The sequence below is a fragment of the Pan troglodytes genome, chromosome 10, assembly GCF_028858775.2.
Source record: "Pan troglodytes isolate AG18354 chromosome 10, NHGRI_mPanTro3-v2.0_pri, whole genome shotgun sequence".
Classification (NCBI taxonomy): Eukaryota; Metazoa; Chordata; class Mammalia; order Primates; family Hominidae; genus Pan; species Pan troglodytes.
The window spans coordinates 7145677-7280000 of record NC_072408.2 but is presented as its reverse complement, the minus strand read 5'-3'; the positions used below and the strand labels follow the sequence as shown (position 1 = coordinate 7280000).

At 52.3% G+C, this 134324-nt stretch overlaps 2 protein-coding genes and 1 long non-coding RNA gene across 24 annotated transcripts in view; 2 read left to right on the top strand and 1 right to left on the bottom strand.

Annotated features, from left to right (window-relative positions):
- SLC6A12 (solute carrier family 6 member 12) overlaps nucleotides 1–5934 on the top strand; it is a 30935-nt gene extending 25001 nt beyond the window's left edge. For 8 of the 14 annotated variants that reach the window (XM_063785377.1, XM_063785375.1, XM_016922679.4 and 5 more), the window contains 4 exons: nucleotides 608–710; nucleotides 2562–2662; nucleotides 3353–3523; nucleotides 4804–5934. In XM_063785377.1, coding sequence (XP_063641447.1) covers nucleotides 608–710; nucleotides 2562–2662; nucleotides 3353–3523; nucleotides 4804–4947 — 519 coding nt within the window. In that variant the 3' untranslated portion in view covers nucleotides 4948–5934. Of the gene's footprint in view, nucleotides 1–607; nucleotides 711–2561; nucleotides 2663–3352; nucleotides 3524–4115; nucleotides 4460–4803 lie in introns of those variants that run through there. The other 6 variants (XM_063785380.1, XM_016922683.4, XM_016922685.4 and 3 more) reach the window with 4 other exon arrangements.
- Nucleotides 5935–12976: 7042 nt separating this feature from the next.
- On the top strand, nucleotides 12977–31780 carry LOC134807456 (uncharacterized). The gene is made up of 2 exons (XR_010147925.1): nucleotides 12977–13863; nucleotides 28832–31780. It is a non-coding gene; the product is annotated as an uncharacterized LOC134807456 (long non-coding RNA).
- On the bottom strand, nucleotides 21180–124524 carry IQSEC3 (IQ motif and Sec7 domain ArfGEF 3). 9 transcript variants are annotated; one of them, XM_016922672.4, is made up of 15 exons: nucleotides 123842–124524; nucleotides 98886–98969; nucleotides 71274–71553; nucleotides 58295–59382; nucleotides 56370–56531; nucleotides 39440–39562; nucleotides 38893–39059; nucleotides 34521–34660; nucleotides 32945–33070; nucleotides 31007–31106; nucleotides 30650–30811; nucleotides 27452–27544; nucleotides 25395–25444; nucleotides 25230–25309; nucleotides 21509–21597 (listed from the first exon to the last, which is right to left on the bottom strand). In XM_016922672.4, the coding sequence occupies exons 1-14, from the start codon at nucleotides 124393–124395 to the stop codon at nucleotides 25235–25237; spliced, it is 3204 nt and encodes a 1067-aa protein (XP_016778161.3). In that variant the 5' UTR covers nucleotides 124396–124524; the 3' UTR covers nucleotides 21509–21597; nucleotides 25230–25234. The 9 variants fall into 9 exon arrangements, with proteins under 9 accessions (XP_016778158.3, XP_016778165.3, XP_016778166.3 ...); XM_016922671.4 differs by having other exon boundaries at nucleotides 21527–21614; XM_016922669.4 differs by lacking the exon at nucleotides 25230–25309 and having other exon boundaries at nucleotides 21180–21614.
- Between the last annotated feature and the right edge of the window lie 9800 nt (nucleotides 124525–134324).

Here is a 134324-nt window from a genome sequence, read left to right as displayed (position 1 = left end):
GACCAATACAGCTGGCTTAAGCAGAAAGGGGAATGTATTGGGTCAGGTTGCTGAAAACCCTAGGATATCTGGGTTTCGGTGTGGTTGGATCCAGCTGCTCTTGTGGCACTCTCAGGAAGGCTCCTCGGTCTCCTGTGACTTCACTCAGAGGCGGGTTTTCCTCCTGTGACATTAGGGATGGATGCTGGGCTTCAGGCTTACCTGTTACTGTCAGCCAACCCAGGAGGAAAGAGAGGGCCCTTTTCCTGAGAATGTGGCAAATGTCCAGGCTATGACTCTTATTCAAGCCTGGAGTAGAGAGAGAGGGATACCCCAGTCTAAAAGGAACAAAGAATGAGGGGGTGCCACTTTCCAGAAGGGGAGATGCTGGGCAGACGAGATGATGTGTGTCCACCACAGTCTCCCAGTGCCAGAGGTTATTGTCCTGATGTTGACTGGGGGGCCTGAAGGCAGGGGCAGACAGGGCAAACTCCTTTGAGATGCAAGGAATGGCATCCCACAGGCCGGGCAGGAGTGCACCCCACGTGGGCATTTGCCATCTCACCGAGGGCTGGAGTGTGTCCCAGCTCTGCACTGGCCATGCCCCAGCTCCATGCTCTCCCCACAGGGCGGGATGTACATCTTCCAGCTGTTTGACTACTATGCTTCCAGTGGCATATGCCTGCTGTTCCTGTCAGTGTTTGAAGTGGTCTGCATAAGCTGGGTGTATGGTGAGTGGGGTGGAGTGGGATGGGAAAGCAGGGTGGGAGAAAGACCGTCTAGGCCAGCCAGGGGCAGGCTTTGCCTGGGGGAGGCCATTCTCTGGTCCCCTGGTTTCTGTGTGTCTTTGCGCTGTTGCCCTGCTTCTTCTTACTGGGAAATTTACCCGTGGCTGGGAAGCCTGGCATTTTCATGGCAGCAGGCAGAGCTGTAATGATGACAAAACGGATTTCCTTCAACAGTGAGAGAATGATCAATAACAGTGCACAGTGCACAGTGTCCTCGATATGGAGGTGGCCAGAGGCCCTGTGCCACTGGGAATCTTAGTCAGAAGGGACGTTTATCGCCACTTAGCCCGATCCTCCGCAAACTCCCACACTGCCTTTCCAACAACGAGGTGATCACCCAGACTCTGAGTACTTCCATGGACAGGGAGCTCATTCCTGTGTTTTCGAGGGAGTCTTTTCCATTTATGCATTTCTCTCCTGTACTGAGGTGAATTCTGCCTTTCACTGACTTCCGCCAGCAGCCTGGCCCCCTCAGACTGAGATAGCTACCATACTGAATGCTGCAACAGCCAGGGGGTGACCATGTCCTACACCAGGAAGGGGAAGAAGCCCGATTCACTGAGCCAATGCACGACTGCGTGCCAGGCTGGTTGGTCTCACACACTTACAATCTGTGCAGGGGGAGAGTGAGGCTCAGAGGGGTTCAGTCTCTTGCCTAAGCTCACACAGCAAGCGGAGAAGCCGTCCTCATACCCCAGGTCCCTCTGACTCCACTGCACCGCTTGGGGGAACCCAGTGCCAATGTCACAAGGCTCAGGGCAGAGGTCCAGTGGGTGCCACACAGTAGGGCCTCAGGAACAGCCATGAGTAGAAAAGACTTTATTTTGCTACCCTAAGCCTTCCCACTTGTGTCCTTTCCTCTCCATGGAGACGTTCCTTCCTTCTCACCTCAGGCATCTGATGCCTTCCAAATTTCCCGAACTCCTTTTCAAAACTTATTCTCAGAGGGGACCTGCTAAACTTGATCACAACAGGTGTGAATGGCTGATAAGCCTCAACATGCTTCGCTCACCCGGCAATATCTGGCTTTTAACTTTGGCTCTTCACAGTCAAAGGAACCACTCTTTAATGGTTTGATTTCATGCATCAGGGATCGGTGGGAAGGTATTTTGGGTGGGCAGGTAGAGAGGCCCTCCAAGTATCTTTACCAATCAGTGATTCTTTGCTTCTTAGAAGACTGGCTCTGCCTAGAACTACAGCAAATGTGGAAACTGCAGGAATGAAACAAAACAAAATACAGCCAGTCAATGTTTTCACTAAACACAAATTAACCTTCTTACCATGCTTTTTTGGGAACTCAGAGGTGGTTCCTCTGGAGTCTGCAATCTAGACCACCGTTCTGTTCCCAGTAGCCCTCTAGCCCTCCGTGAGTTTTCTATGATGTGTCTGAACAGTGGGAGCCTTGTTGTTTCGCTGTTTTGGCTTGAACCAAATTCATCTCTGCTACCCGGGTAAACAGGCGTTTGTCTAACCATTGAGCCCCATTTTGGGCTCACACCACTCCTTTGTGGTTAGAACAGTGGGGTCTCCATCACAAGACAGGGAGGCAAGAGACAGCACTGACAAGAGATGGCAGCAGCTGTGTGTGGGGGCAGCCCCTGCCTCGTGACTTGAATGCATCTCATGCAGGGATACAGGGTGTCAGGGAGGCGTCTCACTCACGTGCCCTGTTCCAGTTTCCCTGCACAGGGCGGGGGTGAGGGAAGGGCACAGAGCCAAGTGGGTGTTTCCCAAACACCGGGAAGCTGTTCTCACCCTCTGGCTCTCACACTCTCCCACGCCATGCCTGCTCAGGGGCGGACCGTTTCTATGACAACATTGAGGACATGATTGGCTACCGGCCATGGCCCCTGGTGAAGATCTCCTGGCTCTTCCTGACCCCTGGACTTTGCCTGGTATGTGCCCACCAGCTGCCCCTCTATTCCTTCCTGCCCCCAGAAGACTCCAGAGATGAGGGAAAGGACGGCTGACATGCAGGGCTCTTTCCCCACCTGTCCAGTCTCCCGTGGGGCCTGGTCCATTTCCTGTTCTATGTTGCCTTCCCTGCTCTTCTTTCTGGGGCCATCTCATCCACCCATAAGTAGAATCTTGTTCTACTTCCTACTTCCTGCTCCATCCCTTCCTCACAGTGCCTCCTGCTTCTGCCTGATTTCTCAATGGTTGGTCTCCTGTCTGTCTGAGCTTCTCTTCTGAGCCCCTCCCTTCCTTTGTATCACCTCCTGTCTCCGTCTGTGACGTGAATGATGCTCTTCCGAGCCCCTCCCTTCCTTTGTATTGCCTCCTGTCTCCGTCTGTGATGTGAATGATGCTCTTCTGAGCCCCTCCCTTCCTTTGTATTGCCTCCTGTCTCCGTCTGTGATGTGAATGATGCTCTTCCGAGTCCCTCCCTTCCTTTGTATCGCCTCCTGTCTCCGTCTGTGATGTGAATGATGCCTTGGCCTGGGATTTGCAGGGGCTTTTACTCTTCCACCTTACAGACGTGCTGCAGTGCACCTGACTTGTCCTCTGTCCTTGGCTGTACGTAGCTGCGGAGAGGGTTTCAGTCGCCCCCTATCTCACCCATGGCTGCCCCTTCCTTCTCCCAGGCCACTTTCCTCTTCTCCTTGAGCAAGTACACCCCCCTCAAGTACAACAACGTCTATGTGTACCCGCCCTGGGGATACTCCATTGGCTGGTTCCTGGCTCTGTCCTCCATGGTCTGTGTCCCACTCTTCGTCGTCATCACCCTCCTGAAGACTCAGGGTCCTTTCAGGAAGGTAGGTGGTGTAGGGGAGAGTGACCTCTTAAAGGAGGGCACTGAGAGAGGCTGGACTTGGGGCAGGACACACAACTGGGGCCAGGGAGCGGACACAAACTCTGAGTGTGGGGCAGCCCTTCAGTCTCACAGAATCTTAACGAGACGAACTTTGAAGACCAGTCCAGTGGCTTTTCAGAAATGCTCTGAAAAGTCCTAGAGTCCTAGACCTACAGAATCTGACCTCCCGTGGATGATCTGGGCAGGCTAACCGAGGGCAAACTGCTGAAAGGTTCAGGAGAAAACTAAGTCACAAACATGAACAGGAAGGTGCCCAGACACAGAAGGTTTACAAGACTATAGATTCCTTGCCCTTGGAAAACTGATAACCAGCAAGCACAGTTCACTCCACACACAGGCTCCTGGCTTCTTTTCTTAACTCTGCCTGGGGACACACGCAAGAGGCTCCCTGTCTAGAGTTTGGGACATATCCTCCTGGAAGGAGCTATAGCCAATGACCCACAAAGGTAGAAATCTATCTTGCCTATAAATAATAGAAAACCCAACCTACAACAGTTTCAGCAAATAGGCTTGTTTGTTTTTTATGTTTCAAGAAGGTCAGAGATTAGGGCTGCTGGTATTTGGTTTGGCTGCTTAAAGAGGCCCTTAGGGACCAGACTTTTCCTGCATTTCTACACTTCTATCCTGGGCATGCTGTGTTTTCATCATCACGTTTATCACCTCATGGTCACAAGATGGCTGTCACGATTCCAGTCATCACATCTGCATTCAAGGCAAGAAGGAGGGAGCAGATGGCACCACCACCACCACCACCACCACCAACAGTCGTAGCAGTACCACTGATAAGAAGAAAAATAATAGATACTTATTGAGCACATAATAATAGTAATAATAACAATAATGACAATAACAAAAATAGATATTTATTGATCACTTACTCTGTGCCAAGCACTGTTCTGTGAGGTGTGTTCTACTATTATTCCCAATTTACAGGTAAGAAAATTGAGGGGGATTAAATTAACAGAGGGGTTAAGTGAGCAGCCTTAGGTGGCGCAGGTCGGCAGCAGAGCCAGGACTGGAACCCAGGCAGTGCACACTCATTCGTAGTCACGGTATTACTGCCTCCCTTCTCACCTCAAACGGTTCATTCATTGACTCACTCATACTGTACGGTGCTGGCCATGTGCTCCGCTCTGGGCTGGGCCCTGGGGTTGCACACATGAGGAATCTTCTGCGCCTCCCTCACCAACAGCTCCAAATCCCTGCCTCTTCTCTCCACAGCGTCTGCGCCAGCTCATCACCCCTGACTCCAGTCTGCCACAGCCCAAGCAACATCCCTGCTTGGATGGCAGTGCTGGCCGGAACTTTGGGCCCTCCCCAACAATGGAAGGACTGATAGCCGGGGAGAAGGAGACCCATTTGTAGGGTGTGGCCAGAGGCCAGGCGGCTCCTAAGCCGGGAACCTAGGTCAGGGCCACCCTCCATTCTCAGCGGACAGCCTCTGCCTCTGTCTCCTGCCACAATCCTGCTGGGAACCTCTGGAGAGCCACAGGCACCCCCAGCTGGAGGCCAGACTCCTCTCTTGTGCTAGCTGGAGCAGCTCCTTCCCCTTTGCTGATAACACCACCACTGGGACGTGCCATGTTGGGACGCCACTCCCTGTGGGAAGGCACCATCGTTTTTATAGAGGGGGGTCTTTTTGGAGGCCGCCATCTGATTGTAACACCTCGAGTTATGAGGGTTCCACTGTGGGGATACCTCCTGTTAGAGCGTACTGCATTTGCACACGGGGAGAGGAGCTATAATTGGAACGCACACTGCCGTCCAATGTGGAGAGCCTGACGGGACAATACCCTGTTGGAAGTGACAACTGAACACACTGTGTTGGATCGGAGGTTCCGTTAGGGGATCCTTCCCTAGGCTCAACGACAGAGGCAAGCCTTCGCATGCCGTCAGTCTGGAGTTTCCTCCGAGTCTCTCATGGCATCTCCAGCTCCCGCCCTAGTTCCGCACTGTTCTTGCAGTGTTTCATCAACTCCTGGAGCGTTGGAATGGAAGGGGCTTAGGAGATGATTCCTAGACTTCACAAACACTCAGCATGCCTCCCTGCACTGTCCGTTCCTCTGCCCAAGGCCGATATTGCTAACTGATCACAGATTCTTTCCCACCTCACAATCCTTCCGAATGTGCTCCAGGCAGCACCATTTGCCATCCTGCTTCTAACGCAAACCCCTGACTTCATGGATGAGGAACCTGGAGACCAAAGAGACAAAGGGACTTTTTCAAGTTCACATGGGGACCCCCTTCTTGGGGGCCAGAGATATGACTAAAACCTTATCTCCTTGTGCTCAGGCCAGTGTCTTCCCATTAACCCCCTGCCTTAGTTAACAAGTGTGTATGGATTGCCTTCCATGTGTGCTGGTCTCCTTTGCCTTGCTCCGTTTCTGTTGGGCTATGCCGCTTGGGGTGGGGGAAGAGAGGCCCCCCTCTGTTGGAGGTGGTGAGGAGCTCCCCAGACTAGCGCCCCCGCCTTGGTAATTTCTCCATCAGCCCATCATCACCTGGCCCGATGTCCTCCCAGATCCTTTTGTTCTTGTCCTTGCCACCTCTTATTCCCCCACGGAAGGCACGGAGTCTGTGAGAGCGTCCCAGGGAGCGGGTGTGGGGGTGCCCTCCTTAGCTGCCACACATGGCTCCACCCGTTTCTCACCCACTCCTCTTCCCACACCCCTACCGAGTCCCACATGCCTCTTCTGTGGCTGGAAGGCTTCCTGGAGGAGGAGGCAGGGTTTGGATAAGGTCTGTGCTGTTGTGTTCAGAAGGGAAGGGAGGAGAGGGACTGGGGCTGGGGAGGGAATCTCAGGGCAGTTTCCGGGGACAAGGGAAGCCAGCCAGGATGAGGGGGGTGATTCGTATATAGATGTCACCTGGACCCCCCGCCCAGGGGCTGCAGGAGAAATCAGGTCTGGCTGGGGTGAGTTCCGTCCTCGACAGGCCTATGCCACCTCAGGTACTCTTAGCTTCTGACCGCCCCCCTTGTCTCCCTCTGGACTGCTCTGTGCACCTGTGCTCTCGCTCCTTGGACCGGCTAGTGGGGAGAGAAGGAGGCCCAGGGGAAAGAGAAGGAGAGCAACGGCTTCAGCCAGATGCTCTCAGTTATGAGGCCGGGTCTGGCGGAAAACGAAAAACGCGAGGCCGGCGCAGCGCTGTCTGCGGCCGCCGGGTGGCAGAGGGGAGCAGCGCCGCGTCCCCGCCGCCCTCCCCCGGGGCCCCTAGCACGCGGGCGCGCGCCTCAGCCGGCCCCTGCCCGCAGCTAGTCCAGTGCTTCCCGCCGCCTTCTCCCCGCCTGCAAACGCCGCGGCACCCGTCGGTGTTGCACCCTGGAGGGCACGCTTTGGCTCCGGCTCCCAAGCCTCGCTCTCTGCGGACCACACAGCCCTCTTTCAGATTCCTTCGCCCTGCACCAATTCGCCATCCTCTCTGCTGCCCGAGACCCCCTGGCTTTAGCGCACAGCCTGTCCCGCAAGCTCTCTGCCCTGGCTGAGAGCGTCCACAGCTCCTCCCTCCATCGCTCCCATTCTCTGGATGAGTCCAAAGGGATCTGGATGGGGGTGGGGATGGAGGGAACGGGGAGGGGGTGCGGGAAAGGGACTTCGGGCCAACCTCACCTCTCACAGGGACCCAGCCATAATGGCTCCACAACCTGGGCAAGGAGCAACTGTTTCACTCTCCAGCCTGCCCAGAGCACCAGTACAGGTGTGTGTGTGTGCCTGTGTGTGCACGTGAGTTCGCGCGCCTGTGTGTGTGTGTGGGTGTGCATACGACGTGCGTGCGTAAGGAGCAGCTGTGGGGTCGTGATTTGGGTTTGCTTTTGAGAGGTGACAGCGTGCCCCCAGCCCTCACAGCCCTCGCTCGCTCTCGGCGCCCACTCTGGCTGCGCTTGAAGAGCCCTTCAGCCCCCCGCTGCACTGTGGGAGCCCCTTTCTGGGCTGGCCAAGGCCGGAGCCGGCTCCCTCAGCTTGCAGAGAGGTGTGGAGGGAGAGGCGCTGGCGGGAAGCGGGGCTGCGCGCGGCGCTTGCGGGCCAGCGCGAGTTCCGGGTGGGCGTGGGCTCGGCGGGCCCCACAATCGGAGCGGCCTGCCGGCCCCGCCGGCCCGGGGCAGTGAGGGGCTTAGCACCTGGGCCAGCAGCTGCTGTGCTCAATTTCTCGCTGGGCCTTAGCTGCCTTCCCGCGGGGCAGGGCTCGGAACCTGCAGCCCGCCATGCCTGAGCCTCCCTCCCCCTCCATGGGCTCCTGTGCGGCCCGAGCCTCCCCGACCAGCGCTGCCCCCTGCTCCAGGGCACCCAGTCCCATCGACCACCCAAGGGCTGAGAAGTGCGGGTGCACGGAACCGGACTGGGAGGCAGCTCCACCTGTGGCCCCGGTGAGGGATACACTAGGTGAAGCCAGCTGGGCTCCTGAGTCTGGTGGGGACTTGGAGAACCTTTATGTCTAGCTCAGGGATTGTAAATACACCAATCGGCACTCTGTATCTAGCTCAAGGTTTGTAAACACACCAATCAGCACCCTGTGTCTAGCTCAGGGTTTGTGAATGCACCAATCCACACTCTGTATCTAGCTACTCAGGTGGGGACTTGGAGAACCTTTGTGTCTAGCTCAGGCGTTGTAAACACACCAATCAAAACCCTGTCAAAACGGACCAATCAGCGCTCTGTAAAATGGACCAATCGGCTCTCTGTAAAATGGACCAATCAGCAGGATGTGGGTGGGGCCAGGTAAGAGAATAAAAGCAGGCTGCCGGAGGCAGCAGTGGTAACCCGCTGGGGTCGCGTTGTGTGCAGTGGGTGCTTTGTGTTTTTTTGCTTTTTGCAGTGACTCTTGCTGTTGCTCGCTGTTTGGGTCCACTCTGCCTTTATGAGGTGTAATACTTATTGGGAAAATCTGCAGGTTTACTTCTGAAATCAGCAAGATCACTGAACCCATCGGGAGGAAAGAAAAACTCCAGACGCGCCACCTTCAGAGTTGTAACACTCACCGTGAAGGTCCGCAGCTTCACTCTGGAGCTGGTGAGACCACGAACCTACCAGAAGGAAAAAACTCCGAACACATCTGAACATTAGAAGGAACAAACTCCGGACACGCTGCCTTTAAGAACTGTGACCCTAAGTCAGTGAGACCAAGAACCCGCTTACTGTGGGCACACTTTCATCTCGTCTCCTTTGGTGTTTGAGTTGCAGACTGGTGAACAGAGGCCAAATCTGGCAGTTACAATTTGGCCGGTGTGGCATGAAAAAATTGATTTTTGCAGCAGAAGCCCTGAGGCATGCTGGAGTTTGCCATAGGCTTCCCACTTCTGTCACACCTGGCTTTTTCACATATTCATTTTTGCGTTTGAATTCATAATCTGGGCCCTAGCAGAGGAAGTGAGAACTTCGGGCAGGGGAGGGAACAGGAGCCCTTGGGTGCGACGCAAGGGACAGCAGAGGGCAGTGGTTGGGGGTCCCCGGGCCTCAGAAGGGGTGGGGGTAGCAGGGTTACCACAGGCTCCAGCCTGCTCCTGTGTGGACCTCACACCCTATGATGCTATTCATCCGTTAATCCTGGGTCAAGTCCCTCTCCCACCTGGACATTCTCCCGAAGAAGGGTAGTGGATACCTCTAATTTCAGAGCTACATCTCAATAGATGTGTTAACATCAGCAGCGCCCACGTGGCAGAGTACACCAAAGCTTAATTGTCTGGGGGGACAGTTGGCCCAATAGAGAGGCCCACGTGGAATCGAGGCCTCCCACTAATGGTCAACAGCAGCAGCTTGCTGCAAGGTGAATACACTGCGTGGAAGTGTATCCTCCCAGCTGGCCAAGGCTTCTAGTGGCAGCAGCCCTGGCTGAGATAGGGACTACAGCCTTACAGAGGCCCTGAGCCAGAAATGCCCAGCCAAGTGGGCCCCAAATGCCTGACCCCAGTGAGAGGAGAAATGCGTATGGTTGTTTTAAGCCGTAAGCTTTGGGGTGATTTTTTACACAGCAGTAGATAATACCCATCCTTGGATCCAATTGCTTGCAGTTCCTTCACCTGGCTGACAGCTGCCGGTGGAAGCCCTCGGCTCCTCTCATGTGGGCGCTCTGTTGGGTCAAGTGTGCTCCTGGACAGCTGAGCTTTAGCGTGCACTGTGGCCTGTGGGTGCTGTCATGGCCACTTCCCAGAGCGCAAGAGTCACCCTCTTTGAGAGTCAGGCGTAGCCCCTCGTCAGAGGCGTCCCTCAGCCCCCTTGTGCCCTTCTGCCTGAGCCTCCTGCCTCTCTGCCACAGCCTCACCTCCTCTGACCCCTCCAGAGCCCTCCCCTGACCCTGGGCTCACCCTCCCCTTGCTGTGAGGAGGTGAAGACTGGCTGTGTCTGTCCCTGCCACCTCCGTGCTCGCATGCCCAGCTTCCTTGCAGGTTCTGCTGCTCAGTGAAGTAACAAGGGCTGATTGGATCTAACAGGGATGAGAAGCTTGTTAACCACCCATTGATGCAGCGGCCATGGGAGGATGTGTTTGACAGGATGGGGTGAGATGAGAGCCAAGCCTGGCAGGTGGCACAGGGTTGAGGTGGGTCAGGGCCCTGGCGACCCGCACTCCAGCGCTCTCTGCTTCCAGTCTGGCCACAGCAGGGGCAGATGGCCTGTCAGGTCTGAGGAACCTGCTGGCACGTGACTGGGAAGTAACTGGGGAGGCGAGTGCAAGTTGCCAGATGATGCCACAGACAGAGAGGGGAGCTTGCTCCCTGCCAAGGCTGAGTCCTTGCAGGCCCGTGTCCATCCACAGGGTGAGTGCATAACCTGTGGCTATAACAAGAGTCTAGCCGAAACTTCTGGTGCAGTCACATTCTGAGGCTTTTTCTGCCCAAGCACATCTCACTAACACACGGAGGGTGGCTGTCACATCCAAAAGGCCCTGGCCCCGAGGCCAGAACTCTGACGCTGCACCCCAGCATGAGGGACTCGAAGTGGGCAAGTCCCTTCCCCAAGCAGGACTCAGTCCCCATCTCACTAAGACATGGGCACAGGGAGCAAGCAAAGGTAGCCAGAGTGGGTCCTGAACAAGTGCATTTGGAATTTGGGTTTGTCATTGAGAGGAGGTTCCGGGGAGCAGGACAGAGGGTAGCCATGACAGCGGGTGGGGCCGGGGGAGCCGCCTTACCCGGCCAGCTGTCCGGAGACCTGGGCTCACTGTCCAGCCTCAGCCTTTTCCTCTGGGTTAATTAAAGTTGTTTTTTCCCTTTTGGTTCTTTAGGGTGTTTTACATAGACACTCAGACTGTCTGGAAATAATGACAGTTTTATTTCTCCGATCATGATTCTTTCTCTTATCTTCCTTCACTTGGTAACTAGAAGTGGTGGCAGCAGGCATCCTTGCTTCCTTCCAGGTTTTGATAGGAACCCTAACATTTCATTAGGAAGTATGACGGCTGATGATTTTTTTTTTTTTTTTTTTTGAGACACAGTTTCATTCTGTCGCCCAGGCTGGAGCGCAGTGGCTTGATCTCAGCTCACTACAACCTCTGCCTCCTGGGTTCAAGTGATTCTCCTGCCTCATCCTCCCCAGTAGCTGGATTACAGGCATAAGCCACCATGCTTGGCTAATTTTTGTATTTTTATTTATTTATTTATTTTTGAGACGGATTCTCGCTCTGTCGCCCAGGCTGGAGTGCAGTGGCGCGATCTCAGCTCATTGCAAGCTCCACCTCCCGGGTTCACGCCATTCTCCTGCCTCAGCCTCCCGAGTAGCTGGGACTACAGGCGCTCGTCACCACGCCCGGCTAATTTTTTGTATTTTTAGTAGAGATGGGGTTTCACCGTGTTAGCCAGGATGGTCTCGATCTCCTGACCTTGTGATCCGCCCGCCTCGGCCTCCCAAAGTGCTGGGATTACAGGCATGAACCACCGAATTTTTGTGTTTTTAGTAGAGATGAGGTTTTGCCATGTTGGCCAGACTGGTCTCGAACTCCTGACCTCAAGTGATCCACCCAGCTCGGCCTCCCAAAGTGCTGGGATTACAGGTGTGAGCCACCATGCCCGGCCAGCTGATGATTTTTGATAGATATCATTTACTGGGCTATGAAGTTTTCTTCCATTCCAAGTTCTATAGGTATTTTTCAAATCAACAGTTAAGGGTTGAATTTTATGGATTGCTTTTTCTGCATCTATTGAGATGATCATATTGTTTTTCTCCTTTAATTTGTTAATGTAACAAATTATTATATTTTTCTGATATTCAATCATCTTTTCATTCTTGGGGCAAACCCTACTTGGTTATGGCATATCTTTCTTTGTTATTCAATACTAGGTTCAGTTTGCTAATATTGTGTTTAGAATTTCTGAATTTATGCCCATAAGCAAGATTGGTTGGTAGTCTTCTTTTTCTCATACCGTGCTTGTCTGCTTTAGTTTTTGTTTTTGAGATTACACCAGGCTCATGAAAAGGAGTCTGGAGATGTTCTGTTTCTCTTTTCTGAAAGAGTTAATATGATATTGGAATTATCTGTTCCTTGAAGTGTAGTAGAATTTTGTAAAATCATCTGGCCGGGTGTTGTGTGTGTGATTTTTCTTGGGGGTGGGGGCTGGGCGACGGTGAATAGACTTTCCTTCTTTTTTATTTTTTTTGAGACAGAGTCTCACTCTGTCACCCAGGCTGGAGTGACGTTAATTTTTTGTATTTTTGGTAGAGACGAGATTTCACGACGTTGCTCAGGCTGGTCTCGAACCCCTGAACTCAAGTGATCTGCCCACCTCGGCCTCCCAAAGTGCTGGGATTACAGGCGTCAGCCACCATACCTGGCCCTCTTTTTCTTTTCTTTTTTTTTTTCTTTTGAAATAGGGTCTCCCTCTGTTGCCCAGGTTGGAGTTCAGTGGTGCAGTCACGGTTCACTGCAGCCTCAACCTCCTGGGCCCAAGTGATCTGCCCACCTCAGCCTTTGAATAGCTGGGATTACAGTTGCATACCACCATGCCTAGCTTATTTTTAAGATCTGTGTATAGACGGGGGTCTCACTATGTTGCCCAGGCTGGTCTTGAACTCCTGGCTTCAAGTGATCCTCCTGCCTTGGTCTCCCGAAGTGCTGGGATTCCTGGCCCTAAGACTTGTAATTACCTATTCCACTTTAATTTAATGGTTATACATCCCAAATTTTCTGTTTGTTCTTGAGCAAGATTTGGTAAGATATTTTTCTAGCACAGTGTTCATCTTGTGGAGGGTTTCAAAATTATTGCCATAGGTTTATAGTTTATTTGAAGTATTTTATTTGGAAAATCTCTGCAGCATTCATAGTTACGTTCTCCCTGTTGGTCCTCAGGTTATTCATTTGTGCCGTCTCTCTTCTTCGTGATCAGTCTTATCAGAGGTTTGTCAACTTTATTAGTCATTTCTTAGAACTAACTTTTGGTTGCGTTAATCTTTTCTATTGTATATATATTTTCTATTTTATTACTTCTGCTTTTGTCTTTATTGTTTCTTTCCTTTGGGCTTATTCTGTTCTTCTTTTTTAACCTCTTAAGTGAAGTAGTCCCCTTAGCCATAGAAGGATGACTGGCCTGTGACTCAGCCTGCAGGCCTGGCACTGCTGTATGACTCCCCTGCCTTCCACTCCCTCTGAGGGTGCAGGGAGGGAGGCTGACGCCTACCCCAGATGTCTCAGAAGGAAAGGGGATTAGGGTTTCTTGAGGAAAGGAGGGCAGGGCAGGTCTGTCTAGGCAGTTGGAAACGTGGGAGTAACAGCCAGGTCGTCTTCCCAGCAGCCGGTTCCCACAGTTTTCCCAGAGCCAGGCTTGAGGTCGCTTAGTCCTTAGGGTCATGGGAGCAGGAAGCGCTGAGGTGCTAGGGGCCGGCTGGTGGCTTAGGCAGCCTGGTTCCCTAGGGAGGGAACCCGTGCAGCCCTGCAGGGGCACGGGAGGGAGGGCGCAGGGGAGGAGAGCACTCCGCCCACCCGCTGAGCTCCAGCTCCCTCTCCTCCAGCCCATCCAGAAGGGAATTCTGGCAGAACCACTTCTGGACCTGTCCCTCTGCACCCCCCATTCCTGCGCCCTCATTTAACCTCCCTGACTCTGACCTGGGCTTGGGTCTATCTTGGGGCCTGGCTGCTGTCCTGGGACGGGAAGGGGAGCAGATCAGAACTCAGCCTGCGGCTCCAGGCCGCTGGGCGCTGGCTGGGCCTCACGTTCTCCTGGAAGGACCACCTCCCTTGCCCTCCACGGGGTCTGCCTTTGCTCCCAAGGCTCCGCCCTGGACGGAGCGTCCTTCTTGCCTGGGCGTCTTCAGACCTTCATCTGTGACACCGGGGGCCATGTGGCTCACCCCGAGGAAGGTGAGTGAGGGGACCTGGTGCACAGGGTAGTCGACCGGTTGCTGAGTAGTGAGGAGTCCTGGCAGGAAGCAGCCCTGAGTCCCTGAGCAGCAGAGCTAAGGAGCCAAAGCCAGCACCCCCAGAGCTGCTGTCCACAAGTGACCTGAGAGCAGTGGCACTAGGAGGGCCACACCTCCCGCCTGCTGCCCCCTGCTCTAAGCTACCTCCCGTCAAAATGCCTTCCTTCCAGGTGTCTCCATGAGGACGCCACGGGGGGGTTGGCAAGTTCTTTCATCCTGGAGTCAGCACATGTGATTGATGGTGACTCCCAGAAAGCAGTGATCAATTGGCCACATCTTTCAGAGCTGGGATGGGAGGGGGCATGCCGAGGGCCGCAGCCATGTAGTGCCAGCCCCCTGAAGGAGAAATCAATCTCACTTCCGTTCTGTGGGGTTCACGCTGAGACGTGAAAGGCTGTTAGCCCCTGGACTCCTTGGGACTGCTGCGCAATAGGCCATGGAGTCCATTCCATTATTTAAAAATGGCAAGCCTAGGCCGAGGTGGGTGGATCCCTTGAGGCCAGGAGTTTGAGACCAGCCTGGGCAACGTAGTGAGACTCCGTCTCTACAAAGACAAACAAAAATTATTCAGGCATAGTGGTGCACACCTGCAGTCTCAGTTTACTCGGGACGCTGAGGAGACAGGATCCCTTGAACCCAGGAGTTCAAGACTAACCTGGGCAATATAGAGAGACAGCCCGTCTTTTTATTTTTATTTATTTATTTATTTTGAGACAGAGTCTCACTCTGTCGCCCAGGCTGGAGTGCAGTGGCATGATTCTGGTTCACTGCAACCTCCGCCTCCCAAGTTCAAGCGATCTCATGCCTCAGCCTCCCGAGTAGCTGTGATTATGGGCTCACGCCACCATGCCTGGCTAATTTTTGCATTTTTAGTAGAGATGGGGTTTCACCATGTTGGCCAGGCTGGAGAGAGACCCCCATCTCTACAAAAATAATAATAATAGTAATTTAAAAATCAGCAGGGCGTGGCGACATGCACCTGTAGTCTGGGCTACTTGGGAGGCTGAGGTGGCAGGGTCCTTTCAGCCCAGGAGTTGCAGGCTGCAGTAAGCTGTGATCATACCAGTGCACTCCAGCCTGGGCGACAGACCAAGTACCCTTCTTTGAAACATAAATACAGGAAAAATTTGAAAATGGCAAACCTGAGCCCTCTTGGTTTGAGGTGACAGAGGAGGAGGTGGACAGCAGGCTGCCTTGACCTGGAGTGGGCTGCTCCCCATCCCTATGCAGGGTCACACAAGCACGTGCTTGCTCTGGGCAGCAGCTGCCTCGGCTCAGGGTAGCCTGACTTCACTGTTGCTGGTGTGTGCTTTCTGCGGTCTACTTTGGTGGCCTGGTCTTCCCGTGGTGGTGGCTGCCCACGTGGCCTAAGCTCTGCCCCACCCCCGGCCCCATCCTTGCCTGTCCAGAGCGCCTGACTGCTCACTCTCAAGCACTTGCTCTCCTGGCCTGTGACTGTGGTGACCGTCTGCCCTGGATTTGCTAGAAGACCAATTTTGCTTTCCTCAGTAAAGATGTTTTGAAATTCATGTTTACACTTTCATAAGATTTTTTCATGTAAGTGAACGCATATATCAGGAAACAGTTTTTTGACAAACTGTCTTGGTTTCTGCCTCATAAATATGTGGTCATTTGACTTGAAGTGATGGTCTCCGAACTGTTCACCTGCCCTCAGACCAGACCTTGACCTTGTTGAATCCTCCTCCTTGGAGAGGCCTTCCTTGAATGTTCACCCTAAAACAGGCTCTCCCCATCACCCCAGCGGGGTCACCATCCTCTATGTGAAGGCAGCTGCTCCATTTCTTGTTGATGACACCCCCCAGTGTGAACTTTCCCTGTCCCCTTCACTGCATAGCCCCCAGCACCTGAAACAGTGCTCAGCAGGTGGTCACAAACTTATCGTTCAGTTCACCCTGATTTCCAGCACTAGCTCTGGGCCACTGCCCTCAGCCAGAAACCAGTACATCCTGGGACCCCTTACTGGGAGCATTCTAAGTCTATGACTGATGAGTCTGACATTCTCCCATCTACAAAGGGTCATTATGGAGGGAGATGCACGGACCGTAGCTCTCCATCCCTACGGCAGATGGGCACAGAGGGGCCTGGACCAGCAGATGGGCTCTATCAGAACAGGATGGTCTCCCTCTCACTGGAGGGACAAGCATTCAACCTAGATGACCTCAGGGGCCCGAGATGTGGAGAATGGTGCCATGGGCCTGCATCCGGCACAGATAGCAGCAGGGCCGTCCTTGGCCCTTGGCTCTCTCCCAGGCCCTGGCTGAGCTGGTTCCCCACAGAGTGCTCTCAAGGGGCCAGTCCTCAGCTTCCCAGGTCAGAGAATTCCCAGGATGGGACAGGTCATAGCTGGCTTCCAGCTTATTCTGGAATTTCCCATTTCCTGGGAAGAGGGTGAGGTCAAGTTTCCTTTCCCTTTAGCTGTTGGGAACAACAGGAACCAGCCTGGGGAAGGTGCTGAAGCTGCTGGGATTTCCAGGTGTTCAGAATTCTGGTCACCAGGAGAGCTGGGTGCCCTCTCTGCGAGTGTCCTGGGGCAGCCAATTGCTCTCCTCTGATGACTCAGCATTGCTGGAAGGCTCTCTCCTCTCTCCCCAGCCAGGAGAACCACCCCATCTTAAACCCCCATGGAGCTGAGCTGAGCACTGCACCTGGCTGTGAACACCTGGCTGAGCCCCTGCCCCTCTCCCAGTCCTCATTCCAGCCTTCCCAGTCAGTCCTCATTCCAGCCTTCCCAGTCCTCATTCCAGCCTTCCCTGCTTCCTTACAGCCACTCGGCTACTGTCATATCCATATGCTTCCCAGAACCTTGGCATCCCTTCTGGCTCCCAGTAGGGGACCTGGCACACTGTGGGGCTCAGGATATGTTTGCTGAATTGCTCTCTGTGGCTTTGTGCACTGTCCCCAACAATCCTCCTCCAGTCCTTTCACGGGCCCCATGGCTCCTGCATTTCAGGAAGGTTGGACCCAGGGGCTGGACAGACCAGACCCTGCCACTGAGGTCAGGCTTTGGGAGCTGATGCCTGGCATGGCCAGTGAGATGGCCTGCCCCGCACCCTGACAAACCCTCACTCTTCATTGCAGAAAGCCAAGCAGGCCAGAGGTGGTCCTCATCTCCCCGCCTGGAGGTGCACTGACTGTCGTGGAGCCTCCTCCCTCCACAGCTGCCTTTGGTCTCCATTGTAGCCTGCTTTCTGGACTGGCTGAAAGCTGTATGTGTGTGTGCTCAGGAAGGTGGAGTGAGGGGGGTGTATGCATGTGTTATCGGGTCAGGCCCACACACACGATGGTCAGTTTCCTAGCCCTGCCCCCAGCTCTGCCAGTGCTCACCCATCAGAAGACTTACCTTATCTTCCCACACCCGAGTCTCCTTTATTGAAGACAGGGGTTCCTAACCATGGGACATGAGTGCATTATCCTGGGGTAAAGGAATGGTGCTGCTGTGGCCAGGGGAGAGAAGCCTGAGGGGCTGAGGGCATCGCTGTCCTTCTCAAATCCTCACCAAGAGATGCTCTGATTTAAGGCGAGCCCCCCCCCCGCTGGGAGAGCAAAAGAAGCTGCGCCGACACAGTTTGCTCAAGTGACATCTTTCAATATAATCTCTAAAACTCTATGAATTGAACAGATAAAATACCTCTGGGCTATTTTGTTACAAAATATTTGCCATTTGGATTAGTTGCTGGGTGCAGCCACCCTGCCTTTCCCTAGAGAGGTTTCTCTCTCTTATGGGTGACGGGTGTGCGGGGAGAGGGTGCAGCAGGAGGTATGTACAGCAGACACAGGGACGGACAGACAGGTGGTCATCAGGGAAGCCTAGTGGGTACAAAGAGACTCCTGGCGGGCTGTGGGGACCGGTGGCACAGGGGCTCGAAGACGCAGGGCTGGATCAAGACACCTGTGCAGACGGGCAGGCAGGCAGGCTTCCAGGACACGCTGCTGGCAGGGCTTGCTTCAGATCTAGGGGTGGGACTTGTCCAAAAGTGGGTGGAAAACTAGTTTCATCTCCCATTCCCGACTCCGGAGTTGGGGCCGAATGGATCAAATCAGGAGAGGGACCCAGATTTCCCAAAGGTCTAGAGAGTGGATAGAGTGGGGCCATCTTGGGGTGACTGGGTCTGGGGCTCAGCACTCTACTGTCCCCGCAACCTTAGGAGAGCAGGAAGGCCTGAGAGCACCCCCCACCGGCCCTCTGGGGGCTGGAGGCCATGCCCTGTCTGCTGCCGTGGGGAGGGAACAGGAGGCTTTTCCTAGGTCCCTGAGGTCTAGACTCTGGGGACAGGGACGGAAAGGGGTCCCAACCTTGACCTGGGGACTGAGCAGGGAAGGGAGGTTACAGATGTTGGGCACTTGCTTCCCCTGACAATGAGGAGGGCCAGCTGTGTCCTGCCCCAGGCCCTCAGGGGTTAAATGCCCCTCCCAGCTCAGGACTGGCTCCACGGGATGCTGAGCCCGGCTGGGCTGCTTCCTGGACAGACTCCTTGTGCTGCCCATGGGGCCCAGGGCAGCCACTGCACCAACCCACGGGGGCCCTGAGGTGCCTGAGAGTCCGGGTTCTCAGCTAGAGGCCCAGATGCATGCCAGCCCTAAGACTTGCTGGTTCCAATTTGGAAGATTGGGGCTTCAGCTGAGGTGGGAGGGAGGGCCTGGGGTTGCTGTGCCAACAGGGGAGAGGGCACTTGGTAAGCTTGAAGAGCTGTGTGAGCAGGGGACGGGGTCCTGCCTGGCGGGCCAGGGCTGTCTGGGAGAGTGTCCCTGGCCCCCACGGCCCCCACCCCATAAGTATATTTAGCTCATAGTTCCTATTCCCCCATACCTCACACTCCTGCCTCTTAGTCATCGTTTTCATTCTATTTTCAGCTTCCCTCATTTTGATTCCTCCACTCCCATCCCCACAGCTCCACCTCCTCCCAAGTCCCTGACTCCTCCTGTCCAGGCCTTCACTTTAAGGACGATCCCTGCCCTGGCTAAGGGCATCAGAGGTGTCTGAATGCGTGCACCCCATCTGTCGTCTGCTCCACTCTGAAAGGCAATGACTGGAGCATCTCTGTTACAGAAAACAGAGGAGGGCCAGGGCAGCAAGGACACAGAGGGGCAGATGGGCTGGCAGCCACAGGGGAGAGGGCAAATTGGCTGCAAGTTACAGAAACTGGGCCGACGAAGACAGGGCCAGAAATAGATTCACTAGGTGATATCACAGTGACGTCTGGGTGACCACACACACACACGAAACGAAACTAGGTCATCTGGAACCTCTGAGAGCAGGGAATGATCCTTGCCTCCTACCTGGCCCGGCTACTGCAGGCGGGGCGGGGCGGGGAGATTCAAGTCCCTGTCACGTTTGACTCATGCTCACTGCCTCTCCCAGGAGGCCTTAACCACAGGCTCCAAGCGTGGGGGGACCTGCACACAGGACAGCAGTGAGCTACTGGCACAGGACTGGAGCCTGGCCAGGCTTGGGACAGACACGTCCTGATAGGGCCTGACTGCGCAGGCCATGGTACGGCTCCTGTGGTCTCTGGGGTGGCTGCCTCTCGTCTGGCTGGGGAGGGGCCCTTCCCCAGGCTTGGGCTTGTGGGGCCACCTAAGGCTGGCTATCCCATCTTGCTGGGCCCTGGGAGGTCAGCGAGCCCCGCTTGTGTCTCCTTTGCAATTTTGAGGGTCCAGGGACTCTTGGGCACCCCTGCTGGAAGGGGGGGGGTCTAGAACCTTCTAGGAGGAGGGAATATTTAAAGGCTGAGGGGCGCAGGGGAAATGCATATGCCTCTGGAGCCCCGGTTTTTCTTGCTTACGTCTGCACCCAAGTCCCTCCTGGAGGCCACAGACTCATGCGGGAGGGAGCCCTGCCTCGGGCCGAGCCCCATCTCTGCTGGGCACAACCCTGCCCCGTCTCCAGTTCTGCCTCCACAGCGGAAGGAATGGTCTGGTTCTCATGTGTGTTTGCGTGCACATGCCTGTGTGCACACGGCATTGGCCGAGTATTAGCTGGGGCTGGGGAACTAAGACACTCTTTAAAAAGGTGCATTTTGCAGATACATGACCTCGCAATCCCGTGGCCCTGCTGGACTGACCTACAGAGAGCCAAAAGTGCTCCCCTTCCCGTCTCCCTTTCTCCAGGCTTTTCTGGAGTCTGGGCAGCTCCTGAGGAAGCAGAGGCCCTGGGAGGAGGGGGAAGGACATGGTCAGGACAGCCAACGTCCCTGGGGACCAAGGAGTAGCCTCCTGAGAGTGCCAGGCTTGGGGGTGGGGGTGGCAGAAAAAGTCCCCTCCTCACTCCTCCCACCTGTCCCTCCAGGGGCGGGACCAACCCTCCTCCCCTCAGCGCAGCCACAGAGGCACTAGTTCTGGACTGAGAGCCAGCCACTCTGTCTAGTGCTCCACTGCCGGCCGGCCCAGCCTCACGCTGCTGCCCATGGCCCGAGGCCCCGGGCACTAACAGACTCAAAGCCTGCACGCTCGTTAGCTCACGCTGCTGCCCATGGCCCGAGGCCCCGGGCACTAACAGACTCAAAGCCTGCACGCTCGTTAGCTCACGCTGCTGCCCATGGCCCGAGGCCCCGGGCACTAACAGACTCAAAGCCTGCACGCTCGTTAGCTCACGCTGCTGCCCATGGCCCGAGGCCCCGGGCACTAACAGACTCAAAGCCTGCACGCTCGTTAGCTCACGCTGCTGCCCATGGCCCGAGGCCCCGGGCACTAACAGACTCAAAGCCTGCAAGCTCGTTAGCTCATGCTGCTGCCCATGGCCCGAGGCCCCGGGCACTAACAGACTCAAAGCCTGCACGCTCGTTAGCTCATGCTGCTGCCCATGGCCCGAGGCCCCGGGCACTAACAGACTCAAAGCCTGCATGCTCGTTAGCTCATGCTGCTGCCCATGGCCCGAGGCCCCGGGCACTAACAGACTCAAAGCCTGCACGCTCGTTAGACCCTCAGCTCGTTTTCTTCAGTCCATGGTCCAATGGGGGAAAGTGGTGGCCAGGGGAAGAGGAGGCCTCGCCGGGTCTGGCTGTGTAGGGCCCCGGGAGAGTGAGGTGTGTCTTCAGATCTGCAGAGGGGGTGCAGCTGAGAAAGGGAAGGATGGTTGGATGAGGCAAACCCAGGTGCCAGGGATTGGGATTCTCTTCCCAAAATGATGGTGATCAGTGACCAGGAACGCATCGTGCCAGGGTATGGGGAGCAGTGGAGGGGCAGCCCAGGCCCCCCAGTAGCCAGCCCTCCCGGGACAGCAGGGTGGTGGGGCAGAGTCTATACCAGGCTCCTTGAGCCACTGGAGTAGCGGCGCCCGTGCAGCAGGGAGCCTGGGGGACAGAACTGGTGAGGGTGGTTGTAGGGGGGTGGGGGCGGGGGCAGCGGAGGCTGGTGGGTGACCTTGACCGGAGAGCCGGGGCCACGCAGGGGTGTGGAGCCGCAGGAGTCAGAGGACGAGGAGGTGTAGCAGGAGAGAGCCTGGCTCAGCAGGGGCTCCATGCGGGCCAGGCAGGGCTTGTCCAGGACAATGACCTTGACAATTTGTTGGCACTGCACCAGGGTGCCCGGGGGTGTGGGTGGCGGCGGCGGCAGTGGTGGGGTCTGCTGTCTCGGGGGGCTAGGCTGCAGGTCTGGCGGCGGCACCGGCGCTCCCCTCTCGGCCCCCGGCCCGGAGTTGTGCTGGGACGTTTGAAGCCTGTTGTGAATTGACACCTAGTTTAGAAACAGCCAGAGAAGCATGCAATGTTACAAGACTAATTCCCAGCTGCTAGGACAGGCTGCCCTGTGCCTCCCCTGGCCTCCCTCCCACTCTCAGCCCTCACTCTGACCCTCTCCCCATCTCTCCACCCGCAAGAAGACTGGGTTGTGACCCTGGCTTTTGCCCAGGGGGGAGAGAGGAGTCAAGAGGCTGGCATGTTCTGCCACTGACTGTGAGCAGTGTCGCTGTACGGCCTCAGTCTCTTCATCTGTGAGATGGGCTCTGCACACCTCTGCTGCCTGATTTCATGGACCTGCTGGGTGTCCTCACTTCCTTTTCCACCACACTCTGAGCTTGAAAGCAGGGGTCATAGTCTTTGCCCCTCCCAGGAGTGTGCTGAGGCAAAGGAGGGCAGACCCAGGGACAGAGCCAAGTGTTTTTGAGCCTTTCCCTCTGTTCCCTCCAGCCTTGTTATAGAGGAAGGATCATTGGCACCGTCGACCTCGTAGAGGCTTAAACCCCAGAATGCCAGAGGGTGATCTGGACCTACCTGTCCTCCCAGACTCCCCACGGCCACGACCCTGCATTCAAGAGCAGCCCAGACAGCCGAGGGCAGAGTCAGCTCCCCAGCTGCCATTCTGGCCCAAGCTGGGTCCTGGTTAACGTGCCTGGCTGCAGGAGACGATCCCCAGAGAGGGCTCTAACCTTGATCCCCAAGGCAGGGCAGGAGGAGGTGGCCCAGATGATGCTCATGAGCCCCCTCCCTCAGACCACGGAGGTCACTATGGACTAGCCTGGCCTCCCCTTGCTAGCAGCGGGAGGTGGAGGAGATGGGTGGAAGGGAGGCTGGAGGGTTCTGGAAGGAGAGGGATTTAACTCCTCACACCGTTCCACCCCCAAGCTCCCCTGCCCGTGGCTATGACACCACACAACCCCCTCCAAACCCCTGGGTCCTCTAGGGGAGGCTGAGACCCTCCTCCTCTCTGAGGATCTTTCTATTGGGCTGACATCTGTCCTCGGGCAGCACCACCTGGGGCCGGTGCTCAGAGCACAGAGGGAAAGGGAAGCTGCAGGGGAGGTACCTCATCCCAGGCCTAGACCCAGCTGGCCCAGCCCAGAACTATCCCGGAGCCCTAAACTAGCATTTCCTCATCCTGTTTGTTGGCTGCAGGTGCAGTTCAGGGACACCCTTTCCCGGACCTGTGCACTCCCAGGGGGCAACTTCCCTCCCGAGGCTCCGCAGGCCTTTGTCTGCCCCTCAGTATTCATGAGCCCCACTGCCACACTCGGCATGTCACGGGCTTTATTTTTCCTTCTCAGCCTCCAACCTCAGCACAGGTTCCAGGCCTGAGGTCTCCCTAAACAAACGAAGGTGCCCTGAGCCCCTCACTGTCCTTCCAAGACATGGCAGGCAGAGAGCATGGCTGGGGCCCACCTGCCTCTGGGGATCCCTCCAGGGCCCTCACTCAGGCAGAAGCCGCAGGAGGGCATGGGCTCCTCTCCCCTCCTGCTTGTATTCTGAATTCCTCCCCAGGAGACACGGGGCCTGAGACAGCCAGGACGGGCTTCTGCTCATCTGCCTCCCTCCGCCTGGACTTCGCAGCGGCCCCTCCCCAGGCGAATGTCTGGCTGTCCCAGTCCAGACCCACTGAGCCGTCCTTCTTCTCCCTGAAGCTCCCCGTGCCGCGCCCCCTCTGGGCCACAGCCTGCGCCTCCCGTTTACCTCCCCTGCTCTGGTCCCCCCACTGCACCCCTGGCCCCACCGCAGTCTCTGGATCCTTCCTCTTTAGTGGTCAGTAAGTGAAAAGCAGGAAGTGACAGCAAAATGTCCTCTCATCTGACCCCCTTCTCACCTCCCTGTTCATGAAAGAAAGAATGAGGGGAGTGGGGAGACAGAGGATGGAACATGAGCAGCAGGTCAGAGAACAGCTCAGAGAAGACGGAGAAGCACCTGCCAGAGGGGCTTGGCCAGCAACGGCAGAGAGAGGGCAGAGGAGAGAGAGCCTGGGGTCCAGCTGAGGCCGTGGGAGGCGAGGCTGCCCTCTGCGCGGGAGAGCAGAGGCTGGCGGGGCCCTGAGCTAGCTGAGGGTGGCAGCCTTGCAGATAGCCATATGCCGTTAGGGCAGGAGGGAGGAGTGCGTGGGGTTGGTTGTCCTCCCTGGGTAGCTCAGGCTAGGGCAGGGCAGGGCAGGGCTGGCAGAACAGAACAGAGGGCTGGGCACGGGTGTGCTTATCTGCAAGGCTCAAGAATGGGCAGCTGCGGAGGATGGGGAGCGGAGGGGGGCGGGGAATAGAATACCCACCCTGGGGGCTTGTCAGCTGCTGGGGCAGGAAGCTCCTCCTTGTAAAGGTGCCTCCTCCAGACACAGGTGTGTGGGGGGTGGGGGGCCGTAGGGGAGAGAGAAGACACTGAGCTCCCCCGGGGTATCCTGCTGCTTCCCACGGCTTAGTCAGACTGGTGGGTAGGGCAGCTTCCTAAGACACCTAATGGGGGCCCCTCCGGGTCGAAGTAGGGTTGGGAAGGGAGGTGTCTGTATGAGCAGCCGGTGGCCCCGGGAGGCCGGGCAGAAAAGGAGTGGAGCTGGGACTCACTGGGGTGCGAGAGGACCCAGTGGGAGAGGGGTGGGGCTCACGAGGCTTGTAGGGGCACCTGCACACTCCTCCCATAGGTGGCACTGTGGGGGTTTGGCAGGGACCAGCTGCTGCTGGGTCTTCTGCAGTCCCTCACTGTATGGCATGGAGCCAAATGGGCAGCCTCCCCTCCACCACAGACAGTCTTCAGCTTATCACTCTTCCCCCAGGACAGCCCTCAGGACAGCGCCACCCTACTCTGTCTCATTTTCTTTTGCACACATCCCTGCGCCATGGCCAGCTTTCCAGATGGACCAGCTGTTCCGGGGAGGAGTTCCCCCTCCCACCTGCCCCCAAGTCTCAATTCTCCAACGTAGCCCCAGGTGTCCAAGAGGGCAGGGTCTGCCCCAGAAGTGATCGTTTGGGGCCTGACCTAAGGGGTAATTCTCCGAGGGACCCCAGGCTCCGCGCTATGGAGGGTGGGAGGACTTGGGGAAGGGGATGTGGGGTCTTCTGATACAGCAAGTACTGAGGGGGCAGTGAGCAGTGAGCATTTGCTGGGGAGGTGGATTTGGGGGGGCAGTGAGCAGTGAGCATTTGCTGGGGAGGTGGATTTGGGGGGGCAGTGAGCAGTGAGCATTTGCTGGGGAGGTGGATTTGGGGAGCAGCGAGCAGTGAGCATTTGCTGGGGAGGTGGATTTGGGGGGCAGTGAGCAGTGAGCATTTGCTGGGGAGGTGGATTTGGGGGGGCAGTGAGCAGTGAGCATTTGCTGGGGAGGTGGATTTGGGGGGCAGTGAGCAGTGAGCATTTGCTGGGGAGGTGGATTTGGGGGGCAGTGAGCAGTGAGCATTTGCTGGGGAGGTGGATTTGGGGGGCAGTGAGCAGTGAGCATTTGCTGGGGAGGTGGATTTGGGGGCACACAGGAAGGATGGCCCTAGGGTGCCGTGAGCTCCGTCTCCACTGTGTTAGTCTGGGAGCTCGGCCTCAGAGGGCAGCAGGCTGGGGAAAGAGGAGAAAGAGCTTGTGGCTTAATGAGGCGCTGGAACAGTGGCATTACCCATGCTAGCAGTAACTTTTAATTGTATCTCTTGAAATTGGTAAAATGGTGAGTCGGGCTGGGGAGGCATTGATTAATACCTGAGAAGAGAAACAACAGAGACGGTGAGAAGAAGAACAAGGGGGCAGGGTAGTCACTCACCTGGGCAACTAGGGCTCCACTTACCTCCACCGTGCTCTCCGCCGGCCTCTCCCTGAGCGCGGCTTCCCTTTTGGCTTTGAATGCAAAGAGCACAGGGCTCATTCTCCACCGGCTGAGCCAAGCCCCTGCCCCTCCCCTGTGCCCCTCAAGCATCTCTGCAGCTAAGACTTGGGGTCACACTGCTCCTCACTGAGGCGGAGGTTGGGAGCCCCACTCTGCCACTTAGGAGCTACGTGACCTGGGCGAGATGCTACATCTCTCTGGGCTGCCGCAGACTAGAAGATCGCTGCCGCTCTTTCTGATGTTGGCATTGTGGAATCTGATTTACCCACAGTCAAAGCCTTCCCAGTACGAACTGTAAAAGGCTTGGAGGGGGCCTGGGTTGTGGGCGCCACATTCATCAGCCTCCGTGGATCACGGGCTCCTTGAGCGTGGGCCACGCTTCTTTGCTCCAGCCCTGCAGACTGGCTGAGGGGGCAGGACTGAATGGGCTGAGGCCTGCACAGCACTCACCGCAGTGCCGGGCACGGTGAGAGCCGATAACGGCTCTGTAATTACTCTGAGGGCCTTCTGGCCGGCCTGGCACAGCAGCAGGGGCCCTGCGGACCCCCACGGACAGCTCATTGGCTCTTTGTGGCTGAGTCACTCCCAGCTTCCACCCCGACCCCCGCAGGAGCCCCTCTCATTTCCCAACCCCTGGGGGTGCCAGCTTCCCCCTGCTGTGCTCAGCCCTCTGCTTCCTGCAGCAGGAGAGGGAGCTGCACCATTGTTTGGGAATGAGAAAGACCCCGCTGTGGAGGGGACTAAGGGACACGTCCCTGGGGACAGGCATCTGGGCCTAACCAGGGCGGGCAGCTTCCAAAAGAGAGGCAGGAAGGAATGGCAGGGAATGATACACAGCTGAGAGCTGGCTCTGGGGTTTCACAGCTGAGAAAACAAAAGCAGCAACCCGTGCCCTATGACCTTATAGAAATGAAGAGGCCAGTGGAGATCAGGCAGCGTGGAGAATTACGGACGCACGATGGCAGGTCAAACCCATACAGGAAAGATTCCATCACAGAATCTCCACATAGCGAAAAGAGCCCCATGTCCTGCTTGGAAAGTGAATCTCATGTCCTCGCTGCCGTAACTAGCCCCCGTGCTGCTGCCTGTTCCAAGTCAGGACTCAGGGCCGACTGTGGCGGGTCATGGACCGCACGGGGCCCACTGGAGTTTCTCAGCTCAAGCTGGCGTCTCGCTACGACCCTGGCTTTCCAGTGTTCTGCACAGGGCAGCAGCCATTCGAGAAGTGTTTGTTGAGTGTGAGAGTAAGTGACCGAGTTAACTAATGGGTGGACAGTTGTGAATGGCTTGCTGGGATTTCACTGGGATGAGACTGAATTCTCATGCATCTCCCCTCATGCTCTTTATTTGGGGCTGGTGGAGGGAGGTGGTGGAAACCTTTCCTGGCCCCCTGCAGCTGGGGGTAAGGTTGGGGCAGGCCGAAGGAGGGGCCAGCTCTGGAGCCAGTGTGACTCGGCTGGAGTGAGCAATTCCACTGGAGAAACCACTAGAGAAGTGGAGTTTGAGGGTCTCTCTGGATTTGGGGTGGGCTGACCTGAGCCAGGGGTCAGGAAGTGCTTGTGGCTCATTAGAGAAGGGACTGTACAGAGAAGAGCAAGATCCAGATCCTTCTGGTCACCCTGCCCTCTTACACTGCCTGGTTGGAGAGTGTTCCTCGTGGGGCTTCTCTTGACCTCGCCTCGTCAAGACAGCCTGGCTGCAGGAGGGAAGGCCTCCCTGCTGGGGCCAGGATGCCAGGACTCTTGCCTGACTCCTCCAGGGCAGACAGTGACATCTCACACGGACTCCAGACCTCTGGTGCAGTTTGCAAAATGGACAGACACATTTCTCTCTCGCCTTCCTCCTCACTCCCACCACTAAAGCCCATGAGATGAAAGAAGGCAAGCCTGGCGCTCCTCAGCAGAAAGAAACACGCCATGGGAATGGGCACCTCTCCCTGCAGATTGCCCAGAACCCACACCCAGGGTCCCCGAGTGGCCTCCACGGGGGCTGGCGCCCCGAGCGGAGCCGAGGCTCACCTGTCGGCGATCCTTGCTTTGACTGTGGGTCCCCCTGGGCTCCGCAGGGCTTGAAGGAGAGTGTCTTTGTTCCCTGCTGCTTCTCCAGCTCCCCTAAGGAGTGCAGAGGCCCGTGAGCAAGAGAAACCTTAACCTCAACCACACAGAGGCGAGGCAGGAAATGAGGGGCCAGCAGGAAGGGGAGGAAGAGGAGGAGAGGTCCCAGTACATGCTGTGAAACACGGACCTCGGGTCTGGCCCCACCACTGAATAGCAAGTTAAATACCCCCTCGGAGCCGCAGTCTCCTCATCTGTACATGGGGATGATCCTATCTGCTTGAACCTCAGAGAGGCACAGAAGAGGCTGATGTGAGGGAGGTGAACTGCCTGGGTTTGGGTCCTGGTCCTGACACTCCCTGGCTGTGTGGTTTTAGGCAAGTTACCCAACCTCTCCATGCCTCACTCGAGAGGACAGCCAGGCCCACTTCACGGTGTCATTAAGAGGACTGCGTGGGGAGATACACATAAAGCACAAGGCCTGGCTAGTCACCCGTACTCCTTAAGTATTAAGGTTTGTGCGAAAGTAATGGCAAAAACCGCAATTACTTTAGCACCAACCTGTATCAGTTTTGTTACATTGTGTGAAACGCACTTGGCACAGCAGAGCCTGCTGACAGGGGTGACACCCACCTCTCCACCCGGCGTCTGGGAGGACAGAGCCTGCCTGGCCGGCTGAGCCTCCGCAAGGTGTTCAAATCTCTCCCAAGGAGGAAAGTCCACACCGAGGCTGTGGAAGCTGCAAGCCTGCAGGGCCAGGACATCTGTCTAGGTACTCAACTTTAATTCCTCTCACTGGACTGGAAACCTGTTCCTTCTTGTTCTTCTCTCAGTGGAGCTACAGAACTGCCGGCTGCCATCCTTGGAGATTTGACATGATTATTAAATCACTCCTCCCGCTTCTCTTTTCCAGGAGACATAACTCAAGTTCCTTTTATTAAAGCTACTCTCCTGGGCTCCATTTTCAGTCTCTCTGGTTGTCTAGAAACCAGGGACACTGAACCGTAGGCCTCCAAACCAGAACAATTTGTCCTGATTGCCTAAATCACACCATCCCATCGATCAATGCTAAATATTTCTACTGAACTGAGAGTTGTTTCTCTCCCCACAGAGGGGCTCTCTTGGCTTTGGAGAAATTAGCATGATAATTACAAGTGAGGAGTCCTGGGCCATTGGATGCAAACCTTGTTTTGTCACTGACTGTGAACTTGGACAACTTCCCTAAGTGCTTTTAGCCTGTTTCCTTACTTGTAAAATGATGCCCACTGTGGAAAGCTGTTGTGAGGATTAGTCCTCAATAAATGGTAGCTGATACTGTTTTCCATTTTCTTTTCTTTTTTGTAGAGACGAGGACTCGCTGTGTTGGCTGTTCTTGAGCTTCTGGGCTCAAGCAATCCTCCCTCCTGAGCTTCCCAGAGTGCTAGGATTACAGGTGTGAGCCACTGAGCCCAGCCCATTTTCTTTTTTTTTTTTTCCTGGCTTCCTTTCCTCCCTGTCTCCCTGGCCTGCCCTTCCTCTTCCCTCAGCTGTTCCTTCCCTTTCTCTCCAGTGAAGACTAAGGGCCAAGCATGAGCCTTTCTTCCTGCTCTTTTACCCTTGAGGCAGCAGGAGAGGATATTCACCTCCTGACATGACAGATTCTGACGCTATCTGCTCCTCTGTGACTTTGGGAAGCGGGCTATGTGCTGCTCCTGGGCTGATGGGGGAAAGTGCCTCTCCCAGCAATGCTGGTGCCACTTGGTGTGCTACGGCCCCCCAGGGCAGTGCGGAGCCATCTGGGACAGTTAGACAATGAGAGACTTGAAGCCATTTCAAGGTGCTTCCTTGAAAATGCTCCAGAAAAACAGCAGAGGCGGCCTCTCTGGGGATCCGGTCCAGCCCTTGAAAAGAATCTGTTTGTTTCACCACTGAACTCAAATAAGCCAACAGATTGAAGGAAGGGAGTTTCCACGCGCCCCTCCCCACCAAGCAGTTACCTGAGTTCCAGAGTCCAGTCTGATGGATCCCATTTTACCCTGGTTTAAATTGTTTCCTTAGAAAAAAATAAACAGAACCTCTTCTCTCACTCTCCAGTGGAAAGTATAGAATCAAACGTAAATGAAAATGACAGTTTCTAACATGCGCGACCTGGACACACGGCTGAACTCCGAGCCTCAGCTGCAGAGTGGGGTCAATGCACCTACCTTGCAGCGTCACTATGAGGATCCACACAACAGAAATAAACTGCTTAGTGTGTAGTAGGAGCCTCAAAAATGATGATTCAAAAGCACCAGCCTGTCACATTCATCCCCTGCTCAAAAACTCTCCCTGCCTTTCCTAGCGCCTAATGGACAGATATTAGTTCAGAAACACTTTATAACTAAGTGGCCATAGAGGCAGGCCTGAAGCCTATTTTCATTTTCTGTTTCAGTTTCTGAATCTGTTCTTATTTAGTCTTCCCTTAAAGGCTATCTGGAGCCTCCGTGATGCTTAGTCAGGACAAGCTTGCAGATGGGTACAGGTTGCAGGCCCTTGCCTCTCTTCCCTTCACCCCAAAGCAGCCAGTAAACCACCTGGACACAGAAAGAGACCCACATATTCTCTAAAATGCCTGAATGGAACAATCTAGAATCTAAGCATTCCTTATAGGAACAGAGACTACTGTAAGATGCGGGATAGTAAGAAGGCAGCCTAGACTCTTCAAAAGGACAATGTTTAAAAAAAAATAAAGTGGAGGGATGATTCAAGATTAAAAGAGAGTGAAGAAATGAGGCCAACCAGATGCAATGTACAGACTTGGGCCACAGCGGGGGAGGTAACAGCAGACGGTTTGGTGGGAAGGAACGCACCAGAGCCCCATGGGCCTGCCTGGCCAGCTCGCTTGGTCATCCTGGTAAAACAGCAGAGCTCTCTGTTCCAAGAGGCCCACGCGCAGCCCCACGTGCCTGCTGATCTGTGTACACACGTGTGTGCACTCTGGCAAGCTTCACTTTAATTGTGAAGAAACATGGGAACCGGTGCTCCCACCCGGGCTGTGGGAGTGTGGTGCGGTGGGGCCTGGACATGGGGAGAGTCCGAAGTGGGGTCAGCTCCCTGGAGTCAGGCATGTCTGTCTCAAGCTGCCCCTGTCCCTTGCTGAAATGGGAACCCCCACCAGCTGCCTCGGGGAGCCCGCGTCCTTACACTCTATTCGGATCTGCTCCAGCTCCGTCACCTCCGCAATGGACTCCTTCAGGTCCTCCACGAACTTCTGCATCTCGTCCGAGCCCAGGGCACAGAAATGCAGCACCTGCTTCTTCTCGGAGCCCGAGAGCGGGGTCACCAGTGTGATGCCATGAGAGTAATCTGGAAAGCAGACCCCAGGCCCCCAGTGGGCTGTGAGCAGCAGCAGCCGAGGGCTGGGGCCAGCCAGACATGAGGAGGGCACGGGGTCTCATGCCTCCACCCACTCTGCTGTCCAGCCCTTCTCCTTCAACTCGCCCCAGCCATTTCATCCATTCATTCCTTCTCAAAGACTTACACTGGCTGTCAAAGACTTACACTCATTCTCAAAGAGCTGGAACTGCATGCCCAGCAGGCCAACTGACTTGCAGAAGGTGTACGTGGAGGAGCCCTTCTTCTTCGGGCAAAGTTTGAGAATCTGTTCAGGAGAGGGAAACAGGCATGTGCTGATGAGCAGACACTCACGGACACATGGATGCACAAACACCCGGGGGATGCACGATCACACAAACCCACGCAGCGATGAATGTGCACATACAGGTACAGATATACATATGTGTGCACACACTATCCCAAAATGTGCTGCTTCACTGCACAAAACCCTACAGTATTCCCTCTGTACTTAGAAGCCAAGCCACGGCGCCTGAGCTGGCCTGTAAAACCCACCTGATGTGGTCCTTGCCTTACTCTGGCCTTCTGCCCAAGTGTCCTCCCTGCTGTAGCTTGAGAAGGGCAAGCTCAGTTCCACTGTGGGCCCCTCGCATACACTGTTCCCACTCCACAGCTCTCCCGGCAGCTTTTTGCACGGCTGCGTTACTCTCATTACTTAAGTCTCAAATGCTACCTCCTTAGACATGCCTTCCTGGATCATCTCCTCTAAAAAACAAACCAAAGCAAGCCCAAACCTGGCCCTTAACTCCAGTCACTCTCTGTACTATCACCTGGTTTGTGGCCTTCATAGTGCCTTCCCCCAATCTGATATTATCTTGTTTGTCTGTTTCTTAATTATTTTCTATCTCCCTCCCCTACTAAAATGAAAGCTCGTTTTAGTAAAGTCATCTGGTTGCTTAATAAACAAATTTCTATTCAGCAGCTTCTATGAGCTGAGCCCTGGAGATACAGGAGAACTCAGGACAGAGCCCCTGCCCTTAAGGTGCTTATGGAATGTGGAGTGTCACAGTGTCCATCAGGTGACCAAAAATTAAAGCATAACAGCAAAAAGAAACAAAACCAAGGTGCTACGTGTTTTGAAGAAAATGAAACAGGGTAAGGAATCAAAAGTGATTTGAGACTTGAATGAAAAGGAGGAGGCCAGGAAGGCAAGAGGAGAGGGCAAGGTCTGGAGGAGCTTTGCAAGAAGGAGCAGCAAGTACAAAGGCCTGGCCCACAGGAGGGAGGCGTCTCCCAGGGCTGAGGAGAGGGCAGGGAGGCAGGTTAGGGAAAGGGGACACGTGGCCTAATGTGCACTCCAGAGAGATCACGCTGCTGCTCTCGGGGTGGTGGAGAAAGCCGTGTGGAGGCTGATGTGGTTCACTGAATGTACCAGGCGCGCACTAAGACTGTAGTAGTGGAGGTGGTGAGAGGTGGTTCAGGCTTGTGATCACTTTGGAGGCAGTGCCAACGTGGCTCATGGATAGAGAGGGCCGGTGCGAGGGAGACACAAGCCCTGCTCCAGTCCTGCTCACCAGTTTTCCAGACCTACAATGATGCCTGGCACATGGTCAATGCTGATCAAATATTTGTTGAATGGATACTTGTTTTCAAAGAGCAAAAAAAGTATCTGTGGGTACAGATGTGTGTATGTGTGTGCACACACACACATGCACGCACACACATACACACACACACACACCAGCCTCGCCTAGGCCCAGGGACAGAGCATGCTCCGCCTAGGCCCTGCTCCTCCCAGGCCCTGGGGTCTGAGGCACAGCCCTGTGCACTCCCTGTCCTGGTCTTCCTGTAACGTGGAGAGGCCAGTGGTCTGGGAACTAGTTCGTTAACAGTTTGTGCAACCATGAGCAGATCATCTGACGTCTCGGTGTCATGACTTATGAGGTAGGAATTAGCATGTCTGCCTGAACCCCCTCACGCCCACGGTGTGAAAGCACCATGAAGGCAGATCCGTCCCATGGAACAGGCATTCTGTCTGAAAGCTCTGGGCGTCCTTTCCTGCCCACTTCAGGGACCCTGCCCAGGCTGACCAGGGCGGCAGAGGCAGCCCCAGCCCAGCCCAGTCCCGGAGCGGAGGCCACTCACCACCAGCAGGTCATTGAAGAGGAACACCTCCCTCTGATGCGCTGCCTGCTTCTGCAGCTTGTTCACATCCGTCACCTCAAAGAGCCGGCTGCAGCACACCAGGCGGCGGTGGGGCACGGACAGCACCTGCACGCGGGCAGGGCGCTCAGCGGGAGAGACCAGAGGCCTCGAGGCCTCCCCACCCACGCGCCCATTTTCCAGAAGAGGAGACAGCCCGGGAGAGGGGAGGGGTCCGGTTCTGTGGAGGGAGAGGGGAGGGGTCTGGTTCTGTGGTGGGAGGAGAGGGGAGGGGTCCGGTTTTGTGGAGGGACAGGGGAGGGCTCCGGTTCTGTGGAGGGAGAGGGGAGGGGTCCGGTTCTGTGGAGGGAGGAGAGGGGAGGGGGTCCAGTTCTGTGGAGGGACAGGGGAGGGCTCCGGTTCTGTGGAGGGAGGAGAGGGGAGGGGTCCGGTTTTGTGGAGGGACAGGGGAGGGCTCCGGTTCTGTGGAGGGGGAGGGGAGGGGCTCCGGTTCTGTCCTGGGGCCTGGACTTGACTCTCATCCTTCTCTCTCCTCGTCTGAGGCTCTTTCCCTCGCACGCTCACCCCCTGTCCCAGGGCTCATCCCTGTCATGCTTCTTGGGGAGCACGGCCAGAGAAGGGGTCCACTAAGCCACAGTAAATGAGGGGATAGAGGGACAGGAATAGGAAATTGAGAAGAGCTTTCAGGCCGTTCCAATCCAGCCACTGTCAACCTGCTTCCCTCCAAAACCTTGAGGGCATCCCCTGCCCCAGGCTGCGGCCTGCAGATATGACACCTCCACCCTTTCTCTACTGCACAGATGCAGGTGTGCGAGAGCGAAGGGATCACAGAGACACCTGGCATCTACTCCAGCGTGTAAGACAAACCAGTCGCTTGCAACCCGACAGATGCTAAGACCTCAGCAATAAAGGCTCTCAAAGCAGAAAAGCCTGTCCCTGCACAGCCTGGGAGGAGGGAGCCCAGTGCAGGGCCTCAGAAGAGGTCTCCAAACTCTCCCACACCATCCCCTGAGGCAACAATATGAGGAGGAGGAACTGGAACCCCTATGACATCCTTTATAGTATAAAGTGTAGTAGCCTACAGAGAAGTCCCACTTTAAAAATCATGGCAAGCTTGGAACATGCTGCCTGGGACACAGGTCACTACCAATAGGACAAATCTATGGTGATGCCACAGCCTGGAGCCTATTGAGCCCATTTCCTGCCTTCTACTCATCAGGACCATCCAGGAATGCCTGGTAGTCATGCTGTCCTAGGAAAGGGATACTAAATCTCATCTGGCCACCCAGATGCTTCCACCCTAGACTACTGGGCAGTCCTTCTTGACATCTCATCTCCATCTCTCCTGCTGTGTATCTGGTGCAAGAGGCAATGAGGAAATCAGGCAAGAAAAAAAAAAAAAAGAGATGCAGTGTCTGGCACACAGTAGGTACTTCATAACTATCATGTGAATGAACATGAAAAAAGAGTTTTGGAAAGGTAAGAAGGAGACTGGGAAGAGATGCCAGGAAGAAAGAAAGGAAAGGAGACGGGAGATAGGTAGCTTGTGGATACTCACTGTCTTCATGCCCACAATGGACTTCTCCACCTTGGTGACGTACGTGACGTGGTCCTCATTGGACTTGAGCTCCTTCTGCTGTATCCTCTCATAGATGCCTACCACCAGCTCCCTGGGGATGTCAGCGCCATCGTCCACACCTGACAACGTGGAGTGGGCAGGGGTGGTGGTGGGGTTGGGAGGGAGGGTGTCAGAGCCCTGGAGCCAGACAGAAGAGACCCCCAACCAGCCTGGAGCTCCCGGGGGGTGGCCTTGGTTTTTGCCATGCCTTCAATGGCTGGTGCCTCGTACCCATTCAATTAAGAACAAGTTCCTTAGCCAGGCACCAAAACTAATGATATGGCCCCAACACACATCTCCTGCCTCACCTCCTGATGTTCCTCAACCAGAGTCTTGGCGCCCACCTCCCAGGCCTCTTTCCTGATGGCAGATACAGCCTCCATGTTCCTGCTAACCCTCTGTGCCTCTGCAGTTCTGTCGTCTTCCTTGTGTTCGTCTCACCCCCCAGCTCCACCCCACCACTCCAGCATCATAAGGAGCTTCTGTTTCATTCTCTTTTGGATCTTCCTCCTCCTGGGCTCTCCTCTCCCCTCCAGTAGGGAGCATGGCGTTGAGGGCTTAGTCTTTGAAGAGATTCCTCCCTCACTGGGAGCAGTGGGGGAGCAGGCAGACCCCTGGCAATGCAGGCGAGGACACCCCTGTCCCGCCTCCTGCTTCATAGTAATGATAAAACTCGGGCAACAAAAAAACACTGGCAGGAAATATGCCAACAAGAAAACACGTTTCTTTTGGAGAAACAGGCGATTAAAATATCTTCTTTCTACTATTTCCAAATCTTTCTTTAATGACTATACGCTTCTTTTATAAGAGGGAAAAATTAAAAATAAAACAACTTTGGCAAGCATCTCTCAAAGGAGTGTTCCCAGCTACTGAAAGGACACCCCGCCTTCCACGCGCAGCTCCCTGCCTGCTCTGGTCTCTTCCACGTCTGATCTTGGTTCCTGAAGTCAGGCGAATGAGCCACGGAGCAGCCAAGGAGGCTGAAAGAAATCAGGTGGCGGGTGAGAAAAAGCAAGGAGAAAGGCTGAGTGTATGGATGCCCCCAGTTCAAGGTGGCAGGCTGCATGCCTCTGCTGCTTCTGAATACTCGGGAGAAAGGAATCTTTTAGAAAAGCATACACCCACAAAGACAGAGAACAGGAGCAAAGGCACAGGCACCCCAGGACCTGGCAAGTGGATAAATAAGTGGATGGATTTAGCAAACCTGAGAAAGCTGAAACCTAGACCAGCAGAGAGGTTAGAAGCCGCTCGAACACCACACAGCCACCAAAGGGCTTAGAGCTGGTGGTAACAGCAGCCCCTAAAAGCGAAGGTGAAGATGGGCTGGGAATTGGAAAACAGGTTGAAAACGGGTTAGAAAGCTGCTGGGCTTCCCTATCCCCTCGTCACTCCAGCAGAAGACTGGGGGTCCATTCTCTGGAACTCTGAGATGAGGGACCCCACACCCAGCCAAGCTGGGACTCTGCTGAATACTGGGTGATGAAGTTGATAACCTATATATTAACCCTCAACTCCACTTCCCACTTAAAGATCTCAGAACTCTGGCAGCCAGAATCATACATTCTGGGCAACAGATTGAACATTTATCTTCGGGGTATCAGGCAGAACAAGAAAAAAATATCTCCAGATACTGCAGTAGGGTCTCCCAGTGAAATGCCTTAAGTAAATCACCCTACAAGAAAGCCCACCAGCCAGCAGCCTCCACCTGTGTTCACAGAGTCATTCATCAGCTTTCTGGTGGCTCACTCTTATGAATGAACAACCAGATTTCATCAACTGCATTTGGAAAGTCTATACCAGGAAAGAGAAAGAAATATGGGGGGGGGAAAAAAACAGAAAAAAGGACTCCAGAAGAAATAGAGGCAAGCAGGGAGAAAAACAAACAAACAAACCAATATTAACATCTTCACCGAGATGGGAGAAGATATTGCATCTACAAAGCAAGAATAAAATGCTATAAAAGAGGAACACTGAGAGGACAAAGAGAGCTATTGAGAATGAAAAATATGACAGCAGGAATGAAAAACTTGGTAGGAGACACAAAAGACGGCACTGAGGGACACTTTCCAGAAAGTCAAGGAAGTAAACAAAGATGGCAGGTAGAAAACTATAAAAGTTACGAGGATCAGACTAGGAGATCCACCAACAGAATAGCAGGAGTTCAGGAAAGAGAGTCCAGAGAAATTGGAGGGCAGAAATGATCAAATACAACATTTAAGAAAACTTCCCATGACCGGAGGACATGAGTTTCTAGATGGAAAGGATCAGTCCAGCCCTGGGCATGATGGATGGAAGAAGAACTGTAGCAAGGTGCATCATCGTGAACATCCAGAACACGAAGGCAGACAGAAGACCCTGCAAGCTTTCAGAGAGAGAGAAAGAGTAACAGACAAAAGGCCAGCAGCTGGGATGGCAGAGCAGCACTGGCAGCTAAAGGACAATGCAGCAGCAATGCCTTTGAAATCCTGATTGGCGTGTTTTGAGGCTGGAATTCTATCCCCAGCCAAACTCCCAACCAAGGGCAAAGACAGAAAAAGATACATTCAGAAATGCAAGTTCTCAAAAATGGCCTTTTCTCTGGAAGTAAACTAAAAATGAGGGAGCTCTGACATGCAGGAACCAGGAATCTATCACGAGAGCAAGGGAAGGAGGGCCCAGGATGCTGGCTGTGCCCTGGCCCGGCCACTGTCCAGACTGGAGCAGGACCAGAGGCTCCCGGAAGATGACGCTCCCGCACCACCTCCCGGGTCTGGACGTATGGAGAGGAGCTTGATACATAGGGTGGGAAGTTGGGGCTGAATCAGGGGAGGTCCTCAGAGAGTTAAGCAAATGGAAAGAGAAGCATTAACTCCAAGGAAAGTATAGATGAAGGGAGTTGCAATCATTCTGCACTTGCAGACTCAGCTTTGGAGTGTGTGTGCAGAGTCCTAATAACATGAGCACTGACGTGAGTGGGATGGGTCGGGGAAGGTGGATGAAAGAGGGCTAAATCTTTACATTCTATAATGGGGAATTAATAGATAATGCTTAAAATAAAAATAATTAACAAGGGCCAGGCGTGGTGGCTCATGCCTGTAATCCCAGCTCTTTGGGAGGCTGAGGCAGGCGGATCACCTGAGGTTGGGAGTTCAAAACCAGCCTGTTCAACATGGTGAAACCTCATCTGTTCTAAAAGTATAAAAATTAGCTGGGTGTGGTGGTGCACACCTGTAATCCCAGCTACTTGGGAGGCTGAGCCATAAGAATTACTTGAACCTGGGAGGTGGAGGTTGCAGTGAGCTGAGATTGCACCACTGCACTCCAGCCTGGGCAACAGAAATAATAATTAACAAGGAGCAGTGTATAAAAGAGACCAGATACCAAAGTATAAATACTGTATAGCCCTATTTAGATGAAGTTCAAGGACTGGCGGGACTCGTCAATGGTGATAAAAGGCAGAATAGTTGTTACTCTTGGGCAAAGGTATTGACTGGGACGGGACAGGAGAGAACATTCTGGGCAGATGAAAATGATGCAGATCAGGATCCGGGTGTGATGACACAGTGCACATGACCGTACACATTCATCAAACTTCAGGCTTACACACTCACAGTCTGGACTTTATGCCAGTTAAAAAAAGAGAGAGAAAAAAGTGAAGCAGAAGCCTGCGGTTTATCGATACAGAAGAAGCGCAAATAGCTAAAAAAGTCAAAAGTGGTTGCCTCTGGAGAAGGTGAGTGGTGAGAGGGGCAGGGACTAATTTTTTTCTATGATAAGCCTTGTAGGATTATTTGACTTTATTAAATTATGTGGATGTATAACTTTGATTCTTTTAACAGGTAAAAAAAAAAAACAATTGCGCACACATCACACTCTGCCAGTCCTGGTTTGCTCCCTGCCAGGCAGTGCGCTGCATCGATGAGAGAAGGACTTGCCAGCTGGTGCCATACAGTTATCTGCAAGGCTGACTTAAATGGACCCAGGGCCCTGCTCCTGGCTCCTTCCTCGTAAGTTGTGGAGGGGAAGGGCTGGCACCACTTGAGCCGCCAGCTCTGGTGTCAGGGGTCTAGAGACCAACCACGTTCCACGGAGGGCAAGAGGCACTGCCCAAGGGCGCTTGCTGTTTGGTAGAGCAGTGGCGGTGGCAGGCTGCATGCCGGAAACTCCCCAGCCGCCTGGCTCACAAGGAATGTTCCCAGCTTGCTACGGGTGACCAGGCCCAGACAGCAGGTGACGACCTGTGATAGGGGCTCAGACTCACAGAATGCACGGTGCACAGAATGGGGCCTGAGCCGTGGCCTTGCCCCTCCTGCCCCGGTGCCCACCTCCTCACCTCGAAGGTTTCGGATGAAGTCCTCCAGCATCATCTTCCGGTCAGGCTTGATGTTGGGGCTGTACATGTCGGTGTTGAGGAGGATGATAGCGAAGGCGAGGATGAAGATGGTGTCGGGGTTGTGGAACTGCTGCACCACTTCGGGGTTGCACATGCAGTAGCGCTGGCTGTGGGGGGGTCAGACGCAGAGCGGACGCTGAGCCCCCGCCCACCCTCCCCCGGGCCCAACAAAGGAGGGGGGTGTCCAGGGGGTATCCCAGCTCTCCGAAGGCTTTAGGTCCAGGGAGACCAGTGTCTGTCCCATACTCTGGTCTTCTTCCCCACACCCCCAAATGCCCCACATTTCCAGCCTGGGGAGCTCGAGGGGCCGGTCCCTTTTCTTCCCTTCCCTTCTTTCTCCCCAGCCATCCTCCTGCCCACACCAGAAGGGGTGTTTCTGGCCCAATGTCCAACCCCCCTGATAGCATCTCCTGTCTCCCAGGCTCACAGCGGCCCGGCTTCCCCACCCTGGGGTCTGTTGGGGAGTGGAGCTGGGAAGCGGCCTTACCTGAAGGCCTCGATGAGCCGCTCCACCTTCTGGGCCTCCCCCTGCACACGGATGTGCGCCTGGAACTTGCGCAGAGCCTCGTCCAGCTCCATGCTGGAGAAGTCCATCTCGTCCACCACGCAGCTGAGAGCAGGCAGGGAGGGTGTGAGGTCAGGTGGCACCCTAAGCACCCTCCAACACCCATTCTCGCTGGCCTCTGTTCCCAGCCAGGACAGGTGCAGGGCCCCTCAGGCTACTCACCCCCGGGGGTCGCCCTTTAATGCCCCAAGAAGACCATCTCCTCCCACCTGCCACAGTAGCCCTTTCGGAACCCAAACCCTGAGACCAGGAGAGGCCTTGGTGGCCCAGGACACAGGGGTGGAGGGAGGCTGAACTCGGATCTTCCGACTCCAAATCCCAGTTCCTTCCTTCTTAACCTCAGAGTATCCCAAGCAAAGCTGTCAACATAAATAATACAGTAAACATATTGATTCTTCTGTTCTTTCAGAGACCTGCTAGGAGCCTGTGTTTCTCCCAGGTTTAAATTTCACTTTCTCATTTAGGTCTTGAGGGGACTGAGTCCTCCGTTGGATCCCTTCTGCTGTGGGCTGAACAGTTAGAAGCAGAGCCCCTCAAGCCCCTGGGGCTTTCTGCAGCCCAGCTCCCCACAGCTGCCCCAGCTCCCCCTAGCTGCCCCAGCCCTCAGGGGAGGCTGTGGTGGGAGGCATGGCCTCTTAAGAGTAAATGACAAATGTGCCTAACGTGAGGGGACGGCGTGACACGCAGGGCCAGATTCTGGTCCGGGCCCTCCTGCGAACTTGGTGTGAGTCTGGCTTGCCCACTCACTCCTGGGGCCTCCGTGTGACCTTCTGAAAAGGGAGGAGGCTGGAGTCCCTGCTCCCCAAGGGCCTTGCTACCTCTGAAATGCTGCCTCCAACCCTGAGGGGTTTGCCTGTGAACATCCCGAGCTTCAGTGTGTGTGGGTGGGGGTGTGGGATCACATGCCAGTTCCCCCCAGCTAAGCACGCGCCTTCCTCTGGTCTAGCCCGATCCAGGGGACTCTGCACTGCAGGGTCTGAGGCCGAACCCTCCCAGTCCCCTCACCCTGCCTCACCCTCCTTTGGGGTGCCCTGTCCCCAGGGCCATGTGCAGCAAGGCAGGAGTCCAGGCCTGGAAAAGCAGGGGACCCAATGTCCCCTGGGCATTGCTTTCCCTTTGGGAGACGCAGACCAAGCGCGTTAGATTGGGCTCTTGGAGCTGACGTTTGCCCACTCTACACCCACTCACCCCAGTCTCCTCCCACTGGCTATGGCACAGCCCCTGCACTGCCCCTGACACTGCCCACTGCCGGCAAGCAGTCCCACTCTGCTCCCATGGTCCCCTGGCCTGCCTGCCCACCACATCGAGGGCACAGAAAACGCCTGCTGAGTGGCCCTGTGATGGTGACATGAGCTCTGAGGTGGACCCACTTCCTCCATGACCTCAGCTTCCATTCGTGCCCACTGCCTAGAAGACTTGGAGACCCCCAACTCTGCCGTCAGTTTTTAGGAGAAAACAAGGGGAGACGCCACAGTGGAGGTGGTCAGGGCCTGGTGGTCCGTGGACTCCGCCTCCCACAGGTTTCTGGGGAGAACAAGGAGAAAAGTGCATCACCGAAGACTCTTAGAAAGGGAGGGGGCACCGAGAGGGAGCTGGGGGTCTCTCCTCCTCTTTCCTTTTCGCCTCCCTCCCGTAGGCAGGGCCCATGGCCATCTTCAGGCTATGAGTTGTCCTTGGCTTGGTCAAAGCCCACTCGTCTCAGGCTTGCTGGCCGGGACAGTGGGCAGGTGAGGGTGGGGTTGGGGTGGAGGCCAGCATCTTGCCCAAGCATGAGAATCGACAGCACCAGAATCAGGGCATTTGAGGTTGAGCTGCCGGCTGGGGAACAGGGGCCTCCAGGGCCAGCCAGGCGAGAGGCTGCTCTGATTTCCCGGTGGCCCTCCTCACCTCCACCCTGCACCCTCTGCAGCCCTACGTGAGCGCCAAAGGCCCTATGCGGCCACATCCGTGTGTTCCCGTAGCCCAGCCCATCAGGAGTCAGCAACTGGGCACAACAGAGCCACACAGTGACACTGTCCAGGGCTGGTGACCGAGAGGCTGTGGTCCGATGGGTACAGAGAGAGCCTGGAGGAGGTGAACCAGCGTGGTCACACAGCAAGGGGGTCAGAGCGTGTGGGCCAGAGAGATGGGGCGGGGCAGCGAAGGACACAGAAAGTCTAATTCGACAGAGAGCAAGGAGAGAAAGGGAGGGACAGGCAAGGAGGAAAAGGCAGGAGAGAGATCCCAAAAAGGGAGCAAGACGGGAGACTGAGACAAAGAACAAGCGAAAAACAGAGACAGGGAAAAGGGAGCAAGACCGGAGACTGAGACAAAGAACAAGGGAAAAACAGAGACAGGGAAAAGGGAGCAAGACCGGAGACTGAGACAAAGAACAAGCGAAAAACAGAGACAGGGAGAAGGGAGCAAGACCGGAGACTGAGACAAAGAACAAGCGAAAAACAGAGACAGGGAGAAGGGAGCAAGACCGGAGACTGAGACAAAGAACAAGCGAAAAACAGAGACAGGGAGAAGGGAGCAAGACCGGAGACTGAGACAAAGAACAAGCGAAAAACAGAGACAGGGAAAAGGGAGCAAGACCGGAGACTGAGACAAAGAACAAGCGAAAAACAGAGACAGGGAAAAGGGAGCAAGACCGGAGACTGAGACAAAGAACAAGCGAAAAACAGAGACAGGGAGAAGGGAGCAAGACCGGAGACTGAGACAAAGAACAAGCGAAAAACAGAGACAGGGAGAAGGGAGCAAGACCGGAGACTGAGACAAAGAACAAGCGAAAAACAGAGACAGGGAGAAGGGAGCAAGACCGGAGACTGAGACAAAGAACAAGCGAAAAACAGAGACAGGGAGAAGGGAGCAAGACCGGAGACTGAGACAAAGAACAAGCGAAAAACAGAGACAGGGAGAAGGGAGCAAGACCGGAGACTGAGACAAAGAACAAGCGAAAAACAGAGACAGGGAGGAAGGCGGAAAGACCGACAGGCACGAGGAGAGGAAGGGACAGGAGGGGAAGAGGAAGAGACAGAAGTCTGGTAGAGATGAAGATGTGAAGTGTGCCGCGGACTGCGGTGCGGGCGGCATGGAGCGGCCAGATGCCACCCTCTCAGCCCAGGGGTGCTGACTCTTATGAGGCCAAGAAAGAGGCCTGGGTGCTCAGGGCCCCAGAACGGCCCTTGGTCCCTCTGAGTGGCATCCTGCTGCTCCCCAGGACTTGCCCCCATCTGTCGTGCACCCCACCCCTTCCCTGTTTCTGAACGCTGAGGTCCTGGCACCCGGCTTCCCACATCCACGTTCCTCCCAGAGCCTCTCTCTGAGTGCCTTCTGCCCCAGGGCTATGGACCTGGTCTCACCCTGCAATGGTGGGGGTGCTGGGAGGCCCAGGGCACCGTGGGGGCAGGCTGCCGCAGAGGCAGCGGGAGCAGCTGGTGAGGGTGGCATCTGCCCAGCCAAGCACGATGGCCTCGTTTCCAGCCCTTCACTCAGGTGACAAGCAGCCGTTCACTCGCTCAGGGCTGCTGCTAAAAGCCCCGGTAGTGAGCTGAGAGCCTGAGAGCCAAGGACCGGGATGGGGGAAGCAGCCAGGTTGAAAGGTCGGCCCACAGAATGGGAGTTGAATACACCCCTCGTGGGCCTCGAAGCGGGGAGGGCTGCAGGGGTGGACACGCGGGCTGTGGAGCTGGAAGGGCCTCTCATCCAACATCTTCCAGTGTGTGCTCTCAGGACCCCACAGCAGAGTCATAAGGTGGTTTGTTAAAATGCAGCTCGCTGGACCCCACCCCAGACCCAGCAAATTAGAATATTTGGGGGCAAGGCCTGGGAATCAGCATTCTCTGCAAGATCTCCCGGTTGTTCCTAAATTGTGAAACCAAAGACTGAGCTGAGTGCAAGGGTAGGCCTCACTGCGGCTTTTAAAGTGAGTCCAGCAACTCACAGGCCACCAGGCAGCCGTCCTTAGGGGCATGTGTCCCCACCTGGCTATTGGGGCTGCTTTTGCGTGGGGGTGGTGAGGGAGGGGTGGATGGAGGCATAAACAGATGTAGTTCTTCCCCTGGCTATGCACCTGCCGTCCTGCCTTCCTCCCCTCACTGCATTTGCCACCACAGGGTATCTGTGTTTCATGAACAGGTGCTATTCTGGGTTTCTCAGACCCTGGGGGGAAAAATGACATTTTCTGGCTGTGAAATCCCTAGCTGGAAGGGAGGAAGCTGTGCTGAGTGGTGGGACACTCTACCCTCCTGCCTGAGGAAGCCACTTCCTCACTGGAGAGCTGGGGGTTGGACCAGGTGACCTCTCAGGACCGGCACCCGGAGGCACCGGCCATCTCTGAAGCACTGCAGACGCTCCCAACGGCAGGGGGCAGACGACCACAGCAGCACTCCTGGCTGGCTGGTGGCTTCATCCCCACCCTCCTCTAGGGGGAGTCACTGATCACTGTTTGCGTTCCTGATGGGGCCTGTGTCATCCTGGGGAAGGTGGCTGGGGGTGGGACTGTGCTGTCTACCATAAGCCCTGCTCATTCCAGGGTCCGTGTCCCCCTGGAAGCACCTATAAGCCTCGGCCGGCCCTCTCCAGCATGAGCCTCCTCTGTTCACTCCCTGAGCATAAGCTTCTGCCTGCACCGTGCCCTCTTTTGCTCCCTCCCCTTCTCTCACTCTCTGTCCTGTTGCTTCTCTTATTTTGCAGTGTCTACCAGCACTCCTAGTTCCCACTTTCCAGCCTTCTTTGCTGCCCTGGAATCCTCTTGGGGAGCTGAGTGTGGGCAGTTTACCAAATCCATGCTGCAGCCTCCACCCAGGGCGGCCCGGAGTCATCTCTCCTCATTGGTCATCTTTAAGGTAAAGAGCACCACACATTCCCGGGTGGTCTTTTCTGGTGTATCATCTCCCCATTTTACAGAAGACAAAACTAATGCCACGTAGGGCTTGCCCCATGCTCCCACAGCTAGGGAGAGCAGGCTTTCAGCTTCCTAATCTTGTGAGGCCTCTCCCTGACCCACTGGGCTCTCTTCTTTTCACTCCTGTGTGTGTGTGGGGTGGCAGGGAGGTCCCTTACTCAAGTTGGGGGAGTTCCCTCCGAGCTCTCTGTACTGAGTATGGCTCTAAGTGCTTCACTACGTGTGCAATGACCTCATCTTCTCAAGCTTGTGCAATATGAACCATTGTACCATTATGTTTTTATTACATATGAGACTGAAGTACACTAGACAGCCAGCCCTACAGGCGTGCTGCACACATCTCATTCCTTGCTGACATCTCCTGGGGCAGGTGGTCCCCTGTGCCCTCCTCTCCCTCACCTCTCCCTGGCTCTCTGCTGCTCAGTGGCTGGCACTAATGCATGTCTTCCTAGGGGCTGTGATCTTACCCAGATGGCTTGGTGGGGACCTGTGAGAGGCCAAGGAGAAGCACGTGGACACAGTTACACAGGAGAGCCTCTTGGTGCATGCGTGGGCAGTCAGCACGGGGGCTCTGTGGTCACCCTGCAGGTTCAGAGCTGGCCTGGGCACCTGGGCACAGCAGGGTCCATATCGCTGACCTCCTGCCTTCCCCTTTCTGATGCTTTTTGTGCCCTGTGGCAGTGGCTGGTTGACTCTTTCAGCAACATGCACTGAGTGGCCCCGTGTGCAAGGCTGTGCTCGGGACCTGGTGTAAGTGGCCAGCAACACAGTCTCTGTCTTGGTGGGAGAGACAGGCATTGAACACAGAGTCAAAAATAATTCTTTACCTATAGTCATGACGAGTTCTATGTAGGGAAACGACGGTTCCAGGAGAGGACAAAGGAGATATATTTTATATTGTATGTCTGGAAAGGACTCTTTGGGGACATGGCATTTGAGCTGAGGCCTGAAAGATGAGTAGGAGGTGGCCAAAGGAAGGAGAGAGGGGAGAGCTGTCAGGTGGGCTAAGGGAGGAAGCATATGCAAAGGCTCACGGCAGGGAGGAGCTTCAAGGACCTAGGCAGGGTCCGCAAGGTTGCAGTGCAGAGAGTAACAGGGAGAATGGTGACTGTGGGGCAGCAGCCAGGGCTCAGTCTGTCAGCTCTGTGGGTCATGAGAAGGATTTGGGAGTTTATCCTGAATGCACTGGGACACAATAGAGGGTATGATCAGAGGAGTGACAGGGTCCTGTTTGTTCTAAGATGATTTCCCTGGCTGTTGGGGAGAAAATGAATGGCAGAGGGGCAGGGAAGAAGACAGAAGCAGGGGCCCAGTTAGGATGCTACTGCAGAGGTCCAAGCTACAGATAATGGGGCTTGGGCTAAGGCAGGAGCAGTGGAAACAAACTGAATGAATGATCCAGCTGCATCTTAGAGGAAGAACAGATAGGACTCGAGGTGCAGGGAATGTGGGAAGTGAGGAAAGGGAGGCATCACTGGTGCATCCTGGAGCTCTGGCTGGAGCACCCAGGGGCCTGGAGGTACCGTTCTCTAGTGTGAGTGTATCATGGTGCAGACACACGCTGGAGGAGAGACAGAGTCTCCATCTTGGGGCACACGAAGTTTGAGGTGTTCTTTCAGATAGCTACCACGCCTCCCCTCTACTGAATCATCTCAGGAGCACCCAGGGGCCTGGAGGTACCGTTCTCTAGTGTGAGTGTATCATGGTGCAGACACATGCTGGAGAGACGGAGTCTCCATCTTGGGGCACACGAAGTTTGAGGTGTTCTTTCAGATAGCTACCGTGCCTCCCCTCTACTGAATCATCTCAGGAGAACCCAGGGGCCTGGAGGTACCATTCTCTAGTGTGAGTGTATCATGGTGCAGACACACGCTGGAGGAGAGATGGAGTCTCCATCTTGGGGCACACGAAGTTTGAGGTGTTCTTTCAGATAGCTACCACGCCTCCCCTCTACTGAATCATCCTCAGGAGCACCAAAGTGCTTGTCTTTTTCATCTTACAAATCAGAACCCTGCCTTGAGCCCTCGTTGCTCTCTAGACACTGCCTCTCTTCTCTCCTCTTTGCTGCCTCCACTTCCTCTTCTCCATTCACTCTTCAACCTGCTCCACTCAAGCATCCAACCCCAGGCACCATTAACACTTCTCTTGTCACCGCCACTGCTGGTTGCTATGTGGCCAAATCCAACGGCCTATCTCTGTCCTCATCCCAGCCCCTTGGCAGCATCGACATGGTTAATTGCTCCCTTCTGGAAACACCGTCTTCTTGGCTTCCATCACCCTCCCTCCCCAGGTGGACTCTTTCCTCTGGAGGAACCCCTCATCCATTGCAGCTGCCCCTCCTCACTGACCTGAAACTGGGCCCTATCCCTCTCTCAACAACCACTGTCCAGGTGGCTGCCCCCATGCTAGTGGCTGCCCCCATTCCAGTGGCTCTAGCTCGCTAACAGTCTAACTTGCTTGAGTAAATATTTGACAATGTCTAGTTTGATAGATTCTTCAGATGAAATGTCCCTGAATCCAGCATCTCCCTGCCCCTGAAACGGAAAATCTGTACGTGTTTATTTGGTAGATGGAGCACCAACACAGGGGGCCTGAAGCACACGCGTATTCTGAATTCTCATCAGCTCGGAGACCACTGGCTGTGCGCTGGCTGCCTGGCTCCCTCCCACGTGGGCCATGGCCCTGCTGCTTCTCCACGGCCCTGGGCTCTGCCAACTTCTCCCCTCCCCATGCCCACAGCCGCAGTTTAGGGCTTCATCCTTTCTCATCGTGGCTGTTAACAGCAGTAGCCTTCTCACCAGTCTCCCTGCCTCCAAACTATCTTCAGAGCCATCCTTCTAGGCTGCTAACTTGGCACCATAGCTCATGTCCCTGCTCACATTTCTCCCAGGGCTCCCCACATCCCTAGTGTGAAACCCAAGTTTCTCAGCAAAGCAAAGACGCCCTGTCTGCTTCCAGCTTCTCTCGCCGCTTCCCCAGCGTGGTCCCCCCCTGCAGCCTGGCTCTCACGCCCCCACTTTGGTGCATGCTGTTATTTCTTCCTGCTGCCCAGCCCCAACCCTGCAGGTCTCTGTTTAGCTCTCATCCTCTCTAGGAGTCTTCTCTGACCTCTGTTGTCCCCGGAACCCACCTTCTGTCGACCATTGCGTTTATCTCCCTGTGTCATAACATTTGCCTGCCTGTCTTCCCCACGAGGCTACGGGCTCCTTCAAGATAGGGCAGTTCTTTTAATCTCTGCCTCCCTGGCGTATGGGCACCCAATCACTGTTTTGTGGGATGAATGAATGAGTGAGTGAGAGATGACCAGGAATGACTGCATGCCGGCAGCTGGAGAAGGAGCCTCAGTGGCCTGTGCCTTTGGAAGTTCTACCCAACGGCCCAGGATTACTCAGCCTGCTTTGCTGCCAAGATTATCCGGAGCTGACACCGAGACCTGTGATGGACTTGCAAATGGCCCCGAGGCTTCCAGACTCCAGGCAGTGAGGCAGTGTGGAGGGCATAGGCCCCCCTTCCTCCCACTGCACATGCAAGTGAGTGAGTGCTGAGAACTAGAGCAATGGGCACCGATTAGACCGCTTCCAGCCAGGCATGACTGGACCTGTCTCAGGAGGTGCCGCTGACGGGCGTGTGGATCACAAGTGGTACCGGTTTTGCTCAGGCCTCCCCCTCTTTCCTGTGAGCTTCTGCAGGGTCTGCAGCAAATACCTCACAAGCGTTGGGGAAAAAGGATGTATGTTCCCTGCCTCTGAAGAAACAGGTACAATCTTGCATAAAATTGCTTGTTAACATTGATCTGTGCGTGGAATCAGTTTGTGTTGCAGGGAAATGAAGCGTCCTACACGCCTGTGATCAAAATGAATTTCATCATCTCAACCTTCTTTTTTTTTTTAATGATAGCAAGACAGTGTCTGGCAGACAAAGGAACTGGTTGGGAGCTGAAAATAGGTAATGGTAGCAGCAGGGATTTTTAATTGGCTGGAAGAGACGGCGAAGATCTGGAAGGTGAAGCCCTAGCTCGTGCTCCTGGCTGAGACTAAGCCCAGGTTTCAGGATTAGGAAGGAAAGCTAAACCACCTATTGCCACGGAATGTAGAAACCCTGGCTTTATTTGGCAGTTGTTGGCTTCTACAATTCAATTAAAAAGATCCCCATCCTCCAGAGAGTTATTTTGTTCGTCAGAATTCATAACACGCTCAACAAAGGTCAAGGCGTTTTGGCAAAGTGCGACGCGGCTAAGAAAATAGAAGAGAAGGAAGCTGATGCAGGACCTGCCAGTGTTCCTGGTGATGTCATGAGGATGAAGAAACTCTCTTTTGAGGGGGCCTGGGTAGGGCTGGCTGCCACTCACACCTTGAGACTCAGGTACCAAAAGAACTAAGTTCAAACTACCCTTACAATTTAGAAGCCCTGAGCTGATTTTTCTTTTGCTGGGCTCGGCAGCATCCCTGTTTGCTGGTGGGTCTCAAACTGAGTGATGCATTGGAATTGCCTGGCGGGTTTATTAGTGCACGGATTGCTGGGCCCCGAGCCGCAGAGTCTGATTCAGTGGGCCTGGAGCAGGAACTGAGAGTTTGCATTGCTAACAAGCTTCCAGGTGAAGCTGACGCTGCTGGTCCAGGGACCACCTTTTGGAAGCACTGCTCTATGCCAATAACAGTGGGTGGATTAAGAAAAGGCCGTGGAGCTGTTACTTCAAGTCATGGAGCCTCTTGGTGGCTCATTTCCTCACCTTGAGAATGGAGACAACACTGAGAACATCTACTGGGCAGGGCTGTTATGAGTGTTAAAGGAGGCAGTGGGTGTGAAGTTCCTGGTATACAACAGGGCTTAATACATGATCATTTTCATTAGGTGTGGGCTGACCCTCCTGTCAGTGGACAGGGCCCCTCCCTGCCCCACCGACTAATTCTGCCTGGAATTGTATCATTAGACAGCCATCCGTCGGCCCTTTAAGATATACATGCACCAGAGAGAGGAAGCTAAATCTGGCTCAGACCTCTTGAGACTTACGAATCAGTTTCTCAGCTGCGCTTTCTTCCCAAATTGAGAGGATCGGGGCATAGCAAATAACGCCAAGGTAAGAGGTGGGAGAGTACCTGATTTTGTTCAATTTCTCTGCTGCTGGCCAGGAGACTAGTCATTTCTTTTCCCCAGGGCCTCAGTTTCTGCCAGGGTAAAATGAGAGGGCTGGACCAGCTGATTGTCTAAGGGGTCTTCAGTGTCATGATTCATGATGGGGGACTGACAAGGACTGTGAAAGCAACCAGACCACAGGGGTCTTGGAAAGCGCACGGAGGCTGGATGCTGCAGGGTTAAGGGCTCAGGTGATGAGTCATTGTGCCTGGCTTCAGACCTCAGCCACTGATCAGCTCTGTGACTGTGGGCAAGCTCCCCAACCTCTCTGTTCCTCAGTGCCTTCACTGGGTATAGATTAGCAGCACGTCCCTCCCAGAGTCGCTGTGAAGATGGAACGAGTTTTGCATGTAAGCCTCTCAGAACAGCACTTGTGGCACACAGCACATGCTGATCTGTGTGAGCTGGCATAATATTTCACGGCCTGCTTGGTCACAAACGGCCCTCCTGGAGATATGACAGCCCTGCCCTGGAGACAGTGACACCCCGGAAGACCCTTCTAGAAGGCCCACGTCGGAGTGGCCTGTTGCAGCCACAGCTATCACACAGAGGAGACTGACTCCTCCAGAGCAAAGGCCTGAGTAGTCAGGGGAGGACTGGGTGGCAGGTAGGTCCATTTTTATATAAAAGTCCAATTTATATGCCAAAGTGACGAAGCCAAAGGGAGTCTCAATCCTGGACTGAAGGTCCCAAGGTCTCCAGCTACAGAAGTAAGTAGGTCTTAAACTCTCACAACTGTTGACTGTTCAGGAGAATCCCTTGTCTATCTGTGGTGGGAGTGGGGCAGGAGAGAGTGGAGAGGTGAAGGGTCAAGGCCATAACCCCAAAGACACCACTTTTGAAGATGTTCTCCTTCCAGCCTTCTGGAGCTGGCAGTGTACCGTTTCCAAAGCAGTGGAAATGACCCTAACTCTTCTATTCCTGCCTGCCTGCACTGGGTCCCTGTCTCTCTCTATCTATCTCTCTCTTCCTTCCTTCCTCCTCACTCCCTTCCTCCCTCTCTCATCTCTCTCTCTCCTTCCCTCCTTCCTTCCTTCCCCCTCCCTCCCTTCTTCCCTTCCTCCCACTCTCCTCTCTCTCTCTCTTTCTCTCTTTCTTTCTTCTTTTTTGAGACAGGCTCCCACTCTGTTGTCCAGGCTTCCAGGCTAGAGTGCAGTGGCATGGTCACAACTCACTGCAGTTTCCATCTCCTGGGCTCAAGTGATTCCCCTGCCTTGGCCTCCCGAGTAGCTGGGACCACAGGTGCCCGCCACCACACCTGGCTACTTAAAAAAATTTTTTTTGTAGAGATGAGGTCTCTTTTGCCCAGGCTGGAGTGCAGTGGTGCCCTAAGAGCTCACAGTAGCCCTAACCTCCTAGGTTCAAGTGATTCTGATGCCTTGGCCTCCCAAAGTGCTGCGACCACAGGTGTGAGCCACAATCCCTGCCTGGGCCTCTTTTTATCTCCTCCAGACACATAAGGTCTGCCTGGGCCCCAGCCTGCTCTCCCCTTCCTCATGGGAATTCCTCAGGAATAAGGTAACTGAGATTATACACAGCAATGTGGGCAGGACATTCTCAAATGATTTCTTCCTAGCAATGAAAGGCCAGAGCCTTCCAGACTGTTGAATTTGACAGACAATCTGTCTTCATTTCTAAACGTCCTCTAAGAAGAACAAATCTGTTATACTCTGGCCAACATATTTCCATGGAAATAAAATAATGAAATCTGACCCAAACGTCAAACCCTGATATGTCTTGGAATTTAACAAAGGATGGAGCAGACGCAGTGGAGGGAAGGAACACCCAGGAAGCTTTCTTCCGGCAGCTCAACCCAGAAGCTGCCTTCCTGCATTTCATGGAGATGGTAGACACCAATGCTCTCCATGTGCATGGGATTCACACCGGAAAAAATCATCCAGGCCAGAAAGAGGCCGCTCACAGCCAGCATGGAACGTTCCCCATCCGCTGGCCTTCAAACCTGCTGAAGCGAACATTTCAGAAAGGAAATAGAGCAGAGCCAAATTCCCCAGCCATGTGAAAACCGAGAGGGAGAGGCTTCCAGCCCCAGAGGACCCTAGCCCTGGCTGCTGTCTGGCTCCTGCCGCCGGCCTGCCGCCGCGTGACTCTCAGCTTCTGGACCGGGCTTCCTCAGGCTGCAGGATGCTCCCCAGATTGAGCCGACCCCCTTCCCAGCAAAGCCCAGCAAGTTCCAGCAAGTTCTCGTTGTCTGCCTAGTAGACCTGAGTTTGAGTCATGTTTGAGGAGGTTTCCTTGTGCGCGGGGAATGGGATGGCGGGGAGTGGGGGGTTCTAATGTCTGTGCTTTTAAGTAGGAGAGATAATAATGAAATAGCTAACATTTAGCCTGTAGTCCCAGCTACTCAGGAGGCCGAGGCAGGAGGAGCACTTGGGCCCGGGAGTTCAAGTTGCAGCGAGCTTTGATCAAGCCACTGCCCAGTAGCCCTGGTGACAAAGAGAGATCCTGTCTCTAATAGAAAAAGAAAAGAAAGAGCTCACATTTACAGATAACTTACTAAGCATCAGGCACTTCATGTACCTTGAAAACGTTTGATTCATATGAGACAGGTACTCTTACCAGCATTTTACTAATGAGGAAACTGAGGCTGATTTCTTCTCTAAAAACAAACAGGCTGGGCCTAGTGATTCATGCCTGTAATTCCAACATTTTGGGAGGCTGAGGTGGGAGCACTGTGTGAGGCCAGGAGTTTGAGACCAGCTGGGCAACACAGTGAGACCCCCATCGCTACAAAAATATTTAACAATTAGCTAGGTGTGGTGGCACATGCCAGCGGTGCCAGCTCTTCAGGAGGCTGAGGTGAGGGGTTCTCTTGAGCCTGGGAATTTAAGGCTGCAGTGAGGCATGGTTGCACCACCGCACTCCAGGCAACAGAGCAAGACTCTGTCTCAAAAAAACCAAAAGCGAAACCTTTGCAGGTAAACACTGGAATGGGTGTGGCTCTTTGAGCTCAGAATGCCTTCTATTATTGTCATTTGATAAGGCCTGGTAAGAATACATTCCTTCTTGGAATGTGTCTTCTGTGAAAATAAGATACAAAAGGATGGAGATGTCAGCTTCCAAGAGCGCTGAGGGCCGAATTCTGAAAGCAAATGTCACAGCATTCATGATGCTCAGACTCAGACCAGCAGCCGAGGTGGCAGCTGCTCTCTCCCTCCTCTTCCTTTCCGCACAGGCCTGACAGTTGGGAAGCACACCCTTCCCCTCTCAGAGGCTTTCTCATCGGCTCTTCCTCATCGGCTGCTTCTTGGGAGAGTGCTGTGGTTTGGGCTGTTTTAGTCTCCAAGGGGATGGGTGATTTATATCCTTTTATTCGGCAAACAGCTTTGTACAGAATGAATGCCACTGCTAAATGTCACCAGGCGGGGGCAGGGGAGCCGTATAGAATCCCAATGAAGCCTTCCAGGCCTGGGCAAAATGGCACCTGGCGACTCGGTTAGTGTGTGTGTTTTCTCCGGCGGGAGTAAGGAAGACACAGTCAGAGTGGCAGGGAAATGCAAAGACTCCAGCGCCCCCCTCCCCTGCTAGTGCCTGCCACTTTCTGCTTCTCCATCTTCTCCCTGCCCTTTGCAGGACAGGGCCCTCTCCACCTCGGAGAGAAGCAAGGCAGTCAGTGACCTATGGACTTCAGGGAGGGGCTCCTTTCTGTGGCGCTGAGTCAGCATGCCAGGCCTGCAGGGCTACACAATCAAGCATGAGGGATTGCGGGTTTCACCAGGGCATATCAGGGCTTAGCTCTGCACTCAACCTTGCCCAAGCCGGGGTTCCGGCTGGAGGCCCCTTGCTCTTCTCACTCTCTTTCCATGCTCCTGCTTCTCACCTCTCCCCATCCACACCTGGGTCTGTACGTTCCCTGAGACTGTGAGCCATGCCTCTTCACACACACACACACACACACACACACACACACACACACACACGGGTGCCCAGTGTGGCCCCATTCTCAACACACAATAAATAAGTGCTCAATGTTTGTTGAATGAATAACAAATGGCCAACTCATTCCCCCATGAACCCTGGCATCCCAGCACTGCCCTGCATGAACCCTGGCACCCCAGCACTGCCCTGCATGAACCCTGGCACCCCAGCACTGCCCTGCATGAACCCTGGCACCCCAGCACGGCCCTGCATGAACCCTGGCACCCCAGCACTGCCCTGCATGAACCCTGGCACCCCAGCACTGCCCTGCATGAACCCTGGCACCCCAGCACTGCCCTGCATGAACCCTGGCACCCCAGCACTGCCCTGCATGAACCCTGGCACCCCAGCACTGCCCTGCATGAACCCTGGCACCCCAGCACTGCCCTGCATGAACCCTGGCACCCCAGCACTGCCCTGCATGAACCCTGGCACCCCAGCACTGCCCTGCATGAACCCTGGCACCCCAGCACTGCCCTGCATGAACCCTGGCACCCCAGCACTGCCCTGCATGAACCCTGGCACCCCAGCACTGCCCTGCATGAACCCTGGCACCCCAGCACTGCCCTGCATGAACTCTGGCACCCCAGCACTGCCCTGCATGAACTCTGGCACCCCAGCACGGCCCTGGGGCCTGTGGGCTGCTCTGGCAGGATGACAAATCATGCCCCAGTGTTTAGGGCAGTGCTACCAATGCACTAAGAGATGGGAAAGGCGGTAGATTCTCAGGACTTGGAGAAACTTTTGCAATCACATTGCCCAGCCCTCTCATTTTACAGATGAGGACACCGAGGCCCAGAGAGGTGTCTTGCCAAAGCCACACAGCACAGAGGAGCAGAGCCCGGGTCCAGCTATTTCTCCTATCTCACCACGCTGCCTCTTCTCACTGGAAGAGTGTACCAAGGCGGGAGTCTGGCCCCTACCCATCCCAAGCCTGATCCCTGCCTAAGGTTAGCCCAGCCCCCAGCCCCCAGCCCAGCTCCCCTCCTCAGCACAGGCTCGCAGCCACTGCTCCAAGCCTCCAGCCCACAGCCCATACACCCAGCCTCCCAGGGAAGAGGGCAATTAGTTTCCATTGTGCGACTCAGCACCACCTGGGCTGCAGGAAAACGCTGTGTTCCCAGCACTCCAGATCAATGTGGGCTTTGCAGGTTAGAATTTAGGGCGCAGGCCACATGGAGACTGGGAAAGACAGAAGAAAACAGACAACAGTCAGGGCCTGTGGGTGAAGCAGAGTCACTCCTGCCCCCAGAGCAGAGAGACAGCAGGGGTGCCTGGGGCTACAGGGCCAGCACCTCACCCTGGCTTGGGAAGGGATGGACTGGGACAACAGTGCAGGAAAGCCAGAGAGATGAGCCAACTAGGGGACACAGAAAAGGAAGGGCGTGAGGAAATGCCATCTCTCCCCTTCTGCAACCTAGATGTATCCTGGATCCCAGTAGCACCTCCATGGGCCCCCACAGCAGTGCTGGGGAAGGGAAGGGAAGCCGGAGGGAGAAGAGAAAGGAGGTGAGAGGGAGACGCTGCCTAGCATTGTCTCTCTTTCCTCTTTGAGGTCCACAGAGCGTCTCCACCAGCAGCTCCAGGAGGGATGATAAATTGTCAAAAGCCACCAAGAGTCAGGGACAGGAACTCAGTTCTGCCCAGCTGAGGGCTGTGCAGGGATTTCAAGGTACCTGTGCGGACCCCAGCCCTCACTCATTGAACTCAGTCAGAAAACCACCACGTCAGTGGATTTAGAAATGTGACAGGGATTTCAGAGGGCAATGGGTCCAGCCCTCACAACCCAGCACCACTCTGCAGGCATGGAAACGCAGGCCCAGAGGACAGGGGCTTCTCAACATGGGCACACAGCACCAAGACGGCTCCATAAATAGAAGCGAAATCTCCAAGCTCCCACTCCAGGGAAGCTGACCACTGGGTGGGTGACTCCCCCAGCGTCCAAACCCTCTCTGGCAGTCCCTTGCTGCGCCAGGAGCGAGGATGAAAGGGAGAGCTCTTCCCAGGGCCTCCGGGGAGACACTTCTGCTGACTGTCCCCAAGGAGAAAGAGGGGAGAGAAATGAGGGAGGGTCCCTGAAGAATGGAGACCTTCAAGAAAGAGGCCAACCTAGGGGACCAGTGGAAGCCAGAAAGAGCACGGGGGCATGGCAGGGGCTGGAGCCGATGTCCCAGGGAAGGAGTAGCTGCAAGGCCCCTCAGCCTCAGAGGAGCGCCAGCCCCGCCCTGCCATTCTGGACAAGGCGTGAGTGTGAAGAGACTCTTGCCTGTCCACACTATCAAGGCTGAGCGGGGGCAAAGGCAGCCCCCTGGGGGTCCCCACCCTGCTACTGGACTTTAAAACCATTTTCTCTGGTTTTAAAGAAACAATTTTTCTTTGGTCATGATTTTGTTGGTAGATTTATCTTTATGGAATTGTAGTATTTTCTTGCTCTAAAACCCTCAGTTTAACCCCTTCTTTTTTCTGTCTCACATTTTTGCCTCCAGCGATATGAAAATGAACCTTGGAGAATGGGAGGGTCCTGGGGGAGGGGGGCTGAGGGGCTCTTCACCAGGCAGAGATGAACCCCAGTGCTGACACAAGCCCTTTCCTTTTCCTGGTTTCTCTTGCCCTGGAGAGTGACAGGCAGAAAGGGCTTTTTGTCTCTTTGGACCATTTCTGTATCCCTGCTGCCTCAAACGAAGCCTGGCCTGGGGCGAACTCAATCAATGACTCTTGACGGGAGACAGGGCTCCGGCCCACTGGGGTGATGGGCTAAAGAGGGGATTCTGGTTCCTGTGGACAATCTGGAAGCTGTTAGAACTGGAGCGAGGATTTCACCAAGGAGCTCAGAGAGAACCCGGGCAGGTGGGGTGTGGGAAGGAGTGGGGAAAGCCCGGAGTGTGGGGTACTCACTCCAGCACGTCGCGGTTGAACTGCTTCTTGCTGTTGCCCAGGAACTCTCCAATCATCTGGCGGCTGAGGCCCTTTCGCTGGAGGAGGAAATGGGCCACACCGATGGGGGTGTCAGGGATGAAGCCGCGTGAGATCAGGAACTGGATGCCCTTGTCCGGGTTTCTGGAGGTGGGGGTGGGGAGAAGCAGTAGAGAGTGAGCTGAAGCCATCCATGACCCTTTCCTGCCTGTCTTCCACCCATAGAAGTACCCAGAGGTTCTTGGAAATCCAGTTCCCCATTGAAGCTTCTCTCACCAGAGCCTCAACCCACTGAATGTCCTCACGCAGAGGATGGTGTGTGACCAGAAGGAGGACAGGGGAGATCTGCAAACAAAGTGAATTCCAGAGCAGATGGAGGAGAAGTACCCTTCTCTGTCCCTGCCTCCTGGGTCTTACCCCAGTCCTGCCCTTCCCCCTACCCATATCCTGTTGTCAATATGCAGGTCCCCACCGCAGACGCCCCAACCCTGGAGAGAGGGTGGGAGAAACCGAGGTGAGACCTCCGCCACACCACCTCTTCCCTTTACAAGCTTTGAAGCCATGCTGCTCCCTGAGCTGTTTCTCACAGGTCCGGGAGGAGATAAGTACAGAAACACAAGGTAGGACTGAGAACCTCCCATAGCATTTCGACATTTTCCGGGACAGCCAGGCATGTGATTGTTTTTCTAGCACCTCATTTTTATTGTATTTTACAAAAGTATTAGCCCACAATGTAATTTCAGAAGGGTGTGGGGGAACAAAACTGGTTCTTCACTATGGATAGTTTAAGAATTCCTGTCTTGGGGCAGATGAGTGTCTGTGTGAGTTTTCATGTGCATGCAGAAGAGACACTGCAGAAGTGGGGGTGGTTCAGAGTCAGATCCGCCTTCCCCTAGGTCTGCCGAGTACTAGCTATTTCATCGTGTGCATTTCGCCTTACTGGTGTGAGCCGGCTTCTTTTCTGTAAAACAGCATGGTAATACCTCTGTGTAGATACTGCTGGAAGATTACAGATGCTTTATGTAAGGTGAGCTATGAACAGTAGCTACTTCCCCTAGAATAGAAGCCTCTTGAGGCCAGGGGATGTGTCCTTCTCATCTCTGTGGTCACAGTGCCTGGCACCCAATAAATAACAGCCGAATGAACGAATGAACATGCATTAGGGCCGGGGAGATGTGCTCTTGGCGCAGGGTTATGAAGGGGCGAGTGGAGGATGGAGGCGAGTGCCTGCCTCCTGGCCTGACATTTCCATGGGAGGGGCAGGTGTGCTTCCTTTCCTCTGCTTGGGACTGGCTGTATACATTCGGTGCAGGACCAGTCCCGGTCTCGCTGGGGTCTCTGAGCTATGGCGGTCGGTCATTTCTCCCCTGTTCTCTTTCTCCTGTGCCTCTGCCTGCTTCACACTCTGTCTTCCTCGTAGCCCTCCCGTCTCCTGCTCTCAGCCGGCATTCTTTACGAGGCGCCTCTCCTCCCTCCCCCACCCAGCCTCGCATTTCACCAACCCTGGGAGCTAATGCGTTTTCCCTGGCTTCATATCCACCCGAATGATTGCTGCGTAATCCTCAAACGGCCTGGACTGTTATTTACTTAATACTGTCTTTTCTTTTACATTCTCTTACTTTTCAAACCCTAGCTTCATCTTAAGCTGTAACAGTTGTGAAAGCATGTGTTTGATGTGTTATTTTTTTCCTTTAATCTTTCTTAAAATAAACTCAGGATGATTAAAATAAAATATGTACTTCCTAAACATGACCTCAGGGAGCAGGCACGGCGCAGATGCGCCTGGAGGACCCTGGCATGACGTGGGAAGTTACCTGGCGCCCTGCTTGGTGGAGGGAAGGTGCCCTCCTCCTTCCCTCCCTCCCAGGACGCCCAGGACTCCGGGCTGGGGGCCAGGGCTGACTTACATGTTGAAGAGGTTGAGGCCGATGCGGTAGAGCCGCTTGCGCAGCGTGTCGGTGGAGAGCGTGGGCGACTTGCAGCTGGCTGGGTTCTCGCAGTGGTAGCGCGGCAGGCTCAGGATCATGGCCTGCAGGGCGTCCTTGGAGGCGGAGGCCGACGCCTCCGAGCCTGACTTGGCGGACTTGGTGGACGTGCTGCTGCTGCTCAGCTGCTCCACGTCGCCTGCCTCGGCCTCGGCCCCTCTCCCCACCTCCGCCGTCTCCTCCTCCTCCTCTTCCTCCTCTGTTTTGGGGGCTGTGGCCTCATCCGCCGCCCCACTAGCCCCAGCCGCTGCGCATGAGTCCTCGGCTGACGCGTCCTCCCGGCCCACAGCGGGGGCTTCCGGGGCCTCCCGCCCAGAGGTCTCGCCCTGCTCGGCCTTGCCCGCCGCGGGCTCTGCGGGGGCCTGGACCGTCTGAGCGCCCAGGCAGTTGGCCACCGACAGAGCCGTGGAGGAGGAGACGGATATGTTCTGGTTGGCGATCTGCACCGTGACGTCCCGGAAAGCCATCATGAGGGTCCCGCTGTGGGCCGGGGGCAGGCCGGGGGTCTCCGCGGCGTCATCCCCGGGCCCGGGGCCTGCGCTCTCCGGCTCCCGCCCCTCGGCCTCCAGGCCTGGGGGCCCCGCGGCCGCCTGCAGGGCCTGGTGGAGCTGGTAAGCGCCACTCTCCTGCAGGGAGCACATGGTCTTGAGGCTCCACGTGCTGAGCGCGTCGTCGATGGACTTGGCCAGGGATTGCACCTGCTCGGTGAAGGAGTCCTCCAGCTCGGTGAGGGTGCCTGCGAAGGTGGGCGGCAGGGAGGGCGAGCGCACCAGCGGCAGCCCCAGGAGGCCGTAGCCCTCCATGAGCGCTTTCTCGGCCGCCAGGCTCTCGGCCGTGGGTGACCGCACCTTGCGCAGGGAGATCCGCCGTGGCAGGCGGCTCTCCAGAAGCGAGTTGCGGATTTTCTCGAAGTTCTTGCTGAGCTGGTATTGGCGGAAGGCGGTTTGGATGGTGCAAGCGGCGCGCCGGGACACCAGGTGACCCCCGTACTTGTGTTCTAGCATTTCAATCTGCAAGGACGAGGACAGAGAGGAGGAAGGGCTCAGAGGGGAAGGGCGGTCAGCCCTTCTGAGGACTGGTGGAGTCACCCGGCCAAACTCGGGTGGGGCCCAGGAATGGACGGGGGCGGGGGGGGCGCTCCTGGGCAGCTAAAGTCTGCACCGCCTAGAACGTCATGGCCACATGGCAAGACTCCTAGAGGTGTAGGACGGAGGGGTCCGTTCTGGGGACTAGTGATGTCTCAAGGGCCAGGAGGGAGGTGCTGCATATGGCATTCAGATATTGCTGCTGTGGCGGGTGTTACAACATGTCCATGGCCGGGCGCATTAGCTCAGGCCTGCAGTCCTAGCATCTTGGGAGGCTAAGGAAGAAGATTGCTTGAGCTCAGGAGTTGGAGACCAGGCTGGGCAACATAGCTAGACCTTGTCTCTCTCTTGAAAAAAAAAAAAAATTAACTGGGTGTCCCGGTGCGCGCACGCCTGTGGTCCTCAGCTACTGGGAAGGCTGGGGCGGGAGGACTGCTTGAGCCCAAGGAGTTGGAGGTTACAGTGAGCTGTGATTGTACCACAGCACTCCAGCCTGGGCAAAACAGTGAGACCTTGTCTCTGTTTTTTACTTTTTTTCTTTTCTTTTCTTCTTTTTTTTTTTTTTAAAGTTCATGTCAGAGATGCATACAGAAGTACTTATGGGTAAAATGCATGATATCTTGAAGTTGTGTTAAAATATTCTGTCAAAAAATGTAGAAGAGTTAGATGACACAATATTAATATTAATAAATATTAATAAAATGGTTACAGCTGGATGATAGCTACGGGGGAGTTTATAACACTGTCGTTTCTACTTTTCTGCACACTTTAAAACAATAAACAATGAAAAACAGAAATGCTAAAAAACCTCACAGCTCCTCGTGCTTCCCTGCTCCTCCCCAGCAACCACGTCTCTGTGTTGGGGTGGCTCCTTTCCCTGGGAACATCAGAAGGGTCGGGATTGGGGTTGGACCATCTGTGTGTTCCCAGTACATAGTTAGCTGCTCAGTAAACGTGGATTTGCTAAAAAGTTGAGTGGGTGTCTCAAGAATGGGGGTCCCTCCAGGCCACCATTACCAAGAGTTCCCCAATTTGAGTCACCTCTGCTCTTACGGTGGGAGCTGTCCAACCAGGGCAGGGCTGGGTGGGGTGGGCTCGGGGGCATGGCGCCTCACCTGGGCAGATCTGATCCCAGGAAAACTTCTGTCAGGGGCCAGCGTGCCCCCTCTCGGCTCTGTCCTCCTGTCCGTGGGTTTTCTCCTCTCAGGTTGCTATGCTCTCACTTTTCCTCCCTATGGAAACTTCTCAGGAAAGGACTGGGGAGGTATGACAGCCATGCCCCCAGAGGCTTCTGCCTTTAAATAAGGGACAAGGCCTGTGTGAAGGTGATGGGCTTAAATGGTGGCATCCTAGACTCTGATCAGCCCTCAGAGAAGTTTGGGAAGTGCGAGTGTTTGCTATTCACAACCAGACATGCCACTTACACGTGGTGTCCTTCCCGAATGAATGAAGAATCGGGATGGGTGCGCTGAGATGAGCTACTCAAGGCAAGAACAGGGACGTCCCATGTTCTCCAGGGATCATGGGTGGGGAGGGTACAGATTGTTCTCCAGGGATCATGGATGGCGAGGGTACAGATAGAAAGGCCATACTTCATCCCTCAGCACAACACTTCAACCTGCTTCCTGCTCCACTGGAGCCCCCAAAGGCTGCAGCCAGAATGAATGCCTGCCTCCCACAGCCCAGCCGTGCCCTCTGCTCCCTCCCTGCAGGGTGTGATGGGTGCCCCATTCCACGCTAGCAGAGGTAGCCTCTTAGCTCAGGAGACCTTGTGGATTCAACCCCAATCCCCAAGGACAATCCCAGATAAAATGAGACATCCTTAGTGCTTGCCTCCAGTGCTTCCAGCCTGGCCATTCCCATTCCCCATTCCCAAACCTGGGGACATCATTCTGTCTCCCCCAACATCCAACTCTACCCTTGGAGATCGTTGGAACTCATGCAGATTAATGTGTAAATGGCGACTAAGCCTTCCTATATGGCTTCTCCCAAAGTTACTTGCATTTCATGAGGGACAAGGCCCTGAGCAGGAGGAAGCTCCCAGTGCTATCACAATCCCCCTATTGGAGGGGTCTTCAAGTGTATTCCTCATCTATTGCTGTGTAACACATGACCACAAATCCAGCCACTTAAAGTAGCACCTGTTTATTTCTCATGCAGCTCTGTGAATCTAGTCTGGGCACAGCTCATCCGGGTTATCTGCTCGGGATCTCACCAGGCTGAAACCAAGATATCAGTCAGGGCTGCAATATCATCTAAGGTGTGGGGTCCTCCTTTGAGCTCACTCTTGTTGGCACAATTCAATTCCTTGTAATCACAGGACTTAGGCCCTCAGTCACTAGAGGTTGCCTGCTGTCCCCTACCATGTGGCCCGCTTCATAACCTGATAGCTCGGTCCTTCAAGGCTAACGGCACAGTGTCTGTCTGGGGCTTCAGCTTCATTTATAGGGCTGACCTGATTAGCTCAGACCCACCCTGGGTGATGTTTCTTTTTATTAACTCAAAATCAACCAATTGGTAACCTAATCATCGGAGTGATGTCCCATCACATTCACTCATCCTGCCCATACTCAAGGGAAGGGGATTATATAGGATGTGTACACTAGCATGAAGGGGACTTGGGGGCCATCTGAGAGTTCTGCCCACGGTACGAACTGGACACTTCCCCACTTGATCTTTACTAGGTATGACCTCATGCACCCATAAGAGACACAGATACTTGCCTCTGAGGCATTCTGTTCCTGCTCCTGCAGAAATAATGTAGCTTGGCTCATTCTCCCTGCTGAACTTTGACACATTCCCTGAGGCCTGGAATAGGGACTTGGCTTTGGCTCAGGCAGGAAAGTCCTTCCCCAAGGGGAAATGTAGAGAGGAAGGGGAACTGATCACTAAAATGTCTCCTTTTCTCTCAATTTCTGTCTCTCAACCCTATTCAAGCACCATGAGAAACTGACAGATTTCACATTTCTTTTTTTTTTTTTTTGAGATGGAGTCCCGCTCTGTCACCCAGGCTGGAGTGCAGTGGCACGATCTCGGCTCACCATAACCTCCGCCTCCTGGGTTCAAGCGATTCTCCTGCCTCAGCCTCCCGAGTAGCTGGGATTACAGGTGTGCGCCACTGTGCCTGGCTAATTTTTGTATTTTTTTAAGTAGAGACAGGGATTTGCCATGTTTGCCAGGCTGGACTTGAACTCCTGGTGCCTTGGTGATCCGCCCACCTTGGCCTCCCAGAGTGCTGGGATTATAGGCGTAAGCCACCGTGCCCGGCCAGATTTCACATTTCTTTCCCGTCTGGCCTATTTATACCCCACCTTGGCCTCCCAAAGTGCTGGGATTACAGGCATGTGCCACTGTGCCTGGCTAACTTTTGTATTTTTTTTAGTAGAGACAGAGTTTTGCTATGTTGGCCAGGCTGGACCTGAACTCCTGGCACCTCAGTGATCCGCCCACCTTGGCCTCCCAAAGTGCTGGGATTACAGGCGTGGGCCACCGCGCCCGGCCAGATTTCACATTTCTTTCCCGTCTGGCCTATTTATACTTCTAGGAAAACCCCAGGCCCAAGAGCATCCTTTTGCAGCACGAGATGCTGTTGGCAACACAGGGAAGGTATGAAATCCATTGCTTGAGATGCTTCCAAAATGGTGATGGGGTCCATGCCCTTGGCATGGTATCATCCTGCTTGAAGGCAGAAGACCAGCTGACATAACCCTAGGAGACTCCGTGTACTACTGGGCAATGTCTATGCTTCACCCAAGCAGGAAAGAAAACCAGATTTTAAATTCTTGCATCTGTCCCATCACATCCTCCACTAGACATCAAGTCCCACGAGGGCAGATTTCACCTGCCGTGGCCACTGCTATCTCCTCCAATGCTTGGACAGTGCCCAGCACATAGTGGGCCTTCAATGAGTGTGTATTGGACAAATTAATTCCAAAGTTATATTTGTGACTCTCAAAAACCTTCCTAATCTGACTCACAGCAGACGCTCTCCCGCTCCTGCCTCCTTTGTGTGTTCAGCTCACCCTACACATGCTCTTTTTACTCCCATTTCCTTCGTCCTATCTGCAGCTTTGCACCTGGCCACAGATCTCCCCAGATCTCCCCAGGCTACAGCGTAACTGCTGACTCCACTGCCGCTGGGGCACTAGCCTGTTCCCTTTCTTCCTATTTTACACTGAACCTCCAGAACACTAACCTCTGCCTCACTCCAGGAGCAAAGGCCAGATGCTGACCCAACCCTGCCCTGAGCCCTGTGCTCTGGGTCCTGCTGCCTCCCATCTCAGTCAAGGGCGAGAGATGTTAAACTCATCCAAGGCCAACCAGCAAGGAAGAGGCAGATCTGGGGCTTGTCACTGAGGGGGCCTCCTCAGCCTCCCTCCCGGCTCCTTTCTGCAACTCTCCCCAGTGCTCATGACTCAGTCTATCCTGGTTGTCCTGTCTCCCTACAACCCCTTAATCCTGTATTCTGGCCACAAAACCCCTACGTGCGCTGATTACGAGTCACATGGGTGCCACTGCCAGTCTCCACACGTTTTAATTTTCCCCGTACACTCTGGACATCATCCACGGCTTCTGTGTTGGACATCATCAGAGGAGCCCGTGATGGGTGATAATTAACAATGAATTAAGAAGGGAGCTGTGTCAGGCAGAGCCTTCCAGGTCACTGTAAACGTGCTCCCCAGGTGGATACCTTCTCAGCCCTGTCTGCCTTCCCTCTGAGGACCCAATCCACTCTCTTAACTTCTACTTTGATGGGCCGGTGAGCAAGTGGCAAGTAAGGGGAATGGCCAGCCCCAGATCCCGGCTGATTGGACTTGGATGAATTTAACATCTTTGACTCTCAGTTTTCATATCTATTAAGTGGGGTTTATCCTGCTGACCCTGTATCTTCTTGTGAGGATTAAATTATTTCATGGAGCACCCAGCAGAGAGCAGGAGCTTCATAAGTGGTAGCTGCTTAATGGTGACAGTGACAATGATGGGAATGACTCTCAAGCCTCCATACCTAGCCTTGATCCTAGACCCACATTTCCAGCAGCCTGTGTATCCTCTGTCCATCTAGGCTATGCCACTGTTTTCCCTACCTCACCCAAACCAGCTCTTGTTGACTTCCTTATTGGCCTGACAAGCACCCAGCCTGGGAAACTTGCCTTGTCCTGGGGTTTTCGTTTGCCCTGTCCACTGTGTTTGTCAGCCTCCTGTAGCTCCTGGGACCCCCCACCCCTATACCTTTTGCAATCATCCATGATATCCTTCCAGAATATCACCATGTAGGGCTCTTTTTCTTCCCACTTGGACCACGCCAGCAGCATCCTTACTATCTCTGTGTCCTTCTTACTCCCACCATCACCTCACACTGCAGAACCAGACCCAAGCTCTCAGACAGCAGGTGTCAACACAGGCTTTTCTTTGTTTGAGAACCATTGCCCCAAACAGATAAAAACACTTCTTCCTGGTTTTCCAACCCTAACAATCTGGCTGGGCCACAAAGTCCTACTCCACAAAGTCCACATTGCTCAGCAGCTCCTGCCTGCTCTCCCCCGACCGCCCCCACGAGGCTCCCTGCTTGGGGACTCATTTGTGTTCTCTCCCAGACTGCAATGCTCTCCCCAACCTCAACTCCCAGCCTCCCCTTTCCTCCAGGTAGAAATGTCCTCTTCTTCAAGACCTATCTCAAATGTGCCTCCTCCATGCAGCCCTCCCAATGCCCTGAACAGACGGGGTCTCCCTGCCTCGGGCCCCAATTTCTCTTTGACACTCAGTATCCTCCACTAATCTTTGTGGCATTTCTCCAACCCATCTTTCCCTCCCTTTCCCTCCCCCAGGCTCCAACAGAGCATAAGTCATTCACGGCATCAAATATGTCTTAGTCATCCTGTCCAGCACCGAGCACCTTAACTGGCATGGAGCAACTGCTCCCTGAATAACACTGGAATTCAGTTCCGGGCTCACCATCGTGTGTCCTAACCCATTTATCAACCAACTCCCACTGATCCCAGAGTTGGGCCTGCCAGGCCGCCAACCTGCACTGTCCCCTACACCTTCCTCCCCACCCTCAATGCTCAGTGCCACCCCCTGCTCAGAGCTCTCGCTGCAGACTGTCCATCACAGGCAAGACATCTGTCTCTGCATCTCTTGTGCCCAGTGCTGTGCCAGACCTGTGGCTGAGGCTGAATAAGTGTTTGCAGACATGAACTAAACTGAATTCTCTCTTGTGACCCCAGGGAAATCAAATTCCAGACTCTTGTCCAGGCCGGGGCTTGGAACCCAGCACTCCATCCTTCCTCCCACCCTGGCATCCTGGCAGGACCTGAGGACTCAGTCATGGCCCAGGTCAGCTCCATCCACGACAGCGAGGCCCTCCCATCTACCCCAATCCCGTTCTGAACCAGGGCCAGGTCAGAGAGCAGAGAGAGGTGCGGGAGGGGAGGCAGCCCCAGGGAGGGAGGGGTCTCTGGGCCTGCAGGCCAGGGAGCAGCTCTGCTTACTTCCCTCTAAACCCCAGGAACCAGGAGGAATGATGGCCTCGCCTCCTCCCAAGAGAGCAATTTCTCAGCTTCTGCCAGAAGAAGCAGCGGCAGGGGCGCGGGGGCCTCCGTCTCTCTAATGAGCCTCTCAGTGTTAATTAGAACGTGCTCCCTTTTTTCAGGTTGCTGTGGCAGCTGAGCCTGAAGAGGCCGCTGAAAGATGGCGGCCAAGCCAGAGGGTGGGGAGGAAGAGCCGCTAGCTGGGGGGCACGGTGCTGAGGATCGCGGGGAGGTGTGGGGGGCTTCCAAGGGTTTGTTCCCATCCAAGACTTCCCAGTTGAGACCATGAAAGCACAGCATGTTGTGAGCCTCCAGAACTTGGCCCGGTGAGCCCTGGTGTGAGGCTGAGGAGCAGAGAGACTGGGGAAGCTGGCGCTTTGGGGGTGTTCAGAGAGGCCCACAGGAGCCTTGGGTCTGTGCTGGGCAGGGCTGTGGCCTCCTGCAAGGCAGGGGACTCATGCCTGCTCTGTGTGCCCTCCTCCCAGCCTGCTGTCTGGAATACAGCAAGTGCTTGACACGCGGGGTGTTGAGGCCTGCCTGGGAGTGGGCAGCCAGGTAGGCATGGGGGACACGCTATGGCTCAGCTAGTAGTGAGGTCATGAGACCCTCCAGTGGGGCTGCCCCAGGAGCTGGCTCTGATCCCAGGTTGGGCTGCCTGCCCTCCTCATGCTCCACAGACCCTGTGTGCCACTTCCACGGGGCCTGTTCCTCACTGTAATGCCAAGAGATGGTGGAAGGTACAGGGTCAAAACCATGGGCTGCGGAGTCCATGTCTTGGCTGCATTACTTCCTAGGACTGTGTCCTTGGGCAAGTTACTTAACATCACTCAGCCTTAATCTTCCCATTCCAGAAATGGGACGGTAACGGTGCCAATCTCACGGGGACCTTGTGCAGACCCGGGGAGATAACACATGGCAACCGTTAGCCTGGGCCTGACACAGAGCTAGTGCTCAGGTAGTAACACTGGTGCTGGCCCCGTGTCTGCCCACCACTGGGCTGTGGGCACCCTGATGACTAGGCCTGTATCTTTTGCATCATCGCGTCTCCAGGCCTAGCACAGGGCCTGGGACAGAGCAGCTGTGCAGTGCTGTTCCCTGAACTGAATGAACCGGGGAGAGGGACAATCCATGGAGCGCCCTGTCCTCACCACTGTCCTCTGTAGGCTGGTGCCCTGGTGCCCTCTGTGCCCATGGTAGAAATCTCACCTTCAGCGTGGGAAGGGGCCAGGAGGCCCTCTGGTACAACCTTTGGTTCACACATGAGGAAACCAAGATGCAAAGAGGGAAAGTGACTTAGAAACATAGCCACCACATCTTCCTGAAGAGGTGCCCCATAGTGAGGCTGGACCCTGAGGCTTGGCGTATGCGGATCTGTGGGGAGGGGCTGCTTTCCAGCAGAACATGGCTTCTGTCCAGGACCCGGCTCGGGGAGAAGGGCCCAGATCCTACTGACTGCAGCTCCACAGCCCTCTGGCCTGAGCAGCCCAGAGGGCTCTGCAATTCAGATGGCTAAGAAGGGCTCCAGTCGCTCTGCAACAGGACACAAACTCCCTAGAGGGCTTGGAGGAATTTCAAAATGACACCTAGGCCCTCTATTTCCTAAAGCGCTCCCCAAAGGGACCTGCATGCTCACTCCTTGGCCCGCCCTAGGTTGTATCCCCCAGGACTGCTGGGGTGGGGTGAGAGGGTCGAAGGCAGAGGGAGAAGGGGAGAAGAGCTGGCAGGAGGACCGTCTTGCTGTGCGACTTGTGACAGGTGCTGGGGAAGGGGCCAGCAGGGAGAACAGGAAGCTGGAGGGTAGGCCTCGTTCGCTCATTCACTTGTGCCTTCATTTCTATGTTCCTTCCCTGCTGAGCAGTTCCTAGGTGCCCAAGACTGTGCAAGGTGCAGGGCGGCAAAGATGGGCAAGGACAGGACAGTTCCCAGGGCACAGCTCCAGGAGTGCTGGCTCTTCACGTGGGCTATGCAGCACGCTGGAGGTGTCCCGAGCACCACCTGCTCAACTCCACACAGCCCTGAGAACAACGTCGTCCATGCTGCTGAGCGGAACAGCTCCCACTCCTGGACAGCACAGAGGAGGCAACAGGCAATGGGTAAAAGCACGTGCCTCGGCTGCAACCTGAAGTATGAGCAGAAGTCTTCCAGATGCAGCAGATGGGGTCGGGGACAGGTGAGGAGTATCCCCAGGAGAGGAAACAAAGCCACACGAAAGCCCAGAGGTGAGGGTGGCTTGAGATTCGGGACAGCAAATAGGAACGGCTGGAACCCCCATGGGGCTGGGACTGTGGCAGGGAGCCTGGAGAGGCCTCTGTCCTGCACACCGTGAGGAGCCATCAGAGGCTTTCCCGAGGATCAGCGCGGTCAGAGGTGCACTTTAGGAAGATGACTCAGCTGCAATGTGGAGGTGAGGTTGGAAGGGACAGAGCTCAAAGAAGGGGAAGCACAGGAGGTCTCCCAGCGTGCAGGCAAGAGGAAGGATGGCCTGGCCTCCTGGGGCAGGGGCAGTGGGGAAGGCAAGAGAGGGTGGGATTCGGGAACTGTTAAGAGGCAGCATCAGTGGGGCTTGGGGCTAGAGCAGAGGCGAAGGAAGGAGAACAGCCAAGGAAAACAGTCCTGGGGATCTGGACTGGCTGACAGAGGAGCTTGGCGGGTCGGTGGGCTGGGGGAGCTAAGATTGTCCAACACCCCTCCCAGGCCATGGAACACAGGATTCAGTGTGGCTGGCGGAATCACTGGGTTGGAATATCAAGTGTTAGATCTCAAAGAGACCTAAGGCAGAGTCAGTTCCTGGCGCCATGCTGTATACCCATCCCATCCCCCTTTATGTCACTAAGTGATCATTTCCCGTTTCTTATCCTTCCAGCAGCTTCTTCGCCAGGCATTGCATTAAGCACTGAGAATATAATGAGGAACAAGTCATGCACCTGCCTTCAAGGAGGGGGTCAAGCAAACAGGAAATGCTGACACAGGGCTGAAGGGCTGTGACAGGGGACACCCGGGTCCTGTGGGATGACTGAGAGGGACACCCAGTGCAGGCTTGGGAGGCAGGGAAAACTGCCTGAGAGGAGGAAGAGGTACCTAAAGCAAGTCCTAAAGCAAGAGAAGGCCAAGTGCAGGGGTGTGGAGGGGAGCGGAAAATTCAGAGATTGAGGCCAAGGGAAGAGCCTGTGAAGTCCCAGACATAGGAGGCAGCTGAGGCCAGAGAAGTCAAGCAACTTGCCCAAGGCTATACAGCTCATGGCAGAAGAGAGAGGAGTCGAGTTCAGTCTCCTATAGATGTGTGCCACGTTCAACAAAAGCCAAAGTTGACAAATGGGATCTAATTAAACTAAAGAGCTTCTGCACAGCAAAAGAAACTACCATCAGAGTGAACAGGCAACCTACAAAATGGGAGAAAATTTTCACAACCTACTCATCTGACAAACGGCTAATATCCAGAATCTACAATGAACTCAAACAAATTTACAAGAAAAAAACAAACAACCCCATCAAAAAGTGGGCGAAGGACATGAACAGACACTTCTCAAAAAGTGGGCGAAGGGCCTGAATGTCTTATGCTAGTGCTGTGGGGTTTTCAAAGCTGGGAGCAGAATTTTAGATTTTTCCACATTTCATCCGACTTTTTTTTTTTTCATTAAAACCATCCTTCTGTCCTGATGAGGTGTTTTTTGTTTTGTTTTGTTTTGTTTTGAGACAGAGTCTCGCTCTGTCACCCAGGCTGGAGTGCTGTGGTGCAATCTCCGCTCACTGCAACCTCCGCCTCCCGGATTCAAGGAATTCTGCCTCAGCCTCCTGAGTAGCTGGGATTACAGGCATGCGCCACCACGCCTGGCTAATTTTTGTATTTTTAGTACAGACAGGGTTTCACCATATTGGGCGGGCTGGTCTCAAACTCCTGACCTCGTGATCCACCCGCCTTGGCCTCCCAAAGTGCTGGGATTACAGGCATGAGCCACCACGCCTGGCCCCTGATGAGGTTTTTAAAGTCTGGGATGCTATCACCAAGGTATCAGCTGTTCTCTTTCAGCTTTATGTCATCAGAAAGCCAGGTGAATGTAACTTGTATGCCTCAAATTGGTGCCTTATCTAATGGTTGACCTGGACAGCATGTCCACTCAACTCCCTGGGATTTTTTTTGATGAATATTTTTTGGATAATTCGGTTTGAGAACAACCCTCCTTACTATATTGTTAGTAATCCACACATTCCTGGCATGTGCACATAGGGTATCTTGGGGGATTTGGTCAAACACTTTACTGATGTGCTGCCTACAGCTGGCCTGAGCCAGGATATGAGCTTGGCATCAATGCCAAGAGAGGAAGGAGGTTAGTTTGGCTTGACTCAGTCTTAGTGGCCTTCCCACTAGCTTCCTTTCTGAAGATACCTTGCCTATTGGGTTGAAGAATTGTTCTTTAGAACCTACACATTTTGGGGCAGAAGGGACCTTGGAGGTGATTCAAAGTTAATTCTCATTTTTTGCAGATGAGGAAACGAATGCCCAGAGGGTTTAACTGGCAACTCCCAAAGTCACTGAGTTCATAGGAGGAAGAGCGAGGATTGGATCCCATGTCTACATCTCCAAGTTCAAAGCTCTTTCCTTAACAGTATCACAACATCACGCCTTTCTCTAAGCACACACACACACACACACACACACCTTCCATCAAGACTCTTGTCTGCCAAGACAAACTGAGGCATTATCTTTTTTGGGGGTTCAATGGGGGCCCCACAATTGGCCACTTTCTCTTCCTGAATGGAAAATGGAGGCCCAGGCCCCTCCATGGAATCTGTTCTCCAATAGAGGAGCTTTGGACTCCCCCAGTCCGGATTGATCTTGGGAATCCTGTCTGCTTCGAGGAGACCATTGTCTTTGTGCCTCGTTTGTGCCTGTGGGTGCCTAACACCGGCTCTCTTGGTGGGCGTGGAAGCTAGACTATGGCCTCTAAGCAGCAGATGGAGGTGGGGACTCCCCCAGAGAACAGTGGGCTCCTTGCCTAGTGGTCAGTGGGGCGGTGGAGGCTTGCTGAGCACTGTGTGAGGAGCAGAGCCCCTGGACGTGCTGCCCAAGGGCCTGGCATTGCGAGGGTATGAGCCCTGCCATGGTAGAAGGCAGAGGCCTGTGGCTGGTCCAGGGAAGGGCAAACTAGGTCGCTCAATGCAGGAGAACTGTGGCAAAAGAGGGTGCCTGTAGCAGAGGGGACCCAGCGGGGATATCCCTGGTACCCTCGACAGCCCCAAAGGCAGGGCCCCTTCACCACCCTCCCCGCCCCCCTAGGAGGCCCTGGGTACCTGTTTATTCTTTAGGTCAAGGGAGAGTTCGTAATCGGAGGCGGCAGGGGCGTGGGAGCACAGCGCCGTCGCCAGGGCAGGCTGCTGCCGGCCGGGGGAGGCCTTGTGCTGGGGGCCAGCCCTTGGGGAGGCAGCCCCTGCCCCCGGCCGCTCCTCCTCCTCCTGCAGCTCCTGGGCTTGAGCCTTCGGGGCATGGGCACTGGGTCTGCCGGCTGCCACCGCCGCCGCTGCCACCACGGAGTCCTCCATGCCCCCACCGGCCTGGGTGCAGGAGCCATCACTGTGAACAGAAGGCAACGGTGCTCGGTTGGGGGAGAGGGCGACAGGGTGCGTGTGGATGTGGGGGTGGGGGAGAGAAGCTAGGCACTCTGGCCTGCCTTTCCTGTGGCAAGGACTGGAGGGGGTGTCTTTCCCAGTCTCCTCTAGGGAGGGGCTACCATGGCAGGGATGAGCCCTGGGCACGGAGAAGAACCCGCACCTGGGGAGGCAGCTCAGACAGAGGGAAGGGGCAGCTATGGTCAGGGCTCAGGAACCTCTGCTTAGAAGCAGTATGGCAGAGCGGTGCATCTGGGCTCTGCCTCTTACGAGCTGTGTGACCCTGAGCAGGTCACTCAGCCTGATTGCACCTCTGTTTCTCCATCTATAAAATGGGCACAGTAACGGTACCTACCTCATAGGGATACTGGCGGCTGAAGTTACTTACAACTCTTTAAGCTGTGCCTGAGTCATGGTGACTGCTACATGTGTTACCTATTGTAATTATCGGTGGCCCGGCTCCTTGGGCACAGGCTCAGGTGGCTGGGGAAGCTGATCTACACTAAGCCAGCTCATCTTTAGACTGACCAAATGAGTCTGGAGGAGGGAGGGTGCCTGGCCTGGCTTGGGCATAAGCCTTTCCAGGGGGGTGGACTCCAGGTGTGGGGGCTGCGGCTGTGAAGAGGAGGCTTCCTGCCCTGCTGGGTTTAGAAAACACCTGCTCCTCCCTGACCCATCCTCTGTTCCCCGGGAGCCACAGCAGGCTGAGCCATGGCTGCAGCCCTCCTGCCTACTCTAAGAAGACACCTTGCTGCCTGGAGCAGACATGGTCCAGCCTGCTTTGTAGAGTTGGTTCCCTCAGATTGCTTCCTTCCCCGCTAGCCTCCAAGTTCTGCCCCTCCCTTGAGGCCCAGTGCTAAGCCACCTCCTCCATGAGGCCTTCCTGGGCGACTGCAGCTTTCACTGCTGTGTCTCCTGGAACACTAGGAGCTGTCCTTAGAGAGTCACTGTCTATTTCCCAGAGGAGGAGAGTCATCGTGGTTAACACCACGGCCTCAAATTCAAGCTCTACGACTGTGTGGCTTTGGAAAACTGGCTTTTCCTCTGAGTCTTGGTTCCCTTGTCCTAACTCCTACCTTGGGAGGTCCTAGTTCCTACCTTAGGAGGTTACAGTGAGGAAGAAAGGAGGCAGCAGAGGTCAGGTGCTTAGCACAGAGTATGTGCTCAGTAAATAAACTTTCTTTTTCTTTTCTTTTTTTTTTTTTTGAGATGGAGTTTCACTCTTGTTGCCCAGGCTGGAGTGCAACGGTGAGATCTTGGCTCACTGCAACCTCCACCTCCTGGATTCAAGTGATTCTCCTGCCTCAGCTTCCCGAGTGGCTGGGATTACAGGCATGCACCACCATGCCCAGCTAATTTTTTTGTATTTTTAGCAGAGACAGGGTTTCACCATGTCAGCCAGGCTGGTCTCGAACTCCTGACCTCAGGTGATCCACCCGCCTCAGCCTCCCAAAGCGCTAGGATTACAGGTGTGAGCCACTGTGCCCGGCCCAGTAAATAAACTCTTATTTCCCCAGCTATCCCTTCCTAGAAGCCAGGGCCTATGTGTTATTTCATTATGTCCCCCAGCCCCTTCATGCTGGGCGAATGCTGAGTGCTTAGTCAACACTTGTTGATGGTGAACTGAGGAGAACCCAGGGGCCACGGGGATGGCTCTACAGTGGACAGTGACAGAAAATCAGGACTGGAAGGGACCTCAAGGTCATCTAATGCAGCCTCCCAACCTCCCCATTTTTATAAATGAGGAACAGGGGCCCAGGGTGGTGGGGTGGCCCTGGTGCAGGAGAGCTGCAACCTAAGGACTTATGTCTTCCAAGACTTTGCCACCATGAAAGATGGGCCAAATGACACCAGAGGAGGGACCTCTTCCTGCGGCTTCCACTGGACCTTAGGGTGCAGAGAGGTGTTCCTCCTGGTGCTTCCTCCCAGCCAAGGGTGGCGTTGAGAATCTCCCTTCTCTCAACCTCCATCTGCCCTCCCAGCACTCTCCTGCACCTCTGGCAGATAAAGGAGTGCTTGCTGGCTGGCCCTGGCCATGAAAAATCTTCATTGCTGCTGCCTTTTTCTATGTCCACCATTTCTTCTGTGGCCACCAATCAAGCTGCACGGCTCAATATAGCTCTAGATGTCTTTTTAAAAATTATTATTTATTTATTTTTGAGCCAGTGTCTCACTCACCCAGGCTGGAGTGCAGTGGCTCAATCACAGCTCACTGCAGCCTCAACCTCCTGGGATCAAGCGATCCTCCTACCTCAGCCTACTGAGTACCTGGGACTCCAGGTGGGTACGCACCACCACACCGGGCTACAGGTGGGTACGCACCACCACACCGGGCTACAGGTGGGTACGCACCACCACACCGGGCTACAGGTGGGTACGCACCACCACACCGGGCTACAGGTGGGTACGCACCACCACACTGGGCTACAGGTGGGTATGCACCACCACACCGGGCTACAGGTGGGTATGCACCACCATACCGGGCTAATTTTTAAATTTTTTTTTGTAGAGACAGGGTCCCACTATGTTGCCCAGTCTAGTCTTGAACTCCTGGGCTTGAATGATTGTCTCTTCTCAGCCTCCCAAAGTGCTGGGATTGCAGGCATGAGCCAGCGTGCCCAGCCTCTAGACATCTTTGATATGTTTTTCACTAGTGTCACTGGGAAGTTCTTTTTAAGCTCTAACTTCAACCCCTCTTGCTGTATTACCTGACATCTCTTCCCCTGGAGCACGTGGAAATAGCCCCTTCCCACCACAGCACAGCCTGTGTCCGGGGCCTGCCGGGCAGCGTACAGTTTTACTCATCTTTCCTCCAGATTGTCCTTGGCACTGATGCCCAGGATCTCTCTACCCTAAGAGGTTTTCAAGACTCTTTAGGGAACTGGTGGCTACTCAAGGGTCCAGACACCTTTAATACCAGCCCTCTGCTTTCTTTGATTGCTAGAATGTGCTTGGCAAGAGGTGCTGGGTGCTGACATCCCTTGATGGCAGCACTCGGCCAATGACAACGGGGTCGTTGCATAAATACCCCAGCTTCCCTGTCCCTTGCACGGGACAACTCTGAGGCACACCCTATACCATCTCCCTAAGTCCCCAGTGGGATCGAGCCCCAGTGGCCCAAAGCAGTAACTTGATAATTAATGAACCCTGCCATGGCTTCATTCTCTTCTGTGTTTCATTTCCCCACTCCTCTACAGCCCTTTCCTGGGGTCACCTTGTCCCAAATAAACTATTTGTGATAAAACAAAACAAATTTTAAAAAATAGCCTTGTTGTGGGCCTTTGTTCATGGGCCACCCCTCACACACAATCTCTCTCTCACATATACTCATGTACACACACACTCACGCACACACAATGCTTCTAACTAGCTCTGTGGCTTTGGGCAATTTGTGTCCTCCTCCTGGGCTGGTTTCCTCATCTGTTCCACGGAGGGAGCTTGCTCTTCTCTAGGGACCCTTCCTGCTTGGACACTCTAGGAGCTTGAATCCCAGGGCAGAGGCCGGCCTATCAAGGCCCACTGGCCCCAAGGTTCCAGGCTCTCTGGCTGGTGGACCCAGCTCCACCTTGCCCATCTCCGTGCGCGGGGACCTGAGAGACTGGGGCCCTCTCAGGTATACAATGAAAAAGTGTTGGAAAGGGAACCACTATCCTTGCCTGCCTTCCATAGACTTACCTAGAAGACCGTGTGGTGGAAGGTGGCCACAAAACCCCTGGACTGTTCTCAACGTGGCAATGTTGAAGGTAACATCGTGGAGGGCAAAGAACATACACGGCTTTGGTGTCAGGGAGACCTGGGTTAGAATCCCGGCTCTGCTACTTACTATGTGACTTGGGCAAGTTATCCTAATAACAACTTTTCAAGGTTGCTGTCAGGAAAAAATAAAGCACACACAGCACCTAGGACAGCGCCCGGAACACAGTAGACCCTGATACAGGGTGACGGCGATGGTGGCTGTTTTCTGAGCTAGAATCGTATGGCATGGAGTCCCAAAGGAGTCCCCAGAAAACCGAAATGAAGAATTCTGTAGTGGGGGGGTGTTCTCAACATTTGGCCCCTTGTCAACCTTCATGGAACTGAAAAAGTAGGGTTTTCCCACTATTCCCCATGGCCTTCCCCAGCCTTCCAAATGGACAGGCTTTCTGGAGGCTTCCTCCTACCCTGTTCCAGCCACTGGAGCAGCAAACAGCGAAAGGGCCTTGGTCTTGGGTGTCACCAACACATGGTGGGGATTCCTGGGTGGGCATTTGTCAGTGTGGATTTGAGCTTTGGTGCTTTGCCAGGGCACAGCAGAGGCCTGAGTCCTTACACCCTCTCTTTGGTGGCTGAGCATCAAGAGCATGTCCTCAGCCTCTGTTTTCCTCTGCACTCCATCTACAAATAAGTCTGAGGAAGAGGCTGGAATCTTCACCTTAGGCTGTCATAGCTGGAAGGACCATCTATTTAACTTGAAGGCCATCTACTTCAGTCCAGTCTCTTATGGAACTGGAAGCCCATCGCTCTAGCTCCCAGAACATCTCTCCTCTCCTTCCAAGACACAGGCTGTGTCTCTCCAGCTTCCACAGTCTGCAGCTGTCATCCCTAGTGGGTCAGATTTCAGGCAGCCTGGCCCTTCAACAGGAAGTATGTGGATGGGATTCTCTTTGGGACCTGAGCAGCTTCTTAAAGGCCCTTCCCAGAGCATTGGAGGGGGGTCCTGGGGCTCTCCACTCTCTTAGGCTGCAGAAACATTCCCTGAGTGGCAGTGCGCTAGCCGGGAGAAAACGTGAGGTCACTGCTGGTATATGAGTGATGCTGGTCACAGGATTACTCCCTGGGCTGGGGCACCCATTTGAGAAGCCAAAAGTAGAACGTGGGTGGCACCAAGATGAAGGGGTCCTTCAGAAAGCTTTCCACAGAAAGCTTTGATGTGTTCACATGACATTAGGCTGATACACACAGGGCCCAGTGCATCAAGAGTCATTCCGTGGGTGACAGCAGGATTTGAGTGTGGGAAGTGAACATCTTTGAGAAAGTAGGGAAACAGGGCCACCGCTCATTCTCAGAGGAATATCACATGTGCCAAAGAGCAGAATGACCTGTGTGTTGGAACAGAACAACATCACATCCGAGGGTCACTCAGGTGGGAAGCTGGCTTATGCTTAGAGGTATGCTAGGCACCTGCTGAGCATGCCTGGTCCTGGCACACAGATGGTGCCCTGGGGTTCCAGTGGCCACCCCACCCTGTCTATCCTCAGAGCTGATTTCCGCAATGCCAACCCTCTGCCCAAACCCGTCAGTGACTCCACAATACTGGTGGGATAAAGTCCATTCCCAATCTTACTCCAATCTCCCTTTCTACCCTCATCCCCACCGAGTGACCTGTCCACTCCGTCCACACTGATACTTTTGCCAGATCTGCCAAACCCTCTCAGGCCACCATCCCGCTTTATGATTTCCCTCTGCTGGAGATGCCTTCCATCCACTCCTTTCTCTGCATCGTCACCTCTTTCAGGAATCGCTCACTTCCCCAGGAGGGGTCAGTCCCACCCTCCTCTATGCTCTAACAATTCTTGGCACTTGCCTGTATTTCAGCAATGACCACTTTGTGCTTTAATTATTCACTGATGTGTCTCTCTCCTCCACCAGACCGTGCCATGTGCACCTTTTTATCACAGGTACTTATTATAGGTGGTTGGCTCATAAGATGTGTGCAATAAATGTTAAATGGGTGGATGGATGGATGGATAGGTAGATATTATTTATTCTCCACTACTTTTCCAAGGGCAGAAATGCTGGGCTGGGCTTGGTGATGTGCCACCCAGACCCTCCTTCAAGGGAGGACTTCTCGCTCAGCTGCTGGGAGCACTGTGGAGAGTGCCTTTAGCTGTCAGCCCCATCAGCCCCATCAAAGATTGGCTCAGCTACAGAGAGCTACCTGGCCCAAAGTCACATCCTTCCAAGGGCTGTCCACACCCAGGCACCAATTTCAGTGGGGATGTAAAGGCTCACCATTCTTACCCAACATGGGCTGAGGTTGATGGGCCACGTGGGATTGGCCAAGGCTGCTGTTGCGCTTTTGTGGTAGACTTTGCCCTCTGCTGTGTGCCTCCCCTCCCTTCCATGGGTATTGATCCCAAGTGCATCACCTGGTAAAAAGTCAACATTCTGAACTCGAGTCTGCTTCCTCAAGAACTGAATCCCCCTGGGAGCCTCAGCCTTTCTTTCTCCTTTCTTTCTCTTGGTAGCCAGGATTACCCTGGTCTCTCTGCCCCCAGATCTGTGGAACTTTTCTGGGTTCCAGATACCTTTGCTAAGGGCTCAGGGCTCTCTTCCTAGAAAAACGCACATGATTTCACACATGCCAAATTTTACCTTCATGTCAGGGGCTTTACAGACTCCATAGGCCCCAGGCTAAGCACACTATTATGGAGAGAAAATCATGGAGTATTTTCCATATGCTGAGAAGAGTGCCAAGGGATATAGGCAGCTCTCTGGTCACACAGATAAAATATTTCAGGGCTTTTCAGAGCCTGGTCATCTTCATCCTTGGCACTGACGGAATCCTCAAGCAAACGGAAGAGAGCCTGAGTGGAGTGAGGCCCCAGGCTCTGCAACTACCTGCTAGGAGATCTTGAGAACCACACCCAACTTTTCTGGACCACGGTTTTCTCATCAGCAAAATGGGGATGCAAATACCTCCTTTCCAGGATAGTGATGAAGATGAAATGAACCCATAGGTTAGCATATCCACCACGGTGGGAAGTACAACTTTCCACCCAGGAACAGGTGAGAAGGGAGAACACCTGCAGTGGCCCCCAGCATTTGTGCTCACACAGCTCCTGCCAGGGAGCTGACTCGGGGTAGTGAGTGTCCTCTCTGGGCTCCCAGGCAGGCCCTGGCAGCCACATTGCCCACTGCCAGGAGCTAAGGGGACAGGAGCAACTGAAGGGCTATGTGAGAGCCAGGAGAGGAGGGGGAGGAGGAAGGTGCTGACCGAGGCCCGGCACTCTCCTACCAGAGGGGCTGGAATGAGGAGCTACCCGCAGGCTCAGCCCCTGAGGGAGTCTGCTGTTGATAGTGGGGTGGCTTGCCAGAGCAGGAGCTTGAGGGCTGTTCTCCTATCTCGGCAATGGCTAGCACAGTAATTACTAGAGACTCTACCAGGAGCATTTTGAAGGCTGATGGACTCCTTGGGCATGAAGACTCCTCCAGAGGGCCTGGCCAATTGCACTAGATTATCCCAGACTCTGCTAGCCATTCTTAAAGCTCTTCTGGGACAAAGCTATGAAGCATTTTCTAGACAAAAGCTAACAACATGCGTCACGTCCCCTCAAGATTTTTAGCCCTTTCTAAAACACTTCTTTTCCCTCCTTTCTTTGAATCAATACAGTGATCTCAGACGGGCAGAATAAAGGCACCGAGCACAGAAAGCCAGGTGTCTTTTGAGGTCCCAGATGGCATGAGGGGGGTGGAGGTGAACAGAAGGCCAGTGTTAGTGACAAGACAAGAAATCAACTCACTTCATGCTGATTCGAAGCACGAGCTGGAAGGTCCTGCCCAAGGTGGTGGAGAGGGCACTGGGCCAGGAGTCAGGAGGCAATCCCACCGCAGCCTGCAGAGTGTGCGGCGTAACTGTGGGCAAATCACTTCCCCTCTCTGGGCTCTGTATCCTCATTGTAAGAGGGCAGCTTGGACAAGACACTTTGGCATCAGGCAGGAAGGAGAGGCCCAGCTCCCTCCCTCCCCACTTGCCATTTGCTTGGGCCCTGGCCACACCCGCTGTGTCACTGCTCCATCCCTGCTCCTGCTAACCTGAAGCCATCAGATGAACTTCAGCTCCCAGTGACACAGCATAAGCCTCCCCTGCCATGGCCCCTTGATTGCCACCATCCAGGCCAGAAGCCCCTGCAGGAGGGCAGATGTGGCTGTCCCGACTCTCTTCCACTTCCAGAGGCTGCCCTGACCTCACTGGCTGTGAGAGATGCTTCTCCTGTCCGGCTCCCAAGGAGAGAAGAAGTTCTTCCTCTCCTTGTTGCCTCCGGGCTTTGGTCTCACAGCTGCTCCTAAAGGTGTGGGTGGGGGCTGGCTTGTCTCTAGAGTGTTCCTGTCAAAGGAGTCGCAGCCACTCCTCTGGGCTCAGCCCTCCCCTCACCTAGGCCAGAATACCCCGGCCACTCCCTCAAGGTGGGCCACAGGGTGGCTCCTGCAGACTGTCCCCACGGGCGAATGTGGAGCCCTCCCCTGCTCAGCCCATCCCACAGGAAGGCCTCTTCTGGAGGCTTCCTCAGGCCTCCTCAGGCACCGCCTCCCTCATAGCCTCCCAGGCTGGGCCATACTGGCGAGTGCCATCTTACTGCCCCCGGAATCCTACTGTCTTTGAGCATCTTACATTGTCATAAACAGGCATGGCTCTGGTGGCAATTTCAAGCTCGAAGAACATCCTCCCTGCCCGCTTCCCAGCACATGACACACAGTTTCACACAGGCACGTCTCTCTCTGGCCCAGGCAGACACAGCTCACTGTACACCTTGGTTTTCTCACCTTTCGTGTCTGCTCTTGTGATTACCCCAGGAGAAGAGAGCTCCCATCTCTCAACATTCTCACCCAGCCTCAGGATAAGGCTGCAGAACCACGGCCTCTTCATCCTGCCCTGGCCACAACCCAAAGTCATCTCCCTGTGGCTTCAGTACAGCCTAGTGAACTCCAGATATTACTTATTTTTTCTTTTATTATGAGGTATTTTATATATGCAAATATAGGTAACACAGAGATGAAACATACAGAAAAATATCCACATGTACTCAGCTCAAGAAAGAGCACGTTTGAAGCCTCTGATGCCCTGTGTATTCCTCTCCCCTCCTCAGAAGAATCCCTGTCCCGAATTTGTGTCGGTCCTTCCCTAGCTCTTCCCTATGGGCAAACGCCCCCCTTGTCTTTACATAATCAACACTGCTGCCTCACATGAGTGCCAGAATTGCACAGCCATCCTCGTGGGAGCCTCAGGAGCCTCGTGGGAGCCTCGTGGGAGCCTCAGGAGCAGTCAGGGTCTTGCAGATCCCAAAGGGTCAGGGAAGTGCCTCCAAGGGGATTGGCCCCACAGCTCCATGCTGGCAAGACTGGAAAGATGGCAGGAGTCTGACTGCAGCTGGGCTGGGCCTCACAGTCTTGGACCCCAATATTACAGCAAGGAAGACTTTTAGAAAACAAAATGGAGTTATTCCTTAAGCCCTCTACACCCCAGCCCTTTGTGGCCTGAGTAAGCAAGAGGTTCCAAAGGGACCAGGGGTGACCATCAGGAACCACAAAAGAATGGCTCACGGAAATGCCGGGGATGCTGGGAGAGGGTACTCCACAGGAGAGGCAGCTGGGGACCAGGTCTCCGGGGCGAGTGCCTTTGGGGTCCCCGAGAGGAGGGAGCACATGAGGCTGCAGCCAGGGTCAGCCAACTTGTAATTAGGGGTAGAGTCGCAGCTTCTAACTGTAGTGCAGGCTTGGAGCCCGACCACTGGGGTTTGAACGCTCGCCGTACCAGCTGCCTGCGGTTTGGCCTTGGGCAAGTCGCTTAAACTCCTGTGCCTCAAGGTCCTGTGAAAGGAGGTGTCCCAAGAACGAAGGGCTGATACACGTACAATGGTGGGCAAGCCCTAGTAAGTAGCAACTATCTTTTTCTCTTTTGGGACGTCCCATGTTTTATTTTGTCAAATAAGAAAATAAAAAGCAAAAGTATCATTCACTTTTCCTGTAATATTATTAAAAAAATGAAAAGTAGTAAGAATATAATTTCAGAACAAAGGACAACCCTTTAGCTTGCTGTATCAGTTTCTTATCGCTCTTGGTGTCTTGTGCTAGAGTTCTCTAAATCGAGATGTGCTGGCCTCTTCTGTGTGGTGTAATCGGTGACTCTGAGTTACAGATGACGCCAGAGGAGCTTACCAGAGGGTAACAAGGGCTGGAAGGCAGCAGCGTGGGATAACTATGAGATTTAGAACCAGAGAGACTGACTGTGGTTAAAATCCCACCACTCACTAGCTGTGTGGCACCGGGCTAGTTCCTTAACCTCTCTGAGCCCATTTGCTTGTGTGTAAAGTAGGGATACCTGCTACATGATTTTGCTGTGAGAGTGAGTGAAATAATGTACACAAAGCCTATGGCATCTACTTGATGCTTGGTAACTGTGGCTATTCTCCCCTAATCTGGGCCCTTTATGCATCCCCAGCTTCCGGTTCATGAGCTAATTGCTCCCTGGAGAGCAGGGACCTTGTCTCATTCTTTCTAGCTCCCTCGCAGAGCCCTGTTATGGTGACCCACACAAATCATGTGTGCATAAAGCCCATACCAGAGGCAGGCATGAGGCATGCCTGGGTGTTTCATATTCTCTTGGCTCTAAAGCCCCTTCATTCCATCTTCCTTCTGTTCCAACCCAGGTCAGCCCTACTTCACCCCAGCAGGGCACATGTTTCTTGGGTCCTGAGCTATTTCCAGGGAAGAACAGCTCCTCACAGGCCCAAGTTTACCACATGCCAGAGGAAATCTGATGACCTACAGGTGCCTGTGGAGGTCAGGTGCATTCTTGCTGAAAACAGGAGTCTTGTGACCCAAGAAATGGAAATGGCAGAATTACCAGTAGGGTAGGACATTGCTCTGGACATTTACCTAGTTACCAGGGAGCAAGATTCCCCACTTGTTTCCCTGCAGTTAACGTCCTTATCTTCAGTGGTCCTACTGGAAGTCCTACCTGATATCTAGCTCCAGGCTTTCATGCTGCACATATCAGATTGGCCACACTGTTTCCCGCATGCCTTGTGGCTTCCATGCGTTATCTCTGCAAGTGTTAAGAGGAAGGGACGTGCTAGGCTCCTGCTGTATGTGTGACAATGGAATATCTGCTCACTGTCTCTGCAGGACACACTTTGGAAGAAGCCTTAGAGATCCTGGCGTGGGGAATACCCCATGGGGCAGGCCAGGGGACAGTGCCAGGCCATAAGCCTTTCCCTGTTGGGATAAACAATCTTCTCTCAGGAGAACAGGCAGTCAAACTGTTGGCTGATAAAATAAATGCTTCCGCTCTTAATCCCATCCCAGTCTTCACTGTGGCAGCCTGTTGCTGAGTTAAATCATTTCCTCTCCTGCCCTGATGTCTAGAAAATCTCCTCTCTGAGCCTGTTGGCCCTACTTGATTGACATTCATCCGGGTCTTTAGCTTCTTTGATCTCTTCCCCAAATTGGTCCCTCAGTTCTCAGAGTCTCTCTCTTTCTCTCTTTTTGAATATTGGGCTCTATCCTGCCACCACTCCATGTCAGGAGCTGGGCCTGAACAGAAACATCTGAAAGACTGCCTCTTCTCCACGCCCAACACCTGCTATCCCATGGGACGGACTAGACCTTGCCAGAGGCCCTGGTATGGCAAGCGTGTTGTTCAGGTCCCTGAGCTGTGTTGGAACAACAAGCTTGGAACCTGATGAACATGCTTGCCATAGCAGAGGCTCATCACATGAAGCATGTGGCCTGTACTTTCTAAACATTCCCTAGTCATATCTGAATTTCTAGATCTTAAATCTTGTTTGAGTTCTCCCTCTCTGCCCTCGAAAATCCAGCTTTACCATAGCTAGCACGTATGCAGTCCTTACTAGATGCTGGACACCTTTCCAGGCATTATCACATTTAATCCTGCCAAACACCCTAAGAAGTTAAGTGCTATGCTCCTTTTACAGATGAGTTAACTCAAGGTTGGAAAGCTTATGGAATTTAACCAAGGTCATAGAGTTTGTGAGTGGCCAAGCCAGGACCTGAACCTAGATTTGAATTATCTGGTTTATGCTTTCAACTGCCACACATTACAGTGATTCCCTGAAGTTCTGAATTTGTCTTCTAGTCCAGGGAACTCCTTTGCCACTTCCTCGCCTCTCTCTTTCTCTTTCCAAGCTAGAAAGGAATCCACAAAACCATGTGGTGCTCATTCCTCTGCACCTGGGGAGGGAAGGGACCTTCGCTATTTTTAAGTTCTTCAGTGATCAGTAAACATGAGTATCCTGTTCATCAGGACAGTTTCTCATTACAAATTCGTAAATTCATACTAATATGATATGTCAGTCTCTTATGAGTTTGTTTCTGATGAGTCAGTTCCCTTGATTCCTGAGGAATCTGAGGACTCAAGGCAGCCTAATTGATTCTCCAAGACTTCAAAGCTTCAGTATAAACATGGAACATGGTGACCACACCAAGATCCCACCAGGCCATGCGGCAGTGGCACCTGGGGAGTAAGCAAGGTGACACATTTAAACAGGAACAAGGAAGAAGCAGGTTTAAAGCCTCTGCTCCATTGTTGCCCTCTCTTTGCATAGGCTCTGGTCTTAACCTCTGCCTGCTTCTACCTTTGTGACCTTGAGCAAGTTGCTTATCTTCTCTGAGTATTTCCTCAGCTACAAAATGGACACAGTGATTCTTGCCCTTCTGACTGTTTACAAGGTCAGAAGCTGAGGATCCTTGTGGTGAGAATCAAGTAAGCAAAAGGACAGAAGGAGTTCTGTAACTCGGAAAATGCATTATCGATGCTGGTTGTTAAAACCCTCATCATTCCTATCATTTCTGTCCTTGGAGTGCAAGAAACTGCATCCAAGCCCAGGATAAACGCTAAGAGCTGCCAGCATGGAGGGAAGGAAGTGGGGGCCAGGCTGTTCCCCGTGGCATTCCGGGGGCACTTCCCAGTGTCCAGGCCGCACTGCCCAAGACGAATGGAGAAGAGGGACAATGAGAGGGGATCCTCTGCAGGGTTATGAGTGGAGTGAAATTCTTCTCCTTTTTGAAACTGCCTTGTTTCAAAATAATAATAATAATAAATATTAATAATAAAATATTATGATAATATTTTTACAATAATAAGTGAAATGTAGAAAGAAAAAAAAAAAAACAGTGCACAGGCCTACAGAGGGCTTCCCTTGCCATGCTCTTTTGCTCCAATACTGCATTTCACCAGAGGGTCAACATTCGCACCCCACCACCTGCCATTTGTTTTGCTTTGCAATTGCCCTGGGTCTCTCCATGAGCAGGTCCCATCCCTGGCCATGCAGAATGCCTTCTTACAGAATCCCTGGTAGAGGGCCTTGGGGATTAGACAGTGCAACCCCTCATGCTATGGTTGAGGAAGCTGGGGCCCAGAGAAGAGGGGGATGCCTTGTGCCTTGTCTAGGTCAGTGTGGTGGAAGCACCAGCTTCTTCTGGAAGCCCAGGTGCTGCCTGGGTCTGCCCTTCCCCTCGGCTCCCTTCCAAATCCCAAGCTTCTAGGTCACACGACACTTTCTCTTACTCCCCTGGCTCTTTGAAGGAAATAATATATACAGTGGGCCATTTCCAGGATGAAGTGCCTTGAATCGGCTTAGGTCAGCAAACTACAGAAGAAACAGGATATACTAGGCCCCTGCTTGGATAGCTGATGCCTGCTTCTCGGCCTCCCCCACTTCCCCACCATCCCCCTTCCCCTCACTTCCCCACTCCTTAGTTGCCCTCCCTGAACCAAAGAAGTTTAGTCTAAGATGAAAGTTTACTAGCCTACAAAATAGTTCATTTTGTTTGTTCTTATCAGCCTGCCCAGCTACTTCGGTCATAAATCAAATACTTTATGAGCCCCTGAGCTAGCTAGGATTGCAATGCATTGTGGGCTGCAACAAAATGCAGCAAAACAACCCTAAAAAAACACCTACAGCCCCTGCCCAGCAGTGAACAGGCATCATCCGGGAAGATTGTAACCCATAATACTCAGCCTATGAGGAACCAGGGGAGAGACCTGTGCACTAGGGGATAAACTGCTTGTTGAAAGTGTGCTGGGCGTGCCTGCTCATCAGATACCCGATTTTGCCAGACCGTCATCACAAGTCTCACTTTCGCTGTTCTCTGGGTCTCTGAGTCCATTCTTTGGGTTTGGACGGGTGAGTCTGTTTCTCACAACCTGGTGGCCCATATGGGGATTTCCATGCCTGCACAGAGTGAGACTCCAGCTGACAGGGGAGATGTGTCCCACTTGATTTGTGTGGCCCACTCTGTCCAGGTGTCTCAGCTCCCCGAAGAAGCCATAGACAAACCTGAAACTGTTATTCAGGAGACAACTAAAGTGACACAGGGAGAAAAGCAGGCACTGCGGCAACCAGGCAACCTCACGCATGAGCCAAGGTAGGAAAATTGATCTGTAAGTACTGCTTGGTGGTTGTGCATTTTCGGAGGTCTTGGGGTGTGTAAGAAACCTCCAGTAAGGTGGGTTGAGTACACAGGGAAAAGCTCAGACACAGAGACTAACCAAAAATGGGAAACAAGAATTCTAGGCCTAGAGAACAGAGGAAAGAGGGAACTAAAGAGAACCCTTCTGACATTCCCCCAAATAGTCTGCTGGGGAGAATACTGCAGGTTTGAAGGGATAGTCCTCAAACCAGGGACAAGGAAAAGCAAAAGATGATAAAGTTTGTTGTTTTATCTGGCCCAAAAAGCCCATTCGTCAACCTTTGGTCTTTTGGCCTGAGTTTGGCTCAGATGAGGATTGGGTGTGCCAAGCTTTAATTTTCTGTGAATAATAAAACTCCATCCTCACGAGAGGAGACAGGTTATGCTCTTTGTTGGATTAGTGAATTAACCCCCATGTTCCCCTTTAAAAAGAAGAAAAAGAGCATAGTAAAAAGCCGTCACCCAATGAAAAGCCCTGGGATCCCCTAACACGCTTGCCCCCCTATACATCTCAGGAAGAACAGAACAGGGAGATCGGGGGCAACAAGAAGGTCGGAGGAAGAGGAATCTGGGGGTCACGAAGAAGCTAAACCCAATGCTTCCTTAAATCCTTATCCAAACTAGAGGAAAGAATTAGAACAATGTAAGAAGGACATTGAGAATTTCCCCATTCCTTCTAAACAGCAGATGTCTAACAGGTACCCTCTTAGAGAAGTCTCTACGGGACAGAGAGGAGTTGGGTTTGTTGGGTTTGTGAGTGTGCCTGTAGCAAGTACTGAGGTTCAGAATTCTAAAAAGAAAATGAGGCCACTCTGGGAAGACCCCTCGGTTTAGCAGAGCAGCTAGATCAATTTTTATGACCCCATTTTTATACTTGGGCTAAGATAATGTCAATCATAAGTATTCTGTTTCCTGGGGAAGAGAGGGGAATGATTATAAGGGCAGCCATGACCATTTGGGAGAGACCCCATTCTCCCGGGTAAGGAGTCCTGCCAGCTGAGCAGAAATTCCCAAATGCAAATCCCAGAGGGGATAACAATTAGCTCAGAGATCAGGCCCCAATGCAGGACCCAAGGGAACTAATAATTAAAGGGATTAAAAAGTCCACTCTTAGAACACAAAATGTCTTGAAAGCATTTGAGATCCAACAATAAAGAGAGAAGACTCCCTCCGCATTTCTGCAGAGGCTCAGGGATCAAATAAGAAAATATTCAGGATTAGGTCCAGAGCACCCTGTAGGGCAAGGCCTTTTAGGAGTTAGTTCTGTGACAAAAGCTGGCCTGATATGACTAAGAAACTGCAAAAGATTGATGGGTGGAATGAATAACCGATTAAGGAATTACTGAGGGAAGCTCAGAAGGCTTTTGTAAGAAGAAAGAAAAGAGAAACTGCAAAAGGGAGAAAGAGAAAAAGTAAAAAAGAAAATTGGAAAGACAAAGGGGAGGAAATGGCAAACATAGAGGGCCAGAGAGAGAAAGAGTTAAGCTGCTGACCCTGAAGGCAAGGGAGAGGCGGCCACACAACTGTGTGTGGAAGCTGGCTGCTGAAAGCTGTTGATAAAAGTTGTTGCTGAATCTTTGTTGTTTCGGCAGAGCTGTCCATCTTTGCAGATTGTCAGGGGCCAGGGCCCAGCATGGTTTAGCTTGTGCCCAGAGAGAGAAAGAGAAAGAAACTAAGTGTGAGGGGAAAAGGAAACAGGATGATAGAGATAGATAGAAAAAGAAAACGAGCGAGAGCAAGAGACTGGAAAAGACGGATCAAAGAGAGACACCAAAGTTAAGACTGGGGAGAAAAATCAGGCAAAAGGAAGAAAGAGTACAAGAGGAAGTGAGAGGATGTGGAGAGGTTGGCAGGGCTGGGGGAAGGTTCTAGAGGCTCAAGCAACAAGGAGGTGCTGGGAAAGGGTGCAGTGCGGCCGCTGAGGAGGGACAGGGTCCGGGAACTGGGGGATGCAACTGAGAAGGGGATGTGGAGGAGAGTTTAGGATCAGGCTGCCTGAGGAATAGTGGGTTGCCTACGGCAAAGACTAGATGGCTGTTTGTCAGGAGGGTGTAGAAAGGGTTCAGGATGTGGAAGGGTGAATGGATGAGATGAGCATTAAGGTTTGTTGCTGTTTCACTGAGAGGCTGTGGGTCCGCCTGGGGCAGCCGTCAGTAAGGCTGCAGAGAGGCCGGGGGGCTACATAAGGAAGATCCAAACTAGGGTTATAAACTCAAAGGACAACAGGGCCAGCAAACGCTGAGAAGGAGGGCTGCAGGGCTGGATGGGGACTGTGGCTAACTGAAGAGGGCACACCTCTGCAGAGGGGCTGCAGCTGCTCGACCGTTCTCACAGTGCCAGCCCTGTGTTGCCAGACTGTCTGCTTTGTCAGAGGCCAGAATTCTGACTTTTTATGTGAAACAGGATTTTTAAATGCTGGTGATCAGTTAAAAAAACTTAATAACCCAATACAGGTGATAGAAAATGCCAGTTTGCAATCCCTGAAGTAGAGAGAGCGCGTGCTGGGGAGAAGTCCGCCAGGATGCTTTGAGGTAGGGTGTATAAAAGTTCTGTTTCCCAGAGCTGGGCTGGGCCAAGGGGCGACCCTTGCAGCTGACGAAAAGCCACCAAGTCCCCTCCCAGAGCGGGACAAACCTGGGACCCTTTGCAGTTGCTGGGTCGCCAGCAGGGGTGGCGTGGAATACAAACAGTGCAGCTCTCGGCCTGCCAGGGAGATGGATGGTGCCTTCCAAGCAAAGAAGGAGCCAGGGATGCCTTTGCTGATGAGAGTGCCCATCAGGGAAGGCGCCACAGGCTGACAGCTCTTCAAACCAGCAGCTGTTGGCCCAGAGCCAGGCCCGGCAGAGCCCGGCCAAAGACACCCTGAAAGGCCAGCTGGTCAGCCCCTTGCCTCCTCAAGTTCCTCCTGGGGTCAGTGGGCCCTGGAGAGGCGCCTGAATGAACTCGTCAGTTTCTTACGGAAATGAGAGGAGAATAAGCAGGTATCAGACCATAACTGTTTACATATGATAGAATATCAAACCAAAGTTAGACCAGACCTTAAAGAAATTCCACTACTTGATGGAATGAGGCTGTTTGTGGATAGGCCATCCTGAGTGACAGATGGTAAAAGACACAATGTCCAGGCTGTCATTGATGGAAACAAACAAACCTTATGAGAAAAAGGTAGATTACCCAATAACTGCTCAGCCCAAACCTGTGAATTACATGCTCTTAACCAAGCCCTGAAGCTCATATAAGGCCAAGAAGGCACTGTATATGCCAATTCCAGATATGCCTATGGAGTAGTACACACCTTTGGAAAGATCTGGACAAAGTGGGGCCTAATAAACAGCAGGTAGAAAGAATTGGTATATGGGAAACTGGTCAAACAAGTTTTAAAAAGCCTCCTGCTTCCAGCAGAGGTAGCCATAGTTCATGTAAACGGCCATCAGAAAGGAAACTCTATAGAAGCTAGGGTTAGGGTTAGGGTTAGGGTTAGGGTTAGGGTTAGGGAACAGGCTTGTGGATAAAGCTGCTAAGCAGCCTCCCTGGAGGAAGAAGTTAAACTATTTGGCCTAATCCCAGATGTCCCTAAGGTGGTATTAAAACCCCAACTTTCTGAAGAGGAGGAGGAAGAGCTGGGCAAGATAGGGCCACTCAAACTGAGGATGGGAGGTGGGTGCTCCCTGATGGGACCAAAATGATAAGCAAACTCATAAGGAGAAAACTGATATCCATACTCCGTAAGGGAGGTCACTGGGGTCCCCAGGCCATGTGTGATGCAATACTCAAGAATTATGGGTGTATAGGGATTTACACCCTTGTTAAACAAGTGTGTGGGTGTTATGTGACCTGCCAGAGAATAAACAAAAAGGTAGTTAGAAAACAGACTACCGGCCGGGCGCGGTGGCTCACGCCTGTAATCCCAGCACTTTGGGAGGCCGAGGCGGGCGGATCACGAGGTCAGGAGATCGAGACCATCCTGGCTAACACAGTGAAACCCCGTCTCTACTAAAAATACAAAAAAAATTAGCCGGGCGCAGTGGCGGGCACCTGTAGTCCCAGCTACTTGGGAGGCTGAGGCAGGAGAATGGCGTGAACCTGGGAGGCGGAGCTTGCAGTGAGCTGAGATTGCGCCACTGCACCCCAGCCTGGGCGACAGAGCGAGACTCCGTCTCAAAAAAAAAAAAAAAAAAAAAAAAAAAGAAAACAGACTACCGGAGGGAAACCTCCTGGGTTAAGGCCATTTCAAAGCATTCAAGTAGATTTTACAGAAATGTCCAAAATAGGGAGACTAACGTATCTGCTGGTAATGGTAGACCACCTCTCCAGGGTGGAGGCCTTCCCCTCCCAGCTGCCACTGCCGGGGATGTGGTCAAAATAATCTTAGAACAAATTATACCCAGATTTGGCCTGGTGGAAAATACTGATTCAGACAATGGGAGCCACTTTAACTCGAGGGTGCTAAAGGAATTATGGAAAGTGTCCCTGCTGGAGACAGCAACACACTCCAGTCTTTCTTCATAGGCAGCTGTCCTTCCTGTTTTGTTTTTTTAATCATAACAAAAGAAATCTCTAAAAACCTCGTTTCTTAAGCCATTCCATGGTCTCTTGAGGGCAGTAAAATGTCTTAAGAATGCCATATCTGATCAAACCACTCTTGCTATAGACTATTTCTTCGTTTTTGGTTTGATGACACAAATTAAAAACCCTTTTTGTCATACAAACAGATACAAAATCATTTTTATAGTCATGTTATTGGTCAGAAGATAAGTGAATGGGTAAAGAACTTTCAGAAGAGAAAATAAAACAAAGCACAAGAAATAGTGGGATTAGAAAAATCTCTACGCCTACAGAGGTTACTCTTCCTGGAAGTGAGAAAAGAAGATACAAAAGATTCCAACAAGAAGCTTCCAGTAAATGAAACAAGAACATATTTCCCAGAAAACTGGATAAAACTGCGTTACCGAATACCCCGGACTAGAGAAAGGTTAGATGTTCCTCGTGGCATCTCTCACTTGGTCTGGAAGTATTATCTTTAGTTAGGGGTATTTCCTTAACTAATAAAGCCTAGCATTGCTGTTGTTGCTGTTTCTGTCCCTAAAAATATTCTCTGCATCACTCCTCTGGAGTCCACACACGGCCTCAAGGGGCAGGGCGGAGGGGCAGGGAAGAGAGGCCAGGTCTTTTGAGGCCCCGAACAATAACCTATGCGCTCTCAGCCACCCCGCTGGCTGTGGCTGGGGACATGGGAAGCAGCTGTTCACCTTCCTGCCTCACTTTCGCTTCCCATACTGGACAACACCTGCCTTCTGCTATCCTCCTGCCCTGGTGGTTACAGGCTGCAACTGACAAGCACCTGGTTCAAAACCTAGCTCTGCTCTTCATCAGCTACATGGACCATGCTCAAGGCATTTGTTGTCTCTGATCCTCAGTTTCCTTGTCTGTAAAATGGGAATAATATTTCACCAGCTTCTATTAGGGGTTAAACAAGATAATTCTTGCCTAGCACATAGGAAGCACTCAGGACATGGTGGCTAGTATTTGCTTCCTCTCTCTCATGGGTGGGAGACACAAAACCGACACAGAGTTAGCAGGACTTCTCCTCCAATCATCTCTAAACATGCTGCTGACAAAAAGTTGCGTGCCTTAACGAGCAGCAATTTGAGGGCAGCCCAAGCACCAACAGGTTTCCCAAGCACCCTCTGGCGACAGCCTAGGTCACATGAAGGGGCCAGTCTCAGAGGATGCTCAAGGCCTGGCAGGGAAAATTACACAAGGAAATTGGCCTGGGCAAATAGCTGACTCCAAACAGGAGTTTCACATCCCTGCTGAGGAGAGCCCTCTGAACAGAAAGTCAAAACTCAATGACAAGACAAAACCTTCCTAATACTCTCTGGGATATTTTAATACGCCCTCCCAAAGTGTCAAAGTACTTTGACCTCTATTTTGGTTTTTATGCCTCCTGAATCTGGCGATTCAGGACAAATGAGACAAAAATGCACAGGGTGGTAAAGCGACAGGTCACACAGTTCCCTAGGGCAGATTCCTGTAGCTCCACGTCGGAATTCGGCCATCTTCCTGGGCATGGAGCCCAGGTCGGCTGGATTCTGCTCTAACTACACAGCTCCTCAGATCACCCAGGAGCACACCTGCTCTCAAAGCCCAAACCACAGGAGCAAGCCCCCTGTCCCCAGGATGCTCCCCTCTGTGCAGGTGCCACTCTGTCCCACCCCAGAGCCCAGGCTTCAAACCCCAGGATTCCCGCCCCCACCCTGCCCCTGCCAGCGGGCAAGATGCTCCCGCCACTGCAGGGGGCTTGTGGGGATTTTCACCCCATCCCAACCTCTCCAAAGACCTCTCCCAACCAACCAGTGAACCATGAAGGAGACAAAGAACACTTCCTTTAACCTCCCCTGCCGCCATCGCTTTCCTGGGGCGGGAGGCAGAGACCCAGAGCTTGGGGCCAGGCAGGCAGGGTGGGCCTGCCCCATGGGGCCTGTGGGGGAAGCCGAGGGCTTTTCTGCCCTTTTCTAGGGAAAGAGGACGCAGCGGTACCGCCCGACCGACCCACGCTGCCGCCCTAAGCCACCAGTGCGCGGTGCCGGTTTCTCAGCAGCCTGGATGCGACTCCCGGAGCAGGCACGAGAGGCCGCGGCGCCCCAGCCCAGCTGTTTGAAGACGTAACTGTATCGATTGAGAATTTAATTGCTCCGTAATCGCTGGGTAAACACTGGCTGGGCCATTGATCATGTTTCAGGCCCCATCACAGCCGATGGAAAGAGGCAGCAGAGGCAGAAATGCCCCAGCCATGCTAATGCAGGGCTATCCCCGCAGCCGTTCTCGGAAGCGCGCCCCGTCCTCCAGGGTACCCCGCGTGGCGGCCTCGGCAGAGCCCCTGCCCTGCTGCTGCCTGGCGGCAACGACGCCAGCCACGTGGGCCACCAGGGCGGGCGGCCCGGAAGGAAGTGGTTGGGGTACGAGGCCCTCTAAGGGGGCGCAGTACGCCTCGCCAAGTGGGAGATGCAGACTACAAAATCTTTTTTTTTTTTTTTTAAACGGGCGTGGGAAGGATGTAAAACCCAACGCAGAGAAAAATAAAACATTGGGAGGCTGCACACTAAAATATTAACATCAGTTAATTCTACATGATGAAGTCCCATTTATATTTTCTTCTTTATATTTTGTATCTTCCACATTTCCAACAACTAGCGTGTATGACTTATAATCAGAGAAAATAGATGTTATTTAAGATCCAGTGAAATGGATGGGAGGATTTCTGTTGAGCGCTTAAAAAAAATTCTAGCAGCAGCTCTTTGAAAAGACGTTGTGTGTAGGAGTCGGACCTGGGTTCACTGTCCAGCTCCAGAAATAATTAGCAGTGGTCCCTCGGCCAAGATACCTAACTTCTCTCCATCCTGGATTCCTTATCTGTAAATGGGAATAACATCTATCTCACAGAATTACGTGAGATAAAATATCAAGAGTGCCCAGCACGATATCCCTGGCACGTTCAATAAATAATATGTTCACTATGTCTTCCATCTTGGAGTAAGGATGGGGTGGTTGAGAAGGAAGAAGCAAGGACCAGCAGTGAGTCAGTTCAGTTAGCAGAGGCTCAGAGTGCCCCTTAGACCCCTACCCAGATCCCTTCTTGCTCTGGAGGCCTAGGGGTTGTTCTGTTTCCTGCCTAGCACTTCCCCCTCTTGAGCCCGCCTCCCCCTCTTGAGCCCCCGCCTCCCCTCCTGAGTCCGCCTCCCCACCTGAGTCCCACCTCTCCTGCCTGAGCCCCGCCTCCCCACCTGAGTCCCACCTCCCCTCCCGAGCCCCCGCCTCCCCCCCCGAGCCCCCGCCTCCCCCCCCGAGCCCCCGCCTCCCCTCCTGAGCCCCCACCTCCCCTCCCGAGCCCCCGCCTCCCCTCCCGAGCCCCCACCTCCCCCCCCGAGCCCCGCCTCCCCTCCTGAGCCCCCACCTCCCCTCCCGAGCCCCCACCTCCCCCCCGAGCCCCGCCTCCCCTCCTGAGCCCCCACCTCCCCCCGAGCCCCGCCTCCCCCCCTGAACTCCACCTCTCCCTCCTGAGCCCCCACCTCCCCTCCCGAGCCCCCGCCTCCCCTCCTGAGCCCCCGCCTCCCCTCCTGAGCCCCCACCTCCCCCCGAGCCCCGCCTCCCCTCCTGAGCCCCCGCCTCCCCTCCCGAGCCCCCACCTCCCCCCCCGAGCCCCGCCTCCCCTCCTGAGCCCCCACCTCCCCTCCCGAGCCCCCACCTCCCCCCCGAGCCCCGCCTCCCCTCCTGAGCCCCCACCTCCCCCCGAGCCCCGCCTCCCCCCCTGAACTCCACCTCTCCCTCCTGAGCCCCCACCTCCCCCCCCGAGCCCCCGCCTCCCCTCCTGAGCCCGCCTCCCCACCTGAGTCCCACCTCTCCTGCCTGAGCCCCGCCTCCCCTCCTGAGCCCCCACCTCCCCCCCCGAGCCCCGCCTCCCCCCCTGAACTCCACCTCTCCCTCCTGAGCCCCCACCTCCCCCCCCGAGCCCCGCCTCCCCTCCTGAGCCCCCACCTCCCCCCCCGAGCCCCGCCTCCCCTCCTGAGCCCCCACCTCCCCCCGAGCCCCGCCCCCCCCTAAACTCCACCTCTCCCTCCTGAGCCCCCACCTCCCCCCCGAGCCCCGCCTCCCCTCCTGAGCCCCCACCTCCCCCCGAGCCCCGCCTCCCCCCCTAAACTCCACCTCTCCCTCCTGAGCCCCCACCTCCCCCCCGAGCCCCGCCTCCCCTCCTGAGCCCCCACCTCCCCCCGAGCCCCGCCTCCCCCCCCTGAACTCCACCTCTCCCTCCTGAGCCCCGCCTCCCCTCCTGACCCCCGCCTCCCCTGCTGAGCCCCGCCTCCCCTCCTGAGCCAACCTTCTCCATCTTGAGCCCCACTTCGTCTTCTGAGCCCTGCCTCCCCATCCTGAACTCCACCTCCCCTCCTAAGCCCACCTCCTTCTCCTGAGCCCCACCCTCTCCCGCAGCCGCCTCCTCCCATTACTCTAATAGAGGCCCACCTTCCTCATCTTGGCCCCATTATCACCCTTGAGACAAATGGGCTCTATGCTGGGAGGCAGCTGGCCAGCTACCGGGTCATTGTCACTGAGAGCCTGAAAGGGAAGGGAGGCGGCAGGATCGAAAGTAGGGCTGCAATTACTGGCCTATTCAGCGCCCCAGAATAAAGCCCTGTCATTAGCTGGCAGCAGGGAGGCGGTTGGTAGGGGCAACGACCAGGGGGCGATCTTTTCTGGGGAGAAAGAGCCTGGCACGCAGTTGCTGCTTCCTGGCTGGCTGCTGGGAGGAGGCACCACCCCCAGCTCCCACCTGAGGGCCTAATTACCCTGGCAGACATACATTGCCTTCCTAGGGGGGTGTGGGGAACCAGGGCACAGCAGAACCCATAATAACTCTATCTGGTTATCCAGCTTCGCAGGGCTTTCAGGGCTTTGCCAGCCCCGTAGCTGCTCCACTGTACTCCAGATCGCTGACGCCCTCCCTTCAGCCTCCCTTTGCAGACACCCACGCTTCCACATGTGCTCAATTTCAGGTGTTCCCACTCCTGGGAGAATCACTCCCTGTCAGGCTCCCAGCCCCAAGACAGAGTTCCCCTGACACCAGCCCCCAGCTGCTCCTCTGCAGGTGGCTGGGGAAGGCTGTCCTGGCCTCGGTAGGGCTGAGGCTTCTCTGCCTCTTCCGGAGGGGTGAGGCTCTGTTCTGGCCCTGGGTCTTTCTGGGAGGGAGCAGACTTTCCTCTGGGCTGAGCAGCATCTCCACATCTCTGATCAGATAGATGAGCAGCCACTGCAGTGCTGCAGGGAGGGCACTTGCTCAGGGAAGGGACCCTTGCTCAGCCCCGGAGCTGGAGTGGGGGCCGGCCTTAGCCAGACTGCAGAGGAGGATGGCAAGGGAGATCCTGTGGCTGGCTGAGTCCACACAACAAAGGTCCTGACACCTGATTCACTGACTTTGGATTCCTTACTGGGGTCTCCTATGGAGGCCAACTGCTGATCCTAGAAATCCTCAGGAGGCCATGATTCCTACTGGCTGAGCTAGCGGGAAACCAGACTGACAGGGGAGGAGCCAGACTGACGGGGGAGGAGCCAGACTGACTGACAGGGGAGGAGCCAGACTGACGGGGGAGGAGCCAGACTGATGGGGGAGGAGCCAGACTGACGGGGGAGGAGCCAGACTGACGGGGGAGGAGCCTGGCTTGTCTCAGAGCTCCAGAGTCCATACCAGATCTCCTCAGAGGGCTGTGTGACCTACCCGCCTGTGCCAGCCCCACAGGCTGGCCTCTGACTGTGACACATTCCACTAGAGGAGCTTACTGGGAGGTTGTGGCTATGCTCTGGAGGTGGGACAGCTGGGCTAGGGGAAGGGATGAGGTTTGGTGAAGGAATCGTTGGTAGGGTTGGGAGCAGGGATGCTGAGAGTCTGATCAGGGAAAACTTATCTTAGCATAGAAGTTTGCTAAGATAAGTTTGCCGCCTCCCTTCTTGGGCTTCCCCCAAGAAGCCAAGAGCAAACACGTACACTGTTGGGCTGCCCAGAAAACATCCAGAGGGGCTCCTTTCGGAGAAGCCAGGAAAGCCACATCAGACAGACAGACAGACAGACAAAAACAGGCTCTAGGAAACTACAAATCAGACAGACAGGACAACTTGGAGTAACTGGGAACTAGAGACAGCAGCTGAAGCCCTGGACCATCTCAGGGGGCAAGTCCTCCCTGTCCCCAGCCAGGGGGAGGGCCCCCGTAGGCAGGGTGTATAGGCGCCTCCATGAACCAACATTCAAGAGAATATCCCAACTCCCACACTCCCTCCCCGGAGCACCTCCTGTCCCCAACCTCAAAGCCCGCACCTCCCAGGGGAAGGTGAACAACAAGCTGAAGAACAAACCTCTTGGAAACTAAGATCATGGGTTTCCTATCATCCACCTCAAACCCTGGAAAATAACCCTATTCCCTTGGAGCCCCAGCCCCTTGAGAGGGCAGCACCCCTCCCCTGCCCCACATCTACCTACATTCTGGCGTGTTGCTGGGGCCGCCTCTCTCCCACTCCTTCCCACCTGGAGCTAGGGCTGCAGGTGGGCACGACGCAGGCAGCAGGGGAGTGCTGGTGTGTGAGCGAGCATGCAGGCTGAGAGCGGATGGGAGGAGAGACCACAGGAAGCCCAAGGGATAGTCTCTGGTGCCCGCCCCTGCCAGGCCTGGGCTTCTCAAGGGTGTGTTATCCATCCTCACTGAGGCCTGGTGCTTGGTTAATATCAATAAAATGCTCACTGAATTGAGTTGAATTGATGGAGCTGGAGGCAGGCCAGACAGCTTTTCTCTCTTCTCTCCTACCAAGGAAGGCAGTTTCTAGGAAGAAGACTCGGGCCCTGTGTCTGAACAGTGAGGGCTTATGGGGAGGGGCCAGGGCACTCAGGGTCTTCCTCTACAACATCCTGGTGTCTTCCACATCTCCACGCTCTCCTCTTTCCTTCTCCCTCCACCGTTTCATTCTCCCATTTCTCTTCTTCCTTCTAATTTCCAGGTGAGCAGTTTTCCTTTTGAGGGTATCCTGATGTCCCACTGCATGGGGAAGTTCTCAAGGGTCCAAGTTGGCCTTATGTGCTTTTATGTCCCCAGGCCTGGCCCAAAACTTGTCACAGAGGACACCGAAAACATCAGCCTCCCATCTCCAACATGGTTGGCTTCAGTAACTCCCATCCCTCCCTCAGTCCTGGATTTAAGGGCCTCTTGGGTGTGCGGCCTCTCTGAGTCCTCCTCAGAGCCCCGCCTCTTTCTCTGACCTCTGCTGGCTCCCCTATGAGGCAAAATGTACAGCAATGCCTTTCACAGGGTGGCTGTCTGTGCCCCAAGATCACTAGCCACCACTTCTGATCACTGTCCAGTTATTTTCCAGAGGATAAAGGGGGAAAGATCACAGAATCATTGGATCTTAAACCTGAAAATGGTGAGCATGAGGAGTCCGGCGCCCTAAGCTTCCTGTGGCTGCACTGGTCCTTGCTCTGTGACTGTGGACAAGTCTCTGGGTCCTCCAACCCTTACTCTCCTCTCATCCTTCAGGTACAAGAAGACCTGCCCAGTCTGGCCCCACTGAGCAGCTCAGAGACTCGACGGGATGATAGGTGAATGCCACTTTTGAGACAGACCAAGCCCTTCACTATCCAGATGAGGAAACTGAGGCCCAGGGCAGTGGAGTAACTTGCCCAAATTCACTCCATAACAGGAGACCGAGAGACTGGGCAAATTCCAGGCCAGAATCCAAGTGGAGTAAAGAACAAGTCAAGAAAAGAGAAATGTGCAGAATGGAGACAGAAAAACTGGTGGAAAAGAGAAAAGTGTGAGAGAGAGATTGACAGAACACAGATTGGGGGGCGGGTGGGGAGCACGACGTGGGCACAGAAGAGGAGAAACGAGAAACACAAGGGCAGAGAGACAGAGGCAGATGCGGAGGGAGAAGGCTGACCACGGGACGGAGACGGAACACCAGGAAGGGGGACAGGGAGGCAGAGGGCAGGAGGATAACCCAGGAAAAAACAGAGGAGAAAGCTTAGGACTGTGGCTCTGAAACCTGACTCCTCAACACTCCCGCTCCAGTCCGAGGCTGTCAACTAATGCAGCCAGGGCTGAGAGAGCCTTAAAATTAAAGACAGGCACCTCGGCTGACTGGAAGAAGAGAAACTAGAAAGAAAAGTATAAATCCTTGATGTAAGAGGAAGGCTGGGCACTGGGCATGGGCTGAGTGCACACCACTGTGTGCCAGGCACCCTACCATGTGAGAGACACGAATATCCCCAATCAAATCAACTTTCCTGGCTGCTTACAAAAGTTAGATTTTACATGGGCCGTTTAGAAGGAAGGAGCATACGTGTGGGGTGTGATCGACAGGGCATAATCACCTTAAAAGTTGGGAACGGCTCATTTGGGGTCCAGAGGGAGCAGAGAGAAACTGAAGTCTGAGGAAGGAGGTGAAAGCAAACAAATGACCCCACATGAGACTCAAGAGGAGGAGGCCCAATAGCTAGTGCAGTGGTACGTGCTTTGTTGTGACAGGAAGGAAGGTGGGGATGCGGAAGGGAGGAAGGGCCACAGTTCCCACCTTTGGGAGGCTAGGTCGGAGCAGGCGGGCTTCTGCTCGGCGTCGGCGGCTGGGCAGCAGAACTGGTGCAGCACGGTCTCATTCCTGCGGGCAGAGCAGAGGGAGATCAGAGCGCCTGAGGCAGGCTGAGTCCCCGCCCTGCCTGATACTAAAGCATTTCTGCCCTGAAATCTTGCTGCTCCTACCCCCGCCCTTTTGAGCCCCTGTGTAAAAATCAGGCAGCCAATCACTGCTCTGGGCAAGAGTGCAGCATTGATGCTCTGTCCATCAGAGTCCTCTTAAATCACCCATTAGGCTCAATTCAAATGCTACCTCCTGTGTGAAACCTCCTTGACCTCCCTGGGAACTCACCCTTCCTACTTCCGCACGCCCTCCCCGCAGCAGGCTCTTTCGCGTGCATGTACCAAATGTCCTGCTCTGTTATCGTAGTTTGTTCTTTATGACCCTGCTCTCCACGATGGTCCTGCAAGGTAGAACTAAGTCTATTTGTCTAGGATGCACAGAATTGCATGCAGTGAATACTTTTAAGCTGATCATATACAAAGATACAAAACATTCATACAGGGACTTCAGTGTTGCCAGCTAAAAATCCAAGGAGTGGTTCTTGATGAGGCATTTGGTGTCGATGAAAAAGCCAACGCAGAAGGCAGGGATCTGGGTTCTAGTCCCAGCTCTACAGTTCGCCAGCTGTGTCATACGAGGCTAACCTTTTCTGGGCTTCAGCTGACTTACTAATGAAATAAGGGAGTTGAACTAGCGAAGTGGTTCTCAGCCCTAGCTGCATATTAGAATCATGAGGAAATTTTTAAAACGACTCATGCCTAGACCCTTCCCTTCCCCCCAGGACTCTGATTTATGTCGTCTGGCATCAGTCCAGGGCACCGGGACTTTTTAATAAACTCCCAGGTGATTGTAAAGGCAGCCAGGATTGAGAGGCACTAGACTAGAGGATTTCCTAGGTCCCTTCCACCTCTAAAATGCTGTGATTCCAATATCCGCTTTGAGCCAACCTGGGATTCAATATTGAAATTACTTTTGGATAAAGATACACCGACCCATTGCCTTCTCTTCCTTAATAAGCAGTTGCCGTCCTGGGCATTACTGAGTCAGAGAATGTCAAACCTGGAAGGGCCCCCAGAGATCATCTGAAAGGGATTTTCAAAATTCCTTCAGCTTCAGAACACTTTGTCCAAACCAAATCTTTACTGGAAGCCTATTTTGTAAAACAACAAAAGTAGAATATCTCCATGGCTGGGGGAAGGGGCATCTGTACCACTTCCCCAGACCTCCTAGCCCCGAATTTGGTAGCCACCTCCCAGGCACCTGTTGGGGGCCCACAGGGTCTGAGAGTGTAGACAGGAAATGCTGAATTTGGCTATCTGCATGGAAGAAAGAACACTGTAGCGTATCTTAATTTTTGTTTGTTTTTTTAGAGACAGGGCTTTGCTCTGTTGCCCAGGCTGGAGTGCAGTGGTGTGATCATAGCTCACTGTAACCTTGGCCTTCTGGGCTCAAGCAATCCTCCTGTCTCAGCTACAGGCATGTGCCACCAGGCTCAGCTAATTTAAAAAAATTTCATAGAGACAGAGGTCTCACTATGTTGCCCAGCCTGGTCTCGAACTCCTGGCCTCAGGCAATCCTCCCGTCTTGGCCTCCTAAAGCACTGGGATTACAGGCATGAGCCATCACACCTGTCTGAGCCAACCTTAATTTGACAAAAAGTAAATTCCAGAAAGGTTATATGTTTAAATGAGAGAAATTAAAAGGAAAAAATCGAAGGAAGCTTAGGAATATAGCTTATGTGTTGAGGAGATTTTAAAAACAAAATGGAGAACTGAAAAGCCATTAAAAAAAGATAAACATGTCTGACTACATAAAGTGAAGAAAAAAATCTGTATGAAAACAAATACCTAATAAGTCAAAAGACACATGATAGACTAGGAAAGTATATGTGCAAAATGTATGACAGAAGGCAAGTTAATACTCTGCACTGAGCTCCAGCACATTCATGGTGCAAAGACAAACCCAGCAGAAAAAACAGCCAAAGCATAGGAATAGCAGTTGACAGAATGAGAACCCTAAAGAGCCAACAAATACGCTTCACATCTGTGCTATTCTGCCTCACAAACTCAAATTAAGAACAAATTCATAGCCAATGGAAAGATGCTTACTAGTAAATAGGAAAATGCCAATTAAAGTCACGCTGAGATGCCATTTCTCATCCATCAGACTGGTTGGTACCCATTAAAAAGACTGCTAACTATGAGTGCTGGTGAGGATGTGGAGAGAGGGCGGCCCTGACCCATTATCTGTGTAGATGTGAATTATGAAGCGTTTATGGAAATGTAAATGAAAGATAAAATTCTAAGCCCCCCAGTTGACTGAATGGACCCCCTTCTCAGCCAAGGGCATTCCAAAGAAACCTAGTTCAAGCCGTGATGGGAAGTAGGGGTAGGACATGCCTCCATATCCCTCCTCCCTTAGGAATTCAGGCACAGCTGACCAGCATTAATATTTAACAAAAAACATTAAAACAGTCTTAACAGAGCTCTTAAGACTGAAAAAACAGACTCTTTGTAGCAATAAGACAAATTTGTAGCAAATTCCAACCTGACTCTAGTATAGCATCACATGACAGGTAGCAGGCCCTGAAAGAAACTGAACTATTTTACAGCAAAATACATTTCTTTTATATATATTGGCCCTGCAAATATGTTTCAGAAATGGCCCTGGAAAGCTGTCTCTTGTGGGGAAAATCTACATTCTGTAGAGAATCCTCTTCCTATTCCAGGTCTTTTCCCTGATCCAGGAGAAAATCAGTTAAGAGTCTCGCATCTTTTTAAGTCTGATAAGAAAAACTTATAATCTATTCTCTCTGAAGCCTGTACCTGGAGGCTTCATCTGCATAATAAGAACCTTGGTCTTTACACCGTCTCATTTTAACCCAGACACTCCCTTCTACTGATTCCACGTCTTTTGATAATAATGACTCTTCAACCAATTGTCAATCAGAAAATCTTTGAATCCACCTGTGACCGCCATATTTCAAATTGTCCCACCCTTCCAGATTGAACCAATGTGCACCTTGGTTCAGTCTCACTTTCTTACTTACATAAGTCACTGATGTCTCATGTCCCCCTAAAACGTATAAAACAAAGCTGCAGCCCAACCACCTTGGGGCCTGGGCCTAAGGACTGAGAGTCCCTAGAAGGTGTGATAGAAACAGCTCTGGGCTGGAGATGCAGACCCAGCCCCTACTCTATGCTCACCTTTGGGAGGGTCAGGTCATGGTAAACAAGGCTCCTACACCTGCCTTATTTATTTTACTGAACTGTGGGGGATTCATATTCAAGCAAGACTTGAATATGAAACTACCTTGAGAGAAACATAATGAACCCTGCACAAATGCAAAACCTTATAATGAATATTACTGATATTATTAGTCTCTGCTACTGAGAAACTCAGCAACCACAATTCTCTTTCAAACAGAGCCCTACCAGGATGCCATCTTGACTTCCTTCTTTCTGGTCCCTATTTTCTTCTGCAGGCCTGGGGGCTGTGGAGGGAGAGGTAGATTTCCTTTGCTCACTGGTGCAATCTACCACTGTACAGTCTTCCACAGAGAGCTTTGGGAAGATCTTAATAAGGCAAGCAATTACAGCTGTTCCAGAAGCCGGGGCAAAAGGCTGTAGAAAACATTGGCCTGTTGGTATCCAGACCCAGGTTGGCCAACCAGGTTCAGTGTTCTGCCCCAAGCCTGCCAGAGGATGGAATCTCCACAGGGACCCCCTGCTCTCCAGGACTTGCTTCTCTTTGATTCTCTGCTCACTTTTCTTTGGGGGAGCTTTGACGTTCTTCTAGTCCATGCCTCTGCCATCAAGGAAAAGAAGGATAACAGAGTCCTAGGAAAACAGTGACCTGCCCCTTTATTATTCAGTGAGGTTTTTCCTAAAAACACACTGTACGTTTTTCAGATGTTCATAAAAGAGTATGAGTTTGGTCTTGCAGTAACCCAGTGTTTTTTCTCTTGTACTCCGAAGAGGCCCAGTGCCCCACCAGCTGCTGCAGGGACCGTATTAAGGTTAAGAGGAGAATGGAGAAGGCAGAGCACAGAACCTTCCATTCAACTAATGAAGCTCTGATTTGGTTAGTTTTATGTCTTAGGAATATCTGTTAGGTTTAATTTTGAAAAAAATAAGTTTCCTTTTTTAAGAAACAGCTGAGAAAACATGCTTCTAACCCGAAGCCCTCCTGCTGCTTCGGGAAGCCAGCTCTGCCGTGTCCAGTCGTGCTGGCCTTAGAGAGGTGCTGCGTGCCCCTCCCTGCAAGGGCCCGCCATAGTCCTCCTTTCGGTGAAGCCTGCGGGAATCCTTCCTGAGGAATCCTACCTAACCGCACGTATACAACAGAACTTCTTTAAAGGACTGTATAAGGATGAAATGAGTTAAAACACTTCGAAAGCCCTTACAACAGAACACGGCTAATACATGGTAGCTGTTATGAATGTGTCCTACATCTGATACCTTTGATCTCAAGGAAGAGCTGTTTGCCTTCCCTCCAAGCCCTATCACTCTTTACCCCCTTTCCTCCCCCACTGGTCTTCAGTGTCATTATTTTCATAGGCCCTTTTTCTTCAGCATATAAACATGCTCAAATCTCTCATCCTAAAACCATGATTATTCCCTACAACTCTGCTCCCCTGGTTACAACTCTTTCCTTCTGCAGTCAGTCTTCCAAAAAGAGTTGTCTGCTTGTGTGAGCTTCCTTTCACCTTGATCTCTTGCCGACTTGCTGTCATCTGGGTTCTTCCCCCAGAGGCCTAGCAGAATTTAATCTAGGGAGGTCCCTAGTGATCTCTTAGTTGCCAAATCTAAGAACTTCTCAGTGTCTGACTTCACTTTTCTGTAGCATACGTTGGCCCAAATCTCCCTATTTGAAACACTCCCCTCCCGTGACTTTCAGAGAAGTGTTCTGCCCTGGTTTTCCTAGTACTTTTTTTGCATGGTGATGAGAGGAAATCAGCCTTCATGCTGGGAGGAAGCCCAAATGACTCCATGGAGAGGCGTGCATGGAAAGGAACCAACAGCCATTCCCAGCTTGACAGCCGCTTGATGACCATCCTGATAATGAACCTCCAGCCTCCAAGCCCCTCTAGCAGATATGATGCAGAACAGAAAAAAACTGTCCCCAATAAGCTCTGCCAAAACTACAGATTTCTGAGCAAAACAGAGATCTGTTTTGTTATTTTGAGTTTTGAGGTAGCTCTCACAGCATGTTGTTGGTTATTTGCCTCTGGTCCTAGGAGTACACCTGCATATAGCTGAGAGGGAGCCACAGAACACTTTGGGGAAGGAATTTCATGGAGGCCCTTTCTAGAACCACAGGAGAGAGCACAATTTCACGGAGAGCTGTAGGCCTTCCCAGATCTAAGGATCTGGGAAGACCTGCATAGCATCCTTGCCCTTCCAAAAGATGGCTGTGGAATCACAGGCAGATTATCTGATCTTCTTCAGCCTCGGTCTCCTGAACTGTAAAAGGGAGGTCATACAAGAAATGACCTCATCAGGTTGTTGTGAAGGTCAAACAAGATACCTGTGTTGTGCTTAGTACAATACCTAGCACAGAGCAGGCACACACACACAAAAATGCTTGTACTAGGCCGTGCGCTGATATGGGGTAGGCAGGAGCTGTCTGGAGTTCAAAGTCCGTCTTTGCTATTTTCCTGTTAATATCTTTGCCTGCCTGAGCCTCAGTTTCCTTACTCATAAAATAGGATACGGACAGCATCTATCTCGAAGGCTTATTGTGATGAGCAAATGAGCTAACAGATCTAAAATGCTTAGATCTGAGCCTGGTCCAATGAGTAAGCCCTCACTGTCCCAGACCCGATTACCGCACACTCCAAAGCCTCACAGTATTATGGGGACAGCAAAGCCTGTACCCACACCACCATGTTACAATTAGGAAATAGGCTAAAGGTGATGGCCATCTCAGCCAGTGATCCCAGGCTTCTCAGAAATCTAGACATCCAGAATCTGCCCAGCCTTCAGAGTCCAGTGCCAAAGACATTTCTGTCACAAAGCCTTCCCTTGTTTGTTTTGTGCTCACCCCCAACCCTGCTGGCCTCTGCCCCACCTAGGCCGGAAGCGCCCACCTCTGAGCTCCTTCAGCAGCTTCCCTGAGACACTAGTGGAATGCAACATCTATTTTTTCCACTCTGTATCACTGATGTTTATATACATGTCATATCTCCCTATACTAGAATGAGTTTTCCAGAGCCATGCCTGTGACCAGTTCATCTCTACATCCAGTACAGAACATAGCCTGGCACATGGCTTAGAGCAGAAATGGTTTGTTGACTGAATGTGTGAATAAATCCCGATTCCTAAGGGTGCTGGAGAGAAATGGGGGATTAAGCGTGCACATATATGAAACATGCACATGCCTGGAAACAAAGGCACAATACATGCTAGAGACACAGACCTACTCATCAGTATCAACACACGCTCAAGGCAGTACAACATCTCTATAACTAATCCTCATTTTACAGATGAGGAGGCTCAGAGAGTCTAAGATATTTGCTCAATATCACAGCCTCAGCATCTACCTGGCAGTCTTGGGGGAGCTTAACTCAGAACAGGAAACCCAGGCTGTAACTTGAGCATGCCAGGAGGCCCTAGCTTCCTTTTTGGCCATGCTCACCCCGCCACTCAGCCCAGCCCCAGAACAGTGAGAGCTTGCTGTCAGTCCTCGAGCTCCATGCCACTGTCTCTCTTCCTGCCCAGCACGGTGGCACTGTCAGAAATGCCAGAGCCATTTAGTTGCCCAGCTTGAGGCCTAGTTCTTTGAACTCCAGCAGACTTTGCAGGGAGCCAAGAGGGCTCCCAGTGCCAGGCGTGGCAGCACAGCATGAATTGCAGAGCTGGGCCCGTGGCTGCACCCTGCCAGCTTCCCTCACAAGAGATCTCTGTATTACCTGGCAGATGGGTGCCTGGCAGCTAGGCAAAGCCAGCTTGAAAGGACGGATCAAAGCCATTGGGCCTCTGCCAGGCTCTGAGGCTGCTCCACACCAAGTCCTGCCTCACAGCGCCAGGGCAGCATGCCTCCACAGCGTTCCTAACCCACCTTTCGTCAGCTGTGGGCATGCAGTGTTTCTCCAGGAATGGTGAAGGCAAGTCCTGACCAATAGCAACACTGCATTTATGCATGTTTCTGATTTAAAAAACCTTTCTGAACATCCTAAGAGTAATCCCATGGAAAAATATTATACTAATGATAATTAATGTCATTATTATTATTAATGCCATTTGAGGCTAACGGAGGTTTGACGACCTCCCGAGGACCCACAGCTCTGACTTTTTTTGCTGCACGCTGCTTCTGGCATCCATTCTCACTGTACCCTCTGACCCCAGGCATCTGCAGAGGAGGTGGCCTCTGGGCTGTGAGTGGAAGAGCCTTGATCTTGCCCTTCATAGCACAGTCAGACTCTTGAAGTTTGACAGAAACATCAAAACCTACCCAGCCAATCCCCAATTCCAGAGCTTCAACTGACCTTCTAGCATAGACTGCTCAGGTACCTCAATCACATGCCCACAAAAACAGCTGTTTGCTTCTGGTGAATCTGCTAAACCCAAAGGCTCAACATACTCATACACACCTGCCTGGGTGCACAAAGATGTGTACACACAAACATACACCCGTACCTCTTGGTGGACACACATATACATGCAGGCTTCCCTTCATGCACTCATTCAGAGCTCTTACAACAATGCACATAGGTCCTAAACTCCCCAAACCTATGCACACACCATCCTGCACATGTGTGCACACTCCTGGATTTGTAAATGCATACATACACACATGCACACATACATATTCTCACATACAACCCTGCCCGTGCACACATGTGCAGGCATACACACACACATGCAGAGCTGAGAACAAGGATGTTTTGTCCACTATGTGAACCCTCCTGACCATATGGGCCACGCAGGGATGTGATGTCCCATGGGGACCTGTAAACCATTCATCTTGTGGCTACATGTGGGTGGTACTCTGCCAGTCATCAAGCCCAGTCCTGCCAGGCTGGGCACTGAGATGAGTGGGCCATGGGCCAAATTCAGAGCTGCAGCAACGTGAACAACTGTCATATGGGCACGATGCCACCCGCCTTTCTGTTCCTGAACAATGGTCTCTGTCCCAGATTAGGCTTTGCCTGGGGGAAGCACTTCCCACACCACAGGGGACTCCTCTTACAGTGAGGACAGCTATGCCGGGGTGTAAGAGGCTCACACACGAATCCTGAAGATGTCACTTTAGCTGTGTGACCCTGGGTGGATCACCTTAACCTCTTTGAGCCTCAGTTTGCCTCTGTGAAGTAGGGATTGTAATATCTTCCCGTCAGTACCATGTGGATAAATGAGATAACAAATGCACAGCAATGTCGAGCACACAGCCGAAATCAAGTAAGTGGAGGTTGAAAGGAAGGTTGGATAAATGAGTGGACACCAAACGAGGGTGCACGGCGCTCCGGGGCTCCCTGCTGAACTGCTCTCCCTTCTCTGCCTTTGAACCCCCAAGCTCTGTTTTCTAGTGTGGATCACATCATTCCACTTCTCAACCCACCCCCTCCCCTGCCCGCCTTCCCATCAACCTCTCTCCCCACAAACTCCCTCAGAAGGCCCACTGTGACGCCATCTCCTCTCCCTGTCTCTTTCCTCCCTCTCTTGCTCCCCTCTGGTCCCCATTCCCTTCTTCTGTTCTTTGAACACATGCCTTTCCTTCAGCCCCAGGGCCTTTACACGGAACGCTTTCCCCTGAGGTCGTCACGTGCTCTGTTTTATTTCATCTCTCTGCTCAGATGCCACCCCCTAAGTGAGGACTTCTCTTCAGAGCTATCTTCCCCCTAGCCACCCCCGTACTTTTCTTCTAGTCCTTGGGAATTTCTGTTATACGTGTGTGAATTTTCTTGTTAAATATCTGCCTTCTACTCTGGAATGGGAGCTCCATGACGGCAGGGGCTTTGTTTGACTTGTTCACCGCGAATCCCTGTGCCCCTGACATGCCGTAGGTGCTCAACAAATACTTGTGAAATGAATGTATACATATGATTCTTGCCCTTGAGGAACCTAAACAGAATTTCCCATCCCTAAATGACAATGCCACACTCAGCTGCCCTCCTCTCCTTTCTCCTGTACAGCCCAGCTCATCACATTTTAATTTTTTCCCTAGCCTCAGCCAGCCTAATTACCCACAGCACCGGTGTGAACCCTGGTGTATGCGATGATAAGTGAGTGTGCCCAGGCTGATATATCCTGATGGTTTTCCAGCAGGGAACTGCGTCAGAACCTCCTGAGAGCCTCACTGCAAGCATTTGTGGCTGTCTTCTTTCCCCTATCCCCTGCTGAACAACAGTCTCCAGTGCTGAGGCTGGGCCACGTGGATTTGGAAAAAAATTCTCCTGGAGATTTGGATGCATGTTACTGTAGTTGTCTGCGGGGTGGCCATGGAGAGTAGAGGCTAGGAGTACTGCCTGCCAGGGTCACACTGGCTGAGTGTGAATCTGCACAAGCAACCTCACATTGCTTGGAATACAGAATGGAGCCTAGCTCAGGAAGGTGTTATTAGGACACATCGAGAGAAAGTTTGTAAAGTGCTTAACACCGTGCCTCACTCATAGTAAGTGCATGGTCAATGTTAGCTTTCATTAAATGATGACTTTCCTCCAGGAGTGATGTAGTCATTCTCAGTTTCCCTACAGGAGTTAGGACAGGGCCTTTGCTGCGGTGGACGGTCAGCATGTGTAGTTAGCTGACATGCTGCTGAAACAAACATGCTATGACTTCTCCCATCTTAAAGAACAATCCTTTGTCTTGAACCCGCCTCGTCCCTTCAGCGGTCACCCCATTTCTTTGCTTCTCTTTATAGCAAAACTCATCAGAACTTTCTACAATTCCTCCCATTCTGGCATCTTTTACACATTTTATTAGGGAAATTTCAAACATATATTTTGCCAGTCTTCTACTTCCCAACTTTTTTGCTACAGTGTTATAAAGCAAGCCCCAGAAATATCATTTCACCCACAATGTATCCCTCTAATAGGTAAGAACTTTAAAAAGATATGAGTATCATAATCATACCTAACTAAATTAACAATTTTCTAACATCAGCTGATACTTCCTCTACATTCAAATTCCCCGACTGTCTTAAAAATGTCTAGTTCCAATGGCTTTGTCTAAATCAAGCCGGATCAAAGGTCCACATGTTCTATTTGGTTGATTTGTCTCTAAAGTCTCTCCTCCCTTCTCTCTCAAACCCACTAATCAAGCCTCCAAATCCACTCCCAAGACTATGCTTTTCAAGGTCACCAATTACCTGAATGTTGCTAAAGCTAATGGACAGTTCTCAGTCTGCATCCTCCACGTTTCAGCAGCCTTTGAAACGCTCTTTGCCAGGACACTAGGTGCTTCTCCTGGCTGTTCTCCTCCCTCTGGGTGCTCCTTCTCAGCTCCCATGCCCACCTTTTAGGGTTGTGTGCACTGCAAATCTGCCCTAGGCCTCTTTCGTCTTCTGTTCTCACTCCTTGGTGGCGTGGCCCAGTCTCAAGGCTTTAAAAGCATCCCAAAGTTATACCTCCAGCCCATTCCAAATGCCTACTGCACATCTCCTCTCAAACATCTAAGAGCTGTCTCAAACGCCATCCGTCAAACGCTCAAACCTCCTCATCCCCCATGGACTTCTCCATCCCATCCTTCTAATAACTTTGGCCCCAAACCTTGAGCTCATCCTCAACTCCTCTTTGTCTCACATCCCACACTGATCCCTCAGGAAGTACTGTTGTCTTGGCTGCAGATCATACTTTCATTGCTACTACCCTGGTCCAAGCTACTAGCATCTCTTACCTGGGCTGTGTAACAACCTTCTACCTGAACTCCCTGCTTCTGCCTTTCTTCCCTCTTCAGTCTATTCTCAAACCAGCATCCAATGTTCCTTTTAAGCACCCTCTGCTCAAAGTCATCCACTGGTTCCTAGTTTTTCTGAAGGTAAAAGCCAAACACTTCCTAACGGACTCCAATGCCCTCAACAACAAGAAACAGGGGCATTTCTGGCAGGAAAATTCTTCACTGTGTGGTCTGTCCCACACACTGCAGGATGTTTGACATGGCCCTTACCCACTGCATGCCACAGAACAACAACCTTCCTCATCCAAGCCCCATCAGCATTTGTGACAACTAAAATGTGCCCACACATTCCAAATGCTCCCTGGTGGACCTGGAAATCCCAGTTGAGAATCTCTTACAAGATCTGCTACGCGCCTGCACCCTCCTACCCTCCCATGCCCCAACAATCTCTCTGACTTGGCCTCAGATGCCTCTCCCTGTGCTCTTGGCCCTTGTCTTACTTGAACAACCTGGCAGGGTCCCATCCTTGGCCTCTATGCTAGCTGTTTGTCCTGCCAGGAATGCCCGTCCCCAGACAGCCACAGAACTCCCTCCCTCCCGTCCTCCAGGACTTTGCTCAGGTGCTGTCTCCCCAGGGCACCCAGTTTGAAAGTGCAGATTCCTTTATTCCGGGTCTCTTCTCTGCTTTTTCTCCAGGGCTCTTATCCCATCAGATGCACTATAAGTTTTCATTAGTGATCTTGTTTGTCTGTAAGCTTCATAAAGGAATTTGGGAGTTTTTTTGTTCACTGCTATACCCCAGGGCCTAGAATAGTAACTGGCACACAGCAGATAATAAATATTTGTTAAGTGAAAGGAAGAATACAGATGCCAGGAAAATATATACTTACAGAAAGAAGAAAACAAGCTTTTCTAAGCCACAAGAATAAAGAATTAATTTTGTTCTTAGCAAGGACTGGTGTGTGCTCAGCCTGGGGTGAAAAGTAAGGAGTGAGGCCATAAGAACATCTATTTATTTATCAGATCGGTTCAGGAAGGCTTCCTGAAACTGCTGGGGTTGTAGGACTCACCTTCAGCTGGTTTAGAGTCAGATGCTAACACCCTGATGGCTCCCCCAAACTTGATAACTGCTGACAACAAAGGGAGCCCCGGGGAGCAAAAGTGAACCAAGCTGGAGTTTTCAGACGGAGAAGCACTTGCCGAATCGTATTTCTGCTGCAACTGACCCATGTCTGCAGGAGGCTGCAGCAGCACGTCAGCCAGAGGGGCAAGTTCAAATGGAGCTGCTCAATCATACCTGCTTCCTCCCCTCTCTGGCCCTCAGAAAGCCCACCTTAAATAATTACTTGCCTTCCAAAACTCTGAGCAGACAGCAGAAAGGACCTAGCTTCACAGCCATACAGTGGAATATTTTGCGGCTATTAAAAAAGAATGCGGCAGCTCTTTTTATATTTAATAAGGAAAGATCACTAAGATACATTATTAGGGAACAAAACTCAAGGTGCAGAACAGCATATAGTATACTAGTATCTCTGTAAAAAGAAATAAACATTTTGCTTAAATGTACATATAGCTGGAAAGACGTGAGAAATAATAGTGGTTGCTGGAAGGTGTGGGGGCGGGCAGGAATTCGAGTGGTTAGGAAACAAGGATGGGGGCGATGCTTTTCACTGTAAACTCTTTTCTTTTGAATCTTGTACTAGGTCAATGTATTGTCTATTTGAAAAGAGTAAATCAAGCTACTCTGGAGGCTGAATTGAGAAGATTGCTTGAGGCCAGGAGTTCGAGACCAGCCTGGGCAACATAGGGAGGCCTCCGTCTCTACAAAAACAAAAAAAATTAGTCAGGTGTCGTGAAGCATGCCTGTAGTCCTAGCTACTTGGGAGGCTGAGGTGGGAGGATCACTTGAGTGCAGGAGTTCGAGGCTGCAGAGAGCAATGATTGTGCCACTGTACTCCAGCCTGGGTGACAGAGTCACCATCTCTTAAAGAAAGGAAAAGGTGAATTACATTAAAAGCAAATTACATTAGCAATTTTGTGTGTATGTTAAAAGCCACCTGTACAAGTACAGGTGGCCAGAAGCCAGAGTCCTTCAAGTGAAAGAGCCCTGAGGCTTTAGCTGACCTCATGTGTGATAGGTCCCATCTGTGGCTGGGGCTGAGAAAGCCAGTGGGTCCCTAGCCACCATCCAAAGCTAGGCGGGGGGTGAGGGAGGGCCCCTCACCAGCTGTGCCCAAAGCTGGTCTGGCCACAGCCCCTGCGCTGCAGGGCTCACTCCCAGCTCCCTCTGTGTTCTCGGGGAGCAGTAACCCACGTGAGGCAGAGCCACCCGCAGAACCATGAGGAGCAGGAAGTGCCAGGATCAGGTATGTTCTCCTGAAAGTAGATGGGGGAGGGGTGTCAGTGGACCGGAAGGCAAGGGAAGGGAAGGATGGCTATCTGCCTTCAAATATTTGAAAGGGTGTGAAATCAAACAGGGAAGGAGTCCTGTTCAGAGCCCCTTAGAAGATGCCGGGGTCAGGGTGGGGGGTGGTGAGGCCTCTCACCTTCAAAGAGCACCTTCTGCCACTGGAAGGGTCCCAAAGTGACAGCACCCACCACGCGTCGAGCCCTCACCGCGTGCCAGGCACTTGGCTTGCCTGACGCTTTACTGGCATCACCCCTGAATTTTCCCAGCAATCCCAGGAGGGTGGTACTATTCGTATTCCTTATTTTACGAACGGGAAACGCGAGGCTCTCATTGCTTGAGATCACACAGCTAGTGAACGACTGAGTCGAGATTCAAACCCAGGGCCCTACTCAGAATTATTACGCTGCACCGTAGGCTGAGGAGACCTACAGCCCTGGGAATTCTAAGACTGTGATGCGATAAAATACAAATATAAACATGGGAAGGCTAAGATAAGGCTGGGAGTTTTAAATTTATTTTTTTTTGCTGAGGTGTCTTGGGTACAAGGAAGACAGGAAAGGTGGATGCTGAGTAGAATTTGTACCTCGGTGTCACCGTCCTCATCCGCGACCCCTCCTAGCCGCCCCCGCCTCAATGTCCCCTTCTTCTCCAAGGGAATCTACTCGCACCATCACACTAGCCCTGGCTGCGGCCCATGGAGGCCGAGGAGGGGCGCGCACCCAGCACCCAGCACCCAGCCCGAAGGCCGGGGCCCCGCTGCTCCCCGGGCAGGCGGCGGCAGGAGCAGCAGCAGCGGCAGCGGCGGGCGGTGCCGCAGCGCGGAAGCCCCTTCCGAGCCCCCTCGGGCTGGGAACGCGGGAGGAGGCGGCGCCCTGCGCCGGGAGGCCCCAGACACCGTGGGCGGGCGGCTGTGCGCGGCCAGGCTGCGTGGGAGCGGGCAGCGGCGGTGGGGAGCGCTCCGCGCGGGGGTTGGGGGTTGGGGGGTGAGGGGCGCTGGGAGGCGGGGGCGCCCGGGCCGCGCTTCCCTTCGTGGGTGACTCAGCAGCCGCCTTCCTCGGCGGGGCGGGGGCGGGCGCGCGGGGAGGCTGTGGGCACGCGGCTTCCCCGCGCCGGGGTGCAGGTCCTCGCCGCCGCCCCCGCGAGGAAGTGCCGAGGCTGGACGCTGGGAGGGGGCGCGTGGGCCGGGAGATTCCTTCTCGCCTGCCGGCTGCTAGCCAGCCCGCCCACGCCGCCGAGATCCCGACTCCACGTTCCCTCCCCACGGAGGAGTCGGGGCAGCGCACGGAGGAGGAAAGGCTTTCCCCAGGCTGGCCCGGCGAGGGTCGGGGGCGCAGGGACTGAGGGGACACCCCAGGGAGGCCAGCTGCACCCCAGCCCTCCCCTCCTGCTGCTCCCGGGTTTTACGCACTCACGGTCGGAGGGAGCCGGCTGGAGATTTCTGGGGTCTTAGATGTGGAAGTCCTTGCAGAATTTACCTCGTTCTGCCCCAGGGCCCCCGGGTATCTGCCACCTTTTGTTCTTGAAAGGGAGAGAGGCCCCTCTCCTGAGCCAGCTGGAGCGTCCTTTCTGTGGCTCTTGCCATGTAGAAGTCTTTTTTCGTATCTAAGCTCGGTCCCTCCTGCTGCGGTGACCCCCAGACAGCTCTGCTTCGCCAGACTCGGCGACTTGGTAGAGTGGGCAAGAAGGAGGACCAAGAACGTCCCCATTGAGCAGGAGGGGAAATCAAGGCCCAGAGAAGGGGAGGGGTTTCCTTCAAGCTTATAGCTGGGGGTGTGTGAGAGAGGTGCTGACCTCAGTACTCAGGAGTTCCAGCTTCTAGGTCAGAGTCCAGCTGCTTGAAAAGATCATATTCCTCCCTGGTGCTGCCCAGTGCAGTGCCTCTACCTGTCTCTGGAAATCCCTGTGGCCTTCTCTGATGGGTTCTTACCACGCGTTAAGTCGCATCAAGACTGTCGGAGATGCCAGATGATGCCGGTTCGGAAGCACCCAGGGTAAAGACCAGGCTGTGCGCGGGAAACACGGAGACTAGACCCAAGCAGGAAATTCCCACCCGCTTTGCAGAGTTTTTGTAGCTGCTGTTTTTAAATAATCATTGGTTGATTTGATGCATTGAATGAAAATTGTGGTAGATAGGAACCATTCATCAAGGAAGAAATTGTGGAACTCCCTTGTCTCTCTGCCTGGGATGGGGCGTGCATTCCTGATTGGAGGCAAGTGGTTGGCTGGTTTGACCTGGTGCATCCAAAGCCCTGAGAGGTCATTGGCACCAGGCCCTGGCCACAGCTAGGCCGAGATATCCTGCAGGGAAAATCACACTGCAGCTTTGTGTGTGTCTCGCCGCCCTGTACCTGAGCTTCCAGACACTATACCTCCGTAGAGTTCCAGTGGCACAGCTCCTGTACCTGTCCCCTTCCACACCGCCTTCTTCCCAGGAGCTCACGCCTCTGGGGCGTGGTCTCCCGCATGCTCCAGACAGAGTGGGTATGGAGGCGTGGTAGACTTGCCCCATTTTACGGAGGGGAAGAACCAGGAGGATCTGGCTAGCCAATGGAGATGAAACACTTCATGCAGAGAAAGGAAAAGGAACCGGGAGTGCTGATGGTGTGACCAGGCCAGGGGTCACTGGGGGATACTGAGATAAAGCTATGCTGATCTTTGCTGTGAAGCCTATGCATCTTTAGTATAGTGTGGGTTGTCCTCCAACTCCCCCAGCCCAAGTCAGTAACACACAGTTGCCCACGCAGAGTCGTGCCCACTCAGGTCCACAAACGCCTGCGCACCACCTGCTCACCCTCCCGTCACGGTATTGACACTTCCCTGAACACAGCTGATCCTGCCTGGTAAGGGGCCTGGAATCTGGGTGCTGCTGGTTCATGACCCTGGAATCCAGCTCTTTCCTCTCTTTTCCCCCAGAGATACGGCCACAGTGCAAGCCTCCTTTCCCTCCTGCCTTCATAGGCCCGTTGCCCGTTTCTCACTCCACCTGCTGAGGCCTTGTGTGTGTGTGTGTGTGTGTGATGAAACTCTCACTGCAGAGATTTGTTCTTAATGCAGCTTCCCAGGCTGACAGACTGATCAGAGGCTGGGGGCAGAGGGAGTAGAGGGCTCTCCCTGCTCATAGTTAGGATTGGGGTCGGTTCTGTTTATTGCCGGGGGCAGTCTTCTCCTCACCCCTCATCCGTCTCACACCCCAACCAGCCTGAAGAGCTGAGCCTCTGAGTCCAGCTTTCTGCATGGGCTCAGCTTCAGGACAGTGAGCTGTGCCGTTGGACCCAGGGGTCCTCCCTTCTGCCCAACTCTTCCTCAGCCCTGATACCACAACCCACCTCCACTCAACAATCCATGAGCCTGCCTGGGCCCTACAGATGGAGAGTTTATGTATTCAACCAGTATTTATCATGCACCTTCTAGGTGTTGAGTTTGACTCTCATCTCCCATCCCCTTCAGGCTCGTGCGACACCAACCTCTGCTGCCTGCCAGCTCTTCCTGCCCACATCTTCCTGCCCCATAGCAAACCCCAACAGAGTCATGTGACATTTCACCATCCAAAAACTTATTTTAAGATCCTAGAAAGGAGCAAACAAGCTTATCACACATCATGATGCTCTTTAACTTCTTGCTTTATGTCTTCCACACAGGAAGTTCGTTGGAAAAGTATCCCTTCTATAGCCCAAAGACTTACTATTCCATGACCAGTCAGTGGAAGTGCCCTGTGTCCCTCCCCTTTCCTTACCAGAGCCAAACAAGGCAATTCCAATTCTCTGCAAAATTTAGTTGAGCTAAAAATACATTTAGACTGAACTGCCTCCCTCATGAGCCCTTCCGCTCCTTAGCAGCCTCCTTCCCTGGCCTTTAGTTAACCACTGCTACCACAGTATCCTCCCCTCTTACCAAACCCTTCTCTGGGAGATTGCTCAAATAAACTCTTTCACACTAAAGTATAAAAGACTGATAAGGATAAATGTGTTGATTTTTCCCCCTTCCTAGGAGAATTTGCATTTAAACAAGGAGGATAACCTTGAAGTACCTAAAGTCGTCTCTGACTGTGGAATTATTAACATAGTTGAGATATCCTGGAAGGCACAGGGACCTCCCTGGGGTTATGGGACTAGCTGTAAGTTTGGCCTTGCACACCTGTGAAGCAGCCCTGATGGGCTCTTTTGGTCCATCGTCACATAATGTTGAGAGCAGTGGATGAAGAGTTAAGAGAATCTGAGCTCTAAACCTAGTTCTGACACTAGCTAGTTTGGAAGCAACAGTCACTTCCTTCTCAGGCCTTAGTTTTCTCATTTGCCAAATGAGAATTTTGAACAGGTTACCTTAAAGAATCCTTCTAGCTCTGATATTTGGTTAACTCCCCAATGGGGCTAGGAGACCCTGGCCCAGCTCCTAAAAGCCTCTAGCCCCTGAAGCTGTGGCTTAGAGGGAATGGTCTGATGCCAGCACAGAGCATGGGGCCCTTCTCTGGGCAGGGACTTGGACAGGCTGCCCGCATGACCATAGCAGCCCACCTGCCAGGGAGGAAAGGTGCCGCTCAGCACACACACCAGTCTTGAAGAGTTACATAACCCTCCCAGATCCCTTATTCCAACCAAAGAGCAACAGCAAAACAGTCTGCCCTCCACCCCCACCCCGGCACACACAAACATCAGCAGTCTTTGCCTATGGTGGCCTCACAGTCACAAACACCCTGGGAGAGAATTTTAGAAGGCCACCATCTTTTCTTTTTCATTTGTTTTCATTTTCCTGGAAGATATCTCATGTAAGAAAAGTCTTTAAGAGAAGAAAACCCACAACCACACATCAGGCCTCTTAGTCCCTCCCTGCTGTTCTTTTCAGCTTTCTGACCTCAGAGTCCTGAAAAGTACAGTTCTACCTTCCATCCCTAGGAAGGAGGAACTTGGAGAAATTGATTCAGCCTCATTCTGAAGAAGTGGGAAGCACTTCCTGGGTTCAGATGCCATTTCCCTCACTCTCCACTTTTGTCCTTGAGAAGTCAGTGTACCTTCTCCTAGATGAGACTGTAATTTTCCTAATTAGGAAATAGGGGTGATTGTTCTCACCATGGGGCATCGGGTGATAACTCAGATCTCTTTGATATCCTTAAGAGAAGTGCAAATAATCTTAAAATGCAACAGAAGAGGTTTTAGTTGGGCTTAAAGAAGCCTTTGCCAACTAGAAATTTGTGAGACAGCATTACAGATCACAGAGGGATGGTGGATTTGTGCTGCTGGTTGCTTTTCAGGGTACGCCCAACATTCCTGTGTCTGGAATGGCTAAATGAGAATAGAGCACATGTAGAAAGGTGGCTGGCAGTGTAGAAGAAACCCTGAGCCTGCATTCTAGTCTGTCACTGTCATCTGACAACAGGTGAACCTTTTATCTTTCTTGGGCCCTGGTTTCTTTTTCTTTTTCTTTTTCTTTTTTTTGGAGGCATGGAGTCTCGCTCTGTTGCCCAGACTGGAGTGCAGTGGCGCAATCTCAGCTCACTGCAACCTCAGCCTCCTAGATTCAAGTGATTCTCCTGCCTCAGCCTCCCGAGTAGCTGGGACTACTATGGACCACCATCCCTGGCTAATTTTGTATTTTTAGTAGAGACAGGGTTTCACCATGTTGGCCAGGCTGGTCTCAAACTCCTGACCTCAACTGATCTGCCCATCTTGGTTTCTTTATCTGTAGAAATACTGCAATGTATTGAGCACTTACTATGTACCCCAAACAGTACTAAATAAATGATATGTAATTTTTAAAACTTTACAACAAGTCAAGGTAGATATTTTCCCCATTTTATAAGTGGAAAAACAGAGGCTAAAAGAAAGTAAACAGTGAAGGCGAGGTCTCACAGCTGTGGAGGTACCAAGATTTCTCCCCAGGTGTGCTTGCCCAAAGCCCATGTTCTCAACCACCTAGATCTTGAACACTGTGTGATCCAGTGGTTACCTGAAATTCCTTTCAGCCTGAAAGATTTAGCTTTACCCTTGCCTTACTCCTGATTCCGTTTCTTTCTTTCTTTCTTATTTATTTATTTATTTATTTTTTAGACGGAGTGTCGCTCTGTCACCCAGGCTGGAGTACAGTGGCACGATCTCAGCTCACTGCAAGCTCTGCCTCCTGGGTTCACGCCATTCTCCTGCCTCAGCCTCCCGAGTAGCTGGGACTACAGGTGCCCGCCACCATGAGCAGCTAATTTTTTTGCATTTTTTTAGTTGAGATGGGGTTTTACCATGTTAGCTAGGATGGTCTCGATCTCCTGACCTTGTGATCTGCCCGCCTCAGCCTCCCAAAGTGCTGGGATTACAGGTGTGAGCCACCACACCTGGCCCTGATTCCCTTTCTTTTTGTTAATGCCCTCATTGACTGAAATAAAGATGACCACCCCTTTCTTCCATGGAAATAAGCAACCCTTTGGAGCCTTTGTGGCAACCTGCACTTTGTGCTTTTCCAGAAGCAGAGGAGCAAGTTGCTACAGTGGCCCAAGCCTTGGAAACCCTGCCAGATGGCCTCACATTTGAGAATCTGCTAGGTGCAGTGAGAGTGTCCCCAGGGCCTCTTACTAAGAACTCCTTACTAAGCTGCCATTGCCCTGTGCCCAGGGCCACTGAGATATGCTTAGGCTCCAGTGAAAAAAAATGTTCAGGCTTCCCAACAAGGCAGCTTGTCTAAAAATCTTTACATGGGGTGTAAATTCAGGAGTTGAGTCTCTTTCCAGATTGTGAGCCCTGATGTTTGTCCCAGCCCTTCCCTCTTTTTTCATGTTACCCTCCCTTCCATTCCCTCTCCACCCAGCCCCGACCCCAGCTGCCTTTTCTCATAAGTGACCTTTGAAACTCGGGCTGTGCAGAGATTTGCTGAATCAGCAGGACCAACTGTTGTTTCCTTTGCTTGGTTTTGGGCCAGCGGGAAAGTGTGCCAGGATGCCTTTGTGAGGCCCTATGGCATTCACTGCATTGGTCTGGGGAGAGATTGGGAGTGAGGAAAGAGGGAGCTGGAGGCTGGTAGGGAGGAGTGAGACAATCAGAGTTTCCCAGAGACCATGGGATGACTTGGTTCTCTTAAATGCATTATTTTTGGATGAAAAGAAAGGAAGAGCAGTGACCTAGGCCTTCAGGAAAGCAAAGGGCAGCAAATCTTTGCAAGTGGTCACACTATGCCAGCTTCTAGGTATGAATAAAAAGACACACACTCCCTTCTCCCAGTGAGCCTTCATCCTGGCCCCATTTCTTAGACTAGAAACTCTCTCCCTGCTGGGGATAGGGGAAGAACAAGAGGATAGGCAGATTGATGAGCATGGGCCATACGATGCCACCTCAGCAACCAGGCCTTCTGGGCACAAGGTAGACAAAGTCCTTGTGTGTTGAGACTGTCCTCACCTAGTGATAGGGTTTGGCCTCATGGGTAGAGACTTAGGATGAGCGGCGGGCTATATCATCAGAGGCTGGAATGAAATGGACATGCAAAACAGGTATCTCCATAGACTGAATTTTCTGCTTTCTGTTCCCTTTCCAGCTATCCTTGCCTCTTACAATTCTGACATAAACCTTTGACTTCAATGAAGAAAACCTGCTCTTTGGCTGTTAATATAATTTGTATACTCACCCTTTTTACCTTGTGCTGTTCTGATAGAGGATTGCTCTAGGCAGCTGCAATATGCTTACACTTGTTTAGGCATTTCTAGATATGTGTTTCTTTTATTTTGAGCAAGGACCGTTTGCTTCTTTCCAATCTTTCCACAGCACTGAGTGCAGGGTTTTGAATAGACTGGACACTTGATACATATAGTTGACTGATAGACCTTCACACTTTCTTTCTTAATAGTTTCCAGGATGGGCCAGTCATGAGCTATCACCTTCAAGCATGCAACTCTGACTCAATAGGAGCAGAGATCCCAGTTCCCATCAGCATCTTAGACAAATCAGGCTAAAAAGCACATCCAGAACTCTTCTAGCTATCCCCAGCCTCCAGCCAGTATGAGAACAGGGAGCTCAAAAGATACTCAAGATTGATTTTGTGTTTAAAGGATAAGGGTAGAGAGGAAAGAGATTTCCCTGTGTAGCTTATGTGGAAGAAGGATAGAAGGAAGAGAAGATGGGAGAGATAAAGTGTTTGGGGGAGAGGTAGAAGGGGAGAAGAGAAGGAAGGAAAAAAGGTAGTGAGGCAGAGGAGGGATGTGAAAGGAAGAAACAATGTAACAGAGAGAAGACAGGAGCTGTGGAGCCCTTCAGACTTCATAGTCATATTGAGGTTGGGATTTGGAGTAGGAGATGAATTTGATTTGGGATGCAAGAATTTATCCTCCAGCAATCATCTGCCTGTGGCCTTGGAGACATGGACAAGCCCTGTCATCCATGGACACTAAACGCATGGCTGGTGGTTGGGCAAATGTGTTTAGAAGCCACTGAAGCCAGCAGCTTCAGATAAGTTCATGTGCTTCCATGGCAAGAGGATTTGTCAGGTCAAGTTGAGGTTCTGGCACCAGCCAGGAAAGGGATAGTAATAAATTCTGTAGATGCCTGAGCCTTGACTGAAAAAACAAAGAGGAGGAAGCTATGTTTGTTGCTTTCATTAAGAGGCAAAAGCAGTGGGGGTCAGAGCTTAGCAAGAATCAAGAAGCATGCAGAGAAATAATTTTAACCCTTCAAATGTTTTTCTTTCATAATATCTCTGCATTCAGTCACCCATATATTGCTACTTTCTTGGACTGACCTCCAAGACCACCACCTTTGTGTCTCTCTCAGCTGAAGGAGGGAGAGAGGCCAGATTATGTATTAATGCAGATAAGATGGCAATTAAATGATTCATTATTTTCCTGTCCCAGTTCTCTAAGGCTTCTTCCTCTCCTGGATTTGGGTAGGAAGAGGAGTTCTGGGGATAAAAGTCAAACTGTGTGAGGACATAATGCATCTACCAGAGTGCCTGGCCTCTGGAAACCCTCACCCACTCTTCGGCCACCTCAGTGGGGCGCGTTCTCGCTGAAATGAGGCCAGAGGAAGAATGAGGGAGGATTCACAGGAAACCCATGATCAGAAGACCCACTGTGCCATCTCTTCCTCCCGCTTCAGCACTCCCAGTAGAGAACCAGTTCTGCAGGGAGCTCCCCAGGAGCAATACCAGGGAGGGGGCTGCTGGCTCTGCTCTCCTCCTCCTCACCTCTCCCTCTCCATGGAGATCTCTCTCTGCCTGCTGGCTCCATCTTGTCCTGCATCATGGACAACTATGGGCAGAGGAGAACAAACATACAAAACGGGCCACGGGCAGAGAGCAGGGTAGGACGAAACATGTCATTAGCAATGGTGATTCCGTCCTGAGCTCTGTGGGGAAATTGGTGTTGAAGTTGGGCCACTGTGGGGAAAGAAATGAGTGGTCCAGAAGATATTCAACCAGCCAAGATTACCATGTTTTCACATCTAAGGAAAGAGAGCTGCAGGGATGAGGGGAGGCGGGCACATCTATGGTCTCTATGTTTCTGGGTGTGCAGGCTTGGGGAGCAGGAGAAAAAGCTGGAGAATCTGGAGAAAGTAAGGCATTACTGTTAAGTGCCTGGGGCAACTTTCTAAGTGAAAGATTCCAATAACTTCCACTCTGCTCCACCATGCTAATTATTTCTTATTTTTGTTCTGCTCCTTTGGGAAGCAAAAGCAGGACAGGTGAGAAGGAGCGGTGAGGATGTTATAACTCCTCTCCAGAATTGACATGTGGGGCTGGACAGGAGCCCAGATGATTCCTAAATCCCAGGATTCCTAGCAGGACCAACTGAGTGAAAGGGTTTGGGTTCTGTAGGCCACTCTGAAGGCCATGGCTATGTCTTTGTCTAAGAAAAATAATCTTTCCTCAACTCTTCTTGGCCACACAGTGCCCTGAAGAGATGCAAAGAAAGTGGAGTTGCAGTGGGAGAGAAAGGAGACACCAAAAGTCATGAGGAGAGAAATCATAATGACCAGGTAGCTGTGGCTGCCCTCAGGGAAGGGGACTGGAAAAATTCATCCCCTCATGTGGGGGAAAAGACCACTTAGTATCTTGGAACAATGTTGCCTTTTGCTGAGCCTTGGGCATTGAGGGAAAACTGACTTTCTGCTTTTTATGCCAGATAAGGAAAAAATAAAAATAAAAATGTGAAACTGAGGGAAGTACAAAGGGATTTTGAGGGAGTTGGGTAGAAAACTGTATCTTCTTGGGACTTGAATTAAATGTTTTAAGTCTGCCAAGTCAGATCATGTTAGACCTTCACCTCTTAGATCCTGTGGTTTTGATCAACGTGCTCTGTGAGCTACCCTGCCCTAACCCAACTTCTCTAACTCTACCACAGATGGTAAAAGAAAATGAGTTTTGAAGGAATACAGCAAATATTCACAAGTATCTCCCGGACTTAATGCACCTGGATGAAGATGAGATTCTCAGCTCTACTTCCCCCTCCCCATTCCCTTATGCATCACCATTGTCAAGGTCAGGTGCTGACCAGGGACAATTTCCCTTGAACTGTTCTTTATTTAGTTCTCCATCACTTGCCTAATCAGAGAAAAGAAGCGGACATGGCCACAGCCTTTCCAGTACAGAGGAGAGAACATCCCAGACACTTTCATATCTTCTTCCCATATTCCTAGTTCATGGACCTCCTGAGTGAAGAAAGAGCTTGAAGTTCTAGGAACTGAGAGGTTAACATTTCTCTCAGGACCCAAGGCAAGATTTCAGTGATCACCAGATAACCGGGAAAATAAGGTTTGCAGTTGCTGGCCTTAACGGGGAGATTTAAACAGGCATGACATCTGAATACCAACTCCATCTGCCAACTGTCCCCCATGTCATTGCTCCCTTTCAACAATGGCCAAACACCCTGTATGAAAAACCCTCCTTGACTTGGAGGAAAAAGCTGTAACCAGACTGAGTCCTCAAGCCATGCCTGAGTCCTCCATTGGTTTGATGGGATGTTCCCTTGCACCTCTTCGGCTCTGCGGGAATTCAGAGGAAGGGTGTCCAATCAGGTCAGAGAAGAGAAAGCTTCCCTAAATGAGCCACTCCTAGCTGTGGCTCCCACTTCACCAGCTAAAGAGCCACATTTTCTCTTCCTCTGCCTCCAGCTCCCTTGGTTTCCCACATCACTCCTGCTTTTCAGGTTTGTCCCCGGCCTCCTGGATTCCCCTCTACCCCAGTCCTACTCTTCCTGGGCCCCAGCCTTTTTAAAGCTCTTCACATGCCTCTTTCCAAGCCTTCAGCTTTTCTCACATCTCAGTCTCCATGCAAATACTTTTACTACCCAAACTTCCTTCCAAATTTTTTCTCACTTAAAAAGATTCCTTCAATGGTTCTCTTTTCTATAGTTTAATCTTCACTCGAACTTCAACCCAGCCTAACCCCGTTTAAATGCTGTCAGTTCCCAGTATCACCAATCGCTTAACACCCACTTCCTTCCTCCTTTGCTCCTACTAATGGTCTGGTTACTCCTTTTTGCTCCAACATTCCCCAAAACCTTCTCAAGCAGGGATATCGTTCCCTCATTTACCCAAAATCTCCTTTGCACACTTCTGGCGCCTTCAGGCCACATCACTCCGGTCCTTTAGACTCCTACGCACCCAACGTCCCCGTCTCTCCCTCACACCCACTTGCTTCCCTTGCTCCCACCACAACAGTGCCCATCTCCTCTCCCCGCTCACTCAGGTCTCCTGCTCAGGACGCCCTTGCCGAGGGCGGAGGGGGATTTGTGCTGAAGGAGGGCTCCGGCAGCAGCGCAGCAACTCGGGGGACGCTCCTTCTCCTTGTCAGTCACGGCCCCTTGTGTCCCCAGATGCTTGTGGGGCGACTGGGGTGTGTGAGCCCTGCTGCCAGGGCCCCGCTGGGGCTGCTCCAGGAGCTGTCCGTGGTGCTGAAGCGGCGGCTGATCGGGCGCGGGATGTGGCGCGGCTGCTGAGCGCTGTCCCTGGTCCTGGAGAGGTTCCTGGGCCCTGGCGGCGGCGGCAGGAGCGGTGGCCGGAGCGGCCGGCAGCGGGGCCGATGACGGGGGGACGAGCCCGGGCGGAGGCTGGGCTTGCAGCAGCTGCTGGTGCTCCCACAGGCTGCGGTTCTCAGCGCTCAGCTCGTCCAGCCGCCGCTCCAGCTCGTCGATACGCTCTCGCTGGGTGTGGATGAGGCTCTGCTGGTTCTGCACGATGGCCGTGAGCTCCTTGAGGTAGAGCACGGCGCGCACCGGGTTCTCCAGCAGGCTCTCCATGCCGCCCGCCGCCGCCTGCGCCCTGCCTGCGCCTGGGCTGGCGGCGGGGAGCGCGAGGGCGCGGGAGCCCAGCAGCCCAGTGGTCGGCTCGCCTCCCTCTCCCCCCGGCCCAGCCTCCCTCCCCCCGCCGGCGCCGCGTCACTGCCACCCCGACCTTCACACACGCATCGCGGGGCGGGGCGGCTGCGCAAGGCCCCACCCCCACCCCCTGCCTCCAGACCTCCCCAACTCCTCGCCTCCCCACCTCCCTGCCTCTTGGCGTCATCGAAGGCTCTGCTGCCTGCAGGGCAGAGAGGAGAGGGAGGAGGCCAGCGAGAGGGAGCCTCTGTCGGGGCGTGGGAGGAAAGCAAGATAACGCAGGCGACCCGAGAAGGACGGTGAATCTGACTGGCCAGACTGGGAAGTAGGCGAAGGGGAAGCAGCGATACTGGGAAGGTGCGGTGGGGCCTGTAGGAGAAGAGAAACAGAAAAGAAAGGAAGAGAAGGGGAGAGGCCAGCAGAGAGGAAGCAGAAAAAGGGAAGGTGGGGCCAAGAAAGAGAAATGTGCTGGAGGAGAGGAAGGCGTGGGGCCCTGAAGGGACGCGAATTCTTTTTTCCCAGGTCCAGGCCTTCCAGAGGCTGGGGTTCATCTAGAGACCTGCTGAGGAGGGGCCACACCCGCCTCTTTTGCTCGCAGCAATCTATTCTGCCAGGGGATTCCCTGGAACACAAGAATCCTGGGGCTCTAAGGGACCCTAAAGAGCGTCTGGTCCTGCTCCTTCCTTCATCCGTGACGAAACTTAGGATGGGAAGGCTGTTCATGCTGGGTTTCCTCTGGGAGTGAGACCTCAAGACAACTGTGGCAGTTCCTGATAGAAACACTAAATAAACGAGGTCCTCTGTGGCAAGGGCTAACGCTTCCAGAAGCTTCTGAATAGATCATTCTATTTGACAAGCAGTTATAAAATGCACACTATTACCAAACACTGGGCTAGATGGTGGTAAGAGAAGCATGACTAGAATGGAATCTTAGGCTTTTTGAAGCTTATAAATAAGTGGGTGAAATTGGTCATGATTAACTTTGACGTATGATAGTGGTGGTGAGTAATCAGGCAGAGGTTTGCCCAGAGTGCTATAGGAGCCAGCAGCTTGGAGATCCAGGAAGGCTTCTTAGAGGAAGTGACCCTTGATGTGGGAAGGGCTTTCCAGAAAGGGAAGGCAGCATGAGCAAAAGCTCAGAGACATTAATCAGCATCGATTGAATCATTCATTCATGTCTACAATAATCACCACTCACTAGGTGCAAAGTAGTGTACCAGAATCTATGCAAGCCACATCTAGCATAGATAATAAGTTATCATTTCTATAATCAAGTTGATTTCAATCTCATAGAGTAGATATGCTATGCACATGAATAAGTAAAACACAACTCAAGATTTCTGTAAGAGCTCTTCAAGCCAAGTGCCATAGAGTTCAGGGGAGGGAGAGGATTCATTTGACTGTGTTGATCTGATAAGTTCTGACAGAGGTGTTATTCAAGTTGGGCCATGAAGAATGGGAAATATTTCAACAGGTAGACAGAACAGGGGGCCAGATATGAGAAAGATACATCAGGCAGCAGGGAAAAAACTAATAAATGGAAATAGAGCACTTGGTTTAAATTAATTTGGCAGGGAAATTACCCTTTCTTTTTCTTTTTCTTTTCCTTTACTTTTTTTTTTTTTTAAAGTCTTATCTGTCACCGAGGCTGGGGTGCAGTGGCAGGATCATAGCTTACTCCATCCTTGACCTCCTGGGATCAAGCAATCCTCTAGCCTCAGCTTCCTGAGTAGGTGGGACTACAGATGCATACCACCATGCCCCGTGAAGGAAATGAGTTGTTCTTTCCTCTTTTATAGGAATGGGATGGGAAGGAGGAAGGGCTATGAGTATGCTTCGCATGTTTGTTATTGTGTTGTTCCGTTCTTCACACACATGTCCATCAGGCTCCCTGTCAACCTTCCATTCCCCCAGGGTAGGCATATTTATGGGTACCATGTGCCCAGTGAGCTGGCCCACCCCCCCCCACCACGTGGTGCCAGATTTGAATGACCTTATGAGAAGGAACTTGTGCTCTGCACATATATTGGTTTATCTGCATTCGTGATGTGTTTTTATTTTGCTTTTCTCCCGTTTATCTTCCTAGCAAACTTTCTTTGGTAAAGAATGAATAAAGGAAGCTTATCCACAGCTGAGCTCATGGTTAGGGGAAACAGCACACAGGAGGATGCTTTGGTAGTGACCAGCATTCCAGCTAAAGAATGGAGGTTGGGGTATGAAACAAGGGCACACAAAAACTCAAACTCTTTTTTTCTGAATTTTCTTTGTTTGCCTAGTTGATTTGCTGTCCAAGAATTGGGTGCTTGGACAGCAAATTAGAGACGAATACGATAAGTGAAACAGCCTGCAGCATAATTATCCATGGGGATTGTTGAAAATGCAGATTTCTGAGCCCTATATTGTAGCAGGACAAGCCGCAGACAAAATTCCTCAGACACCGAGTTAAAGAAGGAAGGGGTTTATTTGGCCGGGGGCATTGGCAAGACTCCTGTCTCAAGAGCTGAGCTCCCCGAGTGAGCAATTTCTGTCCTTTTTAAGGGTTCACAACTCTAAGGGGGTGCGCGTGAGAGGGTCGTGATCGATTGAGCAAGCAGGGGGTACGTGACTGGGGGCTGCATGCACCGGTAATTAGATCGGAACAGAACAGGACAGGGATTTTCACAGTGCTTTTCTATACGATGTCTGTAATCTATAGATAACATAACCGATTAGGCCAGGGGTCGATCTTTAACTACCAGGCCCAGGGTGTGGGGCCGGGCTGTCTGCTTGTGGATTTCATTTCTGCCTTTTAGTTTTTACTTCTTCTTTCTTTGGAGGCAGAAAATGGGCATAAGGCAATATGAGGGGTGGTCTCCTCCCTTAATACCAGTCCTGCTGTATTGGAATCACTAGGAATGGGGACCAAGAATTTTTATTTTAAAAACTTTTTTCATTAAAAAAATCAACTTTGCTGACTTATAATTTATATCCAATGATATGCTCCCATTTTATGTGCACAGTTCAATGAATTTTGACAAATGTTCATGCCCTATTTTAGTCAGTTCCTCTCATCCTCAGCTCCAGTTAACCACTGATTTGCTGTCTGCCAGTATATGTTAGTTTTGTCTGTTGTGGAATTTCACATAAAAATCATACAGTATACACTACTTCGTGTCTTTCTTTTTAAATTTTTTATTATTTTAAAAATTACTATGATGCTTTTTAATAGTTTCTGGGGAACAGGTGGTGTTTGGTTACATAGATAAGTTCTTTTGTGGTGATTTCTGAGATTTTGGTGCACCCATCACCTGAGCAGTGTACACCGTACCTAATGTGTAGTCTTTTATCTCTTACCCCACTCCCACCCTTCTCCCAAGTCCCCAGAGTCCATTGCATCATCCTTAAGCCTTTGAGTCCTCATAGCTTAGTTCCCACTTATACATGAGAACATATGATATTTGGTTTTCCATTCCTGAGTTACTTCACTTGGAATAATGATCTCCAACTCCATCCAGGTTGCTGCCAATGCCATTATTTCATTCCTTTTTAAATCCACTCATTGATTGATGGGCATTTGGGCTGGTTCCATATTTTTGCAATTGTGAATTGTGCTGCTATAAACATATGTGTGCAAGTGTCTTTTTTTCATATAATGATTTCTTTTCCTCTGGATAAATGTGGGATTGCTGGATCAAATGGTAGATCTACGTTTAGTTCTTTAAGGAATCTCCATACTGTTTTCCATAGTGGTCGTACTAGTTTACATTCCCACCAGGAGTGTAAAAGTGTTTCCTTTTCACCAAATTCATGCCAATATCTATTATTTTTTGATTTTTAAATTATGGCCATTCTTGCAGGAGTTAGGTGGTATCACATTGTGTGGTGTTTTTTGTTGTTGTTGTTTGTTTTGTTTGTTTGTTTTTGAGATGAAGTCTTATTCTGTCACCCAGGTTGGAGTGCAGTGGCTCGACCTCAGCTCACTGCAACCTCCACCTCCTGGGATCAAGTGATTCGTCTGCCTCAGCCTTTGGAGTTCAAGTGATTCTCCTGCCTCAGCTTCCCAAGTACCAAGCAGCTGGGACTACAGGAGTGTACAACCATGCCCGGCAATTTTTGTGTTTTTAGTAGAGATGTGGGTTTCACCATGTTGGTCTCAAACTCCTGACCTCAGGTGATCCACCTGCCTCAGCCTCCCAAAGTGCTGGGATTACAGATGTGAGCCACGATGACTGGCCAGCACTGTGGTTTTGATTTGCATTTCTCTTATCATTAGTGATGTTGAGCATTTTTTTCATATGTTTGTTGGTCATTTGTATATATTCTTTTGAGAATTGTTATTTATGTCCTTAGCCCACTTTTTGATGGGATTATTTGTTTTTTTCTTGCTGATTTGTTTGAGTTCCTTGTAGATTCTGGATATTAGACCTGTGTTGGATGCATAGTTTGTGAAAATTTCCCCCACTCTGTGGGTTGTCTGTTTACTCTGCTGATTATTTCTTTTGCTGTGCAGAAGCTTTCTAGTTTAATTAAGTCCTTCTATTTATCTTTGTTGCATTTGCTTTCAGGTTGTTGGTCATGAACTCTTTGCCTAAGCTAATGTCTAGAAGAGTTTTTCCAATGTTATCTTTTAGAATTTTTATGATTTCAGGTCTTAGATTTAAGTATTTGATTCATCTTGAATTGATTTTTGTATAAGGTGAGAGATGAGGATGCAGATTTATTCTTCTACATGTGGCTAGCCAATTATCCCAGCACCACCTGTTGAATAGTGTGTCCTTTCCCTACCTTATGTTCTCATTTGCTTTGTCAAAGATCAGTTGGGTGTAAGTATTTGGCTTTATTTCTGGGATTGCTAGTCTCTTCCACTGGTCTATGTGCCTATTTTTATACCAGTACCATGCTGTTTTGGTGATGATAGCCTGGTAGTATAGTTTGAAGTCAGGTAATGTGATGCCTCCAGATTTGTTCTTTTTCTTTAGTCTTGGTTTGGCTATGTGGGCTCTTTTGTTCCATATGAATTTAAGGGTTTTTTTTTCTAGTTCTGTGAAGAATGATAATGGTATTTTGATGAGAATTGCATTGAATTTATAGATTGCTTTTGGCAGTATGGTCATTTTCACAATATTGATTCTATTCATTCATGAGCATGGGGTATGTTTCCATTTGTTTGTGTCATCTATGATTTCTTTCAGCAATGTTTTGTAGTTTTCCTTGCAGAGATCTTTCACCTCCTTGGTTAGGTATATTCCTAAGTATTTTATTTTATTTTTTCCAGTCATTGTAAAAGGGGTTGAGTTATTGCTTTGTTTCTCAGCTTGGTTGCTGTTGGTGTGTAGCAGTGTTACTGATTTGTGTACATTGATTTTGTATCCTGAAACTTTACTGAATTCATTTATCAGATCTCGGAGCTTTTTGGGTGAGTGCTTAGGGTGTTCTAGGTATACAATCATATCATCAGCAAATAGCAACAGTTTGACTTCCTCATTACCAATTTGGATGTCCTTTATTTCTTTCTCTTGTCTGATTGCTCTGGCTAGGACTTCCAGTACTATGTTGAATAGAAGTGGTGAAAGTGGGCATCCTTACGTTGTTCCAGTTCTCAGGCGGAAGGCTTTCAGCTTTTCCCCCTTCAGTATAATGTTGGCTGTGGGTTTGTCACAGATGGCTTTTATTACCTCAAGGTATGTTTTTTTCTATGTAGAGTTTGTTGAGGGTTTTAATCATAAAGGGATGCTGGATTTTGTCAAATGCTTTTTCTGTGTCTATTGAGATGACCATGTGATTTTTTTAACAAAAATTCTGTTTATGTGGTGTATCACATTTATTGACTTGTGGATGTTAAACCATCCCTGTATCCCTGGTGAGAAACCCACTTGATCATGGGGGATTATCTTTTTGCTATGCTGTTGGATTTGGTTAGGTAGTATTTTGTTGAGGATTTTTATAACTATGTTCATCAGGGACATTGGTCTGTAGTTTCCTTTTTTTGTTATGTCCTTCCCTAGTTTTGATATTAGGGTGATACTGGCTTTATGGAATGATTTAAGGAGGATTCCCTCTTTCTCTGTCTTTTGGAATAATTTCAGTAGAATTGTTGAGAATTCTTCTTTGAATGTCTGATAGAATTCAGTTGTGAATCCTTCTGGTCCTGGACTTTTTTTTTGTTTGTTTGGCAATTTTTAAATTACCATTTCAATCTCACTGCTTGTTATTGGTCTGTTCAGAGTTTCTATTTCTTCCTGGTTTAATCTAGGAAGGTTGCATATTTCAGGAATTTATCTGTCTCCTCTAGATTTTCTAGTTTAGCTTGTAAAGGTGTTCATAGTAACATTGAATGATTCTTTGTATTTCTGTTTTATTGGTTGTAGTATCTCCTGTTTCATTTCTAATTGAGCTTATTAGGACCTTCTCCTTCTTTTCTTGGTTAATCTCACTAATGATCTATCAATTTTGTTTATCTTTTCAAAGAGCCAGCTTTTCGTTTTCCTTAGCATTTTTATTTTTTTTGTTTCAATCTCATTTAGTTCTCCTCAGATCTTTGTTATTTCTTTTCCTCTGCTAGGGTTTGGTTTGGTTTGTTCTTGTTGCTGTAGTTCCTTGAGGTGTGACCTTAGATTGTGTATTTGTGCTCTTTCAGACTTTTTTAAGGTAGGACTGTAATGCTATGAAATTTCCTCTTTTTTTTTTTAATTTTTACTTTTTGGAGATGGAATTTCGCTCTTGTTGTCCAGGCTGGAGTGCAATGGCAAGATCTTGGCTCACCACAACCTCCTTCTCCCGGGTTAAAGCAGTTCTTCTGCCTTAGCCTCCCAAGTAGCTGGGACTACAGGCATGCACCACCACACCCAGCTAATTTTGTATTTTTAGTAGAGATGGGGTTTCTCCATGTTAGTCAGGCTAGTCTCGAACTCCCAACCTGAGGTGATCTGCCCGCCTTGGCTGAAGTTTTCTCTTAGCACTGTTTTTGCTGTATCCCAGAGGTTTTGATAGGTTGTGTCACTATTATCATTCAGTTTAAGGAATTTTTAAATTTCCATCTTGATTTCATTGTTGACTCAAACTTTGTTCAGAAACAGATTATTTAATTTCCATGCATTTGCATGGTTTTGAGAGTTCCTTTGGAGTTCATTTCCAATTTTATTTCACTGTGGTCTGAAAGAGTACTTGATATAATTTTGATTTTCTTAAATTTATTGCGACTTGTTTTGTGGCCTATGTATGATCTGTCTTGGAGAATGTTCCATGTGCTGATGGATGTTTTTCGGGTATAGTTTAAGTCCACTGTTTCTTTGTTGGTTTTCTGTCTTGATGACTTGTCTAGTGCTGTCAGTGGAGTATTGAAGTCCCCCACTATCATTGTGTTGCCTTCTATCTCATTTCTTTGGGCTAGTAGTAATTGTTTTATAAATTTTGAAGCTCCAGTGTTAGGTGCGTATATATTTAGGATTGTAATATTTTCCTGTTGGACTAGTCCTTTTATCATTATATAATGCCCTTCATTGTCTTTTTTAACTGTTGTTACATTAAAATCTCTTTTGTCTGATATAAGAATAGCTACTTCTGATCACTTTTGGTGTCCATTTGCACGGAATATCTTTTTCCACCCCTTTACCTTATCTGAGTCCTTATGTGTTAGGTGAGTCTCTTGAAGACAGCAGATACTTGGTTGGTGAATTATTATCCATTCTGCCATTCTGTATCTTTTAAGAGGAGCTTTTAAGCCATTTACATTCAATGTTAGTATTGAGATTTGAGGTACTATTCTGCTCATTGTGCTGATTGTTGCCTGAATACCTTGTTTTTTCATTGTGTTATTGTATGGTCCCCATGAGATTTATGCTTTAAGGAGGTTCTATTTTTGTGTATTTCAAGGTTTTGTTTCAAGATTTATAACTACTTTTAGCAGTTCTTGTAGTGCTGGCTTGGTGGTAGTGAATTCTCTCAGTATTTGTCTGAAAAAGACTTTATCTTTCCTTCATTTATGATGCTTAGTTTCACTGGATACAAAATTCTTGCTGGATAATTATTTTGTTTAAGGAGGCTAAAGATAGGATCTCCATCCCTCCTAGCTTGTAGAGTTTCTGCTGGGAAGTCTGCTGTTAATTTGACAGGCTTTCCTTTATTGGTTACCTGATACTTTTGCCTCACATCTCTTAAGATCCCTTTTTTCTTTTCGACTTTAGATAACCTGATGACTATGTGGCTGAGTGATGATCTTTTGGTGAGGAACTTCCCAGGTGTTCTTTGAGCTTCTTGTATTTAGACATCTAGATCTCTAGCAAGGCCAGGGAAGTTTTCTTCAATTATTCCCTCAAATAAGTTTTCCAAACTCTCAGATTTCTCTTCTTCCTCAGGAATACCAATTACTCTTATGTTTGGTCATTTAACATAATATCAAACTTCCTGGAGGCTTTGTTCATTTTTAAAACTCTGTTTTCTTTGTCTTTGTCAGATTGGATTAATTCAAAAGCCTTGTCTTTGAGCTCTGAAGTTCTTTCTTCTACTTGTTTGATTTTATTGTTGAAACTTGCCAGTGTGTTTTGCATTTCTCTAAGTGAGTCATTAGTTTCCAGAAGTTGTGATTGCTTTTTAATTATGAGATCTATTTATTTGGAGATTTTTTCATCCACATCCTGTATTATTTTTTAAGTTTCTTTAAGTTGATTTTCATCTTTCTCTGATACCTCCTTGAGTAGCTTAATAATTGACCTTCTGAATTCTCTTTCTGACAATTCAGAGATTTCTTCTTGGTTTGCATCCATGTTTGCTGGTGAGCTAGTGTGACCTTTTGGGGTGTTATAGAACCTTGCTTTATTATACTACCAGAATTGTTTTTCTGGTTCATTCTCATTTGGGTAGACTATGTCAGAGGAAAGATTTGGGGTTCAAGGGCTGCTGTTCAGATTTGTCCCATGGGCGATCCTTTGATGTGGTGCTCTCCCCCTTCCTCTAGAGATGCGGCTTTCTGAAAGCTGGACTGCAGCGATTGTTATTGCTTTTCTCGGTCTAGCCACCCAGCGGGGCTACCAGGCTCTGGGCTGTTACTGGGGAGTGTCTGCAAAGAGTCCTGTGATGTGATTCATCTTCAGGTCTCTCAGCTGTGGATACCAGCACCTGCTCAGCTGGAGGTAGCAGGGGAGTGAAGTGGACTCTGTCAGAGTCCTTGGTTGTAGTTTTGTTTAGTGTGCTGTTTTTCTCAAATGCTGGTTATACTAGCAATGAAGTTGCTACATGGACAGACTCAGGGCCTCTGGGGAGCCAAGATGTTACAGGCAGTGGAATTAGCTGTTGTTTTCTCCTTTTTTGGAGCAGTGCTGTTCTGTTATGAGTTGCTGTAATGGCTTGAGTTGGTTGGCCTCCCACTAGGAGGTGGTGCTTTCAAGAGAGCATTAGCTGTGGTAGTATAGGGGTGGATACAAGCTTGCTCTAAGGTCACCTGGATAAGTATTTGGGTTTCTCAGGTGATGGGCAGGGCCATAGAGCTCCCATGAGTTAGTCTTTTGTCTTCAGCTACCAGGGCTGGTAAAGAAACACCATTAGGTTGGGGCAGTGTTAGGCATGTCTGAGCTCAGACTCTCCTAGGGCTGGGCTTGCTGCGGCCACTGTGGGGGATGGGGTTTGTTCTCAGGTCAGTGGAGTTATGCTCCAAGAGGGATTATGGCTGCCTCTGATGCTTCATACAAGTCCCAGGGAAGTGGGGGAAAGCCAGCAGCGACAGGCCTCACCCCGCTCCTGTGTAGCCAGCAAGGCCAGTGCTCCCGCCATGCTCTCCCGACAGAGCTGAATTTATATCCAGGCCTCAGGTGTGCAAGGCTGAGATATTGCCCCAGGCTTCAGGCCTCCCTGCTGAGAAAGTAAGCAGGACTTTCAGG

Coding starts and splice junctions, on each gene's coding strand:
- IQSEC3 (XM_016922669.4), bottom strand. CDS start 124,395: ATGGAGAGCCTGCTGGAGAACCCGGTGCGCGCCGTGCTCTACCTCAAG. Junction 56,532..58,294: donor GGCCTCAACCTCTTCAACAT/GTAAGTCAGCCC, acceptor CCCCACCTCCAG/AAACCCGGACAAGGGCATCC. Junction 34,661..38,892: donor CTTCATCCGAAACCTTCGAG/GTGAGGAGGTGG, acceptor CCACGTTGTCAG/GTGTGGACGATGGCGCTGAC.